We start from the raw sequence: 122,095 nt of genomic DNA, 5'->3' as shown, positions 1-122,095 counted from the left end.
GAAACTAGTTTAAAATCCAGTCTGAAACTAGTTTAAAACCCAGTCTGAAACTAGTTTAAAATCAGTCTGAAACTAGTTTAAAATCCAGTCTGAAACTAGTTTAAAATCAGTCTGAAACTCGTTTAAAACCCAGTCTGAAACTAGTTTAAAATCCAGTCTGAAACTAGTTTAAAATCAGTCTGAAACTAGTTTAAAACCCAGTCTGAAACTAGTTTAAAATCCAGTCTGAAACTAGTTTAAAATCCAGTCTGAAACTAGTTTAAACTCAGTCTGAAACTAGTTTAAAATCCAGTCTGAAACTAGTTTAAACTCAAACCCGAAACAAGTCTGAGATCAAGTCTGAAACTAATTTCAAAAGTGGTTTTGTTGTGTTTCCTTTAGTGTTGTCAAAAATAACATGTTAATTTAATTAATCGATTTAAACCTGGTTAAAACAATTTAACATAATAATGCACTTTTCTTTACTTTGTGTTTTTTGTTAGATTTTTTTTTTTAACTCCCTGAACATGACCACAGAGCAACGCAGTACTGAGTGCAGTAATATTAAGGCAGAAAGTTTCACTTTAAAAGTTTCCCGATGATTGACTGAGAAAGCGAAAAGTCAGTAGTTTTACTTTGTAAAGCCGAATTTAACGACCACAGAAGTAATTCTGCAGGAAAACGGCAGGTTGCCATGTTGGCTGACCAGGAGCCACCAAACTGCTAAAGCTGGAGGAAATACTGCTAAAATACTCATTTATCCTCTTTCTCTCTTTCGCTTGTGCATGCCATCTCTCTCTCTCTCTCTCTCTCTCTCTCTCTCTCTCTCTCTCTCTCTCTCTCTCTCTCTCTATATATATATCATGTAATTAGTTTACAATTTTGTATCTAGAAATATTCAGATTCTCAAAGTGGTGGACCTGCACTCTAACACAACCCAGACATAAGTTAGATGTTTAATAATTAATTATCTTTTGATTATTCTCCTCATCTTGGAGCGAAACCGTTTCACACAAAGCTAAAAGAACATTATAAATATAGTCTTTGAGTTGAAGTAGTCTCTGTGTTGAGTCAACATCAATTCCGTGGTTTTCCCCGAATAAAATATCCGTTACAAGCTTCAGTCCTCAGTAGAAAAACGATGTGATTAATTACAGAAAATTGTGCATTAATTAGTAAAAAAACTAAATTGAATCGATTGACAGTTTCCTTGTTGTGACATTAATTAATGGTGAAAATGTTTAAATGTAAAGAAAGACAGTGGCGTCTGTCTCCATCTTGTGCCAGAATGATGTCACTGCATTTATTGACCCTTTTCCAGATTTCTTTGTTCCCGTTTGACATTTTGTCGTTTTAATGTTTATGTCCACATTGTTAGATGTACTTATTCACTTAGATAAATGTATTTGACAGATTAAATTTGATTTAAATAGAAGAAAACTGAAAATAAAGATACTAAATATCCCTTTCATATATTGTAAAAATCTAAAACATAATTGACTGAATTCGTTGTTTGTTTTCTTTGTCACGCAGCTTCTCGTGTTATGTTTGTAATGAGCCACCAGGGGGCGCCACAGGCTGTCAGAATCTGATGAACCCTGAGTGTGTAGTCTGAATGTGTTGTTTCTGTGTCCAGGTTCCTGAGTGACGTTCCCACCTGGTGTGATCGTGGAGCGGCAGAGCGGCGAGTGGAACATGTGGTAATGAACTGCAGTCTTCCGTCTTGACTCCTCCCACTGTTCCACTTCCGTCCAGAGCGGCAAGTGGAACAGTGGGAGGAGTCAAGACGGAAGACTGCAGTTCATTACCAGACCCCCAGGAGGCGCTGCAGCTCTGGGGGGGGACATAAAATAAAAAATCATAACTTTGTCCAGCATAACCCTCTGTCCTCCCTGGGGAAGGGCTGGACGGGAACCGCCACACCCACCAATGTGTTTTGCCAGCCCTTCCCCCTCCCTACCTACCTCCCTACCTCCCGCCCTCTATCCTCCCTACCTACCACCCCCAGAAGACCTCTCCTACCCTTCCCCCCCTGACCTGTCCCCCCCTGTAGTCTAAACCCCTCTAGTGAAGTGAACTGGTGTGAGGAGGACTTGAACCTCCGCCAGTCTGCAGCACCAAAGCGTGTCTGACAGACTTAACCACTACACCACCATGTGTTCATCTTCAGCTGCTTCTCCTTCAGCTTTTGTCTTTTGATTTTTTTTGTTGTCCTAGTTTCTGACACACGGAAGTATAACTGGAACCCGAGCAGAATGTCCAGTGTGGCTGGTTGGCTCAGTGTGGAAGACCACTGCCTTGCATGTGGGAGTCCTGGGTTCAAGTCCCAGTGAGGGTGAGACTCCAACCAGCCTTAGAAGGTCCAAGAGCTGAGAGAGAGAGTTATATTAAATCTGACTTCAAATTATTAGAAAAGTTTCAATAAAACCAGGCCGGACAGCTCCTATTGTCCTATTAGTAAATTAGTCCTATTAGTAGATGATGAAGGATCTGAGGTTAAGTTTGTTCTCCTGACGGTTCCCTGACCAGGAATTGAACCTTGTCTAGTAGGATTCAGGATCCGAACCTAGTAGGATCTGTGTCCCCTGGTTTATCATGTGAGCTGTCCAGCTACCTGGCTTCCTGCAGCAATACTCACCTTTATACATGGTTTCTACTGACACACATAGGAAATAATTGCAGAGCGACACATTGCTGGTACCTGGACTTGAACCATTGATGGTTCAGTCCATGGACCGGGTCCTCAGCGTTCTTTCCCACTGAGCTGCAGCTCAGTGGAACCAGCTTATGAACTGGAGCACGTTCATTCGTCATACTCTAATAGAAACACTAATAGAAACACTTCTAAAAATGTAAAAGGAACACTTGTACAAACACAAGTGGAATCGAACCGCGGTCCGACCGCGCTATATAACAGCGTTCTTTACGAAAGAACGCTGTAGAAACCGGCTAATGAACTTCTGCAAATTCAAACTCACTCTAATAGAAACACTTCTATGAAGAGACACAAGTGGAATTGAACCGCGGTCCTGAAGCAGCGTGCAAAAGCAGCGTTCTTTCCCACTAAGCTGTCGCTCAGGGGGAAAGAAGGGTGAAGAACCGGCTTATGAACTGGAGCACATTCATACTCACACTCTAATAGAAACTATAAAGACACACTGAGCTTCTGATGACGGCCTTAGGGACCAGGAGGGACCAGGGAGGACCAGGAGGAACGCTGTCATTGGACTGAACCACCAATGGTTCACGTCCAGGTACCGGCAATGTGTCGCTCTGCTTATGTGTGTCAGTAGAAACCAGTGAGTATAAAGGTGAGGAGGACTGCTAAAAGCCAAGTGGCTGGACAGCTCACATGATAAACCAGGGGACAGAGAGTTCTTAATCCTACTAGACCAGGTTCAATTCCTGGTCAGGGAACCGTCAGGAGAACAGAAAACCTTAAATGATGGCTTGACCTCAGATCCTTCATCATCTACTAATAGGACAAGAGGACTAATTTACTAATAGGACAATAGGAGCTGTCCGGCCTGGTTTTATTGAAACTTTTCTAATAATTTGAAGTCAGATTTAATATAACTCTCTCTCTCAGCTCTTGGACCTTCTAAGGCTGGTTAGAGTCTCACCCTCACTGGGACTTGAACCCAGGACTCCCACATGCAAGGCAGTGGTCTTCCACACTGAGCCAACCAGCCACACTGGACATTCTGCTCGGGTTCCAGTTATACTTCCATGTGTCAGAAACTAGGACAAAAAATAAATAAAAAAAAATCAAAAGACAAAAGCTGAAGGAGAAGCAGCTGAAGACGAACACATGGTGGTGTAGTGGTTAAGTCTGTCAGACACGCTTTGGTGCTGCAGACTGGCGGAGGTTCAAGTCCTCCTCACACCAGTTCACTTCACTAGAGGGGTTTAGACTACAGGGGGGGACAGGTCAGGGGGGGAAGGGTAGGAGAGGTCTTCTGGGAGGGCGAGTAGGGAGGATAGAGGGCGGGAGGTAGGGAGGTAGGTAGGTAGGTAGGTAGGGAGGGGGGAGGGGCTGGCAAAACACATTGGTGGGTGTGGCGGTTCCTGTCCAGCCCTTCCCCAGGGAGGACAGAGGGTTATGCTGGACAAAGTTATGATTTTTTATTTTATGTCCCCCCCCCCCAGAGCTGCAGCGCCTCCTGGGGGTCTGGTAATGAACTGCAGTCTTCCGTCTTGACTCCTCCCACTGTTCCACTTGCCACTCTGGACGGAAGTGGAACAGTGGGAGGAGTCAAGACGGAAGACTGCAGTTCATAACCACATGTTCCACTCGCCGCTCCACGATCACACCAGGTGGGAACGTCACTCAGGAACCTGGACACAGAAACAACACATTCAGACTACACACTCAGGGTTCATCAGATTCTGACAGCCTGTGGCGCCCCCTGGTGGCTCATTACAAACATAACACGAGAAGCTGCGTGACAAAGAAAACAAACACAATGACCAGTATTCACGATATAGTTTTCTTACCTTTTTAAACTGAAACCAAAGTTTCCTCCTCTTCTCGGCAGCTATGAAGGAAAAGAACGACAATTATTAAAAAGTGAGAAAAAATAAAACACAAGAAAAAGTTCAAGGACTTTTTTTTTTTTTTTTAAGTTTCACTATTTGGTGGTCTTACAATTCTTATTTCATCTCAAGTCTTTCCAATAGTGGTGTATGTTTGGCTCATGTTTTATGTTTATTGATGAGCTGCAGGACGGGATTAACAAAGTGCTGTCTTGTATCATCTATAGCCTTTCCTCCATTGTTTATTGGAACACATCGTTTTTATCAAAATAAGTTGGTTTTTTTTTTAGATTTGGACTATTTGGTGACCTTGTGTCCATTTTTGATAGAAATCCAGGTGGAACCACCGGCGAAGCGACGTGATAACAGCGGACGAACCGGCAGTTTTCACCTGTTAACACTGAAATGAGCCGACAACAGACAGGTTTTCCTGTAAAGTTTCTAACGGACGTTATGTTATCTCTGTCAATAGTTCTAGTCTCTTTTCTTTTCCACATATTGTCTTGTTTTCAGGTGTAAATATTAGTACGTATCTTTGTTTACATTTTTATTTTGAATATTTTACCTTTTATTGTGAATTTTATTCTGTATACATTTCTTTGTATTGGTTCAGTTATGTGCTTCTAAATAAACGAATGTTTGTTCCAGAATATATTTGGTGTTTTTTGATTCTTTCAATATCAACTGGTTCTAGAGTTTGACCTCTTGACCTCTCAGGGGAACTTGTCCTCAGACTTTAGGGCGTCAAACATCACAGGTTCAACTCAACAACATTCACACTGAAATACATCAATTTCAATATATTTTCACTATTTGGACGTCTCATTCTACTAGTTTCAGGTTTGATTCTCCATTAGCTCCAGGCTTTGTGTTTAGTTGGATTCACACTCCTCAGTGTACAGAAACAACTACAATTCTCAGATTTCAACAATGAATGACTTCAAGTGGTCATCAGTGAGAACGTGGAGCAGTAAAATCACCTCTCATGACTTAATCAGGAACTCTGTAGGCCGACGAGTCCAAGGTAAAGAAAGAATAAACAGAAATACTTACGTTTGCAATAGAATGTCATCCATGTGTTCACCTGTGCTCTGGGTTTGAATGACAATAAAGACCAATCTGTGTGTTTTGCATGCAGTTACACAATTCTGCCACAAGATGGAGGCAGTCAACTGTCTCAGTGTGACAGGTTTGAAAACAAAGAAACTATTTGAAAGGGTCAAATCTGGAGTTTTGGTGTTGAAGTTTAATAAAAGATAAATGGTTACAAACAATTGTTTTAGTCTGATATTGATTATTGTCAGGTACAACAAGTTAAACACCGTTTTAGACTAATTTGACTTAATTTTAGATGAATTTCAGACTGATTTAAGACAAGTTTTAGACCTGTTTAGACTAGATTCACTATATTTTAGACTAGTTTCAGACTGGCTTTCAGTCTTGATTTTAGACTAATTTCTGACTGGATTTTAGACTTAATTTTAGGCTAGTTTCAGACTGATGTTTGACAAGTTTCACTGTATTTTAGACTAGTTTCACTGTATTTTAGACTAGTTTCAGACTGGTTTTTAGACTGCCTGTTTTTTTCCAGGATTCTGATTGGCTATCATGGATTCATGCTTCTCGCTACACTGCCCCCTACAGGTTTGGCTGCTCAAAGTAGTACTTTATCAGAGTGTTGTTGTTTACCTATTAGCATGTTTACCTTATTTGCAAAATTGCACTAAATTAAAATATGTTCAGAAAAGTTTTGCCTAAATTATAAAATTTATAAATAAACATTAAATCTTTAAACTGGTAACTTTACTTGTACTTGAGTGAAATGTTATCAACATAAATGTACTTGTACCTTGAGTAGAATATTTTATTATGTTTTCCACCTCTGGATTTTAAACTAGTTTCAGACTGATTTTAAACTAGTTTCAGACTGATTTTAAACTAGTTTCGGACTAAATTTTACGTTTGCTCTCCTCACCAGTGGAGCCAGAATCATTTCAGTGGGGTGGCCAGAATGAAACAAGCACATAAATGACTTTTATAAAGCAGATTGGATTAAAAAACACAAGGAAAACTGCAGTATAAACACTGTTTACTTTAGGTGGCTGTCACACACACACACACACACACCTCTATAATCCAAAGTACCTGCATGTATAACGGTGTACTGAGTCGTCGGTGAGCGCTGGACCTGGAGGAGTCCATCTTTCTCTGCCCGTCACCCTCAGCTGTCCTGGGGAAACGTTTCAGTCTCAGCTGGACGGTCCACCATTTTCTTTGTTTTGTCTGTTTAAAGGAAATGAACATGTGACTTCTAGTCCTCATTTCCAGCAGAGTCATTTAGTTCCTGAATTTTCCTCCTGACAAATCCAATCTCAAGATAAAAACATGAGTCTTGTGCTGATCAGTTTTATTTAGATTGTGTGAAACAAATATATCTTATGGATTATCAGACTACATGGAGGAAGGACACAAGGAGAGGAGACAGACACGGTGACACAAACAGGGTGAGAGAAACAGGGACAGACAGGGTGAGACAAACAGGGTGAGACCAGAGGGGACATACAGAGTGAGACCGGAAATGACAGACAGGGTGAGACAGGAAGGGACAGACAGGGTGAGCAAAACAGGGTAGGAAAAACAGGGTGAGACCGGAGGGGAGATACAGGGTGAGAGAGAAGGGGACAGACAGGGTGAGACAGGAAGGGACAGACAGGGTGATAATATCAGGGTGAGACAGGAGGGGACAGACAGGGTGAGACAAATGGGGTGAAACAAACCGGGTGAGACAGGAGGAGACAGACAGGGTGAGACAAACAAAGCAAGACAGGAAATGACAGGCAAGGTGTAACAGGAAATGACAGACAGGGTGAGACAAACGGGGACAGGGGGTGACACAAACGGGGTGAGACAGGTAATTACACACAGGGTGAGACAGGAGGGGAGAGACAGGTTGAGACAGGAAGGGACCAATAGGGTGAGACAGGAGGAGACAGGTAGGTGGGAGACAGGACATGTCATTCACAAAAGGTACTGAAAATATTTTCATACGTTGTAATGGACAATACGAACTGAAGAAGCACTGTAGCAAAGATGTGTGCGTCTGTCTGTCTCTGTTGTCCCCTCCTGTCTCACCCTCGCTGTCCTCTCGTCGCGCTCATTTCCGGTCTCTGAGCAACGCACGAGGCAACAAGCACAACACAATAAACCTCAGCAATAGTTTGTAATGTATTTAATAAATGCTTCAATGAAATGTCTTTTTCGAATATTAAAAGACACAAAAGATGCTTCTATGTTTTGGAAAAACGTCGGCGGTGTTTACATCGTGTTAGCTAAAAACATTAGCCGATGCTAACGGCCTGTGTGCTATGACGTCAGTTACACGTTCAACTTCTCTACAAACATACAGCCACGAGATATTTATGATTATATGTGTAGCTACTCTGGTATTCTTTCTTACCTGTAATTATTATTTGTTTAGGTTTGTATTGACTTTAACACGGTGCTGCAGGTGCTGTGCACGTAACCTGTGTCCGGAGTGCTGCAACTACAGTGAACGACGGTTCCTACGAGGGTCACGTGACATCAGTTGCCGCCGTAGCAGTGAGGAAAAACCTTCTCCTGCGACACAACAAGGGACTTTTTCTTTGTCTATCAGTGAAAACGGGACTTTTCCCAGTTGAGCAATGCCGCTCCACGTGGGTTTGTGTTACACCTGTCAGCCTCGTCACACCGGAAGTAGCGGAATGTCCGCAAAAACAAGAAGTCACTGAAGGCCACATAAGCCACAGGCATAGACACATGTATATGTCAATGGCCACAGGTGCGATAGCTGGCTTTTTGAGTCACTTCTCTTCTTTTTACTAAACCCTGAGTTTACAGTTTGAAGGGAAAAGCTTAACTTAAGCCCCTCATCCCCTCATCCCCTCATCCCTGCATGACACTGCTCCTTTTCATATTTTAAAGTGAGAGCAGATCTTTGTGTTGGTAATGTTCAGTGATAAAGCAGTAAAAGTCCTCAGTTTCCCCTCATGTTGAAGTGAAAGGTGGTTTTATTAACTCCTCAGGAGCCTCACGGGTTCACTTGAAATACCTTTGCCTTTACTGTCATCTTGTGGTGATTTTATAACACTGCAAGGTTCAACGTTACCTGATTAATCAAATTCATAAACATCTTTTTGTAATTTACTATTGAAATAAAGACGTGATTGAACTTGTTTTATATATGTGTCTGATTTTGAATTTGCTTATTTTTGCATTTAAATGTCTAGTTATTGTTTCGTTTTGGATCCTTTCCTTTTTAAATGCGATTTCTCTAATATGTTTAACAATTTGTTTTTAATAATCTGACATTGACTTAAAACGTTCCTCCAATAGTCCTCCAATAGGTTCTGTGAAATGTATGCAAACTGTTTATTAAATACCTTAATATTACACCAGCATTGCTCTTTTCCTCCACTTATATTTGTATTTCCTATGAGTTTTCTCAAAAAACTCTAGTTTTGTTAAAACGTTTTTCTTATGTTGTATGGGAAAAATATAGGGGAAAAATACTGAAATAAATCAATAGAAATCGAGTAAAAAAGCTTTATTGTATTAATTCCAGACGTGTTAAAATAGAATTAATACACAGAACACGCTCTATATGCATGCTGTTCCGAGCTGCTCCTGTAGGGGCGCTGACGTCGAGACCGCAGAGGTCCAGACGCAGTTGCATAAAGCGCAGATTGCCGAGTCATGGATGGCAGCTGTTGTTTAACATGCGCACACGCCGCAAGGACATCTGCTTTCCTGGCATGACTACACACATTTCAGGATAATTATGACTGGAAACCGACTTTATACCACTCGTCCTCTCGGTGGTCCGTCACTGTCGGAGCGGAAGTTCAGTTTGAGGCTGTGAACGGAGGACGGCTAAAAGGAGCTAAAGGCTAACGGCTGATCTTCCCCCAGGAGCTCCGCTCTCGACAAGAAGAGATTAATTTGAAGTTCATAACACACCTTCCCCGGAGTCAGGTAATGTAGAAAATAACTACAGAGTGCTGGTTTATGTGCACACTTATTATTACTGTTGGAGATGTTTAATGGCACCTTTATAAATAGAGGAGTTTGTTTTCTTGCAGAATCTTTTGTTTTGGAGTTAATTGACATGTTTTATTGATTCTTCCTCCAGGTGCAGCCATGGTGTTCATGCAGAGCTACTGCGAGTCCAACTCCTCCATCTCCCACACATGGCTGGATGAAGGCATCTCCCCCTGCTTCTACTTCACCCTGGTCCCCACCATCCTCCTCAGCGTCGCCTTCTTCCTGGGCACCATCCACTGCATCTTCTACCAGAAGTATGGCACCACCATGGAGCCCAAGTTCATCCCCCGCTCATGCTTGTACGGGTTCCAGCAGATGCTGTCCCTCCTCCTCCTGGTCCAGTCCCTGGGAGGGCTGGTGTGGCGATCCGCCACGGCCACAGAGCTGCCGGGGTACGTGGTGCTGTATGGCTGCTTCACGGCGCTGGCCTGGGCCTGGGCCGCGGCCCTGCTCAGGGTGGAGAGGCGCAGGGTCCTGCTGATGGACCGGACCAGGGGCCACAGCGCGGTTCTGCTGCTGTTCTGGGCCTTGGCTTTCTCAGCGGAGAACCTGGCCTTCGTGTCCTGGTACAGTCCACACTGGTGGTGGGGTCTGGAGGACAATCAGCAGCAGGTAAAGTCTGTTTTGTCATGAATTCTGAAAAAGACTAAAAAGACTAAATGCTGCTTGTTTACTTCCACATAGCTTCTTATCTCCCTTCCCGTTAATCTAAGATCATGTTCTTTGTTTGTATTGACTCTAAAATGTACTTCATTATTCTCCTGAGCCACTCCTCAGAGCTGCAAACTATCAAACACTAAGTCATGCAAAACAAGCACGAGGCTGGAGCCTCTCATTTCTGCTGAGTCACTGCAAGGTTTGGCTTTCAGAGCCTATACGCTGCTTAGCCAGTCAGATCATAAGACAACATCTGGCCCCTCCCACCCTGACTCTGGGCTTCACTTTGTGGTTGTGTAACTGAAAGCATGAAGCTTTCCCTAAAAAAAGATATTTTCAGTGTCTGATAGTGGCTTTTATCACCTCTTTTCCGTGAGCTTTAGATTTGTGAGTGTCGAATCAATCATCCAGAGGTATAACTTTAACAGTAAGCTGTTCACAGTCGTGGTTATTTGCTCGTGTGCAGCCTGAGATCAACTGTGGCTGCTGCTCGGCCTCCACACTGATTTGCTTTCAAATGTTCACAAACCTTCAGGTTCAGTTCTTCCTGTGGCTCCTGCGCTACGCCGCCTCCGGGCTGCTCTTCTTCATCGGCCTCCGAGCTCCCGGGTTGCCACGGCGACCGTACATGCTGCTGATAAACGAAGATGAGCGCGACGTGGAGAACAGCAGACAGGTGGGTGAACCTGCTTTGTTCCCGCCGTCACACACAGCAGGCGTGTGACCGGCGTGTGTCCATGTCAGAGTCTCCTAGGGGGCGCCGAGGAGAACCAGTCCACCTGGCAGGGCTTCAGGAAGAAGGTGTGGCTGCTCGTCCCCTACATGTGGCCGCGGGGCAACGTGCTCCTCCAGGTGCTGGTCGTCTTCTGTCTGGGGCTGCTGGGAGTCGAGAGGGCCATCAATGTGTTTGTGCCCATTTACTACAAGAACATTGGTGAGTGACACTCCTTTGTTCAATTAGATCATCCACGTGCTTTGGTTATTTCATTTAATATCGTTTGGGGGTCGGGGGGGGATGTGTAAGTGAGACAAGATAGTTTCGTATTACTGATCAGTAGAGTCACACTGGAAACGTTCTAAATGACTGTACTTGTGAATATATATTCAGACTTTGGCAGAACTTAATGATCAGAAAACACTTTATAGTGCATTAACAACAATCAGTCTGTGTGTCTGCACACACAGAGATCCGTGCTCGTTGAGCGGATGATAAGTCTCACCTCGCAGTATGTGTGGATCATGTGCAGTCGTACGTCTACCGCGAGCGTGAGCTTCTTTAAAAGAGCTTTCCCTGCAATAACGTTGTTTCAACAAGCCTTCGCCACAGCGTGAAGATGCTTTTTAGTTCAATGGGTCATCATCAACACATAGACTTTTAATTATACTACCTCTGTCTTGTTCTGTCTTGTAGTGGTTTTTTAACTTTTGTTACGTGACCTTGAGTGGTGTGAAAGGCGGCGATAAGTAAAGTGCATTATTGTTACTGCGTGGTGTTTCTCAGGATGTGTTTCTCTAAAAGGTGCTGAGAAAACCCAGATGTTTTATAATGTTTATAACTTTGTGCTTCTCAGTGAACGATCTGACCGGCGGCCGCGGCTGGCACACCGTGGCCACCACCGTGTGTATTTACGTCCTGCTGAAGTTCCTGCAGGGCGGCGGCGCAGGTACGATACGTCACAATGAGACGGCGCAGCAATTCTGAGCCTCGGGTCACCGTCTCTTCCTCCTCCTCTTCCTCCTCTTCGCAGGCGCCTCGGGCTTCGTCAGCAACTTGCGTTCCTTCCTGTGGATCCGCGTGCAGCAGTTCACCAACCGGGTGGTTCAGGTGCGTCTCTTCGCACACTTGCACTCGCTGTCTCTCCGCTGGCACCTGGGCCGGAAAACGGGCGACGTGCTGAGGAGCATCGACCGCGGAACGTCCTCCATCAACAGCCTGCTCAGGTGAGACGAGCTGGAAGCTGCTCTAGCTCCGTGGCGAGACGCCGGACTCACACTTCTCCGTCTCAATTCTTCCCAGCTACATCGTGTTCAGCATCTTCCCCACCATCGCCGACATCGTCATTTCCATCATCTACTTCATCACCTATTTCAACGCCTGGTTCGGCCTGATCGTCTTCGTCTGCATGACCCTCTACCTCAGTGAGCACAGCGTCGGACGCTTCCAGGGAATATCATTTCAGCTTCGTTAGAAATGTCCAACGTTTCCTTTTCGTCCTCAGCTCTGACGATCATCATCACGGAGTGGAGGACGAAGTACAGGCGGGACATGAACCTGCAGGACAACAACGCCAAGTCCAAAGCCGTGGACTCTTTGTTAAACTTTGAGACGGTACCAGAAGTCCTTTCCGACCTTCACAAACTCGTCCAAAACTTTGAGATTCACCTCTAAACATGACGTGCTTTAATAGGTCAAGTACTACAATGCAGAGAACTACGAGGTTGGCCGCTTCGAGGACGCCATCTTGAAATATCAGGTGAGTGGGACGCTTCTATGAATCGGTGCAGGAGAAGAGATGAGTCGAGTCTGGAGTTAACAAAGCCTCCACCGTCTGAAAATACACAACACATCCAGATTCCAGGTTTTACTACTGTGGTGCCTACAGGGAAGTTATTTATTTATTTTCACACTTTCACACATACAATCTGGTACTATGACTTCTGCATGAATATGTGAATGTTGTCAAAAAATGAACACCCAAATAAGCTTTGAGCTTCTGGTGGAGGGGTCACACAGTACAACCAACATAATTTTAAAATGTAAAACTTGTCTTCTTTGGAATAAGTCTCCAAATTGATACTTAAATGGTTAAATCCCCCATATTTTTCATTCAAGTCGATATAACCTCAAATATTAGGCAAGATCAGACCATACGTCAGTCATAAAATCATCTGAAACACAATTGTGAAGTGAGAGAACAGGTTGGAGAACTCGCTCCAGCCTGTGTAGCGTTGCAGTACACAGTTGTGCCACGAGATGGTGTATTGAGTCACACAAGAGGCAACATAACAAACTTTTACTATATATATATATATAAAAAAAAAGTTGTTTCTGGGGGTTCAGGGAGTCTGTGTGGTTGTTAAATGTTTTTAATGGCGTTTCTCTTGTATTCCAGGCTTCAGAGTGGAAAACTCAGGCGTCGCTGGCGTTTCTCAACCAAACACAGAACCTCATCATCGGGTCGGGCCTGCTGGCCGGCTCCCTGCTCTGTGCCTACTTTGTCACCGAGGGAAAGTTTCAGGTGATCTCACACACACACACACACACACACACATCTTAACTGGCTTTTCCTCGTCACAATAAAGCCTCCTGCTGGTTTGAATCCACCTCAGTGGAATATAAATCTTTGACTGGCAGGTTGGAGACTTCGTCCTGTTCGGTACCTACATCATCCAGCTGTACACGCCTCTCAACTGGTTTGGAACCTACTACAGGTGAGGGGGAGCTGAAACCACCGTCACGTTTGGTGAGAACATGAAGTCCCTCATGCTTGTGTTGATTCCTCTCTCCTGCAGAATGATCCAGAATTCGTTCATCGACATGGAGAGCATGTTCAAGCTCTTTGAAGAGGAGGAGGAGGTGATGTGTGTTTGGAGTTTTGGGAGCCGGATCGTACTTCTTCTCTCTAAATCAGTGTGTTTGTGTGTCGTCTGGGATGCAGGTGAAGGATGAAGTGAACGCAGGGAACCTCCTCTACCAGCTGGGAAAGGTCGAGTTCGAGAACGTTTACTTCAGCTACACCGACGGGTCGGGTCACGTTTGCTCCCCTTGAGAAAATGCGAGTCGAGGTAGAGATTCACGCAGCGCTCTGAAATAACTTCCTTCCTGTCTCGCAGCAAGGAGATCCTCAAGGACGTGTCCTTCACCGTCCTTCCTGGACAGACTGTCGCACTGGTGAGAACCACTTTCAACCAACGTGCTCTTCTTCTTCTTCTTCATTGTGTTTAAATCATTTCCTGTTGTTTGATTCTTCACAGGTCGGACAATCAGGTTCTGGTAAAAGCACCATCATGCGTCTGGTTTTCCGCTTCTACGACGTTCAGGGTGGATGCATCCGCATTGACGGCCAGGATATAGCCAAGGTGAGAGTTCAGTGTTGCAGCACAATAATCCCACATAATCCAGTCGTTTTGGCTTTCTGATGATGGTTTGTAATTCAACACGAGGAGAAGCGCAGGTGATAATCTCGTCCTTACTGAAGCTGCTTGCGGCGCCGCCCGTCCTCAGGTGAAGCAGGTGTCTCTGCGAACGCACATCGGCGTGGTGCCGCAGGACACCGTGCTCTTCAACGACACCATCCGGGACAACATCCGCTACGGACGCATCTCCGCCAGCGATCGGGAGGTGGAGGAGGCCGCCGTCGCCGCCGACATCCATGACAAAATCATGGCCTTCCCCGAAGGTGAGACGGCGGTCGGCGCCTCTCGGACCAAGGTTTTGTTTTTGTTTGTTTTTTATCAGCGTGTGTTTGAAATGGCGTGTGTCTGGCAGGTTACGACACGCAGGTGGGCGAGAGAGGCCTGAAGCTCAGCGGAGGAGAGAAGCAGCGGGTGGCCATCGCCAGAACCATCCTCAAAGCCCCGCAGATCATCCTGCTGGACGAGGTATGCAAACATTCATGTTCCGGGGCGACCGCCGCCGCTCCTGTTGGGTTTTCTAAACGTGACTCGTGTGCAGGCAACCTCGGCGCTGGACACGCAGACGGAGAGGAACATCCAGGCATCGCTGGCCAAGGTCTGCACCAATCGCACCACCATGGTCGTAGCTCACAGGTAGGACTCGTCCCGGTTGTGGTTTATGTTCATTTTTACAAAGACGCCATTTCAACCTCCACGTTCCTCTCTCCCTGGCAGGCTGTCCACCATCATCGGAGCAGACCAGATTCTGGTGGTCAGCGACGGGCGCATCGCTGAGCGAGGACGGTAAATATGACTTGTTGAGGTGGTTCTCCCAAAGGTTCCCGAGTGTTGAAGTAACGCGGCGTCTCTCCACCCACAGCCACGAGGAGCTGCTCCTGAAGGGAGGCCTGTACGCCGACATGTGGCTGAGGCAGCAGCAGGTCCAGGACTCGGACTCCTCGTCGGACACCGAAGCCAAAGATCGCCAGTCTGAGAAGCTGCAGCCGCCGCCGGCGTCCTCGGGACACCGCGGACCCTGAATGTGCTTTTTGAACTTGGGAAAAGTTTGTTGGTTTAATGTGCAATAGCAGATGGTGGAGCCGCCATGAAACTGAGGAGGCGTCAACACGATGACCACACGCTCATTCTTCTCCCCAAGCTCGGATCAAACCAGGTTTTAACCAAGACTCACACTAAAGATTGACAAAACTGATTTATTTCAAGCACTGAAGCTTCAAATCTGGTGTTATTTATGTATATTTTTCTCATATTTATTGTTTGTGTCGCCTGGTTGTTCTCACTTTTTAACTTTGAGAAACAAGCCAATGGAAAGAAAGTGAGTTTCTCAACAATCTGTGAGGGATTTTGTGTTTTTAAGATGAATTTTGTTTGATGTTTTCAGTGTAAAGTGAGTTTTTAAGAAATGAGTAAAGCAGCGTGTGCTCCGGGGGGAAGGCAGGTGAGACTGATGGATACACAGGATTTAATAAAGTTAGTCAGTTAAATACAACAAAACCTTGAAATGGAGCCAAGTTCTGTTTGTGTATTTGCAGAGTCAACAAGTCTGAACATATATCTTTAGAAAAATATACTTTTAAATGTATTTCATCCTCATTAATTTAGAAATATAATGTCATTATTTGCTGTTTTCTACCTCGCAGGAGATATCAGTCATGATTACCACAATCTGTCAATATGCTGTTTAGTTGGAATAAAGTTTTTTAAAAATGTTTTAAGTCTGAAGTCACTTTTTTTCCTTGTTTTTTTTTGTACTTTGTGTTTATAAATTGAGAAAGTTTCTGGTTTGAGTCTGAGATTGGAGACCTTTATTTGTAGTTTGGGTGATCTACCTGTGGCTTTTATTGAGCTTCTTCACACCTGAAAACATGCATTTGAAGCTATTGAATAACTACAAAGCTCAATTTTAACCAGAAGCCGTTTTTGAGAGATTTTTTCTGGGCTAAAAGATTTTAAAGTCAAATGTACATGTTTACATGTATACAATCAAATCTATTGCAAAGATATTTTTCACTATTTCCCCCCTCGACAATACAATGTGATGTTTAACAAAACTGACGTTTATCGCTGTTCTAAGTATTTAATTTGGCTTTTTTATTAATAATACTGAAAAGAATTTGACTTGTTTTAGGGAAAATGTGTTTTTTGGACTGTTCACTTTGTATTAAAAAGCAATTCTACATCGTTTCCTGGAAAAAGTAATTAAATTGTCTTTCATAAGTTCAAAACATATTTTCTCAATTGAAATGGTAGAACTCTGTACCTTACTGAATATAATTATATAAAATCAAACCCCAAAAGCATAAGCTTTATTTCCTCTTTATTTGTTGATTTATTTATATGCCTTTTTACTTTATTTCAGAGGGGCGCAGTGGCCGGGGCATTACTGCACGCGCACCGCCCCCTGGTGGCCGGTTGCATTACAGTCCGCATTGCGCCCTCTGGTGGCCGGTTGCATTACTATCCGCGGGAACTCTCTGTCCCCGCACACACAAGCAGCAGACAGGGCGTCAACACACACGGGACGGCAGTCCAGGCCAAACAGTCGTCTTATTCTGATAATAATCCCGGGAACTAATGTTCAATCTATAGTCGATATGGATTTCAAGGCTTTATTTAACGAGAAGACGTTTCAGTTTTCCGACTTCCAGGAGTTCACGGTACGTTTCCGAGCTGACAACAAACTGGAGGCTAGGCTAAGTTAGCTTAGCTTCACGTCGATGAGGTCAACTCTTTAACCTCGAAACTAAACGTTCGTTCAAACTGTGGTTTTTTAGTGTGTAGTCGTCCAAAGCTGTCGGCTACATTAAATAATATGTGAGCTGATGTTGTTTTTAGCACTAAAGGCCTCGCGTTAGCATACTTAGCATCTGAGTTTCAAGCTACATGTCATAATAAAAACACATTTTAGTTTTCGTGTAATAATTTAACCTGGTTTATTGTTTTCACAGTTTCTTCCTGGACACCAGAAGCTGACGGAACGAGTGAGAAAGAGACTGTATTATGGCCTGGACAGAGACGTGTCCCTGGAGGCCCTGTCCTGCCCAGTAACAGGTGACATTCAGCAGGACTTTTACTCTTTTAACACCCAGAAATAAAAAAAATCTCAACAAAACAAGGATCTAGAATGAATTTAACGTTGTGGAAAGGCAGCAGTTCATTTTATCAGACGAGAAGATGATTTGATTCCGTTTTCCAGCCAGAGGAATGTGATGTTTGTATCATCAAGACTGAAAACATAAGCATTAGTGTGGCTCCTGTCATCACTAATGCTGATTAAAACTGCTTATTTAGCATGATTTTGAGCTGTTTTCTATTTATTACCAAGGAGAGGCTGATAAGCTGCTTCCAACAGTTTCTAGTTTTCTGCTTCGCTGTTTGATATAGTCCCAAACATTATGCTGAACTATTGATCCTGTCCTCCAGACGGACGAATTGTGACTGATCACAACGATTTAATTTAATTTCTATAGCACCAAGTACAACACAGCCATTTCAAGGCACTTTTACAGAGGAAGTACACAACAGACTACAGAAAAGAGACAAAACGTAACACAGACAATCAGAAATACAATAGATATACTTTATTGACCCCAGAGGGAAATTCAGTGTGAGGTTGCTCTACACGAAGTAAATAGAAGTCGAACTATCAATGTCATAATATAAAATGAAGAAGTGATATTAAATATTAATATTTACAGGGCTCAGCCGTGACCAATATAAGCATAGGAGAACATGAAAACATAAACACTGTTTACAGGGAGGAGATGAAGGCTCTGCCTCCAATGTGGCCACTCTTAATGATAAATGTGATTTAATCAGATTTATCACTGTATCTACAGAGCATTTGCAATTTTTCATCCGGTTGAAACAAAAATAGGTAAAGTCTGAACAGCAGCATGTTGACGTGTTATTTTTTTGGGATGAAAATTCCTGTTTAACTTTCTTGTGAGTGAGCCACATCCCCTAATTACTTTGATAAGGTTGAATAAAATCACAATCACGTCTTTTTAACTCACTTGATTTCCAGATATAGCCGTCGAGATCTTCCAGAAGTCTGCCCCGAGTCCCATCAGAAAGCTCCAGAAGAAGTATGCTGCTCACGTTGCCAGGTCTGTACCTAGAAATACACCTTACATGCACCACAAACTGTCCTCTGGAGTGGTTACATGGGAATGTGTTCTGCTTTAGGGAGTCCTGCATCTCTCCATGCGCGATGATGCTGGCTCTGGTTTACATCGAAAGGCTCCGACACAGAAACCCTGAATACCTGCAGAAGATCTCCTCCTCCGACCTCTTCCTGATCTCCATGGTTTGTGTTCAGTCTAGATTCCAATCAATCTGAGGGATTAGCGGCAGGCGTCTTTTAATTCCAAACACGCTGGGTTTCGCTTCAGATGGTTGCCAGCAAGTACTTGTACGACGAAGGTGAAGAGGAGGAGGTGTTCAACGACGAGTGGGGAGCCGCCGGCAAGCTGGACGTCCAAACTGTCAACAACCTGGAGATGAAGTTCCTGAACGCCATTGTAAGTGGCTGATTGTGTGTTTTATGTGTTTGATTCCTGCTGTCTGTTTGCTTCAAGCTCCCTCTGCTCTTTGCAGGAGTGGAGCCTCTTCACGGAGCCAGGCGACTTCTTCGACATACTAAACCAGCTGGAGTCCAGGTCTGTGACCAGGGAGTTGAAGGCTGCGCCCTCTGCGCCGTGTTGCTCTTAGAACTCGCCGTCGTTACTCCGGTGTGAACGTTGCATCTTGTTTTCCAGCATTGCTGAGCGACAGGGGATGAGGCGTGGCTGGTTCACCTACACTGACCTCTGCGTGCTCCTGGAGCAGTCTGCCTGGACTCAAGCCCTCACGGCCATCTATCAGCACTTTATCAAGGTGTTTGTCTTGTTTTTGGAGGCTCCGCCCTGTGATTGGCTGTGCTCATGACACACCTCCCTCTGCTCCTGCAGGTGTCCTGTATGCTGGGCCTGGTCTATCTCACCGGTGTGGCCGGTCTGATCGCCACCAGCGCTGTGATGCACCAGCTCAGCCTCTCCAAAAGCGGACACTCGCTGCTCCCTAACGCCCCCCCCCTGGCCCCCCTGGACACCCCCACCGTACACGAACAAGTTGCCACCCACCGCCTCCCCTGTTGCGTCCTGGCCAACAAGAGTGTGAAGACTCAGACCGGCGGCCAGCGGCGGCAGCAGAGGCCGAGCCCCCCGGCGGCCTCGGCCCAGACGTCGGTGCTGTGTCTGTGGGGGTCGCTGCTCGCCTCCATGGGTCACATCCACCCTGAGACTGAGTCCTGGACCGCCGCCTCCTTCATCTGCCCCGCCTGCCTCGCTGCTCTGCCCTCCCTGCAGTGCGAGCTTCGAAACACCTCCACGCTCCCCGTCCAGGGCCCCTCCCACCACCAGACAGCGTCCGGATGGTCCTCCCCCCTGCTGGCATCGGCGCTCCCCCCCGTGCAGCCGCGGCCCTGCCATCTGGAGTCGCTGCTGCCGCTGGACAAACTGCAGGCTCTGCTGGTGCCTGGGTAGAGGCGCAGCTCGCCAGGAAGTTCAACCAGCAGCCTTTCGACTTCTACTTTTCCAGACCTGAAAGTACAGGAGCAAAGACCGGAGGAGCGACCAGAAGATGCCATAGTGTGCAATTAATGCCCTGCAGCGATAATCGCCAGCGAATTGCAGATCATTTAGTTTGTTTTCTTTGCAGTTGTCGTTCGGTATTTTGGAGGGGGCGGGGCTTCACAGGAAGGGCTTCTCTTAAGAGAACCACTTTGGCTCCTGCAAATTTGCTTTTTTTTTTTTTTTTTTCTTGCTTTCTTCAGTCCACCTTCAGGTTTACATCAGACGTTGTTCACGCGTACGTTACAAGCACTGAATTTGAATGAAGTCTACCGTCAAACACAAGAGCAGTTGGTTTAACACAAAGCAGCGTCTCCATACCTGGAGGACCTTCATCTGTCACACAAACTAAACTCCTCATCGTCACATCACCTGAAAGCCACTTTACTTCGACAGAGTGTCGGCCAAATAAGATTGTTCCTTTGCAGTTCTGGGTTTCTGATCGGTTTTATATTTAAGGTGAATTTGAAGAAAAACTCGAGAGGTTATTTTTATGTACGCCGTTACACGTGGACAGTTACTTTATAATTGACGGCTCGCTGTCAGCATTTGGATTTGATACACTCTGCAGACCCACGTCCCTTCATTTTGTACATGATGTAAAATGCAAATATTGTAAAGAAAAAGTATATATAGGGAAACAAAAACAAACCTGGGATTAATAAACGACACCTTTCTTTGAGAGATGTGAGTTCTGTCATTCATGGTTCTGGAGTGTTTTACGTCTTGCCTGGTATGTTGGGACTTCAGAGCATCCGGCCTTGACTTCTGCTCTACTGACAACAGTTCATAGCTTGACTCTTGTGACGCAGGAGAAGTTCTGCCTTCTTCAACACTGGCCTCAAATATAGATGAATCATTATGTGACACACTTGGTTCCCAGTATTCTAAAATGTTTCCAGGTACATGTCACGTCAAACGATCCATATTTTGTCTTGTGTTACTGGATGAGAGCTCAAACTCATTTTCCACCCAAAACGTCCCGTTAACTTGCAGATTTCCTTATTCTTTTCATTTTTTAATGCCCGGCAGCCCCACAGTCTGATGATACCGCCACCCTGCTTTTCATTTGGAAGGCTGGACTTTAAAGAAATACTTTTGTTGGTCTTTAAACTTCCCGATCCATCGGAATACTTTCACTTTGTGTCTTTAAAACTACATTAAAAGCGACTGCACGTTTCGATTCCCAAGAGATGATGAGATTTCCCAGAGGAGAAACGACGCCTGGTTCTGGAGGAACTGTGACACAGCGGCCCTCCCATTGGACCCCCGCCAGCTCCTTTGGCCCCGCCCCTCCTTGGCCTGACACATACCACTCCAGAACTCCTAATATAGACCCAAGGGTAACAAACCCAGCCGTCTGCTGCTCTGAAAACAACTTCTTCATGGACACACCACAGGATCATGGAGCCTCCTTCGCAGGTGACGCACTAAATGTGAAACACGGCGAGGAAAGGTGAAGGTTTGAGGAGTTTAAACTGTCGTGTGCAGAATGTTGAGCTGCTTGTGTTTCAGGTGTCATCAAGAGGAAAGAAGACAGAACTCCAGGGACAAGGTGCAGTTATTAGAAATATGACCGTGTGGGTTTCAGATCTAACCTGCATGCTGGTCATTGCTGTGCATGTGTGCACATATGTCCATGTCTAAATCTGCTCCCTGCTCAGACGGGGCTGAAAGCAGCTGCTGCCATTCCTCCCCGGAGCCTGATGCCACAGTCTACATGAATTTCATGAAAAGTCACCGCTGCTACGACGCCATTCCAACCAGCTGTAAACTGGTCATATTTGACACCACGCTGCAGGTGAGGCCGCCGTGCAGACACACACACACACACACACACACACACACACACACACACACACACAAGATGCTGCAACACAAACTCTTTTGTCTTCGTGAAAAGCTTCACTTGTGGTGGATTATTCTGCTGCCCAACAGGTGAAAAAGGCCTTTTTTGCTCTGGTGGCAAACGGCCTGAGGGCTGCGCCTCTCTGGGACGCCAAGCTGCAGAGATTTGTAGGTAAGATGAGGAATCGATCGCACCGTCTGTGAAGATTTGAATGTTGTGAGTTATAATAACTCCTTTTCCGTCACAGGGATGCTGACGATTACAGATTTCATCAACATACTCCATTGCTATTATAAGTCTCCCATGGTGAGTGTGAATACGCAAAAACTACACATTAGAAGTATGTACATGTAAGTTTGGGTTATTTAGTGTCGATCGCTGACACTTGGTGCAAACACAATGAAGGAAGTGGACGTGAGATGGGATTGATAAATTGTTAAATTGAGAATATGTCCTGTTTCATTAGAATGCAACCCACCAAACAGTCAACAGCAAAGAAATGCTGTTTTGTCTTTGAAAGAGAAGTTTTTCAAAGGTGGAAGCCACATATTCCACTACTCATCCTACAAATGCACGTCCTTGACCAATGAGTCCTTATCTTTTCATTATAGTCCACAGAGAGCAATAAAAGCACACAGATCTCACTCTTGTGGAAGGATGAACTTGTCCCGCCCTCGTTTCACATTGTTGTTGTTGCCACGGTGACTCATGTGTTGACGTTGCTTTGGAAGGTGCAGATGTACGAGCTGGAGAGTCACAAGATCGAAACATGGAGAGGTGAATCACAGCAAAGTAAATAGCCGGCACGGATGAGTGGTGTCGTCTCGGCCGACTTCCACTTGAGCTCTTCTCTCTTCTTCTGTCCAGATATCTACTTACAGTATTCCAATCACTTCCTCATTAGCATTTCTCCAGAGGCCAGGTCAGCACGAGCCACACCCACATGTCATCTTACTCCTTTAACTCCATTTACATGCTAATCAGCTCTCTTCTCCTTCCAGCCTCTTTGATGCCATCTATTCCTTACTCAGATATAAAATCCACCGGCTGCCCGTCATCGATCCGGAGTCTGGGAATGTCCTGCACATCCTGACCCACAAAAGGATCCTCAAGTTCCTCCACATATTTGTGAGCACGCCTCCTCCCGTGTTGCTCAGACCGTTACGTGCCGCCATTCTTCAACTCTGCCGTTTGCCTGTTGCCAGGGGAAACGAATCCCCCAGCCTGCGTTCATAAGGAGACGTATCCAGGAGCTCGCCATCGGCACGTTCAGGAACGTCGCCACCGTCCAGCAGACGGCGTCACTGTACGACGCCCTCTCCATATTTGTGGAGAGGCGGGTGTCTGCACTGCCGGTGGTGGACCACCAAGGTAGACCTCTTTGTAAACTACACACCCGTGTTCATTCGCTTTCCATCTCTGCAGCCGGTGCTTTGTTTTCCAGACAAAGTGGTGGCTCTCTATTCAAGATTTGATGTCATTGTGAGTAGAAAGGACAAGTCTGTTATCACCGCTAAGATCTGGAAATACAGACACAGACGTGTTTATTTGTTGACAGAATCTCGCCGCCCAGAAGACTTACAACAATCTGGACATGACGATGCAGGAGGCCATCCGCCGGCGCTCCTGCTACGTTGAGGGTGTGATCAAGTGTTATCCCGATGAAACTTTGGAAACCATCATAGACCGCATAGTGCAAGCTGAAGTACGTCTTGGTTTCTCCTCACGTCACTGGACCAGAGAATAACAGCAGCTCATCTCGCTCCCGTCTTGTTTTTCCTCCTTGTTCCAGGTCCATCGGCTGGTCCTGGTGGACCGGGCGGATGTGGTGAAGGGAATCATCTCTCTGTCTGACCTGCTGCAGGCCATGGTCTTAACCCCAGCAGGTATTGACACCCTTTTGTCCTAGCACCCGGGGACAGAGCCCCCCCGCTCTCCTTTACCATGTTGGTAGGGTTGAGTCTGGACAGTGGACCCAGGCAGGTAGGCCCTGGAGCCTCTCTCCCACTTCCTCCTGATAACCATCCACCCTCCCGGGTGTCTGGTTCCTCTGCCTCTCACGTGTTCTGTGCTTCTGAACACTCGCTCAAGTCCGGCTGCCTGAATTCCACAGTAGTTTTTATCTGTGTCTTTCAGAAATTGGCTCTGGACCCAAATGAGAAAATATAAGAGGAATAGCATTTTCCTGGCAGCGCGACTGTTTACAACAAAATGTCTTCTGTGATCTAACCACTGACTTTATCTAACCTTGATTCTGCAATTTGTATTTGATCAAATTGATCAATAAGTGTTTACTCAAAATGTTTCTGTTTACCCACATGGGTTTTGTTGTATTTGTTTATTTATTGGGGTTTATATGTTTTTTTGGCTGTTTTATGTTTCATTCACTTTGTCAAGATCCCACCTGCATCCTTTCATTTGTGCGTGTGAATGAATGCAAGATTACTTATTCGTAAATGGCTTATATGAGACCTTCACATGGTAGATTAGGGTCACCATTTAACCCCAAACACATAATTTTGGACTATGGGAGGAAACACATGTAAACTGTATCACTTGTAACGTGGAAGCATAGGATACAGACAAGCGAAAGCAGGTCATTTATACAGCAATATGACTTTTTTTTTCATATTAAGTGACACAGAAAAATAAGCCTTCAAATAGTGATATTTAATGACATAGTCCTAAAAACACGTTGTATTTTGTAAAATGTATGAACTCAATAAAGAAATCTATTATTTACATGAGTGCACATTGTGTTTTCTTACAAGGACTTATAAACATCAATGCCAATGTCCGTGACAAGGCGCACTAAGCATGCAGGGATAGTATCACCGCCATATTGGATGGGTCTCAGTCCATTAGGGTGTTCAATATTACTTACACATTTTTTGTCCACAATATGAAAAATATTTTTTTACGCATCAAACCATCCTGCATCATAGCTGTGTCTGAAGTTCGTAAAAAAACAACCTACGTGAAAATTCGTTTGATAAATTAGTGTGTCATCTTCATTTAAAACGTGTAAACATTGCACGAGAAGCGACGCAGAGACCCATCCAAGATGGCGACCACACAAGTACAGCTCCCGTGTACTGATATGTGAGCGCTTTTGTTCGATTTGCGCGATCCACCGATTGTGCTGCCCCTAACCCTCACCGCTGCGCCATCAACAAATGCTTTCGTGATCAGCCAATGTGTGTGCGAGCTAAGGATTCGTTATTTGCGCAGCGCAATCGGTAGATTGCCTGACAGATAGAGGTCTCTGGGTCTACGGGTGTGCGTCTACGACTCTACAGATATGTGTCTATGGTCCTAGCTATACAGTAAACAAGGAAACACGTGACTATGTTTTTTCTCATGTTTCGTCATTATATCCCTCCGCCATTCTGCTCGTCAAGTTACCGATACTCGTCCAGAATAAAGTTCGAGATATGATACTATTGATCAAATTGACATATTTTATCACCCATGTGAATTTGGATTCATGATACTGTTTTAATTATTTTCGACTCAACGTGTATTACTTGTACGTGTACTCGATATAGATACATAGGCGCAGTATATACCGAATGAAGCGGTGATTCTGATTTTATTTTGAAGGCACAGAGCAGAAGTGCTCACTGTCCTTTTTCCGCGGAGCTTGGCGGTTGTCTCTCCTTAAGCCCCGTGATCTCCGACACAACATAACAAAGTGGAGGAAACATGGCGAGCGGAGGGGAGAGCGGAAGACGGCCCTCGGTGGGCTCCTCCTCGGTCGGCCTGGAGGACCTGTTCCCCGCGGGGTCCTCGGAGCCGAGCTGCGGGGACGACAGCCCGGAGCTGGTCCGCCTGCGGGAGCGGCTCCAGGCTTGGCTGTCGCAGTACGAGAGCCCGCTGCTGCGGTTGCAGCGGCTGCTGGTGTGGGAGAGGCCGCTGCACAGCATCTCCGTGGCCCTGACGCTCAACACCTTGTTCTGGTGAGGAACGCTGCTTCTCCGCGCCGGGAGGCGGCCGCTCGGTGTCAGCCGGGACGCCTCGGCCCGGACGTCGGGATAAATTAGCTAATCCCGGCCGTAGCGTCGTGCTAATGCGGCGTGCGGGGAATCTCCTGCCGGGGGGCCGAGCATCACGGCGGCTGTCCGGAAACCGATTGTTGCGTTAAATCCGCGGTGTCGTGTCGCTGCAGATGCGAAGATAGATCCTACCGGAGCCACGCTGCCCGTTCTCCCTGCCTCCTGTCTGTCAGTGCAATGACCCGAGCCTCGGTGTGTCTCCCCAGGCTGCTGTCCTCCACCTCCCTGAGGCCGCTGTTCCTGCTCAGCGTGTCCCTGCTGGGGCTAATGCTGCTGGAGAGGTGGAAGCCCGGCCTCCCCGTCATCACCGGTGAGCCCGGGCCTCTCATGCTGCTTCGACCTTTCTGTGCAGTTTGCATGTTCTCCCTGTGCGTGATTTATTTTATTATTTTTTTTTACTGTCGTTTCTTTCCAAAGTAGAAAACACCCATCCTTCCATCTTCTTTACGACTTTCTTTTTAGTTTTTCTTCATAACTTTTTCCCCCCATCAACACAACCCGCAACAAAACAAGGAACAGTGTGAATGTATTCCCCAAAAAAGGAAATTAAAACAGAAAAAAAACACACAAAGCAAAATAAAAAATGGGGGTTGACCTGGAAATGAATAGAATCTGAATATGAGGCGCTTGTAGTTAATTTTCATCTGTTTCAGTGGCTAGGTGCATTCACTATTTTCACCATCATTTATCTAAATGTAGAATGTTTGTTCCAGATTCTGCAGCTGCTTCATGGTGGTGAGAAAGAATGCTGTGGTAGGGTCTTTTCTTCTGGAGCCGGTGTTTTGTGATTATTTTTACTTGCTGCATCGTTTGCATTCATATCAGCACCGAGACCAAATGTTGTGCATGACATGCAAATATTAAAACTGATGACCTTTTGATATAATTCTCGATGCGTTACTTCTTCACCATTTTGACCTGGAAATGCAAACGAATCGGTGACGACGGCTCAAACAGGCCGTTCATGTTTTGTTCTTCCTGCAGGCAGTTTGTTCCCACTAGTGTTCAGGTCTTATGTCGCCTTGCTGCTTCATCATAAATGTCATTATTATGTGGAACAAAAGTCTAAATTGGTGCTTCCAATATCTGGCATGACCACATTCGTGGACCGTTTCAATGACGACACAGCGGTTCACGCTGGGGTTCGAACTGGGGCACGCTCGGGGGAGAGGGGAAGGGGTTGTTCTAGAAAAACCTGTCGTTGAGCTGGTTGGTGTCACCGTCCTCCGTATCGGCACACTCAGAGCTTCAAATCAACATGCCTCCTGAAACCTTCCATGTGTAGTAGTAAAGAAAGAGGAAAAACAACTGAAACTCACCAATGTGTGACTTTAAATGACATTCTTGTCCTCTTATTGAGTCGCTAATTCTGTCACTTTTCTCTCCTGCAGTTCAACACGTGGAACCTCATCCTGCTCAAAGGTGTGTGTCGCGTCCAAATCCACCTTTCAGTGACGTCGTTGTTGGTCTGAAGTGGGTGTTATCTGATGCCAAACATTTTCCCTGTCTTCTCCGTGTCCTGCAGTGAGTTGCTGGGCGCCGAGCAGCGCCTGCTCAGCATCCCGGAGCTCAGCCACCACCTGGCTGAGAGCTACCTGACCTGCTGCCTGTACCTGCAGGAGATGCTGCAGTACAAACGGCAGAACCATGGAAAGGTGCGTCGCCACACACCTGCAGGACGTCCATCTTGTTCCTCCACTAACGTCTCTCTGCTTTCCAGTTCTGTGTGCTGATGTGCAGCGGCGGCTCTGTTCTGGCCGTGGTCGGACATTACGTTCCCGGGATCATGATCTCCTACATCATAGGCGAGTCTCCTCCCTTTAGCGCCAGTCACACGGCTGCCTTGTGGTCAGCCTGCTCACGGCGTGTGCTCTGCCCAACCCCCTGCAGTGCTGAGCGTGCTGCTGTGGCCACTGGTGGTGTATCACGAGCTGATCCAGAGGATGTACACCGGCCTGGAGCCCATCCTGATGAAGCTGGACTACAGCATGAAGGGAGACACCGAGCACCGCAAGCACGACAAGAGGAGTGAGTGTTGGTCACAGTGTCGCTTTAGAAAGCTGGAACATCGGGAGGAATACTAGATACAATAGTGACTGTTATTGAAACCTTGAGCCGCTTCTGCTGTTGTGCAGGAGGCGTGTTGACACATTCAGTGTGTGTGTGTGTGTGTGTGTTGACAGAGGTGAAGAAGGAGATGGAGGAAGGGGACGAGCCGCGAGCTGAAACGGAAAGTGAAAGTGAGGAGGAGCTGTCCTGTTTCGCTCCAACGGTACGAACACACACATCACACACACAGAGGATACAGAGATTAGAGGTTTTAGTGTGTGTGTGTGTGGGCTTCTCTATACAAGGTGTGTGTTGTGGTACGTGACCTCCAGGATTGTGTTTCATCAGTAGACGTGTGACGTTGCTGGAGTCAGTCCAGATGATGGAGTAGGCCTGGGCAAAATGTTGAGTTTTAAGAATAATTTGAGTTTTTTGTTGCGGACAATTTAAAAAAAAAAAAAAAAAAAGAACTTAGAGTTTTTTCTACTCTTGCTACGGCGCACTTCCATAGCGCCCCCTTGTTTCTCTCACAGAAATGCATCTGGCCTCGGTACGCCTTCAGGTTAAGACGTATTGAGAGAATTCCATGTTAATGTTTTTGAAAATGGTGCAGCTATTAATGTGAATTTCAACAATTCAATCTCCTTTCAAGCTGCAGAGTTTTTTTTTTTTCTTTATAAAAGACCAGCTGGCTCTTTGATTCCAGGAGGTAAACGGGGGTTTGCTGAAATAAAATGAAAACTTCCGTCCTTCCGTCCCCCGGCGCCACTTGAATTCCACTAAAGTCTCATTGTCCCTCATCTGATTTCAAAGTTTCCCCCGGTTGATTTTTGTCCAGGTGGACGTGAAGACGACGGCTCTGGCCATGGCCATCACGGACTCGGAGCTGTCGGACGAGGAGGCGTCCATCCTGGAGAGCGGCGGCTTCTCGGTGTCCAGAGCCACAACTCCTCAGCTCACCGACGTCTCCGAAGGTGAACCGCCATCCTGCGACTGATTCCAACAGTCACTCTCTCTGACTCTACTTCTGTAATTCATTCTACTTTAGTCCAATATTCTATACAGCAGGGGTGGGCATTCCTGGTCCTCGAGGGCCACATTCCTGCGTGTTCTCCATGTCTCCCTGCTCATGAGTTGTCATGAGGCTCTGCAGAAAGCTTGATAACGAGCCAATCATTGCTGTCAGCTGTCTTGATGTGAGGACACATAGAAACCGTGCAGGACTGCGGCCCTCGAGGACCAGGAATGCCCACTCCTGCTATACAGTATTGGTATATTATTGCCTTCTATTCTACCCCATTTAGTTTTGATTCTGGCTCATTTTCTGTTGTGGGCCATCATAATTCAATATATATTCATATGTTTCAATCTATTTTGTTAAATTTTATTGGAGGCTATATAAATATATTTAATTTTATTGTCATCTACTGAATGTAGTTGTGTTTTCTGTTCTGTTCCCAGTCTTCCTCTTTGTTTGTTTTTGGTTGTTTTTCATAAGTTTCCCATGTTTATTATAGTTTTTGGTTTTTATTGTTGTTTCCGCCTCCTGGAGGAGAACAGGATCTAGATCCTCCTCTAGATTTGAAGAGGAGAACAGGATCTAGATCCTGTTCTCCTCTTCAAATTATAGTTTTCAGATGCAGACATTGAAAGTGTTTCTACTGTTCAGTGGGGTGTACTGAGTCCCGGTGTGGTTTCTCCTCCAGACTTGGACCAGCAGAGTCTCCACAGCGACCCGGAGGATCCCTTCCTGCGCGACCTCCCCGACTTCCCCTCGGTGGAGGAGTTCCCGTCCATCGAGCAGAGTCTGCTTCACTTCCCAGTGCGCCGCCCCAGCCAGGCGGACGGCGGCCAGGCGGGCGCTCCGTCGGAGGTGGAGTCTCTGAGCCCCACCAGCCTGCTCATCCAGCACCTGGCCTCCCCGCTCCACTTCGTCAACACGCACTTTAATGGACACGGCCGGCCGCCCGGGGACGAGGAGACCGCGCTGCCCGGCTCGGGCGTGGCGGCGGAAGCAGAGGGGCGGGAGAAGGAACCGGCGGTTACCCAGGGTGCACAGCAGTCGTTGGAGGCCTTGAGTGAGGAGATCGTGAGCACGGCCATCTCCACTGTGGTGCAGAACACTTTGTTCGCCCTGCTGCGCTCTGGCGAGGAGCCGTCGCTGGACGAGTTCCTCCCCACTGAGATCCCGCCGGGCGCGCTGGACACCGCCGAACCGCCTACCGCCGCCGAACCGCCTACCGCCGCCGACGCTACAGCCACCACGATAGACCCGCTCGGTCCGGACGCACACTTGGACGAGGCCATCACGACGGAGAGCGGCGTCGGCGAGGACTTCCCCGACGACACGCTAGTTCCCACCGAGGACGAGGACTTTGAGCTTTTGGACCAAAGTGAACTGGAGCAGGCGGACGAGGAGCTGGACCTCGGCTCTGACAGACAGGCGGGGGACAGAGCTCTGGACGCGTCTCCTCCCCTGCATCCACCACAATCGTAGCCGCCCCCTCAACCCCCCCAACATGCAAGCCTTTTGATTTGTAATGAATAACAATACCTTTTATTTTTAAAGCACTTTTCATTGGGAAAAACTCAAAGTACACAGTAAAAACACAAACACCTAAAATTACAAATTTAAAGAGCGTCCTTAAGAGTTAAAAGCCTCTTTAAAAAGGGAAAGTGTTTTTTTTTTTTTTTGAAGTGGCCACAGGGTCCTGGTTCTGGGAGGCGGAGGGGGGGGTGTAAGGGTGAGACGTTAGAGATGGTGGAGATGCGGCGTCTCGTGGAGGATGATCAGCTCCGGTCAGGTGACATTCATACATAACGACACAGTTTTACTGGAAGCTTCCGCACACGGCTCAGTGTTGTGGTTCTGTTGGAGCAGAGCTGAGGGGAACGTCACGGAGACGTCGCCGCTGTCGGCGGTGAAGCCTTCGTTTTGTTCCCCTTCACCTCTCGTCTTGTTTCCTGTTCAGATGTTTATGTAGAAGGTGCTGCCAAGAGGTGAAACATTGGATTCTGTTACTAATGTTATAAATTATTTAATTTAACAGACGCTTGATGGAAGTTAAAGCTGAGGGGGGGTTTGGAACGTCCAGTTTGTTGCCAGTCGTGATTGTATGTATGAGAGTTTCCGTTATTAAGAAAAGCCTAACTTCCCCTCTGAGGTTTGACATTCAATCACTTGTTGCCTCGAGACAAAATTACTGGCGTCACTGGGAACTCAACCTTAATTATCTCCACATTTAAACGAAGCTGTTGTTGATCTGCGACACAGACTTGTTAGATTTGTACATCATCCCCTCGGTGTGTATATTTCCCCGGCCAGTCTGTGCATGCCGCGCATCACGCATGTGTTTCCCATGATCGGCGTGTGTGTGAGGTCAGTCTTAGTGTGACCGCTACTGGAGCGGCTCTGGATCATCCGTCCAGGCGGAGGAGGGTTAAATGTTCCACATCTCGGGGTTGGGAGGTGTGAAGTCAGTCTAACATGGCAGAACGCGTGTCCGTTTTCCGACCCCGTCGTAGTGCACTGTATTTGTACTAACCTCTTTTCTTTTCTTTCAGTCAATGCCTCCTTGTGTATAGTGTAGAAAAGTGTATATTCTGCATGTAAAAACAGCACTCTGTTCAAGTTCTCCTTGTCAGCTGACAACGTACTGCACAATTCGTGAGGGAAACAAACCTTTGAATGTTTCAGGTTAAACAAGCCCATTGATGTCTAATGTTGCGTTACAGTGAGGGAGTCACACTGTTGATGTGTCGGAGAGGGTAACATCGGATCTGAAGAAGGAAATTAACAGACTAGTGTGTCTATGGTAGTTGTGTGTTTTTGCTTAAAATACTGCTTCTTAAACTATAAATATATATATATAAATACAAAAAAGGCACTTAACTGAACTGTACAATTTAAAAAGAAAAAGAAAAAAAAAGGAATATATTTTCTAATTTCTCCTTTTTCCATAAAGTACTCAGTTTGATCTTTTACGTCTTTAGAAAAAATAAACGAAAAATGTAACCGAGTTTCCTGAAGCAGAATATTGTTGTGAAACTGGTCGAATAAAAGTGCAACAACTCCACATGTGAACGTAAGAGAATAAAAGAACAAACTGAAGCAAACGGAGTGTAAACTTTGATCATTTGAACTGTGACAGTCTAATAGATCTAACAGACTTAGATATTTGGCCCATTAATTCCTAATATCAATAATAAACCAAGTCTTGTTTGGTTAAACTCCTTTTCATTCAGGAGCCACAGACATCCTGGTTTCATCTTGAGTGGTAGAATAGAGCCTGAATAACTGGAAAATCCTTTTCTAATGTAGTTAAGAGTCAATTGCTTCCTTCTGCAAACTCCTTTTCCTGTGAAAAGAACAAAAACACCTTTTTTCCCACATTTGCTTTAAATGGAATTATTTCTTTGGTTCAGATATTACTGCTACTTCTGTTATTACCTGCAGCAGCTCGTGGACTGAAAGCTGAAGTCTGTCCTCCAGCTTGTCTCCGACAGTCAGGTCAGCCAGCACGCAGCATTTCCCCTCTCTGAAGGCGACTGGGGCCGAGAGGACGACGCCCTCTGGAACGTTGTAGTGTCCTACGAGCAGACGAGTTTCATCACCAGCTGGATTCCGGATCCAGCGGGAGTGTCTGGTAGTGTCTCCTAACCTGTGCACAGTACGCCCGCAGACAGGACCTCATGTGAATCTCCAACGCCATTCCAAGCCCTCAAGACGGTGAGGACGCCGTTGGCCGCCGCCATGCCGGCCGCCCGGTCTGTCTTCGCCGTCACGGCTCCTCGCTGACAACCTGCCAGGTGTTGAAGATCTGTTTCCAGCCATTTCCTGGGGGGGGGGGGGTTCTCGGTCAGACACGTTGTGAAATGAACATTTGCACAGCTGAGTTTGCTGGGAAGTGTTGTAACCTGACGGGATCTTATCGTGTTTGTTTACAGAACCTCCAAACAACCATCTACATGTTTCAACAGGAAGTCTGAACGTCCCACTGCAACGCACCGGTCGTGAAGGACCTTCAGCACTGGCTGGGAGAAGAACTGAGGTCCTTTTATTGGCCCATCATAGTTGAAAACCTTTGCCATCTGCAGGTCAATGTAGAAAAGGCCGCTGATGTTTCCCCACACGATTACATCTGTAACATCTGGAGACCAGGAATACGTTGGAAAAGTAGGCGGTGCTAAATAAAATAAGTCCAAAGGATTTCTACCAGATACCTGAAGCCTTCACTCTCAGCTGCTTTGCAAGGATGGCCTTAGCTTTGTTCTCCAGCTGGGTTGCCATGGCGATAAATTGTTGGCTGTCAACTGAGGCAGCACAGTCCAGCAGCAGCGAGCATCTCAGGTTGACGAGGGAGTCGCCGGACACGATCACCTTCACCTTCCTCTGCGCTCTGGAGTCGATCAATCGGCCGTACTCTCTGTACCGCTCTGAGATCTTCATCACTCTATTCCTCCTGTCCTCCTTGGGGTCACCCTCCCCATCAGCTGCTCCGTCGTCCAGGAGGAGGATGACGTCGGCGTCTCTGAATGCTCGCTCCACGTTGGTGTGAATCGTCACCTGAAGAAAAGCCTTGCATCAGTTTCTCTCTTTTTTTATTTTCCAGCTTAAACAACACAGGTGTGTAGTTTATCGTACCTGATGGAGCGTACCGAGGGCCAGGTCCTGAGTGTCCATCCTCAGAGCTTCCAAATCCTCCTCAGTGCCCTCGAGGTCCAGCAGATGGAGGCTGATGACAGAAACCCGGGGGAAGGTCTCAGCAGAGAGCAGTCTGGGAATCAGTGTGTGGCAGGGTGGGCTGAGAGCACTGGGAAGACGGCAGTTAGTTTAGTGGGGTTGTTGTTTAGTTTAAGACATTGACTGTCTGTAAGGTGGACCCACCCACTGATCCATATGTGAAAGGGTTGAATGAGGCTGACACGTTGCTGCTCCTCGGCCGTCTGGTTAAGTTTGGCCTGCAGGTTCTCAGCAGCGACACTCAGCATCGAGTCTGTGGGCATGTCTGAAGTGATCCCGTAGTATTCCTGCATAGCCACCGATTAAAGACGCTGTGAAGGGGCTTTGATTCCATGATCATATATTTGCTTACCTGGCAGTGCTCCAGAAAGTCACTGAAGCCCCCTAAGAGCATCGCCTTGCCCCCTTGGACCACCAGGTCCCTCCAAACCAGAGGAGAGTGTTTGTGTTCCCAGCCTCTAATCTCACACGTGGCCTCCAGCCATTCCTATCACAAACATGGAGGGAGTCAGACAAAGCAATATTTGTTAGGAAAAAAAAAAAAAAAAAAAGCATTACCGTCCAGTTGTCTGGCAGGACCGAGATCTTGTGGACTCTGAAGTCTGGCAGACATCTCTGCAGAGCATCAGCTAAAAGTTCCGCTTTGGCAAAGAACGGACAGTCCGCTTTACCTGCAGTGGTGAGAAAAATCTGATTTACTCTGAGCACTGGATTTTATACATGAATAGATTTTATCTTACCGGCGAGCGTGAACATTGCCATTATTTACAGAAAGTGTCGGTTGCTAGGAGACAAGATGAGCTGCAACGAAATGAGTCCGTGTAATCCTCGAGACGACCCCAAAGTATCACCCATTAGATTTTTTTCGAGTAACTAGAAAATTCCAGAGTGAATATTGTGTGCCTGTCTCTCCTTCGATCTCTTTTGAGAGGAAAGGTCAAAGGAGAGAAATAATAGTGTAGCGATGCTACAAACGCCGGCCGGAACTTTGTTTGCTCGTTGCTGTCATCTGGTTGCCATGGTGACGTGTTGTCGCCCCGTGTTCCTCTTGTATCTCTGCTGGTTTATTTTGAATAGATCTGTGTTGCACTGTGAGTTGCGGGGATGTTGCGGGCGAGCAGACCCCTCACTGCCGAGTGTCAAAATAAAACAAAGTTCTGAGTGTCATTCCTGTGTTCGCACTTCTGGCGCTACAGTAATAGTAAAACAAAACGGGCTCCCAGTACAACAGTCTTTGCACCACTAAGGCAGGCACAGGAGTAAAGTATAAAATTCAAACACAATTCTTGCAGGAATAAATAAAATCGCTAAACATGTAATGATTTTTTGTGTCCTTGTTCGTGTTGAACGGGGGACATAATACAGTGATGCACACGATATACACAGCATGCGGGGAAACTAACACGGAGTATTTTTTAATTTAGCTGTCTTTTTTACGGGATACCTTCTTACTGGATGACCTGTTGACTCCGGTTTTACACGGACGGACGAGTACAATGCGTTATTTGGTGGTGAGGTTCAGTAATGACGAGAAATAAAAGTGTTAGCACTGAGCTAACGGGGACTAGCCTGTGTTTTTAGCTTCGAGCAGGATAGTTGACATTCTTAGTTTATTGTAATTACTATCAGTTATTCATATATATTTACAATTTTTCTTCAAATGGGTCCAATTAATACGAGTTAGCATGTGTGGCTATTACCACTAAGTGAAACTATCACATACGTAACAGACTTTTTCTTTACTTTTATTTGCTGTCTGTTGGAGTTCTCTCCTTTAAACCTCCTACCAAAGCAACATGTCTCTCTGGGCAGCAGAGGAGGTCATCAGAAGGACTGTGCGCCTTTGCAGGCCCGTTTCCCAGCAGCTCAGCCTCCTGGTGGCCACATCACCAGTCACATCTTCAGCAAGTCAGAAGCTCACACACGTCCAGAAGCAGAGCCAGAGACGGGCAGCTTGGTGTCTTGTCAGTTCAGCGAGGTTCTACTCGCAGGAGAGGAACATCACTGATGAACTGGAGAAGGTGGACGTGGAGAATGAAATCACGGAGCAGAGACAGTGGCAGGCTCCCTTCCTAAAGCACCTGCTGCAATGTGGCTCTCCGTCAGACGTGCTGGATGTCACCCGTCTGTACCCGCCAACAATCCAACAGGTCAGCAGCAGCCTGATGCACATGTGGACCGTCGCCAAGAAGATGCCCGAGGACCAGCGGCGGTACGAGCTCCAGCTCATGTTCAAGCATCCTGCCTTTGAGGAGCTTCTGCAAAAGGCCATGAGGTCCCTAAGTCTGATGCGCCACGAGGACATAGTTTATACTCTCCTGAGTATGGTGAATCTGGGCGTGCCCCAGAGGAGCCGGGTCATCGAGACATCTCTGCGAACCGTGCAGGTCGACTGACAGTAAAGTCACCCTGTTATATAATCAGAATTTTGTGTGTGTTGTTCACACTGACTTTGTTTCATCGTCCATTCACAGGAGAAATTAAACGACTTTGATGAGAAATGTCTGTCCATCTTGGCCACCAGTCTGGAACATATGGAAGACGGTCCCAACGTTGATTCACTGAAAGCTGGCATGAAGTAAATCTTATGGGGATGGAGTTTAAAATGATAGAGTTACTTATTTAGACTTAAAAGGATGACAGTGGCGTTCGCTTCATTCTAGGTTAGTGGTGGAGGAGCGACTCTTGGGCGCCAAGAACGTGGTCACTCTGCAGACGATGATGCGCCTGCTGGGAAAAGATGTCCCAAAAGAGCTCAAATGGAAACTCGAGGTTTGTTTATAACCCTTGATTTCTGGCCGTCAGTGACTGAGGGCCTCTTTTGGTTATGCCAATATTCTATGCAGTGTCTAATAAGATAAGATAAGATATCCTTTATTTATCTCACATGTGGAGAAATGTGCAGTGGTACAACAGGATAGTAAAGAGAAAGAAGTACACATAGCAGAAACTAAAAAAGCAGATAGAAATACAATATAATAAAAATATGCACACGGTGCCTATAAGTGTAGACATGTACAGAATATGGGGGTGGATGTATTGCACATAGTAAATACGTTTTTATAGATTATCATTGTTATTGCACCACTTCATGCCCAGTTGGAGTGGGGTGATATTGTCCGGTGGTGGTGTGCAGTGGTCTACTGGGAGCAGGCTTGGTTGAAGAGTCTGACTGCAGCAGGGAGGAAGGACCGGCGGAGTCTCTCCGTCAGACACTGCGGGTGGAGAAGCCTGTCACTGACGGAGCTGCCCAGTGATGTGACGGTCACTTGATTTTAGCTGCTAAAAGTTCATAGAATACTTCTTTTTTTTTGTTATCTTTTCCAGAAAAAGGCCTTATCGATGAAGAACCAGTTCAGCGTTCCCAATGCTCAGTGCATGATCTCCACTATGGCTACGATGGGCTTCTATTCTAAGCCTTTGTTGAACATGTGCAGCAGAAAGATTGCAGGTAAAACGTGTATTGTTAGTTCTCCCTCACTGCATCCTTCAACCTCCTCAGTGGACTTCCATGGTCGGCGTCTTTTTCTCTCCGTGACCATTTGTCCATAAATAAGACCTTTTAATATTTTCTGACAGAAGACCTGCATGGAATCCCATTCAGCGGGTTGCTGAAGCTGCTTCAGGCCTACAAGGAGCTGCTCTACAGAGACTTACATCTGCTCACGGCCATCTCGGACTATATCGCCTCCACAATGGATATCTGGACCAACAAACAGGTACAGACACACGGACACGAGCTTCGTCCTGTATAATTTGAACAGTGATGTCCCTTCACTGCTGATATTTGATCTCTTCTTTCCATTCAGCTGCTCCCTCTCCTGTCTGTATTTGAGAGCCTGGCCTTCTGTCCCGCCGCCGTCATGGAGGCTTACGCTGAGAAAGTGATTGCCAACCCCGACATGCTGACGCTGAAAGACCTCCTCTGCGTCCTCAAGGTGTACTCCTCTCTCAACTACGACCTGCAGCACCGGCAGCAGCCGTGAGTCTCTGACTGAACTCAGACGTTGCTTTAAAACCTGGTTGTGTTACTTTAAGAAGCTAAAGCTTCAAATACACGAGAAAACTCCTCTTTAACCTATGAACTTCTTTCCAGTGCCACTAATTCCGATTCCACAGTAGGAAGCAGCTTTTAGAGTGTGAAGAAAAGGCTTTAGGAACCTGATGATGTCCTCTTGGCCTCGGTTGTTTGTTCATGTGCCTGCAGAAGAAGAGCTCAGTTTGTTCCTGTACACAGTGAGACAGTCAGTGCAGCGAACCAACGTGGAAATGCAAAGAATGCAGAAAATAGATTTCTAAGGCCAGAGGCTGAGGCTTTTCTCTGTATTTAGACTATCAGGAAGGATTTCCTCGTTGAAGAATTAATGAGTTAAACTCTGTTGTTTGTTGTCCTGCGGGAGCAGCTTTGTGGACAGCCTCAGCCGGGCTCTGGACTCCCACCTGCCCGGGATCTCTGAGTTTGCTCTGTTGAAGTCGGTTTACTTCTTCTGTCTGCTGGGCCACTTCCCCTCAGCTCCACTGGAGAAACTCCTGCAGAGCAGCAGCCTGCAGCAGCTGACAGGTCGAACCCTGATCCCACATTCTTCTGCCTCACGCTTTTCACCTTTTTAACCTCGACTTGCTCTCTTCTGACATCTCCACAGGCTCCAGGTTGTTGAAGAACGGGGAGAGGATGTTTCACACAGTAGATTTGTGTCTCCGACTCGACCGCCCTCCTCTTCCTCAGCCGCTGACTTTCCCTACGTCTGTCATGGAAGTCCCCACGACTTCCAAGTCACCCCTCAACCCGTGGCTCCTGGAGGGCCTGCAGAGCCTGCTGGAGGGTCAGGAGCACGTCACTTTGCAGGAAACGGTGATGGAGGAGGACTTTTACCTCATAGGTAAAGATAAAGCTTGAGTTTGTGAATCGCCGCTCGATCTTGATCCTCAAAACGACCTGTTTGTGAATTTAGACGCCGTGATAACCAAACCTGTGGCTGGGAGTGAAGCAGGAGAACGCCGTCCGCCAGCACAGAGCGGTCAGAGGTAAGGTTTCAGCTCTGCGCTGTGGTTGATGAGCATCAGCAGATCTGAACAAACAGAAGCGTGTACGTGAAAGCAGGAGGAGAGGAAGTTCTGGTTTTCTGTGCCGACGGTGTCGGGCAGTGATGCATGAAGAGATTAGCTCCGCCTACTGATCCGTTCCACATCTTTGCCTCCAACAGCAGGTGTACTGTCGTTTCGAGAGCGTTCTGTCGGGTATTGATGCAGAACTGCAACACCAGGAATCACTTATTTAATCTTTTATTTGCTGTGTGCGTTTAAAAAAAATTAAGATCGTTTTAGTGGAGAAAGTGTGTTCAGCTCCAAAACATCCACCTCAATAAAACTACTATAAAACCTTCACAGATTAATATTTTTGATTTTTTCTGAAATAAACTGCTTAAAATGATCAAATATTCAATTGTTATTAGAAGATGCAGCACTTTTATAATTTAATGTCACTGGAAAGATTATTTGATAGCAAAGTTTTGGTGGGAAAGATTTTATTTTATTTTTAGTTTTTGTGAAGCATCAGGTTTGGAATCGACCTCCTTTAAAGCTGCTATCAAACGATATTAAAAGATAAAATGAAATGTAAACACAAGATTATTCTAATTGTTGTGGTTTTTGCATTCTGTGGTCTGTAAGTCTGTCAATTTGATTAATACTTCTTTTCCAATGAACACACATAATAAGCAGTAACAACCAAACTGAAGAAAGGTTTGGCCAAATAGATGAAAATATCTGTAATAAAGAGTTTAAATTTGAGTCGGTTCAGTATTTTGTACCAGACTTTTCTCTTCCAATGTCACTGGAGTAAATTCAACCAAACATTTGAGACGAACTGCATCGATTCCTGGTTTGCTGCCAACTTGTTTAAGTTACAAAATCTTTATTTGATCATTTATTCTGCAAAGGGAGACGTGTGTCTCAGAGATTCTGAGGAACTTTCCAGAAACAGAATCGTGGAGTGTTTGCATTGTGACACTAAAGAGCTTTTTCTCTGCTGTTGGTACAGTTGATCACGGCTGGGATGTTGACGTGAATGTTTGCAGTATGAAGGTTTACAATATGTGTTGTCGTCTTGTTTCCTGTTCTTATACGAGGTCACTCATAATTAGAAACCCAGTCTTATGAAAAACGTGGATTAAAATAGGTCAGAACTATTAAGTTCAAACTGAAATGAAAACCTGAACATGGGAAAGGTTTGATGACGTTATGGTCTGTAGTTCTGTCAGTCAGAGGAAGTTGGAAACTTTGCTTCATGACTGAAAATAAACCCACATTTTCTCATATTTCAGGTTGTAGATAATTCACTACCTCATGGAGCGTCCGCCCTCATGTCGTCACGCTCAGACTGTATCTACGTTCACGTTTTCATAGTGTTTTTTTGTCTCCTAGAATTGCAGTAATTCACGCAGCTCAATCCATGTTCTGTTTCGGCTCGTCCAACCCGCGCGGTCCTCTGGCTCTGAAGATGCGCCACCTGAAGATCCTGGGATACGAGCCTGTGCTGGTGAGACTCGGACTTCACCATGTTTTAATTCTTTAACATGATTAGGAAGATTCTTTGGAAAATGGCAGCGTCTTATTTTGCTTTATTGAACACTCTGCCCCCTGACTAATCCCTCCCTTCTCTTATCTATTCATATTTTTCCATTATATTTTATATATTTGTATTTTTTTTTTTTACTTTTCTATTATTTATTTATATAGTCATGACGATCATTATTGTTTTTCTATTCTATTTAATTAAATTGTATGTATTATTTTTATTTTATCTGTTTATGTATTAATTTTGTTCTTATTTATCTATTTATTTGCTTAAAGTTTAGTTTTTAGTAGGTGTGTTCCTTTCGTCCCTTAAGGTGCGAGTGGAATTTGGAGATTGGGGTATTTAAAAGAAATGTTTAATGACCTCTGTATGTTTAAGTCGGTTACTTTTCATTTGCCATAATAAAAAAGAATAATTTGAAGCGTATTTTATAGGAATGTAAATTGCGATCAAGCACTTCCACAACAAGTCTCATTGCAATGTGGTTGAAATAATAAACTGGAATGAATAAAAATCTGTTTTTTTTCTTTCCAGGTGTCGGAGCACGAGCTGCAGTCGGTTCCTGAGGAGCAGAGGACCGATTTCCTCAGGACGCGGATTTTCCCAGAACACCACAGGTCAGAAAGACGGGCGGAAGCCGAACTCGCAGGATCTTGAAGGCTGACGGTTTACGGACCGTTCACCATGACGGGCTATTTAATGCACTTGAGGTGAAGAAACGTGGAGGAAAAACACCGACTTAATCCTACAGAAGATAGTGAAATATTACAAGTTTGGAAAGGAATTTATTTAAAAAAAAAAACGTCCACTGATTAAAGCTGAAATGTTAAAGTGAGTCTTGTGAGTGAAATTGGCAGAAAGTTTGTCCTTGTTTTTGGGTTTCAGTCATCAGGAGGTTGAAATCTTCACTGTAAATCTAAGCAAAGCTTGTGGGTGACAGACAAACCGCTGAGCAAACAGCAGTCGGTTTGCAGAAACTGCGAGGAAAAGGTGGCGGCCCTTTGAAGCAGCTGCATCTGCAGAAGGAGGGAAAGAAAAAAAGAAAAAGAGGAAGACAGGAAGCTGCACCGTTTCCTGTTTTCTCACTTTTCTTAGAAATAATCAATAATCAGTAGAACGTCTCAAAGGTGTGGTCAGTCTAGATTCCCACCTGCTGAACCAAGATTTAAAAGTGGTTTAATCCCCCGAGAGGAAGCAAGCAAACTACCCACGGTCTGTGGGTTGGTTTTATTTTGTTTTTCATCCGCTTGGTTCGTACAAACAGACATGTAGAATAAAAGAACAAAACAGCTGCTTCTGCCACGTCGACACAAAGCAGCTGCAGCGTTACGAAGAAGGATTGGACCCGGTGTGGAATCAGAAGTGTCGAGGGAGAGGGTTCTGGATGCCTTTCTTCTTCTTGGGGGCTCGTTGTACCCGTGGTTTGGTGTTCATGTAGTCATTGTGTAACTCCGTCCTCCTCAGCTTGACCTGCGACAAACACAGATCAACACCATTGAATCAGTAGTTTTGGAATCGGGGGGGGGGCCGAGGCCGGCGGCCGGTGGACTCACCCAGCTGACCCAGGCCAGGATGGTGACCGCCAGGCTGTAGATGCTGAGCAGTGCCACCGCCACGATCCAACTCCAGAGCCTCCTCTGGCTCCTTCCTGGGTCGTCTTCATCCCCTGTAGGTCCGCTCGGTCGGCCTCCACATTGACGTCCTGAAAGATCCAGGAAGCGTTCACACACACACACATCTTAAAGTAAAACTCAATACGTCACCCGGGTTGACGGGTTACCTTCCACCAGCACCAGCACCACGGGGTCGCTCTGGATGTGCTTCAGGGGAGGAGGGAAGGTGATGGTGGCCTCGCACCGGTACTCCGCCGAGCTCCTGGACGCCGTCACCATGAAGCCGGCCAAGTTTCCCTCCTCACTCTTCTGCGGCTTCACGTCCGAGCGGCTGCACTGGGCGTCACATCGCTGTGCGTCCTGCTCCAGTTCACAGGCGTAGCTGCAAATCGGCTGCTGGTCCTTGAAGAGGCTGAACCTCAGAGTGTCGTCGGTCACATTAGGACACGGTATGAGCACCGAGCGGCTGCAGTCTGCGGGGAAATATCACATTATTAAGCTCGTCTTTTGTGACTGTAACTCAAGCATCCCTTGAAATGTGTCTGCAGGCGCTAAGACGAAGGGAAACGTGTTTCACGTTTGTCTGGCAGGTCATTAGATTTGCATTCACTGCCCCAGCTCGTGAGAGTCGTCACTTCGCAGCAGCTCCACCCCCACATGGAAAACGGATTTCGTTGCAGCCAAACTCAAGAAAAAGGGAAATTTGCCATGCCAGTGGCACACATGAGTCAGCCGCTGGCTTTCAGCACGCAGCTCAGGAGCGGCTGGAGTTAGTGTCTCTGTTGTCAAGGTGTTGCATATCATTAGTTTTAATACTCTAACGTATTCTAACAAGTACAGGCACAGAGAAGTTGCATGCAGTTGAGGCAAAATCCCAGAAGAAATACAAACATTTCCTCCATTAGATGCTTTCTCCTGACCACATACTCCACATTATTTATATATTATTGCATGGCCAGGAATTAAAAGCTTATTAGAGGAGTAAAAAGTGTGAAGAAGTTAAAGAATCTGCGGGGGACACCCTGTCGATGCCGACGATCCCACCAGTTGCACCAATCAGGAGAGAACGCCAGTCTTACCGTCGGGGGCCCCGGAGCTCGGAGACGGAGCGGCGCGAGACGACCCGCATCCGAGGACGACCGCCAGCAGCCAGCAGAGCCTCATGACCTCCAGCGTGACCTCCAGCCTTTCCAGAAGCTTCCTCACCTCAGCAGCTCCGGCTCTCCGGTTCGTCTCTGACACCTGCCAGCTTCGCTCTGACTGAAATATAACGTCAACATCAAATAACATCCTGTGTCAGAGAACGCCTCCTCTGCTCATCTTTCCACCCTCCAATCTTGTTTGTCACCTTTCTGCCTGTAATTCTACGTCACGTTGCTTAAACTTGCTCCGTCAAAACAGAAGTTCATTTAATTTTTGATTTTCTTTTTTCTGTGAATTTTACATAAACACGTTGAGTCACTTCTGTGTTTCCTTTCTCACATTAGTCTTTCCGCTTATTATAAATTCAATCTCGTATATCTGATGAAGTTGCATGTTTTAGAATCCGTTATCTGCAGTGTGAGGAATTCAAACAGTTGTGACGGCTGTAGCTCATATCCACACACACACTGCACCGTCCAGCTCAGAGGATTTGGGTCATTATTCCCCAATATAATGAAGATATAAGATAAAATCAGACTTTATTAATCCTACATGCAGAAATTCCGTCATATATCTTATGTGTTAACAATCTCTACCATTATAACTCTCAGTAGTAGGTAAAACTTAGAATTTTACGAGCTTTGACACTGAGTTTCTATCAAATTTTCTTTCTTTAACACTACATAACACTGATATTTTTAGTTTTCTTTCTGTTTTGAAACTAGCACCATCAAAATGTGAGTTTAGAATTAAAGTTAGAAACAATCAGCTGCTCCTTTTGTTTCTTCTTCAATAACTCAAGTGATTCATGGTGTTTTCAGTGACGGTTCATGTGTTAACGTCAGCTCGAGGGGCAGAGACCAGCAGTTCATTAACCCTGTGTCCCGCGATGGTTCAATGTACTGAGCGCACTGAGAAGCACAGACACACATCAGACTGGCGTGGACTGATACTTGATGTGTCAGACAGACAGACGACAGACAGCTCATACAGTTTATATACATACAGTATGTGAGGAAAATAAAGTCCTTTTTCATCCACTAGGTGGCGGCAAAGCATTTACTTTTCACTAATTTGTTGCTTCTTACACTAGTCTTTGCTCCCAAAATATACATATATTATATTATTCTGGTTTAATGTTTTGTTTGACTTCTTTCAGTTTCACCACCACCACCACCACCCCCACCCCCACCCCCAGGAGGGATTAGAGGCCATAAAAGAGGTGAAAATGTTGAGTTTGTGTGGCAACACATGGTGACAAATTCATGGGATTTGGAGGCAGGGATTATGTTTTTGTTGAAAAAAGATGTCTGTAATTCTAATGGGGAATAAATGGAGGAGGGGCTTGATGGGTGAGTAATGCCATGTGTCCATATGGATGACAATAATCTCCTAATCTGGAACATGCTCCATTTGTCTCTGCGGGTCGTTTTAGGTGAGTGGCGACAAGAATCAAATTATAATTATTGTTATTATTTATTTATTGTTATAATTATTTTTATTATTATCATCAATATCATTATCAATATCAATATTATTATTATAGTTAAACCGGGAAAATTGTACTGACTTTGGAACAATCTAGCAAAACAATTATGACGCAAAATAATCCAAACTTGTTTGGATAAGATAAGGATGAAATAATTTATTAAGATAATTTTTTTTTTAAAGGGGGATTTAAATATCGCAGTATAAGTGGGTAGTGTGGATACTGATGTTGCGTTCCATGTCCCTCAGAAATTGTTTAGACTTGTTTGTTTGTGAGACGCTTTAGAACGAACCGATGCGTGTGTTTGGTATTTCAACGCACGCAGTGACTTTGCATCCCGATAAAGCCCCGCTGAGTTGGTCAAAGTGGACATTTTGTCTCGTTTTGTCCTCGTTCAGGGACTCGTTTCCTCCGGGCAGCGCGATTTCCGGGGGTCCCTGAAGGCCGCCCCAGATCCTGGGCTGGACAGGAAGCGGCGGAGCCTCGCGCGTGTCTCCCGCAGCTCCCGCAGCTCCGGTCAGAAGAATGGCACAGGGATCCGGACCGTGGAGTAACGTATGGAGACATGAGGACACCGAGCAGATAGATTCCAGTTTATAAAACAGAATTCCAATTTTTCCCAGGAGTTTTTCCTGTTTCTTAATCCACCCCGGGGCGCAGGGATATTTATTGGAGAACAGAAGAGAACAGCCTCTTTGTCGATCCCCTTTCTCTGTAAGTGGATTTTCATTTACCAATCTTATGTGTTTAAATCTTTTGTCACCTCCTATTGATAAAAATCCTGCTCCCAGAGGAAGATGTGAGCCACACATCATGGATGTTTGTGTTGTCACACTCCTCATGCGCCCTTTACGCTGCGTCCTCGGGAAACACTCACCCAAAAAACCGGATTTATGTGTGACTGTGGGCTTGTGCAGTTATTATAACGGTGTATTTGTCCCCCGTGGGGTGTGTGTTGGTGTGTCGCCCCCCTCTCGCCCTTCTGTGCGGCCATTGAACGGTCCCTTGTCTTGGGGGAGAAAGGGTGTGCGCGTTTTGGGGCCGACTGGGAAAAGCGCCGCGTCTTTGCACGGTGCGGATTAATTGAGCGTGAGTGCATTGTTTGCGTGGATTTGTTGTTGTTGGGGTTTTTCTTCTCCTTCATGCCAAAGCCTCGCCCCGTCAGTCTGTCGTGTGTTTGTGATTTTTTTCCTCCTCTGCATCCAGCTGAACGGAGATGTAGAGCCAGTCTCCACCCTGTTCAGCAGGGGGAGGCGATCCGCTCCTGGTAATGGCCGATCATGGTATTATCGCACTTCTGTTTATATTCTGCTCTTTAAATCCCTCATTGTGTGTGGTCTACATCCTGTAAGGTGCATTATGATGAGAGCTGGACCACATGCATCCTCACTGCAGCTTCTGGTCAGTGTTTTCTTTCCCTTTGTTGGCTGCAGATTGGACCTCATACATCCTGTCTGACCAGTGACCCCCCCCCCCCATTCAACGACTCAATATGTAAGACTCAGTATAAACTCAAATAATAAGCAAAATCAGACAAATCACCAGTTATGATGTCATCTTTTTGTGTAAGTCTAAGTTTATTCCTGCAGGACAAGTTTGCGCCACAAGATGGTGTGTTGAGTCACTCGAGTAAGCAGCAGGGGGGGCAGTGCGCTCTGCGTTACCACACATTGGTGTAATCTGCAGCCCGAACCAGGACCAACCAAAAAAGAATGGTCGAAAACACTGAAAGTTAAGCAATAGACAGACTAATGCTTTAGTGACACTGCCACCCAATGTACAGCGATGGCATAGCAATCAAGAATAAGATAAAGAATTTATAGTATATATATATATCATATATTACAAATCAGTAGTTCAGGCTGTACCGTGCCCAGATCTTCTTGTCATGTCCACGAACCATCAGCTGAAATCTGCTTTCTAATCAGTCCAAATGAGGCACATTTCTAAAATAAACCTGCTGAATTACAGAAGCTATTTGTTGAATTTTGGTGAAGATTGATGGTTATTAAGGTTTGGGTGTCGTTTGTATAGTTATGATAGGAGATGTTGTAAAGTTCATGATCTGAGCCAGAGGGACCATGTAGATGTAAATAAAAGAGGTCCTGGGATGGAGCCATGAGGAACCCCGCAAACCTAACGCATGATGCTACCTCCACCGTGCCTCGCCATGTTGTTGTTAGTTGCAGGTATACAGTTTACATACGTGCTGCTTATTTACCCATTATTCAACTTGAGATTCATCCAGTTACACGAGAGTTTTCTGGTAGTGTTTAGTTTTTGTTAAATTCCAGGCAAGCGGAGATGTTTTTAAACGGCGATGTTGTGGCTAGTTGTGTACCTCACTCAGCATCCCGTTTCGAGCCTTCGGTTCTAAATGGTCGGCGAGTTAGTCTAACTGGTGAACAGTTGTTTGAGATGACGTTGCAACACTTTACTTTGAGACTCAAATCAATAGATTGTAACTGAAGGTCTTTGAAGATTCATATTTCTGTAAATCAGGGTTTCATATCTGCCCATTTGACCTGGGATTTCATTTGATTGATTCAACTTTCACTAATGTTTCCAGAACATTGTGAACATCTGAAAGGTCTTTTCTGCAGAGACGGGAGATGTTGATAGTGTTTGTCTTGTGTTGAGCGGATTGTGCTTGGTTATAGGTGTGATTGAGCTTTTATGATCAATACATCCTGAGCATGAGGAAGCTTCAAAAGGCGGAGGTGTTTTCTCTGGCCTGCCTTTAGAAGTTAACACGGGAAAGATAATGACCGTGGGGTTCAGAGGTCATTCACAGGCGAGCTGCTCGCCGTGCCTCCGTCTGGCTGGCCGTCATATGAGCTCAAGTTTTCACCCTTTAAACGTTTAGGTGTTTGCCCTCCTGAGGCCAGGTGAGGACGTTTCTGACTGTACCTGTTAAACCCGGGGGCAGACGCAGGAAAACATACAAACGTTTTCTGCCCCTCCTGGAGAAAAGAGCCACTTGGCCCAGCCTTTATCCCCCCACAGTGGCTTTATAATAGACCGTCTGTGTCCTGAAGGCACGCTTGATTTGCATCAACAAAGCAGTCGTCTCCTAGCACATTATTCTGGGCAGCGACTATACGACCCGTTCCCTTACAGTGGAGTTAATGTGTTGAAAATAAGCACCGACCTTCTGGCTGCTCCTCCCCGGAGAGGGACGGAGGACCAGCAGTCAGAGTCGCGTTTCACTCACGTTCTGAACGATTGAGAGCAGATCTGGAAAGGGAAACATAGCTTTGGTTTGTTTAAAACTTAATTATGAGCTGCTTTGTTAAATGAAAAGTTGGATTCAACTCTTTGGCGGCTGGAACCCAACAGGATTGTTGCAGCAACATGTGATTTCTCTCAAAGAGGTCCATGTTCGAATGCCTTTTCCATCAAATTTATAGCCACTAAGAGGAATTTTGATGAAAAACACATCAGGAGACTAGAGGCAGCTTCATGTTATGGTATCATACAAAACATTTCCTCTGTAGATTTAATAGTCCCAAAGTTACAGGCAGTAAAAAACGCTCAGTCATGGCTTCAGTTTCTGGCCGAGGAGGTAAAACATGTGTTTGAGAGTAGCGTGTCATTCCTCTGCTCCTGTTTTAGGAGCATATGTAAGAGATTTTTACAGTGGGCTTTCTTTCTGGAGGCTATTGAAAAGTGAGCCCAGGGGAAGAGGGAAGGTGATATATTCTGGAAGGAACATGGGATCCTCGCCACATGTCACCGGAAACATGGTTTTCTCATTCGTCCATAGTGGAAGAAAAGTTTAAAAAAAACATGTTGTGTTTTCCTCCCTCCATCCCTCTGCCTGCTTTCCCCGAGACGCAGCTGATTAGATGGAAAAAAGCAGTTGTCAGAGAAATTTGAGGCTTGAGGAATGATCCCCAGAGACGCTGTGTTTTGAAGACCATGGATCCGAGAGCTATTCTTAGTTTGTGCACCGGTCCGTCCGTCTGTCGGCACTTTGTTCGCTCTGTCGTGCGAATTGCGAGGCCCCGTCTCCGACTCCCACCTACGTCCCCGGGCGCCAGGCTTCCCTTCGCACAAAAGCACCAAAGACAAGCCCGCAGGGGGGGTTGATGGTGATGACGGCGGGTGTAGGGTTACCCAGGTTGGGTTACAGCCGGGGGTGTGGGTGGGGCTGGAGGGTGGCACTTCAAACGCACCCTGACAGAGAGCCGGAGGGGAGAGGCCAACCCGGTGTTTCCACCAGCTGCACCGCTGCAGCAGCTCCTTAATGCCAGACGAGATGTCCTGAGATATTGTGTGCCAGTGAAGATGTAGGAGTTATTGTGTACGTTTCATTCCAGGCGGGCGCGCCCCGCTCCTTGTCGGGGCCACGTGGTCCCGGCCTCTATGGGGCCTTGTTCTGCTAACATTTTGCTGACCTTTGATGGCAGCTGCTTCTGCCATTTGCAAACAAAGACAAATGGCTGACCAGGCGGCCTGCAGCCGGGAAAGCCTTCACTCTATCAGGTCGGGAGCTGCTCTTCCGTTTGGCCTTTTCATTTATCCTCAGAGCCTCAATAGCTGGAAGTCTGTGCTTTTACCCTTTGTTAGGACTGACTCTGATTCCTCGCCGTCAGAAGTCTGTTGGATTGTTCGCCGTCACTCACGGAGCCTGAACTCCTGCACATCTGATGGGAGCAGGCAGAAGGAGGGCATCTGCCCCGTCTCCTCCTCCTCTTCCTCCTCCTCCTCCTCACCGAGCAAAGCCTCACGTTTGGTTCAGCAGGTGTAATCAGCCACACGAGGAAATATCCACCGCTCTGCAGAGAGACGTCAGGATGACCTACAATCACGTCTTCGCCATGTTGGCGCTCATATCCATGCCAGTGGGTGAAAGCAGAGTGAAGACATTTATAGCTCGGGTCAGCGCTGCAGGGATTCACACACTTGTAGGAAAAGTACATTTTTCACTAAGAAATGGTGTAGTATTCCTTCACATAGTCTGCCTTTCAGGATTTCTCTGATCTTCAAGCATTCATCGACAATTAGTTTCCCATCTGTACATTAGAGGAAGTGAGAAAGTTAAGAAACACATTATTTTAATTTTTTGCTTATTAAATGTCATAAACTCATGTTTTGGCCGGGATACCAGTAGTATTTCATCAGGGATCAATGGTCCGATCAGAATACTTTGCGAGTCCCTGCCCTGAGCGATTCCATTGACAGACGTTTCTTCTTCTATCTCCTCTCTTTGGTAGTTTTTATAGCCTCCGCGGCAGTGTCCCGCTCTGTATGTTTTTATACTCTCGCTGCGCTGAGTTCACGTTGTTTCCTTAGTAACTTCTCTGCTATGTGCTGACTGTGCAGCTCCACTGCGGCCTCACTGCTCCACTATGTACTGAGGTTATATCTCCACAGCCTCCTCTCTGCTCTGCGTTGGCTTCAGATCTCCGTACTGGCCCATCTACTCTGCGACTTGAGGAGCTCATGCTCGGAACTGAAGACAAACAAAATGTCATCCCCGTGATTATCACACCAGAAATTATAAGGCAAAAAATGTAAAATCCAATAATAAGCTTTCAGCATGCATCAGGTGATCCTGTCGGCCTTTATCTCCGCTCACTTCTTCGGTGGCCCATTTTCTAACATTTCAACTGATCTGTCATGATGCATGTTCTTGCTCCTCGTGTGTTTCAGCCGTTAATTGTCCTTTTTGTCGTCACCTCTCTGACTCTATGGTTTGTTTAAGCAGCTTATGCAGCTATTAATCAGTGTAGCTCTGACAATGGCAGGTGGCTGGTTCTCGCCCCTTCCTCCTGTACGCTGCTGCAGATGGCCTGTTTCATTCATTTGAGGCAAAGCAGCACGTGACAGGAAACAGGGGGGGGGTCTTTTGTGAGGCAAGCTGTCTTTATCATCACTCTCCACATAGTTAATCATGCAGTCCACGCATCAACACCTGAGACCGTCCCAGCCTGGAGGCCTGGCTTTGTATCTGTCATTTCACAAAGTTGGATAATCGTCTTCAACGTGATGCGGGGAAAGGGAATCTCATCCCAGTGGGAATTAGTCCCTGAAATTCCAGCGGCTGCATCAGATATCAGAGAGGTGGAGCGAACAGGTGATTTATGGTGTTTTGTTGCTTTATGTGCCACTGCCGGGTCCAGTGGACGCTCCACCACAACGGTCACGTGACGGCTGATGGATGCGATGGTTTGTCTGTGTGGACGAACTCTGGATAAAAGCTCTTTGACTCCCAGACGCTTCGGGCAGGAAGGAGTGTTTCAGAGACGAGCATGAAGAACACAAAGTGCCCACTCAGAGGAAACACACACATGCTCTCTGGCTGCTGGATAGAAAATATATTATTGACTCGGGGTGATGTATGATCTGTCTGCGGTGAGAATTACATATGGAAGAGGAAAGTGGATTTATTCCTTCCTCAGGGCTGCTTTCATGTGCACTATTTTACTTTAATGAAATGGCCGTTCCTCCGACGTTGGCCTTGCAGCTCAGCCGCTCTGTGTGTTTCCTCTGTCTGATCAGAGTTCACTGTGTTCTCATGAAACCAAAACAGCAGTGTGTATGTATGTGTGTGTGCAGGCTGCGTGTGTTTGTTTACCTTCCGTCGGCCTACGATAACACACAGCGATGAGGTTCTCGGGAGAAACACACACAAATTCAAACATATTAAACCGTTTCCCCTCACCCCACTGTGACAGGCCTCTGTTTGGAGGAACCTCTGCAGTTGCTTTCTGACCTTTGACCTCTGGGTTGTGTTCCACTGAACTCCACCGAGGGGTCAGTTTTATTCACCACTTGGGGAAACATTGAAAGACGTTATGACACAATCTGACCCAGCCGTTCTCCACGGTGGCGTTTCCTTCGGGCTTACATTGTGTTTGCAGTGTCACGTTTGTGTGTATTGCTGGAGTGGAACTGGGCTACACTGTAAAAATTTACACGCAAATGCTTTGTAATGTTGACTTAGGCAACCTGAGGAACTTCAAGAGTTCACTCGAAGCTCACAAAATCGTTCGGTCAAGTTCTTTGACTGTGCATATCTATAAAAAAATTCACAAGACAAATGGTTTTTGCTATTTGAAGATGAATAAAGTGACATGAACCTGAAGGATTAAGTGAAATGGTTTTATTGTAGTTCTGATTCACCCTAAAGGTAAAATCAAGTGCATTATTGAAGAGTTCCCACTATTTCAAGTGTTCCTGCGTTCAGCTGAAGCCACATTACACCCAGTCTGGGGTTGAAAAGATGTTTTCCATTAAATATGCACTGCAGCCTATTTTCTCCCTTCAGATCTTTCACCACGGCTCTAAAATGTGATCATGAAAGTTCCTGTGAGGAGCTAGAGAAACCTCTGCAGGCTACAGCCGGGTGGGGGGGGGGGGGGGGGGGGTATGGATTGATGAGACTGAAGCATATGGAGCAGCAGAGAGTTTTTCATGAGGACATAGAACATCATGTGTAATGTGACGGCCTGGAAACACTGAGGTCATTTTTCTCGTCCCCTGCCAGTGTCTGGAAGTTCCACCTTTTCACAGCGCTCGGCCTCAGCTGCTGCGTTTGCTGGCAGGCTGCTCCATTTCTCCTTTTTTTTTTTCTTTTTTACATCGGAGTTCATGTAGGACGCTGGAGGAATCTGCAGTTTAGCTGCAGTGACCTACAACTCCAAGAGAATCCAGGGAAAACAGCCGTGCTCAAAGTGGATTGACACTTTTTTTTATTATTTTGCGAGAGAATCCCTTGACAGTTACTCAAACCTGCAAGCTTAATCTCACAAAATAGTGTGATCGTGCGTGTGCTCGTGTATGATGGCCTCTTGCCAAATCTCATTGACTAATACCCCAGCAGCTCTGCGTGTGAGAGCGCAGGCCTCCATTCAGCCAGGCTCTGGGTTAAGTTAGTGGCTGAGTAGCTTGCTAATCTCTCTCCGCTCCGCTGATCTTCACTCTCTAGTGGTTCCTGATTATTCTGACCCACGTGCCACCCAGGCTTCCCCGCGTGCCGCGACTCAATTGTGATCTGCCCCTGGTTCTGGTGCTGAAGTGGCCTTTTGGACCCACAGGGAGGGTTACTGTGGTGTTTGGTTTGTCAGCTTGACCCCGTTGCCCCGTGCTGCTGAGAGATTATCACAACCGGTCCGTGTAAATGAGAAGTGAGATTTCTGCCTCTAATCTGATCAGCTGCGACCGAGCCTCGCTAATGACGAGCTCTGACCGTCACTCACTATTATGTTTAAACAAAGATCTCACAAAAGAGGACCGGGCCAAAAACCTCGTCACGTAACTCTGTATGTGTGTGTTACATTTCCAATAAACACCCCCCAGCCAGCAGGACCCCCGTCAGATCCCACCGGCCATCGTGGGAACATTCCTGACGCAGCATTATTCCATAATTCCCACCATGTGTGGCTTTTCCAGAGCCGAGCGCTCAGCAGCACGGACTGTGGAGAATCCCACTGAGGAGAGATCGGCTCCAGGCCTCGCTGTGTGAACGAGTTTGTGACAGTGGAGGTCAGCTGTATAGAACCTTTCACCTTCAAACTCCTCGAGAGAGGACGGAATTGAATGTCCTGTTTACGCGACGGTGTTTTCAAGTGAAAACAACGGAGTCACTTCCAATAAGTTTCGTTAAATTCATAAATTAAAACCAGTGTAATTAAAAATTTACTTCAAAGACTGCCAGGTTGTCTGAAAAGCTGACTTGGCAGTTTTTACTGTTCTCTAAATATATTTTTGAATGTCAAGAGTTATTTGGCTGTTAAAGTGGTGCTGACGATACTTGCGGGTGTTTTCATTGACCCGTTGATGAGGTCAGTCGAACCGCTGTGCCAGAATGAAAGCAGCTGCATCTTGCAGTTGCGCTCGATTTGATACCAAAGTGATTCTCCCATCTCATCAATCAGACGACTAATGCTTTACCTCTGTGTCCTTACAAGAATGCTTGGGGTCGCCGCCGGGTCTTATCTTGTTCTGAAAGCAGATGAAAGTGCTGCCGGGTGATGCTGATCGATAAGTCCCTCTGGGTTGAAGCATTCTTAAATCCTTGGGTTACTTCATGTACTTGTACCACATTTACAGATGCGGCGTCTGTAATCATGGCTCTACCGTCTCCTCTGTTCAGGCTGCTTCATGCTGGTATGAATAACAGACTCGTCTCTCGGCTCGCCGGTGTTTTTACGATCTGACGGTTGCAGCTGAGGAACGGTAGAAAGTGGCAGCGCGCCGTCAACCGCTGGTTAATTGTATGGTGGTTAATGGCTGTTGTTGGTGATGTCATTGTACTGGATTGCGTGTTCCTGTGGGAGCTTGCTGTTGTTTGGCCCCTTTCGAACTGGAACACATGTTCTATAATGCCACTGCAACAGATTTTTCAACAAGATAATCATGATGAAATCTGATAAATCGTAGTAGAATAGCAATGATGCTCTTATTCACTGCGACATTTGAAGTTCAACACACTTAGTAACTTGATTACCTGCAGAAAGCCCAGGGAGAACATGCAGACTCCACATTGACATACTATCGTAGATATAGCACTTGGAGCTGTAACTTTGTGCTTCTGAAGGACTGTGGAGTTTCTTTGTTGAGCTGAAGTTGCACATTGTGGAACTGTTACTGTACACACACGGGCGGCGTGTGCTGATTCGCGGTGCCTCCCCTCCAACAATCCTGCCTTTATTTCCTGCCCTGACATCATCACGAGCCCCCCCCCTCCCTCAGTGCCCTGCCCTCCTTCCCACTTCCTGCCCCGACAGGAAGCCGGCCGCCCCAGAGGAGAGCTGCCGAAGCGGGAAGTGTGGGTGGACAAGGACACACCTGTGTCCACCCACACTGGACGCTGTGTCTGGAAGTGGGGCACTGATCCGCACCGCATTTAACGAAAGCTGTCAGCGCTCACACACAGGGCACCTTTTGGGGGCGGAGGTGTGTTTCTGTAGAGCGCAGGGTTGAGCTTGAAGAGGAGATATTGTTTCCTGGGTGTGTTGTCCACGCACACACCCTCGCTCAACACGCTGATGCTGCAAGAAAAGCAATTCAAAGTGCTCCACGTATGTGAACATCTAATAATAAAATAAAGAAACCTCAAAATGAAGAGACAACAACCCCCCCTTGTCAGCCATCCCGGCTCCTGGTGGGTTGGGCATGTGTCGCAGGCCCGTCTTTGTCTTTGTCCGGCAGCAGCTGCCGGCTGAAGCAACTGTGCTGCAGCCACACCTGTTCAATGGCCTCGTGTTGACTGAGTGATTCCACAAGTTAACCGTGTGCAAATGGTGGTGGTGGTGGTGGTGGGGCGGGAGGGAAGGGGGGGGGGGGGGGGGGTGGCACACATGCAGGGATGACAGGCGTAAACACACACACTTTGACACTCTCCTTGTTACATGAAGCTTGTTTGCAGTGAAAATACCCCCTACAGGGACACTTCTCTTCTTTTTTTCTTTTTTTTACCAGTAGGGCGGCCCCTTGCTGGAGCCGAACAACAGTTGGCGAGTAGGGGAAAGAAAAAAAAAAACCCCAAAGGAACAGCTGAGACCGGCAGGATGAGCGTCCTGGTAGTTAGCCACAACATCAGCTGCTCGCAGAAAGTCCATGAGATAAGCTGTCATGCCTGAATCACGCTTTTCTTCTCAGACTGTGACTCAGCATGGAGATTAAAGAAAAAAGCATGAGTCGGCAGAGTTGTAAGCAAATGAGTTGATGACTCGCCGAAACGTCTGAAGCAGGTCAGCGTTACTGAGACCTGGCGGAGGCCGGTGAGTCACGGCCGCCGCACACGCAAGGGTTTTGACAAGGTTTCGACTTCTGCTCTGACTCACGTGAGATGATTGGCCTGCAGCAGCCGCCGCGCTCATTACGCCGGCTGCATGTGCGAGTGGGAAAGAAAGGAAGAAGGTCTCTGCAGCCGCAATGTTCTTAATGGAGGACGGGTTATAATGAGGAGGGAGCTGGGCCTGATTGCTTTCAGAGCTTTGTGATAAGTGTCTTTCTGGCTTAGTTAAGTCTTCCCACTTCAGCAGCCTCCAGTTAATCCTCTGCCCTCCCTCCTCCAGCTGCTGAGCTTCACTCCTCCTGCAGCACACTGACAACTCGACTGTTAATCTACCATCAGATGACCGAATTATGGATTAGAATTGAACATTGTCTTCTTCTCTTTTTGTTCAGGGGATAAACGCCCGGCCACGGAGTGGAGTGCCACTTTCATCTGACCTTTAACCTCAGAGGGAAGAAGGGAAAACCACTTCAGAGGTAAGAGTTCCTGTAAACGAGAGTGAGGAAATAGTGCCACTGCTGCTCTCTGTGGGTAATAAACCCCAAGCAGACCGAAAAGGGGAAGAACTGCCGGGACGTTTCTGCCAGTGAGCTTCAGAACTCAAACGCTGCCGAGGCTGTTCTCCTGCCTCCTCAGGCCAAGTTATATTTAAGGTGGTCCGGAGTGCCAGTTTTACAGCCTCTGACATGCGTGTCTGAGGCGGCATGTGTTCAAGCCATCACATCTGTCATCTCGCCGCCTCACCAGGGGAATCCACTGCGTTTGTGCTTTTTGTTGTCTAAAGAAAACTGAAAAGAAACGAGGTAAATCAAGAGGAAGAAGAGCAGTGAGGGAGGCTTTACCCCGTCGCAGAAGGCCTTGTTAAACCAAAGCCAAATGAAAAAGGAGGCAGATCCTGTCAGAGGAGTCTTCCTCGCCGAAGGAGATAATTCCTGACTCAATTGGAACCATGTGAGGCTGAATCGTAGCCGTGGCCTGTCGACGGAGACGCTCCTCACAGGGAGCCTTTCTTCTCACTGTCGCTGTTCAACTTGAGCCTCAGAAGTTTCCATCAGTACTTATATCAGGAGCCGCTTCTTTTTACCACACAACTCTCTCGTCGGTGCCGTCCACAGCTTCACAGTGCCAGCCATCTATTTCTATCGAGCTTTCGATTGTGCACACTCACACACACACTCACTCGGGGAGAACATGCAAACTTCTAAATGGCCACAGGATGAATGACAGGATGCAGCCCAGGAACAATATAAAGATCAATGTTACACACACAACATATTTTGGGGCGAATGTTGATGTCTTCCTCCCGGACTGACTTTATCAAATTAGATGTCACGGCTACAACTAATGCCCAGCCATTTAAAAGAAATTCTACATTCATTGGCATTTTTTTGTATGAAGATTGCGTCAACATTTCAGGTAGGAAGTTGTAACACCAGATACAGTAGCTGGCCTATAAGTCAGACCGAAAACTGACAGAACTTGAGGTTTGTAAGTTTTTCCATGCTTCTTGGAAACAATTCAGGGATACATGCAGATTCAGTTCAGCCGGGTTGTGAAGACGGCTGCTGAAAGATTGCTCCTCTTGGTTTGGGTTGAGTATAATTTATTAAATGGGAACACTTCCAGCAAGGGATTTATTACTTGCACAAGTCTTTGATTTATAACAGAACAGGACTTTTCCATTGGTCCCATGGAATGAATACAATATACTCCTTCAGATCAGAAAAGTTAGGAACCGGGTCTTGCCAGTTCAGAAACACAAACGTAATTATGATAATTTAAGACTCACTGGAGTTATTGCATCTCGGACAAAAAGGTTTATGATTGATTAAAAACAAAACGGTGCTATGATACTCGTACTGCGTCGACCATATTTATGAAGGTTTTAGTGTGTGTGTTTGGGAGGAGTGACGCCACCCAGTACTGCTCACTCTCAGCTGTCGGTATCTTTCAACCTGTACGCACACACACACACACACAAGGCAGCTGTTAACCTGCCATCCGGTTGTCATGGCAACAGCTTCATTCATGCATCGGACACTCTTAAAACAGTCCGTCCTTCAAATGATCTCTGGAAGTTGCCACGGTCCTTTAGGAAAGTGTGTGTATTATTGGGTTCGCAGCAATACAGCAGGAATCCTGCAGGTGGAGCGGCAGGAAACAGGCTGGCCCTTTTCTTTTTCAGGCCTTTCTGGTGAAGCACACAAACACACAGCAGCTGTGGGGACGACGGGTGGAGGGGAGGGGGAGACGTGGAACAGAGTAAGACTTCCTCAGCTGCCGGTGGCGTGTGCTGATGGACGCGTGTCACTCCGCCGCACGCTATCTGCAGTCCATCGTCATGTAGTTCCTCCACGCCGTGCTGCCGCCGCAGCGGGTTTCTCTAACAGGTGGCACTTGTAAACCTCCTGTTAAGCCACACAGAGCACGCTCCAAGCATGACTTCATTTAGAAAATAAATCTTTTGATTAATGTAAATTTGCTTAGATATGCACAAAAAATGGGCAGTATGGAGTGAATTGCAGCTCTTAAAAAGTTTACTGTCCTAAAACTCCCTGAGAACATATGAAAAAGCCATGAATGTGCACTCCTGCCTGCTGCAGAGAGGCTGTAAAGTGGTTTGCATGGTGGATTTCATGCAAAGGAGTGATTCATCAGCATGTGCAGACCGATTACTACTCTGTAACTTATGGGCATGTGTCTGTTGGATCAAAACGGAGGTAAAATAAATGATTATGCTTGCATAGTTTAATCAATCAATCCTTTTAGTGGCACTTATGCAAGCCCAGGCCACATTGATTAAATGAATTCCAGCACTGGGAGTTATTGTTATTCAATTGGTCAGCACTGAGAGGAATGTAACGGGTATTATAAGCCCTCGTTTTTCATCATGGTCTCACTCTGTTTCTGATCTGCTTCCCAAGGTTGAATTTGTAGACGTGAACCCTGCTCGGAGCCCTCATTTGAAGGGACATCGATGAATTTGCGGGTGGTTTGTCTGAATGCATCACACCAGGTTGACATTCCCATCTGATGAGGCACAAAATCCAGGCCGCAGTACGATGCAGCAAACTGGATTTCTTCAAAAAGCAAACACCAGCGGGGTAAATCAGCGGAGGAGGCACTCCACGCTTTGCAGCTCTTTTTGTTCTTCATATTTTGGCAAATCAGTGGGCCTCTCATGTTTTTTTTTTTTAAGCAGCTTTTAATGTCTGGCTGCTTCTTCCCTGCACTGGGTTTCAGTTGCTGCTGCTGCAGTGCTGCATCATGTTAGTGTGTGTGTGTGTGTGTGAGAGCCCCCTGCAGCAGGCTACCTGAGTCCCTGCATGTAGGTGTGTAACGTGAGCTCTTGCGGGATCGGACAAGACTATTGATTCCACATTTGGAGGGAGGCAGGGAAGCTGACACATGGTCTGTGAGCAGAGGGAAGAACGTGTGAAGCCACCTTTCCCTTGCATTAGCCCACCACGAGGAATGACGGAGATTCGCTCCCCAGTTTTGACAATTCAAGTCAAGCCCAGACTGAAGCCTCATTGGCTGCACGCTTGAAACATGCCCGGCCGGAGATATGTCCGTGAGCACGCAGGTTGCCATGGTAACAGCCGTTCAGCGAGATGCAGGGCAGCTAAAGTTTGGCGAGCGTCTGAATCCTCGCACCTTGCTGCCCACCGCTGTGACCGAGCGTTTTCACACTCGCTCTCATCCCTCGGCCTCTCCTGCTGACTCCCTCTCCATCTGTCTGACTTCCTACTCACCCCCCCACCCCCCCAACCCCCCGCCCCTCCCTCCTAATTGGCTGTATCAGCCGGAGCGTCTCACTGTGTCACGCTGTGCTCCACTGAGCCCGAGTGTGTGTGCTGATCCATGTGTGTGAGCTTCTCCTCTGCTTGCAGGCTGTTGCTTGTGCTTGACTAATGACACCGGAGCTGTTGTTTTTTTGGTCCTCACACCCCCTCCTCTTCTTTATTCACAGCCTAATAGCTGGCTCCACTCCTCCATTACTGGATCCAGCCATCACTGACTTCCTCTTGCCCTTCACTGTACAGTCTGTCCCTTCTATGATTGTTCTCCATCCTTCTCATGTGTTCCCCTCCTGCAGGAGAGATTTGTCTCAGCGTTGCTGCACATCTTCTTTGAAGCTCCTTTTTGTTTGGACTGCCAGTAAATAACGTGACCTGAAAAACATCATGCAGCTTTTCTGCAGCAACACGCAAGATCTGTCCTTAGTTGTGATGAAGGTTATTATCTTCACTATATATTCTCTCTCCTCTCACATTTAATTCTGCTGTCTTCCACAGTAACAAGTTAATTCCTCGTCATTAAAGACCTGGCTTAGTTTGGAATGAGGTAAAAGAGATAAATCTCACGCTGTGGCCTGAAAAAGATGGAAAAAAACGTCTTTAACGTTGGATGTTCTGGCAACCTTTGTATGGCGTTTTGACAGAAAACTACTTAAATCACAGCGTTTGTGCCTAACCGACTGTAATCTGACCCTGAGTTGCACTTTTCTTTTTTTTTCCTGTAGCTGCACAGAAAATGTGAAAACACTTCAGCTGCCAGTTTCATTCCGAAGCACAAAGAAGGCAGATAAAAAAAATAAATAGAGATGTATATAAAAGCATCTTTCGTTGGTCAGAGTTGAGGTTTTTCACTCATTCTCAATGTCCCTCATTTAGATTATGTCGTCACTTCTTGAAACCTTTTGTCATTCACAAAGACAAACACACGTCTGTGGTCACTGCCGGTCAGACGAAGTTTACAAATCATGGTTTTTTTAGCTGGCATGGCGAGCTCCTGCTCCTGCTCCTGCTCCTGCTCCTGCTCCTGCTCCTGCTCCTGCTCCTGCTGCTGCTGCTGCTGCTGCTGCTCCTGCTCCTGCTCCTGCTCCTGCTCCTGCTCCTGCTCCTGCTCCTGCTCCTGCTCCTGCTCCTGCTCCTGCTCTTGCTCTTGCTCCTGCTCCTGCTCCTGCTCCTCCTCCTGCAGTTTGCTTTGTCCACTTTGGCCCTGCATAGCGTGTGTTTGACGTTGATTCGTCAGCCGGTCTGTGGTCCACTCCGCTCCCCTCGTGGCGTAACGTCTGCGTGTGAAGGGAGGCGACCGGAAAAAAAAAAAAGGCGAGGCAGGAGCAGAAAACGGGGGACAGCAGCGGAAATGAGCAAATAACCACCATCTGCGCCTGGAAATTATTACTATACACATTTACAACAGAGATCGTATCTGTTTCACATGAAAGGCGGTGAAATTAAGAATTTGAGAAGCTTTGATTACAAGACCCATATTGTCTTCAAACGACCTGAGTAGAACGCAGGATGTTGTGATGACCGGCTGGGTTTATTGGTGTGTGTTTTATAGTTGAGTGTGTAAAGGACGTAGTGACAGTCAGACGTGTGTGTGTGTGTGTGTAAGAGGTGAGTCACAGTCTACCGGGCCTGAAGAGGACAAACATATGCACTCAAGGATGAAATAAAGACATGCAGAAAAAACTCCTTCCATAACAACCTAATACTTCTCGTATAAATGCCAGTGTGATTGGAGGGTAATTTATGGTGAGTTATCTCCACTATAACTGCTGGATATTAATGAGGAAGTTGGTCACAAGGGACCTGCCATGGAAGTGTTTGCGTGTTTATATTTGCATATCTCCCGTCTGCTGCAATGTTTTTAAAGCCTCTGCAGAGCTCCAGTCTGCGTGGTGTGGCAGGAATTGATGGAAGTCCTCAGCAGAAAGTGACTTTAGTCCTAATTCTTCCAGCAGATTGCCGCCTGTTTGGACCATTGTCATTCTCTGGTAAGCGAGTTGCGTGTGCGGCTGTTCTTAATCTTCTCCGTGGCTTCGCTAAATGCTTTTTCTTTCTCTGTTTGAGCTTCGTTTGCATCTTCCCCCGGAGACTCTAGTCAGTTCGGTGTCCCACTAAACTTTCAAGAATTCCCCCTCGTTGTAGTTGCACAATGGCAGTGTGTTCGTGAGAGTTCACCGAGTTTCTGTTTGTTCTTGAGTTTTCCAGCCTCATACACGGTTGCTTTTTCTAACCCTTGCAGTTTTTACTGCATGCTCATGAGCCCGACACACTCATTGGTTAATTTTATAAACGGTTCAAAAATAGTCTGTGTTGAGGAACTTAATGGAAATATCCACTCAGGAGTTGTTTTGGCAGCTCAGGTCACATCCCACATCCCCATCCCTCCTATTTCCTGACATATAAAAGACTTTTATTTGTGTCTCTGGTAGGAGATGTTCGTCATTGGAGTTTCGGATGGAGACGGGAATGTGGAGCTGTTAAAGTTTCAGCACGTTTCCTCGCATGTTATCGACTCGGCGCTCCCAGATGTAGTTTAATTCAAACCAAATGAGCCGCGGTGCGCAGTCCCGATCACGTAATCTAACCACAGAGGCCCGACCTGACCCCTGATGTCATTTCACACTCTCCCTCACTCTCTGTCACACCCACATACTCTTGTGGGTTTCTTTCTATCTTTTGGATGTTTATTTCTTCCTTTTTTCCTTTACTTTGCACAGTTTGCTTGTGTAAAGGAGAAAGCCAGCGAAGCCCCAACCTAATCTCTCTTATCAGGTACATTGCTCACCTTTTAACACACCAGACCTGCGATCAACTGCCGCCGAAACGCCTCCGGAATAGTGAAAAAGGAGAAACTGGTAAACGTCTTTATAGATTTCAGAGAGAACCTGCAGAATGAGAATATTCGCTTCACATTATCTGGAGGATGCAACTGTGTTCATGTGTCACGTTTGGTGTGAAAAAAGCCCCCCAGCCACGTCCACCAGTCGATGTAACGCGAGCTAAAAGGTGACGAGAAGTCAGTACGTTGACTTGTCAACCAGCGCAGCGCCTCCAGTGACGGGTCCCGCTCATTAACCTACTTCCTGTTGTCGGACCTCGCTCGCTGCTGCTGGACCAAAGTCACGATTCCCCGAGATGTGGAAACTACAACGACCCAGCAGCTTATCTTCATCCTGCTCGGTTTTTCCCAATCCTCTTGACACTCTCTGATCTGGATGAATTTGTCTAAAGATAGGCACGTCCTCCTCCTCATCTTCCTCCTCCCGCCTCTTCAGCCTCCTCGGTAACGGATGTGCTTTCTCTCAGAATTATAGATTTGCTTTCCCAGAACTCACTCGGCATCGCCATGCTCCTTTATTTTTTTGCATGAGACAAGACTGCCAGAGACGCCACCGAGACGACCTTTGACCTTCCGTCTCTCACCCCAGGCCCTCCGAGCCGTCACTGGAGACAGATAAATGGCGGTCATGCGCTGACAAGGGAGGAAGAGCATGAGGAGGAGGAGCAGGGCACGCGGTGATGCCCCCCCCCCCCCCCCCCCACCCCCCCCCCACCCCCCCCCCAGGTCATGCTCCAGAAGCTTAAAAGCCGGGCCTCAGGTGGTAATTCACTTAAACCTGCAGCAGCATTTCCCCTGATTCCATTAGGACAGCTCTCGCCGTGCTCTTTGTTTTTGGGGACATTTGCTCTGTTTCTCTGTTTTCTGTTTGGTGGCCGTTGTGAAGCCCCCCCAGGCCGACTCGTTCCCAGCTTGTGTATTTACGTATGGAAACACCTCGGCGAGCGACGGCAAACGGCGTGCGTGTTTGTCTTCTTCTCTCCGCTGTGATGTCATGTTTTTCTGGTTAAGTTAGCTATTTCCATACACGGGAACCCACAAATACATGTGTGTGACCTGGAGGGGCCCGAACGGAGCCACATGGAACCATGTAATTTCTACTAAAGCAATCGGTTGCGTCCTCCTGTCATTTTCCATTTTAACCGCTGGGTCGATCCTAAAGACTATGGAGTGCGGGGATCCATTTGGACTCCCCCTATGACCCCTCCCACCCCGTTTAAGTGGCACAAACAGGCCGACAGACAGCTGGAGTTTCCTGCCAAGAAACAGGCCATGAGGGAAATTAGGAATCCTGCACATCCTGGCTATTTCCTGGTCCGACTCCCACATGTTCTCGGATGTCATTTCAATACACACACACACACACACACGTATTTCTATTTATTCTGTGTATTTGTTTTTGTTTGCGTACTTTGACTCCATCAAGTCCGTTCCTGTTGGGTTCACTGCCACTGCAGGAAGTGATCCATCGTCGGCTCTTGGTACCAGCAGGAGTATTTTTTCAGAGATTGCTTGATTTGCTGTTTCTGTTTCATCGCCATTCACATACCGACCACTTTTGTCACATTCTTCCAACCACCAGACGTGACCCCCAGACATACAGGTTACCTCCGGAGCTCGCCACTGAACTCGTCCCACCAGGACGTTTGGCCAGATCTAAAGAACAGGGGTCACTGGAGGGGTTAATCCCGGGCTGGTACAGTCCCCACTAGTGACTGACACCACATAGCGTGGATAACAGGAAGGAGTGACACGCTCTGAAAACATCAATGGGATTACTCAGGAATATTCCATCTGACTGGACTGTATCGGGGCGCTGGACTGTACCAGATCTGTTGCACTTGTTTCCTAGTTCTAGTGTCTGAATGTATTTATTGCCTTTATAATCAAATTCCAAGAGTCTCTAAACAGCTAGTGGATTTGTCTTTCTTTTAATATTTGTATATAACATATTAAAAGTGGACGATGCATAAATGGAGTAATAATTGCGAGCGCCGCAGCTTTGGAGTCGGTCCAATCATCACAGGCGTGACTCCTGCAGCTCCTCTCTGTCCTTCCACTTGACAAATGTATCAGCAGATTAGATAACATTGTTCCTTGTTGCACACTGACATTTGTGAGTATCCAACCCCCCCAATCACCCTCTCAGGTTGGTGAATATCAGATGGTCTAAACTGTGCCAGCGCCCGGCTGTGACAGAAATGATAAGCGACGGACGTCAGCACGCGTCAAGGCTGCATGACATCCAAAAAATAGGTTTTGTTGTATCCTACTTGAAGCTTTATCTGCTGTGATTTGTCTTTGGCCTTGATTTAATGTTTTCTGTTGCGTTATGTCTACTGGAAAGTGTTTTTGTGAAGAGAAGACTCATGCGCGATGTAATCCAGGAGAAGTACTAGTATTTGTCGAGTAATCTTTCTATAGGTAAATCATGATTTTGCCACAGATATTTAATTCTGCTTGTTGATGCTGAAGTTCAATATTTTAGCATCAATGGTGGAAGAATCCATATTTGACTGATCTAAAGATAATTGATTACTTTCTGTTACTAGAGTTCAGACAAACAGCATCTTTTTGTCCACTAGAGGGAGCTATTTTACCACAATACCAGCTGAGCTTTCACACTGAACATCACACATGGTGTGAACTATGGCCATTAGCACCCCACACCGCTGATTTAATGACCTCCCTCCACGTTCAAATGCCAAATGACGAAGGATTTCATGCTGGGATGTTTGTATACTTGAGGAAGATGCTCTGCTCCTCTTCCTCTTTCTCTTTTCAGCCATCTCAGGCTGGAAGTGAAGCTTCTGAGTGTGTCTGTGCCGATCAGCAGCAGCACTACAGACACCGTACAGACACTACAGGGCATTTCAGTGATCACATAGCGCACGGCGCCCGCTAGGGGTCCGGGAGTGGTTGTCATGGTAACAGGCAGTGAGGTTGGCTTGAGCTGAGCTCAAGGTTTTTCTTTTTTTTTTTATACTGCTATGTGGGTGTGACCTGATATACTGTGTATATTTCTGTACATCACTATTCCTGATGTTCTATGGATTTCCTCTCGCTGCAGATGGAGCAGGTATCCGACGATGAGCTGGACCATGGAGCCGAGGAGGACAGTGACAAGGAGGACCAGGACCTGGACAAGATGTTTGGAGCCTGGCTGGGAGAGCTGGATAAGCTCACACAGGTCAGGAGAGACACGCACACAAAAACACACCCACACAGGTAGAAGAGAGTCGAAATAAAGAAAGAATGAGCTGCACCATCGCCCTTCTAATCCGGTCTCTAGTCCCCTCCCCTCCTCCACCACACTGACTGTGTTGGTGTGTGAGTCTGGCCGGCAGACGCGGTGGTGAAGATGATTTGACTGTGTGTTTTAGAGTCTGGATGACGGCAGGCCACAGAAAGTGCTGCAGAAGCCGCCTCTCAGGCAGGAGACGAACATGGCCAACTTCTCCTACCGCTTCTCCATGTACAACATCAACGGTGAGACCTCGCTCCTTCCAGCTTCCTGCCCCCCCCGACCCCCACCCCACCTCTCTGGCTTCATCACCTCCTGTGTCGTTGCTCTCTGCAGAGGCCTTGAACCAGGGAGACGCGGTGGACCTGGACGCCCTGATGGCCGACCTGTGCTCCATTGAGCAGGAGCTCAGCACCATCTCCAGACCCAACTCCACCTCCCGCGGCCAGACCAAAGGCCAGCAGCGGGGCCCCGGGGGGCGCAGTGCCAGCACCAAGCACTCCGGCATCAGTGGAGGGGGCAGCAGCGGAGGTAGTACCCCCACATAGCAGCATTACAAGCCCCATTTCATCTATTGCTCTGATTTGGGGCACAGTGGATGGGGAGGACGAGTTAAGCAATAAAAACATGGATGGCTCTCATCTAAAATTGTATTTGCTGAGGTTTAGGAGGGACTTTATATCAACAAAATATAGAAAACACCAGCAATCTGAATTGAAAGATGGTTAACTTTGCATGTTTCTGTATTTTCTGCACACACGCTGGTGTTTTCCCAACGCCGAGGTCGGTGCAGATGCTCACTCATTTATGTCCTGTTGACTGCAGAGAACACGAAGGGAAATTTGCATGATGGTTTCTCAAAGATTCAGTCAGACAATACAAAGCTTTATTTTCTTTGAATTACTACATCTTCTACAAAATATAAGGAAAAAAATAGTTTTTCTGTTCATCATTGGTAAACACTGTTGATTCCAATGTATTTACTTGGAAGGAACTCCAGATTTCTTGCAGTTTCTCTTCTTCTTGTTGTATGATGGTGCTTGTCATCTCTCTGAGGTGTTTCATTTCATTTCAACCCTCACAGGAAGCACCAGTAGCAGTACCCGGGCCTCGCCAGCCAACACGGTCCGGGGCGGCAGCGTCAACGCTCGCCCCCCGGCATCCAACATCTCGCTGGACGACATCACGTCCCAGCTGGAGAAGGCCTCGCTCAGCATGGACGAAGCAGCCCGCCAGACGTCCTCCTCCTCCTCTTCGTCCTCGTCCTCCTTCTCCTCCGCCACGCTGCGGCGGCCCTCGTCCGGATCGTCGGGCGGCGGCGGCGGGCAGCACCGCAGGACGGGCTCCGTGGGCGCGGTCAGCGAGCAGGAGGCTGCGTCCCAGCGGTCCAGTGTGAATTCAGCATGTGCCTCCGCTTCCAGCATGGACTCCCTGGACACTGACAAAGTGACGGGAGGGGAGGTGGAGGGTCGCAGCAGCCCGGGCACCCAGGGACAAAACCAGACCAGCACCGAGGTAAGAGAAACGCTCAAACACGCTCCTCACACACGTCCAGCACGTAGAACTTATCCGCTGGTATCAGAACAACAATCCTGAGTGGGTTTGTGTGACGCGGTCATGTGACGGTAAGCGTGTGAGTCAGTCTTGAGGTCAGTTCACCTTCTGCATGTGAAGAATTCCGAAAATCCAAAGCTCGATGAGATTGAACTGACCTCAATCCAGCATCTGCATGCTTAACACACACAGCGTGACGTTTGCCTGCACCACGCAGTGCATTGTAATCTCAAGTGTGACTTGGATCACAATGTTAATGCCCAAAGTTGTTTTCACTCCTGAAGCAAAATATCCTCAGATATTTTTGCCTGGAACCATCTTGCATGTCATCACTGCATGTGTTTACATTGTGTGTTTGCATTTTCCCCCCCTGACATATACGTGCCCGCTATCCACACACAAACATGGCTGCACCTCATGGCTTTCCCAGCATGTCACACTGCGAAGGGCCAACGGTAAGCCGGCCAGGCGGCAGCTTGACTTCGCCCCTCCAGACGGTGAAGTGGACCGAGCCACCGTAAGTGCATGTGTGCGACGCTTGCATGTCCAGCGTGAGGCGATCACAAACACTTTAGCTCCTGCACAGTATGGAGGCTCTTTTAAACCTCTTGGTTTGACCTGTGAAGCTACAAAAACTATAATGGGAACGGTGTCTTAATGACTTTGGTTGCTGTGCAGTGTTTGCATGTGTATCCGTGTGTGTGTGTGTTGTGAAAGAGGTGTGTGTGAGAGGCAGTGGAAGGTCTGGACTCGTGTTTTCCTTGTGCATACTCCTCACAATCATTGCTCCTTTACCCACAGCTGAAGCTAACCGCTTCTCTCATTTCCACGCAAACAAACGATCAGCAAACCCTCCTAGAATCACTGACTTCTCTGTGTTTTGTCTGTTCCTGTGCTCTCCTGTCTCCTCCTCACCCAAGCACTCCTATCTGGACCGAGAAACCTCGCTCATTCTGAAAAGCATAGCAGGAAAGCCTTCTCACCTCCTGACCAAGGTGATTTCTCCATACACTTGCTTTTCTTTCTTTCTTTCTTTCTTCTTCTGTGTGTGTCTCTTATGCTCTGCATGTCTTCTTTTTTTTTGTTGTTGTTGAAAAATCCATGTTGGAAACGCTCAGAGAACATTTCCAACTCCCCGACAGAAGAAGGCCAAACTGGCTCTTGTGTGTGTTTTAGTCGGATTAAAAAAAAAAAAGAAAAAATGAATGAACAACATGGATTTTTCCTTCATCATTGATTAACTTGCACATGTATTGAAGACACTTGCTTTTTTTATGAGTCTGTATTTTCCTTTTATTTTCATTTTCTCTCCAGTTTGCTCGCTTTACATTTGCATTTCGTCAGAAGAAGAAGAAGCAGCCGTTCATTAAATTATTATATCAGAATTGATATCTTTAGAGGCCTAAGACTTTTTAATTCATCAATACAAAGATCCCTCATGTAGATGAGTAGCAGTGTGCTGTTGGCCACTTCTCATCAGATGTTGGTTGCAGGAGTTTGTTTCTGTGTTTAGGCTGATCACATGAGTGCAGATTTGTGATTGTAAAGTTGAGCCCAGTTAATTCTGAGAGTATCTCTAATCTTGGTTGGAATAATTCTTTGTTCTGGAAACTTCAAGAGGATTTAGCGCTATGCTTTTCATACTCCAACTCATTTTCCAAAAGGGCCACATGAAAAATGAGCACCGCTATTGAAGTTTACTTGAGTTTTGCTTAATAAGAATTATCGATTGATCAAAAGCAGTTTTGTTTTTTTATACAATCTTCATGAGCTACTGTTGCTCGGTGCCACTTGTCATGACGGCATTTTTCTAAACTGTGAGTACATAAAGACTATGGAATATTTTTTCATTAACTTCTAACGCAATAATGTGAAACATTTGACCATTTTTAGATGTATTATGGCCAATAATACCGATAACTTAGATTTGATTCAGGATTTTCCAATGACACCCTGAGGACCAGTCAAACACAGTTGACAGACCGTCACACACAAGATAAAGTCCCCAAAAATGTCAAAGCCCACAGACGCACAAAGAGAATGTACGATCTCCACACAGAAAGCAAACCCCAGCTGCCTGAGCCACTCGGAGATGAATAAACTACTGTGCAAGACTTTCATCACATGAAAACAGCAAGAATAACAAAACTTTAGCGTGGAACAATGAGTCCTGGGAGTGATGCGTGCCCCCGCAGAGCCCAGATCATAACCGAGATACAGAAGGATTTAAAGCAGATTACATCCTGCGCTGATTCCTGGGCTGTTAACTGGCCTGCACGTACCTGTGAAGCCTTCACACTGCTGTAGGACGGCGGTGAAGCTGGCTCAGCCGGCTCTCAACTCGTCCCGCCAGTGATTTTAGAAGCGCCGTGGATTTCTGTTCTACATTTTGCATTAGGCGACGCTGAGATGAACAGCAACTCCTAAGCATCAGCCTCCACAGTGAGCATGAGAACAGTTTAGAAACGAGGAGGCCCTGCAGGCTGTGAGGCGGTTTGTGTGTTCGTGTTACTCTTTCCACCAGAGAACGGAGGAGAGCGAGCCGCAGATACTTCCTCCCTCTCCCCGCCAATCAGAATACTGAATGAGGGTGTGGGAGAAGAAGAGAGCGGAGCGACATCAAAGGAAGACGGTGCCGGCAGTTGTTTTTTTCTTCCTTCTCTGCGAGGCAGGAGAGGCTTTTGGAAAATTGGCTCTGGTGTGAAAGTGGAGGGTAAAGATGCCTGTGGAATCGGAATCAGACTAATGTCTAATAAAGAGCAGGGCGGGGGTGTCGTGGTGAGAGGGAATAATGGCTGGGGGGGGGGGGGGGGGCGGGCGATGGACTCTGGACTGTAATCGGCACAGCCTCCATGACCTGAGCTGGAGCGTCTCTGCTGTCAGTGACTAAAGCCTGCCACACTGTGTTGGACAAACACAGACGTGGGGACCGTTGCATTAATGTGAATGCACACTGGAGTCGGTCAAGTGAAAAAAGTAGTCTGGGTCAAGGAGGAGGGGAGGCTGCTGAGATAAGAGGCTTGGGTTGCAGTTGTAAATACCCCATTTACCCTTTTTTCTTCCACATGTGACTTTAAATATTCCCCAGTTCAGCTCGTCTCTCACCCACATTCCACTCCGTGTCCTTGTCAGTGCAGGTTAGCGCCGAGCGGTCGAGTCAGTCATGGTCGCCCTCCTCCTCCTGATTGGTGAAAGGTCTCGCAACTGGGGCTCGATGGTTGGCCGACCCCCCCTATTGTCCTGTTTGGGGGGGATTATGCTCCATCGATTGGGCACGCTCCTAAACCTCTGCATGTGTTCTAAAGAGGACGTGATGGAGAGGGAGGCGAGCAGAGCGGGTGGGAGAAGGAAAGGGGGAGGGGCGTCGTCCTCCCCGCCGTCTCACTTGGAGTTGTAGTCAAATCGTGCTCGTCTCCGAGGCACATGTGTGGATGTCCCAGCATCCCTGCCAGCTGGACCAATGGACGCAGGAAGCCCGGCTGAGGATCCAGGAGGAATAACTTTGTGTTTTCTGCAGACAGACAGTGACTCTTCCTGCCAACGTTTTTTTTAAACACACTGCTGTCAGGATGGTTTCTGTTTTAGATCAGATTTTCCCGTCTTGAGGTGAAAGCTCTTCCGATCCGACACCAATCCGCAGCTTCTCGCCCTTTGGGGATCTTCTACTATTGTTTTCCCGCCGCTCTGGAGCAACATCAAAGGGACCTGCTGCAGCTCCATGTGAATCCACCATGAAACCATAAACTGGGCGCCATGTTCGACACGCCACAGTCAGATCGTCTGTGACTTGGCGTCCCGGCTCTTTATTGATTGCATATCGGCACATCTGATCACTCCCTCCAACCTGTAGCATGGAGGTGATGGCGTCTTGTTGGAGGGGCCAGGTAAGCTGCCCGGAGTGCGACGCCCTCACACCTTCCCGCCACGAGCTGGCGTGACCAGACGGTGTGGACGGCTGCTCGCAGTTTAATGAAGTTGTGTGTGTGTGTGCATGAGGTCTTTTTGCTGGGGTGGAGACTGGAGAGCATGGCCGACCAGGATGAGGCAAGCCTGTGAAATCAGAAATGTTAACCGTGCCTTTTGTGTCCGTCCAGGAGGAGCAAGCTGCCAAGCTGAAGGCCGAGAAGATTCGAGTCGCTCTGGAGAAAATCAAGGAGGCGCAGGTGAAAAAGGTAGCGTCACCCTTTGTTTCCCTCTCTTGGCGGACACATCTTAAACTCAGACTCAGTTTCTCGCTTATAAAAAAGCTTTTCCGACTCGTACAATCGCTGCTGTCATGGTCACATTCGCTGCGTCTCTTTGTGAACTTCATCCACAGCGAGGCGGTGAAGCGCACAGAAAATAGGTCATTGCAGTGTTTGATTATGTGCATCTGCTTGGGGAGGGAGCGGGGAATCAGACGGGGTGTGCAAGTTGAGAGACAATGCAGACGTGTTATTTAACCCCAAGCAGCCAAAGAAACGCTGGTTTTTAAGTCGTGACGCGTGTTCGCCCTTTGGGGAGTGTGTGTGGGGTTGCTTTGGCTCCGAGTGAGTGCAGAATGGTGTCCTTTCTACGGTCAGTGAATAGTGGAAGCTCTGCAGTGTCTCTGGAGTTGACTCTGCCAAGTGGATAGAAAAGGACAGGATAATGGGTGCTGGTACAGAGAAGCAGGCTCAAAACACTGGAGGCTGCTGTGATGTGATGAATCACTTTGTCAGCATTTTACAACCAAGAATCACGCCTCACTATTTTCTGGATTCTCGACAGTTTGATTCCTACATTCTTGTTGTTATTGAAATGTCTTCTCATTTGTATATTTGGGGGGTCTTTCCTGTGAGGAATATAGGTCAGACCCCCCCACCCCCACCCTGTGGCTGAGCCTCATGGCCCCCCCCCCCCCAGGCTTGTCATTGGTTTACGTTTGGGTTCAGTCGTCTGCAGCGGTTCGCTGGTTGGATGTGTGGGTGACGGGATGAGGAAACCTACAGGGGTCAAGGAATTGAGGGCAGGTTTTGGTTTAAGAGGCTGTTGGAAGCTGGATTTGGCACGAGTGGGGGGTCACGTTCAGACTCACTCCAGAATGTTGCTTGTGGAAGGTTTGGTTGGTACCGTCAGTCTTTCTGCAGCTATGATGGGACGACACTGTGTTGCATGAATAAACTTCAGTAGATAATCATAATTACACGACTCAGTGTTTTCTGGGTGTTGATATAGCCGTTAATTCCTCTTCATTTGCAACACACTATTTTCATTATTGTTAAAATGTTGATTTATATTCTTCTATTCCATGAAAACTGTTGTTTGGGTGCAGAAAATGTACTTAAAGCATTTCACTGCACATTATTATACTAGGTATAATTGTTGCGTGTGCTGAATAAAGGACGTGACTTGACATTCAGAGCAGACTTGTAGTCATTTGTTCAGAGTTCTCCAGGTATAACTAATGCTATTGACCTCATTGATGGAGTCTGAGCAATAGAAATGTGGATGATTTAGGATTTAACACAAAAAAGAAAATGGTTATGATGAAGGAAAAACTCTTGTTTTGTAAGTTAGATATAAAAACGTTGATCATTTTCAGGTCAGTAAAGTTTCACCCTCGCCAGCAGAGGGCCAAAACTTGGGACAATAGTGGAAGATGATTTAATAAAACACGCCACCCATGAGCTTCACCTTCATTTCTTGCCCTCCTCTTCCTCAGCTGGTGATCAGGGTCCACATGTCAGACGAGAGCTCGAAGACGATGATGGTGGACGAGCGGCAGACGGTCAGGCAGGTGCTGGATAGCCTGCTGGACAAATCGCACTGTGGCTACAGTCCCGACTGGTCCCTGGTGGAGACCATCACCGAGCTGCAGATGGGTAAGAGATGAGTTTTGTGAAGGTGCACAGCTGAAGATCTTGCTCCACCTAGAAAAAATTGAAATCCCCAGAGGGCGGACATTAAGTAGACACTGCAGCACCATCCAAAGAAACACTGCCTATCTCACATCTCATCCTTATTCCTCCTCCTCCTCCTCCTCTCTCCTTTTTGTTCTCAGAGCGTATCTTTGAAGATCATGAGAACCTGGTGGAGAACCTTTTAAACTGGACACGAGACAGCCACAACAAGCTCATGTTCATTGAGCGCATCGAGAAATACGCTCTTTTCAAAAACCCCCAGGTGAGCGCCCGTCGCACGTTCAGCAGGGAGCACGCAGCCTGTCCGCTCGGTGTGTGAATGCTGTATGTACAGAAGCATTGTTTATGCATGCTGAGAGGCTGCGCAGCCACACAACTTGCAGAGAGACCCAGGGAGTGTGTGTGTGTGTGAGTGTGTGTGTGTGAGTGTGTAGGAGACCTGGAAGTAGGTCAAACCTCTAAAGCCAGTAAAAGTGAATCATTTATTTAACATAAGACGAGGTGAGCTGTAGAGTTCACCCCCCTTCTGCTCTCCTCAATCACCCCCAGAACTATTTGTTGGGGCGGAAGGAGACATCGGAGATGGCTGACAGGAACAAAGAGGCTTTATTAGAGGTAGGGGTGAGTCTTTCCTGTCGCCGTTACTCATTGGTGGAGGCTTGCCTTTAAATAAGTCTGTGTTTGTATCAGGAATGTTTCTGTGGCGGCTCGGTGTCCGTCCCCGAGATCGAGGGTGTCCTGTGGCTCAAAGAGGACGGGAAGAAGTCGTGGAAGAAGCGCTACTTTCTCCTCAGGGCCTCGGGGATCTACTACGTCCCCAAAGGCAAAGCCAAGGTCAGTTGGTAGAGACGGAGTCCAGCAGATACTCAGACACAATGAAGAGACAGAAATCAGGCTGAGCTCCCTGCATGCTGAGTCCCACTGATGGCATTTCCTGTTATGGGGCCAGATCGCTTTGAACAACAGAAACACATGCTTTCATATTTATTTATTTATTTCTCAAGCTCGACTTCCTGTGCACATGTGCTCTATTTTTACATCTGTCAGCAGAGATTGTAACTCCGTTTGCAGTCGCTGCCAATGTGTTTATCATTATGCAGAAGATAAATAAAGAAATAGTCCCTTAATGTGTTTAAGTGCCGTCCCGGGCCCTCAGCGAAGCTTCCTCTCTGCTCATGCATCAGAGCGTTCCCTCTGTCTTAACAGGCGTCCAGAGATCTGGTGTGCTTCCTGCAGTTAGACCATGTCAACGTGTATTACGGCCAGGACTACCGCAGCAAGTACAAGGCTCCGACTGACTACTGTCTGGCTCTCAAGGTGACGTCCTGTCAATGTGTCTTTAACGTGTTTAATGATTGGAAATGTACTGGCGTCAACACACACACATTTGTTCAGTTATTTACTGCAGTTCAAGAGGTTTATAGCTTGAAGTGGTACAAAGGGAAGTAGTGAACTATTAGAGGTAAAAGTGTAGAAGTCAATTAATTGTTGATGCTCAGTTTATTCTGTCCTCAACATACATTACATTGAATTAACCTCTTACTTTTCAATTTTTGTAAATAAAAAAAGAGAAAACTAATAAAAAGATTTCAGACGAATAAATAAAGGTCACACAGGTTCACAGTGGATAACATGGTTTTGTTAACAGGAGATTCCACATGTTGGATTCCCGCTCCTATTTATTTGTGTACAATTCCTTGCAGCACCCGCAAATCCAGAAGAAGTCCCAGTACATAAAGTACCTGTGCTGCGATGACGTGAGGACGCTGCACCAGTGGGTGAACGGGATCCGCATCGCCAAGGTGGGCTTCCACCTCAACGCTCTTTCCTTCTGTTGTTGTTGTTGTTGTTGAAATGAAATGAAATGCCAACTCGTGGTAAACATTGTGCTGCAGTACGGGAAGCAGTTGTACATGAACTACCAGGAGGCCATGAAGAGGACGGAGGCAGCCTACGACTGGTCGTCTCTCTCCACCTCCAGCATCCGCTCCGGCTCCAGCTCGGCCAGCATACCTGGTGAGCGGGTTTCCTAACTCCAGCTCCACAGAGAGCCTGGAATGCCACTGTGAATGATGTGTTTTGTTGTTTGTTCCTTCAGAGTCTCAGTCGAACCATTCGGGTCACTCAGACAGCGGCGTGGACACCAGCTCCTCCCACGGCCGGTCCCAGAGTGTGGTCAGCTCCATCTTCTCTGAGGCTTGGAAGAGAGGCACTCAGATTGAGGAGAACACCAAGGTACAGGTCACCGATCCATAAAAGAAATCTATCAGTCTGGTGTTTGATTAACCCCACTGAGCGGAGCCCCGTCTTTTCTTGGCAGATGAGGATGGAGGCGTCTCGAGGGGCCACGCTGCCGCACGCCTCCCACAGCCACCGCCATCACAGCCAGCATTCAATGGACCACCAGGCCTTGACGCCGCCCCCGCAAGCTCCGGTGCAGCTGCAGCCCCCACATCAGCCTCAGGTGCAGCAGCAGCAGCAGCAGCAGCAGCAGCAGCAGCAGCAGCAGCCTCCGTCTCCTCATCAGCCTCCGTCATCCCCCCAGGCGCCGGCGCCACAGTCTCCGCTAAAGCAGCCGCAGCCGCAGCCCGTCAGCGGTTTCAACCATGCACCACCGCCGGCGCAGCAGCAGCCGCTGGCGCCCCCGTCTCCCCCTCCGCCACCGCCCCCGCCTCCTCCTCCCCCTCCTCCACCACCACCCTCAGTCCAGACGGTGTCGTACCACTCTCCGGCCCCCACCATGTACAAGTACAGCACCATCACAAGGCTGCAGAACCAGAAGGCGTCGCAGGCCGTCAACCACAAGCTCATGGGCCACATCAAGGCGCTGGGCCAGCCGGTGCTCCCCATGAACCCCCCTCTGCCACCAGCGCAGGTCGCCAAACCCAACGTCAATCACATTGCAGCAAGGACTAATGTCCCGCCTCCACCTCCCCCGCCCCCTCCACCCTCCATGCCCACTCCTGGGTCGGCCATGGCTGTGCTCAGGCTGGGCCCGCCCAGCCCGGCGGTGCCGCCTGCCTTCATCCCGCCGCCGCCTGCCTTCATACCGCCGCCACCAGCTCCTCCACCTGCACTGCTGACGAACGGCGTTGCATTTCCTCCTCCCCCTCCACCTCTCTCCGCCCCGGCTGCCACGACTCAACCTGTTTTCAAGAACGGGCTGAAGCAGGTATTGAAGGAGCGCTTCCCCAGCCCGCCGCGAGACCTCCCGTCTCCAAACGGAAGGCTGGAGGACTCCCCGCCACCTGCCCCGGCTCCTACACCCCCACCTCCTCCACCCCCGCCCCCACCGCCGCCTCCTCCTCCTCCCCAGCAGTTCCCTGTACCTTCCCAGTTCCCTCCTCCTCCTGCGCCACCGCCAGCACCCCCTAAAACCTTCACCCCCGGCTTCCTCCCTCACGCCACCCCCAAGCCCATGTCGCCCGTCTCCCCGTTCCCTCCCGCCCCGCCTCCTGCTGCCATGTGTGGCCCGACCCCACCACCTCCACCACCTCCTCCTCCACCCGCATCTTTGAAGAAGCAGTTCAGCCTCCAGGCGGGCCATGCCTCCGGCCCACCCCCCCCCACTCTGCCAAAGCAGCACAGCCTCTCGAAACCGACGTCCATCTCCAGCGCAGCCCCGCCCACCATGTCCATGGTGAAACAGCTGGCCAGTCAGTTTCCGGGAGCGTCGTGCCAAATAGCCAACCACACAGAGAGCCCCAAAGCCCCCCTCTCCCCCCCCGCAGTGAAAACCAAACCAAAATGGCAGCCTGGTGGAGGCCAACAGCTGCAGTCCCCGGAGTTCCCTCCTCCCCCCCCTGATAACAACAGCAGCTTCCCTGCACCTCCTCCACCTCCTCCTCCTCCTCCTCCTCCACCTCCCCCAGCACCTGTCACAGGCCCCACCCCACCCCCTCCCCCCCTGCCCCCCGGAAACCTGGGCTCCCCCCTGAGGAGGTCGCCGCCCGGCTCCAGCAGTATCGGGCTGAAGAGGCCTCCTCCGGCCCCGCAGAGGAACTCCAGCATGAAGGGCGACTCCTCTGCCTCCTACGAGGAGTCCAGGAAGAACTTACTCAGTAAGTTTGCTCCCCAGAGCCACGCCCCCTCCTCCTCAACATGTGCCCCCTCCTCCTCGTCTGGATCTCCTTCCAGGGACCCCTCCACTGGACCGCGAGCTCCTCCAAAGCCAGGAAAGCTCAACTTGTCCCACCTGCCTCTGGCCCTGCAGGCCAAGGTGAGCCAGGCCAAGCAGTCCGGCGGCGACTTCCCCTCCCCTCCTCCAGAATGCGCCTACTTTCCTCCTCCTCCTCCAGCTTCCGACCTTTTCCCTCCCCCACCTCCTCCAGGTAACGACACCCACAGCGGGGGACCCCCCCGGGTGGCCGTGGTCAACCCTCAGCCTCAGGCTCCGCCCCCTCCACCGCCCGTCTCACTGGTCAGCAACCCCACGTGGGGGAAGAGCTCTCTGAAAAAGACTCCCCCGCCCACGCTGGGGCGGCGCAGCAACACCACCCCCGAGCCCCCCCCGCTCTCACCCCCTCCGCCCACCTCCCCGAAAGGCGGCTCGGGCCAGCCCAACTTCCTAGAGGATCTCAACCGGACACTGAAGCGAAAGTCGGTGGGCCGCCAGAGTTCGGTGAACTCGGGCCGGTGTGACCCCGCGGGGACGATGGACGACATGGCGCTGCCCCCCCCGCCCCCCGAGCTTCTCCTGGACCAGGGGAAACAGAGCAACGGCGGGAACGGCGGCTTTATGTCCGGGAACATCTCAGGCTATGCAACACTACGACGAGGACCCCCACCTGCCCCGCCCAAGAGGGGGGACACCACCAAACTCACTGGAGAGTGTTGAACTCCGTCTGTGTCGGTGGATTCCTGGACTCCTCCTGTTCTGTTGGGATCACAGTGAGAACCACTGCATATAAACCACAAGCCAAACCAGACGATGGTCAATTATTGCTTTTTTTTATCATGTTAGTGTTGCTGGATTGATGGGATAGGCAGCAGTGGTGCAGGTGAAGCTGGAGCAGGTAAGTTTGAGGTCACAGGAAGTGATTGTGATTGTCTAAACTCTCTGGCACACACTGCATCGCCCCCCCCCCCGGTGTTAACCCCCCCCCCAGATTGAAGTTAACTGAATCCAGATTATGTGTTGGCTTTTCTTTGCGCCGCGTACCGGAGAGGAGAAACAACGTGCTCCGGTCCTGCATGGACATCGTGTGACAACCAGCTGGAAATCATGAAGCTGTTCTGGTGTGTGAGAGAGAGAGAGAGAGAGAGAGAGAGAGAGAGAGAGGGGGCGAGCGAGAAGCAGAGACCGGAGATGCATGCATGCATTGTGTGCGTGCGTGTGTGTGATTACATGGTGGTGAAGTAGTTTAGGGAAGTCCTTCATGGGTTTGCTTTTATATGAAATATATTTAATGACTGACGAATGGAAGGATTTTTTTTTTTTTTTTTTTACAAGTGTCTTTTATTAGCTGGTCAATGACGACTTGGAGCAGAACAACATGGGAGGGACGTGATGGAATGTATAACGAAGGCGCTTTTTTGAAAAACACAAATGAAGTCGATGAATCCAAATACTGAAATCTGTCTGTTTCTAGCATCTCTTGGCAAATGCAAATCTGAAGGAAGCCTTATTCCCAAAGTCCTGCACAGAGGAGACATCTTCCCGAGTCTGGACCGTGAAACAGGAAGAAAAAAAAAACAATCCACTTGTTATTTTTTGTTTTTATTGTTAATTTAATGCAAATCATGTAATGGACTTGAGTGTAAAATGGAGCTGGAGCCTCTGGTGGTGTATCTTGGTGGACTGTGTGCGTTCCCCTGTGTGTCGGCCTGATTTGGACCTTATCCTTCAGTTTGTACCTGTACAGTTGCAGCCGCTGTCGGTCCCTGCAGGAAGCAGAACATCTCGGACATGCGGAGTCCACATCTTGCCCTCCATCAAAAAAAAAAAGAAAAAAGATTCATGTGTGTGGGCACTGTACAGCGCGTGCAACGTGTCGTGGATGACGGTTATCACCTGCCTGAATGTTGGCTTTAGTTTTCTTCACCGTGCCACTGCTGCCTCAGCACACGGGGGTGGAAGTTATGACAGGAAGGGTTTTCCTTTCAACTCCAGCAGTGGCGCCTTCAAGGAAGTCATTCTCAACATGTCCTGGTCTGCCCGCATGACACATGACTGACATTTCACCTGCCTGGCCTCAGAGTCGACTGTTACATCCCCGCCTCCTCCGAGCAGGGGTTCTACTCTCTCAGCCTCTGCTTTCTCATTCCTGAGTATCATCGTCCTGAACGGGGCCACGTCTGCTAGTTACAGTCTGTAAGTTATTGATGTGCTGATGTGAACATGTGGGGCCAAACGAAGTGAAGAAAAATGGTTGCCGATAGAGTCGATGTTTCCTCTTGCATTTAAACTGAAAATCACAATATAAATGTTCAATCCAGACTTGAACCTGTGTCAGACTCCTCATTTGTCTTGTGCATCTCTGACCTCTGTGGTGGACTTAAGGCTCCCCCTAGTGGCTTTGCCCTGCAACTTCCTCAGACAACCTGTTCGCGTTCAGTGAAAACAGACAAGACATGATGTGTGAAATGTTTTAATGGAAGTGAGCTGAGCTGTCACTCCAGGTAGTTGCTGAAAGTGTCTCCTCGGGGCTGGACGCCCTCTGTTGGGCCGAGACGGAAGTGATTGGGGAAGGTGGGGGGTGGAGGAGTTTCTGTGGACAGTGAAGAGGGTTATTATGGTATGAACTTGTTAATTTTCTCTCATTACATGTAAATATTTGTTTACCTCTGTTTACAACTGGGACAATGAAGTGGCTCCTCCCTCTCGACAACACCTATAAAGGTCCGTTTGTTGCACACGTGTTAAATTATATGTATTAGAAATAATACAAAACTCAAAGGTATTGTGTGATCTCTGTCTTAACATAGTTCTGACCTCCTCACTGGACTCTGAGCTGCTGGAGCTGCTGTCTCGGCCACACCTGAGGGACACCACCTGGGATGAGGTAGTGGTCATCCGGACCCGGGTGGAGCAGGAGTAGGAGGGCTGGAGGAGAGGTGGAGAGAGGAGAGACATCCCAGTAAAATCACATCCAGCGGTCAGTCAGGTGACATGTGACCCACCAGACCAAATATCATTACAAATACTATATTAGCTGTTTTTACCTTAAATATATCGATTGGCCTCCATGCTGCTAATACTCATCCTAAAATGCAGTTTAAATTATGAAATTATGACAGTAGTCTAAGTGTAGATCTCTCTATAGTTGTTTCCAGTTCAGCTTAGTGTGCAGGCCCTCCAATCAAAAATGTAATCCTACAATTTTAAGATAAAGTTTTAGTTTTTTACATTAGAATAGTGTTAAGTGGTAGAAGTGCTCAGTCTCAATTTGGCCCTCTCGTGGTGGTTGACAGTATGGCAGTCTTCACAGGTAGAGCTTTATTTGTTTGACTCATGAAGTTCACTGTATAGTGTGGAAGTGAACTGAACAACTCGAATTGACCTATTAGAACATATATAAGTTTTCTCAGTTTGTTTTGCTTCCGTTGCCACGGGGATATGTCGATTTCCATTTTGCCGTGAAGGTCTTCAAACATCTCACCACCAAGAAACCAGGCCTGAAAGCACACGTCTGTGAGTCGTTTCTGGAATCTTTTGCACACTCCGTCTCCTTGATGCCAAATTTCATGAGCAGGTCGGCGGTGTCCAGGCCGACTGGGATCACCTGCACGCAAACACACACATATCGTCTGGCGCCTGACACCACGGAGGTCAAACAGCCACCGTGTCGCCTCATATGAGCAGAATCACCTTTGAGACGGACGCCCGGGTCGCCCTGTAGAGGCGGCTGACTGCGTACACAGAGTTGACCTGTGCCAGCGCCGCCCCCAGGCCCCGGCCTGCTGCAGCCTGCAGCTCGGAGTCACGCAAAGGGAGGCCTACAGGGTCACAGAGGGCAAAGTTCAGCACCAGGTGCTGCATGTAGGAGCAATGAGAGTAGAGCAGCACTCACCTGTGCACCCCGGAGAGTGCAGCGCAGCCAGAACCACCACCACCACCACCACAAGGGGCTTCATCTCCACCTGCTTCAGACTGTAATGCCCAGGCCTTCCCGTTACCTCCCCTAGATATAATCCTCATGTGTCCTGGTAAAAACCCTGGCACCGCCTCCCGCCCTCCATGACCTCATCAAAAACCTGTTTGTCGAGTTTCTTTCTTGTAACCTTTGTCCAGCACTATTGATCGCACATTAAATGAGCAGAACAAATTGTGATCCTGTCTGCTGATAAAAGTTACAAGTCGGACTTGTTTATAGGATTTCTTCATGATCGTAGAATAAACATCTTACTGTGCAATCTATTACACGCACAAGTTTTAAGATTACAGTTGTTTTTCTGCATTTTGTGAACTGGTTGTGGAGGAAAATGAAGGTTGTGGGTTGCTGGAGCCAATCCGGGCTGACTGGGTGAAGCCAGGTTACACCCTGGTCCCTCACACTCGCATCAGAATTAAAAACCACAGACCTGAAAGTGGCCAGTCCTCTGTGACAGGCTTCTTTCATGTGCCAAATCAAACCGCAGCACGCAGATCACAGAGGAATGTTTATTTACAATTACATGTAGATTGTCTTATAAACCACAAAACTTTACTTACATTCATCCTTCGTAATGAAAATACTTCGGACTTTGGAAATATTAGACATCCTGTAAACGGTGGACTTATCACCTCTTTTACAGTATTTCTCTGCACATGAACAGAACCTCCTTTGCTTCAACAAGAATCAACACCACAAAGAAATGTCCTACAACTAAAACGCTCGTCACATTGAAAGTTGAGGTGCTGCACACGAATAGTTTAACTGGTGGGAATGATTGAAATCCCTGAAAACACGACTTGGATCCGATGTGTTTGTGCCCCCACCCCCATGGTCACGTCCTGCCGCCAGCTCTGAACACGGTCCTGGTCTCATCGCTCCAGCGTTCCTATCAGAGGCTCCATGGCGGCCAGGAAGCAGGCTTCAAACTCCTGGTCGGAGAAGCGAGCCACAGACTGTCGGGCGTTGCGTCTGATGTGCAGGCGGCCGGCCGGCGGCAGAGCGAGGATCCTCTCGATGGCGTCTGCGTATCCGTCCTCGTCCTCGGCCAGGAAGCCGGTCTGACCTCCCTCGAAAGGTACAACAATGTCCAGCTTGGGGCCGCCCGACTTGTGTGCCAGGATGACCTTCCCCGCTGCCATACACTCCACAACGCCTGCCGGAGCAAAACACAAGAAGCATAAACGTCAGACATTGGACAGGTGAAAGGTGAGTCTGGCGTCTTACCGATTCCGAAGTGTTCGTTCCACATGGTGTGCAGGCCGACGGTCGCCTCCTCCATCTCTCTCTTCAGCTCCTCAAACGGTATGTTGAGTTTGAACTCCACCCTGTCGGCCACGCCCAGTTCCTGACAGAGGCCCCTCAACATGAGCACCCGGTCCTCGTCCTCCTGATTCCTGCATCCACCAATCAGGACCAGCTTCAGCGCCTCCCTGCCCCCCAGCCCCTCCCTCCTCCGGTCAAGAACCTTCTTGAACACTCTGATCTGCAGCCGGTGGTCCTTCTCCGGCCGGAACTGCCCGACGGACACGATGGAGTGGCACTTCCTGTCGCCGTCCTCCTCTAGGGGGATGTCCAGGAAGGCGCTGACGTCGCAGGGCGGGTAGACCACACTGGTGCGGTTGGGGGAGCGCCACAGGGACAGGATGTGGTCCAGGGTCCAGGAGGAGTTGACCATGATGAGGTCACTGCAGGAGCCGGCCATGCCGTAGAGCAAGGCGAACAGGCAGTAGTACACCACCTTGAAGGCACTCAGGAACAGACTGTTGGAGACGTAGTCCGCGTTGTTGAACCTGGAGCAGGAACACCATGCCACTGAGGGGTTACAAAGCAAAGTCCACACACTGAAGACACACAAACTGCCGCGGTGATTACCTGGGGTTCCTCTCTCGCACCACAGACAGCATGTCGGTGCTGATGGTGGGATAGTGGACGTAGCTCCCCACGCTGCACCCGCCCAGGTAGCGGAACAGAGGCAGGGTGAAGGCGTACCCCATGGAGTCGATGTAAATGTCCGGGACGAACGACGTCAAGGCCTCCCAGCCCAGGAAGATGGAGCCCACGCTCTGCCCCAGCAGGGTGAAGTGAGGGAACAGGCTGGGCTCCACCAGCAGCCGGTGCCTCAGGAACACAAACTGCACCGGGCGGGGGAGGACGATGTTGAAGCGGCGCTGTGCTCCTGCCAGAATCTGCTGCCCTGTGACGCCCAGGTCGCCAGTGTAGACCACGAAATTGATGTCTGCGTACCTGTGGAGCGAGGTGTCACATGAGCAGAAGGTAGTGGGACTTCATACCTGTGACATCGCCGTCTTTACCGGTTCTGGAGAGCTCTGATGGCACACCACAGCACCCTCTCCCCCCCGCCACCGGCATTGCAGTAGGGGTGGAAAAAGGCCACGGCGGGCCGGCCGTCTCTCGCCCGTCGGGCGTTCCTGAAGCTCTGCAGACCGAATCGTACGGCCAGCAGCAGCAGCAGCAGGAGGGCGATCAGGAGCAGGCAGAGGAACACCAGCGGCAGCAGCAGCTTCCACAGCAACCTGGAACAGATGGAGACGGGTCGTGTCTTCAGATCATTCTGGGCCATTTCCTGGTGAAGCTGCTATAAGTTTAGATCTACACTGAGCTTCTCTCCTTTCTAACCCCATGTTTCACTGTGACATGTCACTAATTAGCCTGGCTCTGCAGGTTTCTCCTCCTCCGGGCCTGGTTCTGCAGGTTTCTCCTCCTCTGGGTCTGGTTCTGGAGGTTTCTCCTCCTCCGGGCCTGGTTCTGCAGGTTTCTCCTCCTCTGGTTTCTCTCTATTATAATGTCTTTAGATGACTGTTGTATTTGGGTCTTTATGAATATATAACTGAATTAAATGCTGTGACTTTATAAACCAGGGGTGACTATGATCATTAGACTCGAGTGTATTGGAACATTCAGACTTCCCACCAGTTTTAATGGTTAAATACGTTTCCAAGATATTTCATGTCTGCTTTAGATGTTTTCTTTGTTTAGTTGGTGAATGAGTAACACACGGAGCCTTAGCTGGCTGTTTTGGTAACATTTACATAGAACTATACCTAGAAACTCATCATTAGCATGTCACAGGCAAGAAAAAACAGTTTTTATCCCCTCGGATCGATCATGTTTCGCTTTTTGCTGCTGGATTAAAAGCAGCTGTTCGTCAGTAAAAAGCTCCGACAGCCAAACGAACCGGAAAATCTCCTCGTTGTCTCCAGATTTACACGATTTAACGTCCGAAAAGATGAACCTTACCTTGTAATTTCGCAGAGACACAACACCAGCTGATCATGCCCCGACATCTTGGAAACAAATGTGACCTTTCACCTCCCCTCTTCCAGCCACGTCTCGCCCCCTGCAGGCCAGGAGGTGTCACTACAACAACCCTTTTCCCAAAGTAAAGTTCAACTTCTGAATAAACACAGATTGAATCAATAATGCTCCCTACCCCCACCGTTTGAGCAAACCTCTGTCATTCCTCTCAGTCTGATCCCGAAATCATGACGACTCTTTTCATTTTATTGGTTTTAATTCACGTGGATTCACTCCTGCAGCCTGGACGCTGCACCGAGACTCGGTGAGTATCTGGGAAAAGCTGAAGATCACCGATTTCCATCCACAGAGGAATGGAGGAGTGACACAATTACGCAAGCACCTGATTGTGACCGAAGTTTGTTGCTTTCTGTAAATAAACTGCTGTTTTCTCTTCATCCAGTGATCAGATTCTAGCGATCACCCCTAAAACACCAGAGGAAGTGGACGTGGTGAGGAACATATCGACCCAGTATGAGGTAAATCTTGACGACTCCTTGTGTTTGCACTCCTCTTTTGAATCACAACATCAGATGTTTGTTCCAGACAGCCTTGTGGCAGCCCGTTTCATGGCAGCACATCCAAGAGGACAGTCAGGTTCACCTTTATGTGCCTGCAAACAGCTCAGAAACCGTCAAAGGTCTGCTGCAGACCAACGCCATCACACACCAGTACGCCGCCGCCGCCTGTCTGATCTCACATACTCCAGCTGCCTGCGGGTCAGTGACTTGTGTTTGTGTGTCTCTTTCAGGGTGTTGCTGGAAAACGCCAATGAGCTGATTGAGATGCAGACGAGGAACGACACCACCGACCCACGAAGCAGCTCCACCTTCTACGAGCGGTATCACAGCCTGGAGGATGTAGGCGTTTCACTGTTGGCTCTGTGTGAGACGGGGATTCAACACAAGTACAGTTTATAACCACTGTCTTCACCGTAGATCTATTACTGGATAAACCGGACGGCACACGACAACCCCAACACCGTCAAAGTCATACTCATTGGCTCTTCATATGAGAAGCGACCACTTTACGCCCTGAAGGTAAATCTAATATTGATTCATCCAATCGTTTGTTGAATCAGATTAACTTCTGATCTTTTTTCCTCAGTTGTCTATGAATAATAATCCAGACAAGAAAGCCATGTGGCTGGACTGCGGGATCCATGCCAGAGAGTGGGTCTCTCCTGCGTTCTGTTTATGGTTTGTACACTACGTGAGTACATCTGCACTTTGGATATGCTTTGTTTGCATCGCCAGTTGAAACTGAAGTGACATCCCTGCCCCCCGCTCTCTGCCAGTCTTTGTCATTCTACCGTGTGAACGCAGACATTACTCACATCCTGGACAACATGGACGTCTACATCCTGCCCGTGTTGAACCCTGATGGATACGAGTACACATGGACCACAGTAAGAGACGAAGCGTTCAGCAGGACTTGGTGAAGGACGTCTTGTTGACTTGATGGTTTTTGTCCCAGAACAGGATGTGGAGGAAGAACCGCTCCGTCAGTCAGGGCAGCAGCTGCATCGGAGTCGACCTCAACAGAAACTTTGACGCCAACTGGTGCAGTAAGTCTTCCTCCCCACAAATATAAAGTCGGTATCATCTGTGAGACAAGCTGCTCCTGTTTCCCAGCCGAGGGGGCGTCGCCTGATCCCTGCACTGAGATATACTGCGGCGCCTTCCCCGAATCCGAACCCGAGTCGCAGGCCGTGGCCGATTTCCTGCGCAGCCACAAGGACTCGGTTCAGCTCTACCTTACCATCCACTCCTACTCCCAGATGCTGCTCTTCCCGTATTCCTACAAACTGGAGGAAGCAGAGAATCACAGGGACTTGGTTGGTTGTCCAGTGTAACCAGGGATTATCAAATAACATTGACTTGTTCCTGAAGCATCTTTGTGAATTCTCCTGTTTCCTGAAGCTTGAGATGACCCAGGAAGCGGCCCAGAAAATCCGAAGACATTACAGGAACATCTACAAATATGGTGCTGGAGCAAAGACCATTTGTGAGTCCCATCTTTTAAATAAAGAAACCTTCATACCTGAATTCAAGCTCTCCTGATCAGATCCAATCCTCAGATCTGGCCCCCGGTGGTTCTGATGACTGGGCGTACAACCTGGGCATCAAGTACTCCTTCACGTTTGAGCTCCAGGATCGAGGGCGCTACGGCTTCCTGCTGCCTCCATCTCAGATTTCCAGCGCCTGCAGTGAAGCTCTGCTGGCGACGAAGATCATTGCTCGAAAGGTTCTCGAGAAAACACAAGCTCCTACAAGGCCCCCCCAGAGTGTTTAGGCTGCTTCACTCACATGTGACTGAAGAGTTTTACATCAAGGTTTAGTTTCACGAAGTCATGAGCTCATAATAATTTAAATATTGCCTTTGTGTTAATTGTTATTTCCTGTATTTCTTCATCAAAAACGGAAGGTGGTGTATTTTTTCATATATATAAATATATATATATAGTAGCATTATGAGTTTGCAATCACAACATAAACATAAATGAGAGGAAAATAGTTCAAATGTAATATTCAGGGTGTATATCTATATACATGACCAATTCCAGTACATCTTCTGTGTATTTAAACTGCCTTTTGTCATCCCGCCTTTACAGCCCCGAGTCCAAAAAGGTTGATTAAATGTGAAGGATGCAAATAAAAACTCTGTGACTCTCATGAAGCATTTTTGTAAAGGGAGAGTCTGTCAAATTTAAGTTGTTGTGGCATTAATGTCAGTGTTTTGGCTCTGCTTTGAGAGTGTTTTTAACTCTTTAACCTGAGATTCAATTATTCTTTTCTGAAACATACAAAGTTTGGGAAATTAGAGCCATTGTGAAAGTAGAAATGTTCCAAACAGTTGCAGATCAAACCTTTATACCATCTGTTTCAGCAAAAGGACGTCGTCCTACAATCTTCTTTGCAGGGCAAACTGGTGAAAGTCTGTTCCATAGTTGTAATTTCCGGATCTGTCCACAAGAGGGCGAGAAATCGAGGGGCGCTGTCCATTGAGACATGGAAGATTGCCCTCTGGTGGTCAAAAGTAGCAACTACTACCACTGTGTAAACCTACAGAGAAATAGCGTCATTTCTGACCCATTTCCATCATCAGCTCATTTTTTCATATTTTCAGCATTTTTGGTAAGGCTATAGCCTTACCATTATTTCTGACCCATTTCCATCATCATCCCAATTTGAAAGAATTTCACCATTTTTGGTAAGGCTATAGCCTTGCCATCATTTCTGACCCATTTCCATCATCAGCTCATTTTTTCATATTTTCAGCATTTTTGGTAAGGCTATAGCCTTGCCATCACTCTGTCACTCTGCATTTAAAGGTTGGTGCAGAAATATTCTGCTTTGCTGTTCTCTACTCAAAGCATGAAAAGCTGTAATGAAGAGCAGCAGTGTGTGAGGATGTGTAGCTCACACAGTCAGGATGGTACTCAGTGTTTGAGAGGTCACGGTTCAAGTCTTTGATGTGCCAAATTTTGATGGTCAAACCTAAAATCGAAGACTTAAATACGCCAGGAGAAGTGTTCTGTGTATCCAGGTGCTCGTGGCGTAGCGGTTTGGTCTGGGTTCCTCGCTTTGGAGGACTCAGACAGATGGAGGTTCGATTCCTCCAGTACCATGACACTTCCCCAAGTGGGCGGTGTTAGATAGCAGGGTGTTCAAGTCTTTGATGCGCCAAATTTTGAGGGTCAAAACTAAAATCGAAGACTTAAATACGCCAGGAGAAGTGTTCTCTGTAACCAGGTACTTGCGGTGTAGCGGTCTGGTCTGGGTTCCTCGCTTCGGAGGACTCAGACAGACGGAGGTTCGAATCCCTCCAGTACCAGGACACTTCCCCAAGTGGGGTGTGTTGGATAGCAGGAATGGAATGGAATGGAATGGTTGGTCAGAGTGGATGGGTCTGGAGAGGAAGAGGAAGAGGGGGAGAAAGGGAGAGAGAGAGGGAGGGGAAAAGGGGCTGGCAAAGTTTTTAAACACTTGTGTTTATAAAAATAAAAAAAACACCTTTGTCATTTATTTCCCCCCTCCTCCTTACCACCCTCTTCCCTCCTCCTGTTTCCACCCACACCCTCCCATTGGCTCATCGCACACTCCGATGGACTTCTCGGACACTCCCATTGGCTCATCGCACACTCCCATGGACTTCTCGCACACTCCCATTGGCTTCTCGGACACTCCCATGGACTTCTTGGACATTCCCATTGGCTTCTCGCACACTCCCATTGGCTTCTCGCACACTCCCATGGACTTCTCGGATATTCCCATTGGCTCATCGCACACTCCCATGGACTTCTCGGACACTCCCATTGGCTTCTCGCACACTCCCATTGGCTACTCGGACACTCCCATGGACTTCTCGGACACTCCCATTGGCTTCCCGCATCTCTGAGTCTTCTGGTGATCAAGAACCACCATGAGGTGGACTCGAACCACCTCCTGTCCACCAGCACCGAAGTGTGGATGACAGTCTTAAACCACTTGACCACCGTGTCTTCTTCTCCACTCACTTCTCCTGGCACTTTTGTCTTTTATTTTCTACAGGTTGCACTTTGAAAATGGTAAAGTTCGAACCATCAACCCTTCGCTTGATAGTCACACTCTTATCTCAAACAATAAAGAGACATAAGTTCTTCAAGTGGAATTGAACCCACGTCCTGCTGCACCAAAGAGCAGCGTCCTTCCTCACTGAGCTAAACAGGATGGTGTCAGCGGCCTCACCTTTCTATGGATATAGAAACACATCAAATAGAACTTTAGGAATCAGGGTGCACCCTGACCAGAACTTGAACTGCTGACACTTTATTCCAATGAGAGCGGTGCTTCTCACTGAGCTAAACATCAGACAGGTGTCCCTCTGGACACTTCAGCCTTTGTCCTTCGTGGTTGAAGAAAAATGACCAAAGACCAACGACCTTGGTGTGGGAGACTGAGGTTCACCTCCTGTAATCCCGGGTCCTTAAAGCTAGGGTTAGGGTTAGGTTCAGTTACTGGTCTGAAGGAACTGGGTTGGCCCTGGTCTGGAAGACCAGGAACTAAATGTAGGAACTGAACAGGCCAGGAACTGAATCTAACCCAAACCCTACCTATAGGCTATAGCCTTACCAAATATGATAATTAACAACCCTTTTTTTGTGTTTTAAAAAAAATTATCATTGTCTTTGCATCCCCTCTCCCATCCTACTTCAACCTTTTCCTGTCCTTTTACCCCCCCCCCCTCCCCATTGGCTTCCCAGACCCAACCCATTGGCTTCCCAGACCCTCCCATCTATCCCTCTGAGGACTCGAACCGCCACCTGTCCACCAGCACCGAAGCGTGGATGCCATTCTTAAACCACTTGCCCACCATGTCTTCTTCTTCTCTCACTTCTCCTGGTGCTTTTGTCTTTTATTTTCTACAGGTTGCACTTTGAAAATGGTAAAGTTGAACCAGCAACCCTTTGCTTGACGTGTAAGTTTAGTGACATCAGTGCTGTCCACTGAGCTATCAGTCTGTCTCTGGGACACATTGACTTGTTCAGCTCTATAGTCACACTCTTATCTCAAACAATAAAGAGACATAAGTTCTTCAAGTGGAATAGAACCCACGTCTGCTGTAACCAAGAGCAGCATTATCTTCACCAAAATCACCATTGTCTTTTGCCACACCTCTCCCTCCCAACCCCATTGAGCTCAATCTGTATTCTCAGGCCCTCTAGTGATCAGGAACCACCGTGAGAAGGACTTGAACCTCCGCCTGTCCTCCAGCACCAAAGCGTGCATGACAGTCTTAAACCACTTCACCACCGTGTCTTCTTCTTCTCTCACTTCTCCTGGCGCTTTTGTCTTTTATATTTTTTGCACTATGAAAATCATAAAGCCTCGAGGCCCAAAGTCCAGTCCCTCCTTGACATGTTGGACCAGAGACAGCAGAGCTTCCCACTGAGCCAATTGTCTTACTGATAGAGGAGCAGCTCCACCCATCTATGTAACACAAACACACAATACTGAAGATGTAGAAGAAGAGAGGTCACTGACCAGGACTTGAACCCTCGACGTGTTGCACTCAGGTACGAGGGCTCACCCACTGAGCTGCAGCTCTGACAGACAAAGACACTCACACTATCTACATTATATTTTCCTGTGGTGTATATCATCAGGAGAGCAGAGGGGGGACAGCGAGGGCCTGGAACAGCCGACTGTGGATCCCCGTCCAAGTCCAAGGTGTGTGATTGTATCAGTGATTTGTCTGGAAGCCTGTCAGGGTGACTCTGTGCAAAGAAAAGCTTTGATGAGCCCGTCCACAACGAGATCGCTACGTCCACAACGAGATCGCTACGTCCACAACGAGATCGCTACATCCACTACGAGATCGCTACGTCCACAACGAGATCACTACGTCCACTACGAGATCACTACGTCCACAACGAGATCACTACGTCCACAACGAGATCACTACGTCCACTACGAGATCACTACGTCCACAACGAGATCGCTACGTCCACTACGAGATTGCCGGTCCACTACGAGGACACCAGGAGTCGCTCTCCAAGAAACTTGTCAACAAAGAAATGGCGTAAACAAGAGTAAAAACTGCAGTAGCCACAGATTTATATTTAAAAAACCAAATATCTTGTTGACGTTACATCACTGTGATGCAGCACGTGCAAGAAATGACTGCGAAGCTGAAGACACAGGAAACATTCCCAACTAAATGAAGTCGTTTCTGTCCTCGTTCAGGAGTTACAGCTGATTCCTGATCTCCTCTGAAGTCTGATCTCCTTTAATCCAACGTCTTCATGTGGCACAAACGGAACGAAGGTCTGCAGGTCACATTTTCTGGTAAGTCTATAGCCTTACCATCATTTCTGACCGATTGGTAAGCCTAAACGAACTAACTAAACATTCCAAATAAATAAATGTTAAATAATAAAACAGTCAAGAGAGTTTCCACTGGGTTTGAATCTAAACTGAGTAGGAAACACTTTGTCGACGCTCCATCAAAGATTCTTGATGAATTTTTTAATCGTTAATCAAAGATAATTGAGTAAATTCTCCACATTTACTGTCCTGACGACTATTGGTCTGTGGCATGTCGCCCTCTGGTGGCCACAAGCGGAAACTACAACCGAAGAGACAAACCAAGACGTTTTCTTCTTCTGGTCAGTCGGTGTCTGTGTCCTTCAGAGGCTTTAAATGACTTTCATTTATTTGTAAATCTTCCAAAATGTGTTCCACGTGTTATTTTGTTCAGCTTTCCTTCAAAACCCACGATAAAATTACGTTTTATTATCCTCAGAGAACAGAACAGCTGTAATTACCTGTTGTGAATCTGGTTAATAGTTTGACCCTTGGATGTTTCGTAAAATGGTCACGTGACGAGCGTCCCTCAGCCAATGAGCTCCAACCTCAGCAGGCTGACTATTGAAGGTAAAGTCATCTCACCTGGACAGGTGAGCCATCAATCAATACTCTCACTCAGTCTGGTTCACGTCATCAATTAGGGTTTTTTGACTTCGAATTTTGATTTAATGTAATTTTTCAATCAAATTTAAATACATGGAATAATTGAAAATAAAAAAAACACTTTTACTCCAACTTTTCTTGTACTTTATTCTGCTCTTGAGCTCCAAAAACGTTTAATAGTTGTCACGTTAACAAGCGTCAAGTGAATATGAGCATTCTATGGGATTTCTCTGAACACTTCAGTTATTTACAGTTATTTGTTATTAATCTGAAGAACCTACCGATGTGGGATTAAACCTCTGAATGGCTCCAAACCAACAGTGACACAGAAAACTCTCAAAAGTGGTGAAATATTTATTCTTCTGGTCCTCACCTGTGAAACACGCTGTTCCGTGTCTGTCCACCGGAGGGCAGCAAAGAGCAACAACCGCCTCAAAAACACACAAGTCTGGTGATTCAAGTAAGAGTGAGCATGTTTTTAATATCTTAAACATCTGTGCAACATTATTCCAAATGTTACATCACTGCATGACCTGTAATGTTTCACAATATTTACATCAAACCATTAAAAAAAGTCCAAACAATCTGAAAATAATGGACTCGGACAAACTATCCCTAACCCACGGTAACGCAGAGAGGAAGAGCCGCACGACGTACTGCAGCCCTGTTTACTGTCAAGTATATATTAGTGGGGAATATATACTTCAATACGAGCTGAAGAAATCAAATACTGACACACACACACACACACACACACACACACACACACACACACACACACACACACACACACACACACACACACACACACACACACACACACACACACACACACACACACACACACACACACACACACACACACACACACACACACACACACACACACACACACACACACACACACACACAAAAGGAAGTACAGTACGATGAAATGCTGCAGACGGCTGGTTGGTCAGGGACGATCACCTGACCTGTTTGTTGTGGTGAAAAGCAACTGGTCCTGAAATGCTTTAGTGTTTCGTTTGGTTTGTGCTAAAAACTGAGAAGACGACATCTGAGGGAACAAATCAGTTTGTGATGAGAAAGATTCATCGTCAACGATATTTTAGTGAAAAGCTTAATAAAACATAAAGTCCTTTATGAATCAAGTGTTTCCTCAGATGTGACCGTCCATGAATCTTTCTTCTTCTCCACTGACGCAGCACAACAGAACAAAGTGTGTAACATGTTCAATAAGGAGGATCTGACCTGACGGACTCTGAACACCTTCCATCACTGGCAGGAGAACAAACAAAAAGAAAACATACACATATAAGGCTTGAGTTCTCAACTCCTGGTAGTATTATTGCCATCTAGAATATTTGTAAAGCTTAAAATAAATATGGAGTACTGTACATCAATAATTTACATTAATAAAAATAAAGACAACACAACAAGGCCCCAAACTGAAAGAAATACTGAGATGTGACGTTCGTGTTCCTGTTGGTGATCCAGAGTCCGGCTGAAGCTACGCTGTGGCTGAGACGCCGTCTAAACATGGTTCACACACCAGAAAGCAAAAATCCCCCGACTGCAGGACCCTGTGGGCTGAGAGTGTGAGCTGCAACTCGCTGCAACTCGCTGCAACTCCGTGTTCACCTGCACTTCCTCTGATCATCTCCATCAATACACTGATTGAATAGAAACTACAGTCCGTCCTGCAGAGCTCCTCCATCCTCACACCTGTGATGATGAGGGTGGCTGTCAGGCAAGGGGCGGGGCTTACTGACCTGCAGTAGAAGGTTGTGGGTTGAAGTACCTGAAATATACCTCACGAGTCTCAGACAAGAGAGTAAAATAAGAGAAGTTGTGGAAATCCTTCACGAGGACCTATTTGACTGCTGACCTCCGTGACCTGGAAACAAGCAGGAGGTAAACTCAACACCTCACGATCAACCAGCAGCACCAGCAGAACCAGGCTCTGGTCTCCAGTCGCTCTCACCAGAAGCTTCGTGACTCAGAGACTCTTACAGTCTGAAGACTGAATGAGCAGAACCACTCTGATCTCCTGGAACCTGAGAGCTCGGCTCCAGCACCCGGCCTGGAAACGCCTGCAGGACTCCACACAGCTCCAGAGACACTCAGGCGTTCTGGACTGAAGTCATCAAAGAACCAGTGACTAACGTTACGTCAAGTCAAGCAGCAGGAAACCTCCGGTCACCTCCAGCTCACACAATCATCTCTACGCTGGGCTGTCAGGCGCCGCCGGGCGCCGCCGGGCCGTCGTCAGCAGATCCAACAGGGTCAGTCGGGGAGGATTTTTCCTTCTGAATAAAACTCACAACCAAAGAATGAAGGTGAACAAGGAGATTGACCAGTACGCTCCAGCCAATCACGTCTCGGCGTCAACACAAAGAAAAAGTCACCACGCTCTAGAGGACGTTAAAGCAGAGGAAGATTTCCCATCATGCTTTGGGGGACACTTTCTGCTGGTAAAGTTCATTCTGTGGTATCCACCATACAGACTGCTGTTCCCTACAAAACTAAACTAAACAAAGATGAACACAGAACGACGGCACGTCTCCCACGTCGTCATATAAAAGCTTTAGGCTGAATCCTTAACCCTCCTTTACGCTCAATAGAAACCAAGACATTGGTACGCTTCTTCTGCTTTGTTTTTGTACAATAAAAGATAAAATGTGCATTAGGTACGCTTGTACATGACATTGTACAATATTTACATACAATTCTTAATAGCATGAAACTTTAGGATTAACTATATACATATTGAAAATGTATCAGAAATATTTGGACTGTCTATTCTTCTTAAATATGTAAGGTAATGCTCAGAGCTTTTTTTTGTTTCTTTTACTATCTTATACTAGAAAAAAATAGTTAATTCAGTGACAAATTGCAACGTTGTTGAAGTGTTTTGTGGAGGTTTGTCTCTCTACAGTCCAAACTGTTGGCTGGTTCTCCAGCACCGTCACTAGGTGGCGCCGTACGGAGGGACTGAGCGTCCTGTTAGCACCTGTTAGAGCTCAGACCAGGCCGGCTGAACAGACACCGTCTCCCAAGGCTCCGGAGCAACATTCACTGTTATCTGGAGATCTTCCTCCTCTTGGGCTTCGGGAGCTTCACCTGCCGGTCCCTCGCTGGGATCTGACGACGAATCAACACGGATGAATCAACACAGACGAATCTACGCCGAGGAATCAACGCGGAGATACTCACTGTGCCCGACATCTTGTCCAGCTCGCTCATGGCCTCGTGGATAGCAGCTTCCAGGTGATTATTCAGTTTCCCTGGTCTGGCAGAAACCAGGAGAGAAGAAAGAACGTCAGGAGCTGCTCGGCTCTGCTGCAACGACCCAGAGCCCCGCCCCCCTCATACTTACTTGAGGCCTCGTTTGGCAGCGCGGTCCAGAGCCTCCAAGTCGTGAGTTAGTGTTTTCAGCTTGTCCGGCTCCACCTGCAGGAAGTTCCAGGATCTTTCAATCACAGACTCACAAAGTGACTCGTCCACCAGACTCTTCTCTTCTCAGCCTGATGCCAACAGTTACAAACTATTTCTTCACAGAAACGCAACTCATTTGTCTCATAGGAATTTCAAATGTCTGAGACATTAAACAGAGTGTAAATTCTTCCAGTCTCAGTGAGGATTAACCCTTTCATTCATCGTTCATTCTGATTGTCCAATCACAGGACAGGTTCACTGCGTCACATTGGTAACACCTGAAGAAGAGGACACTGGAGGTTAAACGGTAGCGGTCTCACCTTGGCCTGCTCTCGCAGCTGCATGGCGGCGCTGTGCACCGGTTCGTCCCCGGCCAGCTTGGCGGGCCACGGTGGGAAGCCCTTCAGCTGGCCCCACACCAGCTCGCCCATGTTGAAGGTCCTGGAGCGGTAGTGGAGCAGCTCGGAGGAGGGCGAGTCGGGCTGCCGCAGGTCCTCCTCGCTGCTGAGGCTCTTGGTGTCCGAGGGGCTGGGCGCCATGCCGTTGAAGTGGCCGTTGTAGTGGCTGTAGTCTTTGGCGGTGGCCAGCGGGCCCTCCAGGCTGGTGGAGGAGCTGGGCGACTGGTCATCCCCCGTTAGGTCCTGCCGAGGAGGTCCCAGGACGTCTCCGTAACCCCGAGTGTTGAAATGGGCAGCAGCGCCGTTAATGTGAGTGCAGCGCTCCACCGTCTGCTCCAGACGCTCCTTGTAGTTCACAGGCGTCCGGCTGCAGTTGTTAAACCGGTAACAATCGTCCAGAAACGCCTTGTCGTGTGACACGGCCACGCTGTGGTCGGAGCCGTCGGTGGGGCAGGGTGGGGGCGGGGCCAGACTGGCTGGCCGCTCCATGCAGGGACTGCTCCTTACATGGGTGGAGCACTCCAGAAACTCCTCCCCACCCCAGGCGTTGTTGCTGTGGGAGTCGAAGCCCACGGCGTGCTGCGTCTCGCCATCCCACTGGCCTCTGGGAGTCCCACGGCCCGGCGAGCGGAAGTAGTCGTTGGTGTCGGTGGTCTCTGGAGTGCTCTTGCCCGGATCCATGTTCTTCTGCCCTCGTCCCGGCCTCACCTGCCGCGGCCTGGCAAGCGGGGCTGATGGCTCTGCCTCCTGGTGGCCGTGCAGCACGGCGCTCACGGCCTGAGGGAGGTTGATGGGTTCCCCGATGGAGGCGGTGAAGGCACTCATGGCACTGAGGGCGGGCACTGGACTGGCCTGCGTGCTTCCGCTCACCGTGGTCGTGATGGTAACATGCACGCCTTTGCTTGCCGCGTCCACCACAGCCCTGTAGATGGCGTCCACCGCCTCCGGTCCCCCGCCGGGGACCCTGTCGGAGCCCGCTGTCCCTCCTGGAAGGCCGTCACTCAGAGGCTGCTGCTCCTCCCCGAACTGCGAGTGCGGCAGCATCCCCTGCTGTGAAGACAACATGGTTACAAGATGCTCTTGGCGCCCCCTGGAGACAAAACCACGAAGCTCAGCTTACCTGGTAGTTCTGGTAGAGGCAGGCCATAGAGGCGGGGGTGCCGCCGCCGCCATCCGTGTACGCAGGGTTGTCGGAGAAGTGCGGCTGACCCTGGCAGGCCGTGTGCGGTGGCGCCCCCTGCTGTAGGCCCTGGTGGTGCACCTGGTGGTAAATCGGACCTCCACTGGTGGTGACGTGCGACTGCAAGGCGCCCAAACCACGACCCAGTGACGAGGGGTTCCCTGCACAACCATCCCAACAGGAAAAACAAGCTCAATGGAAATCCCTTCAACAAGAGGAACGGAGGAGAGTCTCCAGACGTCTGAAACCTAAGATTTTCAATTAAAATGGGGAAAAGATCAAGTTTGTATTTTAGAATATTACTGACGTGAAGCCACAATTGCTAAGAATATAAGAAAAACCAACATTTCCCTTCTAATAAATGTAAAATATTTGGTAGTTTACAGTTTGATTTGAATAAAAAAAAAGTTTTTAGAAGCACCTTCATTTGAAAAGTAAGTTTTACTATCATTGTTATGCGCTGGTCTGTTCTGTAACAGTGAAAAGCAAAATATCTTGGTTCTGTAATTCTACCCAGGCAAGATCAGGGACGTGTGGTTTTACAGCGTGTTGATGCCACGTTGTCTTCAAACCTGTTCTGCTGCGAGACCAACGTAAAGAAATTCATGCCATTGACGAAGCAAAAACATGCAGTTAAGAAAAACAGCTGCAGAAAAACTTAAGTTGTGTTCCTACACAACTTAAGTAAAGAAAATTAGGCTTCAGATGATTGGTTACTTATTGTGTTTCAGCTCGTTCAGTGTGAAGTCACAGCAGCAGAAATGTTTTGCATTGAGCATCAACTTGGGATGTTCCTCATGTGGTGCCACCATGTTGGAATTCACTTCCTGTTCTGGATAACAGTCGTCTCCTGTGCAGCTTTTAGAAGGAGTGAGGAGCCACACGTTGACAACAAAGGAAGAAAGTTGCAAATGAACAGTGTTCGGCCCCAAGAAGCAGGTGGACGAGCTGCCAGATGCAGCGTTCGGCCACAAAGGGAGAAACGTGTCAGAGGATGGCGCCAAATGCACCGTGTCACATAGAACAGCGCCAAATGCATCGTGTCAGAGAACGGCGCCAAATGCATCGTGTCAGAGAGAACGGCGCCAAACGCATCGTGTCCCAGAGAACGGCGCCAAATGCATCGTGTCTGAGAGAATGGTCAGCAGCCGCGTGATGCAGACAAAGACTACGCAAATACCAAATCTCAAAGGCCCTGTATATGTGTGTGTGTGTGTGTGTGTGTGTGTGTGTGTGTGTGTGTGTGTGTGTGTGTGAGCAGCTGGTGCGATGCTACGTAGCTGAAGGGCAGCTGTGTGTGTTCTTCACCCCCCCACTCGGCCGAGCGGCCCCTCCCCCTTCCTCCGCTGCTGCTATGATATAGTGACGGCTGTTGCCGGGGGAGGTTGTCATGGAAACCAAGTGATGATTGGTGGTGCTGTCCGCTGCCAGGAAGCGTGTTGGGGGGGTTGGGAGGCCTGCTGGGGGATGGGGTGGCGGTCAGCTGGGTGGCAGGAGGTGTACAATGAACTTTGGAGTATTTGTTGATGGGGGGGGGGTAGAAACAGATGGTTGGAGGATACAGCCACCACGCCACTGATGAGGCCACTTCCAAAGAGTTCTCACCATTAACATCCAACGCGTGTTTTGTCGCCGTTTTACCTTCAGAGCCTTCAAACGTTCACGCAGGTAGAGATGAAGGTTTTATTAAAGATACACATGAACGAGGCCTTTTTCTCCTGAACGATGTGAGAACGATCTCACATCTCCCAACAAAACAAAGACTCCAGAATAAGGATTCTAAATCCTCAGTGTTGTGCATAACGCTCACTTCCTCTCATCACTTTTCTCTCTCCCTCAGCTGACTGTTGGCACAAGATGCTGTCTGAGTCACTATTTCACTCACCTCCTGTTGACACTGTTTCTCTCCATTACCTTGAACATGATCAGCTACTGGTTCTAGTGAGGAGCAGCTGAGGTGTGTGAACACAGGACACACTAGTTACACCAAGAGCAGAACACACACCATTTACTTTCTCGGTCACTAAAGGGTACATTAAACTGTTCTTTAAAGCAGTCTGAAGGTCTGGTCTCTAACCCAATGAACATCTTTCGGTCGGTGCACTTGCAAGTTAGAAGAAAAAAAACCTCCATGAGAGTATTTCTCACAAACATCAACACAGATTGATTGAATCATCAAGCCAAAGCACCAGCCATACGTTATGTTATATCCTCAGGCGTACATGAAACAGTAAGTACCAACAGGTTGCTCCTCCTCTTCCTCAGCATTTAAATCCTGAAGCTGTCCACCATGTGGGTTCCATCATACTGTGACACTTTTAGTCAGGTTTAAAGTTCCTCCAGCAGAGACTCTTGAACCTGTCCTTCCACGAAGGAGAGATTCTGCCCAGAGAACCAACAAACCAGAACCTCGCCTCTCATTCCAACCTGCAGGTTCCTCAATCCTTCACACCAAAGTCCAGACGTTTTCAGACAAACCATCAAACTGTTGATGTTTCCTGACTGACGCCATCTTGGGAAACCTGCCCCAAGGGATTGTGGGATATCAAAGATGGCGGCAGCTCCAGCCAGAACATCAACATTTAACCGATTCAGGGAGAAAAACCTCCAGACGTTCTCAAAGAAAGAGTCTTAAAGCCTGGAGAACGGTCTGATGTAGTGAAACTGAGGGTTTCTCCACAGAGAATCCAGATGTGCAGAGATCCAGTGGACAAACGGGATCTTGTGACACGAAGCCTCGGGAACCTTCAGGAGTTTCTGTAATGCAGAGACGCCAACAAACCGGGGATGTCCCGCCAAAATAAAATGCTGGAAATACCAGTTAGTCTGAGTGTTTCTCCAGAGGATTCTGGCAGAGGAACTTTAAGTCACAGATAAGAAAGCAAATGAGTATCATCCCACATTTCTCTCTGAACTGAAGCGCTCTTCACCTGAAAGACTGAAAGCTGAAGAGTTTCTAGCGTCACTTTGCAGAATAAGAAAACAGCAGCTGCTTCCTGAACACGGGTACTGAGCGTCATGCTCTCCCTCTGGCCTACGCCTGAATTTCAGTGACTGAGTGAGAAATCCACAGGACCAGGACACCCGGCGACCAGAGCAGGTGTCCTGCAGCAGCCCTGCTGATGGATCCATTATGAACCATACGACGGCTCAGACACTTGGTGATACAGTCCAGCAGCAGGCTGAGCCACCAACAAACAGCAAGTCCTTTCAGTGACACACACACACACACACACACACACACACACACACACACACACACACACACACACACACACACACACACACACACACACACACACACACACACACACACACACACACACACACACACACACACACACACACACACACACACACACACACACACCCATCAAAGGCTTCACTCTGGTCTCTATTCAGGGTCTATGGTTTCTATGGCGACCAGCTCGCCAGGAGAAGCCCTATCTGGGCTGCTTCCCTTAAAGCATGATGCAGATCCCATTTCCATCTTCTTACAGCCACGACTGAAGCTGGAGAACAAATAAAACAAAGAGAAACACTGGCGGACTGACAATTAGCCGAGCGGCTGCTCATTAGCTGTGAGATGGAGGAGAGCCTTGCCGCCTGGGCTCACGGCCTATCACCTCATCACTGGGGGGGGGGGGGGGGGGGGTACTGCACTGTACTCTACAACTACCAGCCACAACATTATGAGCAGCTGATTTACACTGTGCAGGCTGCTTCTGGTCTGTGGAGACATCAGCTGATGGACCGCCACAGGTCTGGAGCAGGTCTTCCAAGGCCAGGGAGAGCTAGGACTGGACCAAGGAGTGAGACCTGGTGGTCCAGCACATCCAACAGATGGTTGGTTGGGATGCTGTCGGGGGAGACTGGAGGCTCACGGCTGTTGATCTGTAGCAATGCTTATGCTGGAGCTCCATGTTAAGGTAAAACCCACATGGACAACATCAGCCAAACGGTCACACTGCTCCACCTGCTTGCCTTTTCCCCATCATGCATCCTGGTGTCTGGTATTTCCCCGGTAAGCTGTGCACACACCCTCCCACCCACGTGAAATCAGAGAGAACCTCATTGATCAGAGGTGCTCATGCTTTAGGTGGCGCGGCAAAGAGTTCTGACAGTCAGAACCACCAGGAACGCCACCTTCACCTGCAGGAACCAGCTCATCCTTGAATGTGACACTGATTCACCTCCGACTTCACTGGACCACCCAGCCAGAGCAGCAGGTTTGGAGATGCTCTGAACCAATCAGTGGGCTTTCTGCCTCCAGCTCTGAGGACACAGTGGTCACCTGCTGCCTAATACATCCAAATCCATAAACCCTGATGGAGATAAAGCTCTATTATATCATTATGGCTGATTGTGTCTCCAGTAACTTTATTGAGGACATAAACACAGATTTGTCAAATGGCACCAAAAACATCATATTCAACAGTTTTATGAATTAATCTTGCATGATGTCATGTACCACTTGAGTCTACCCTCACACTCCAGTGCAAATTGACATCCCCACAATTTTGCTCAATTTACTGTGAATGAAGGACCTAATAAGATGTTTGCATTCATATTATTCGTTTTGCGCTCGTAACCTCTAAACCAAAAGTGGAACAACAGAACAATCATGGGTTCAGATTTTAATGACTCATGTTTGCTGCAGAACAATGCCTGGAAAGTTATCACCAAATTAAATAAATGTAGCTTATTTGAACATTCACATCACATTGCAGGTAAAATGTAAATTTAAAAAGCACATAATTAAAAATAAATAACATTATTGATAAACAGAAGCTTAGTTTTCTGTCAAACAGTGACTGAGGAGATGTAGTAGCGTCCTGATATCTCACCTGCTTCGGAGATGGTCTGCGTACAACTGCCCTCCCCACCTCCGTGTGTCAGCACCATGTTAGTCCGCCCCAGGCTGTGGAGCTGAGAGGGGTGAGGACCAGGATGGGACAGAGGTGGAGGGTTGGTGTTGGGGCGTCCCAGCGGCATGGCGCCCGGCCCCATGGGCCCACAGTTACTCATGGAGGAGGCCTGCATCTGAGCCATCATGTCAGGGTACTGGCCTGGACGAGGGCCTAAGTGACCCTGGGACGAGTCTATGTTCTGGCAGTGCTGCATGGGATCTCCTGGACCCCGCAGCCTCTGCTGGACCAGGAGGTTCTGCTGCGGGCCAAGAGGGCCCATGCCCGAGGTGTCGTTGTAGTGTAGTAGTGGAGCTCCTTGAGACACCGGGCCGGAGCCGAGGCCTGGACGATGGCTGTTCCCAGCCAGGTTGTGAGAACTCTGGCTGCTCATGGACTGGAGAAGCTGGGCCATGGAGGTGTTGGGGTGAAGGTTTCCCAGTCTGCCCACTTTCCGCAGCTGCTCAGTGGCGCTTGGCCCCGCCATGTGGCTTCCTGCCATGACTGGTTTGTTGAGCATGCTGTAAACCATGTTGTTGCTGCTGTCGTGGTTCACAGCAGCGCTACTGACCAACTGCTTCCGTTTGCGCATGGGGTCCCTCTGCTGGGCCATGAGCTTGTCTCGGAGCGCCGCCCGACCACTCTGGCCCTCGGGGCTGTTCAGCAGCATGGTGGAATTTGGCGGGAGCATGGGGTTTAAAGTGCTGGGTCCCTCCATGCCTCGAGGGCCGCTCATAGAACCCGGGGGCCCGCCACCCCCGGCGTTTCCTCCGCCACCTGCCCCCATGCCGGACATAGAAACACCGGCGGCCATGCCGGCACTGCTGTTGCCAGAAGCGCCGAGTTTGTTTTGATTTGCTAGCTGTGCTTTGGCTGCAGCAGACAGGAGACTGCTGGCCGGGAAGGAAGCGGCATTCTGTTGGTTGAGAATCTGGTTGAGGGGCATCCCCAACAGTCCTGGGTGGCCCTTCTGGGAAGCGCTGGGGGTGGCCAAAGAGGATGATGAAGACGAGGAAGAAGTGGGGGAGTACATGGGGTTACCGTGCTGTTGGGAGCCAATGGAATTTCCCATCCCGGGTAGCAGCTGGGAGTCTTTGTACTGGTGAAGAGAGTCCGTTTTGTTGGTGGAGGGGCTGGAGGGCATGGCTGGGCGTGGAGATCCCATCGCTGACCGGGGGGACCGGGGAGGAACCTTCATCGTACCGCATGGGGCCTGGTGCCCCGAGGGCATTGCAAAGTTTCCATGGTCAGACGAGGTGGAGGATGAACGTGAACGATGGGGGGAGGCCTCCATCCTCCCCAGCGCCGGCCCGGCCATGTGGACAGGGGACGTGACAGGGGAGGGAGACATGGAGGAAACCGGACCGCCCTGCTGAGTCCTTTGAACATGGCCGCCGTGCCCCACAGGGCCAGGCTTCACGGTGGGTAAAGGGAGGTTGCTTGGTAAGGGAACGATAGCGGGAGGGGGGACGTTTACATTCAACATTGGTACCTGAGAGTGGATGCTAGGCTGGAAGTTGACAGGGGTTGGAGCATTATTGGAGGGCTGGATGACTGGTTTGCTGGGGATGGGGTCCAGAATGCCTAAGGGGTCCTTTTCAGAGGTCAGCTGCTTCTTCTGAAGGGCACAGGATGGTGGTATGGAGGAAGGGGCCGGGACAGAATGCACAGGGGGCTGCGCTTTATGGTGAAATGCTGCACGAGGGATATCCATGCCCGGGGGAAAGTTTCCCCGCGGCATGTTCATGTTCATGACGGGGCTTTTGGCTGTAGCCGTTGGGGAGAGGGGCGTGGTAGTCCTTCCTGTCATGGCACAGGATGGCTGGCCAGCAGGGGAGCCATGGAGCATCACACTGGGTGGGGAAAGAGGTGTCCTAGTGTTCCCATGGATAGAAGCTGAGCCTGGGCTCCCACCTCCTGGAAAACCACAAGGATTGGTCCTTGTAAAGCCTTCAGGGCTCCCCAAAGCGTCCGCACTAGGAGACTGCGAGCCCTCTCCAAACAGCTTAGCACCGGAGGGCGGTGGGCTCAACATGCCCCCATACCCAACTCGGTAGGGGGATTTCGGGCCTGGTTCTCCACTTAACAGCCTCTGTGGCCGGGAATACCCAGAGTACAGCTCTGGCTGCTGGGCTCCACCCATCTCCTGGGGCGGATACAGCCGCTGCTGCTGCCCCACTGCCATCATCATCTTGAAGGGATTCTTGCAGTCGGGGCTGACAGCGTTGGGCAGGCCATCGTGAGGTTTAGTCCTTATTGCTCGTTGAGTTGTTGAATGCACAGAAACCACAGACGAAGAACCTGAAAGGCAAACAAAGCATGTTTGAGTTTAACAATCACAGGACAAGAAGTGCAGCAATGTTTCTGAGTATTGTCATGATGTTGAGATAAATATTTATAATATCGAAAAGATCAATCAAATGATGATCAATGATGTTGATTGTGTCATTATGCTTTAATATTACGCTCTTTTTCTTGCTATTGTTCAAATACTGTTAAGACTTTACATTATCATTAGATTAGATTTCCAACTGCAGCAAAGCAGTTTGTTGACATTGTTGTTTGTGGTCATTTGTCTGGTTTTGAGCTTCTGACTGCCCCGAGTCCAGCAGGTAGAAAATAAAGTGAAAAATGGAATCAGTCCTGGTCTAGAATGACCACGGATCACTCCCAGGTCTGTGTTGCATCTGTGACTCCTCAAAATGCTCAGTGTCACGTCCGATCTGTTCAAATGGTGAAGTTCGTTTGTTGTAGTGAATTTACATCAGAGTTTGAACAAACCTCCACACCGTGAGTTAAATATGCTAGAATCAGGGACGTATAAAGAATGTGAAGTGATTTCTGACCTAACAGATCTTTAGCTTTGGCAGGACAGAGAAGCTTCTGGATACTTTGTTTTAGAACTTTTATGTTTTATTTGGAGTTTCCAGCTAATTTTGTCATCAATTATTCCTCCTAGAAATGTGTATTGAGTCACTTTCCATCTCTCCCTCCTCTATCTGGACCTTTATCTGAGTATTCACTGTGCATTTTCCAAAAATCATGATTTTTCTTTTGATCAAACCTTAGATTAATTTTCTTTCACTCTGAGGTTATTCAATCCAAAAGCTGCGACAAATCCTCACAGTGCATCGACACACAATACTGTAGTTTAGTCAGTTCTGTGTGTGATGATATTGGGATCACCATGAACTGGAAATATATTGTGTAGCACAACTGGGAACTGCAACAGCCATTGTGAGATACATTAATTCAAGTAAAAAGATTTATTCATGTTTATTTCATTAATCCAGGAAAACAGAAAATCACTGCGGAGTCTTCAAATCACCTGACTGTGTGGTGATTTATCACCAGTTATTCTGTAAATTTCACATGATTAGTGTGATTGTTGGTGTTTACGTCAGTTCAACTGAGCATGTTGGAGTCTTCTGAAGTAATGGGAGCAGTACAGAGTACTTTAGAGGTGCTCATACCTCCTCCTGGACTGGTCAGAGACAGAGGCGGGTGCGTCTCCATGCTTTTGTGCAGCGTGGCCACAGCCAGGAGCTTCCTTTTGTGAATGCAGAGTTTGGTGACGTCTTCATCTGCCTTCACGTCCTCCGCTGTCCTCTGCTTGACGGCAGCCCCGGGGTCGAAGTTGAAAACCTGAGGTTAAAAAAAAAAAAACGGTACTGTCCTCACTCTTCCTGAAGGCAGCTTCACCAACCACACCCTGATGTTTAGGGACCAAGTCTCTGCGGACGTTTTATCTTACATCTCAGGACAGTCAAGGAGTCAAATATCTGCTTCCTCTTGAGTCTATTTGTCACATGCACAGTTTGGAAAAGTCTTGATATTCAAGGAAGAGAGTGTATCAGGAGTATTGGTTTGCTGTTGACAAAGAATGAGCCTGATTGGAGTGTAAAGAATGCAGAGAGTATTTCATTCAGCAATATGTGAACTAGGTAATTATGTTCTGGTCCAGCAGACACGGAGAGTCGGGGACAAATTCAGCAACAATTCCAATCGGTCAGATTACCAGGTATACGACAGAAAACTTCAAAGTGTTGTCTCTTAATCCATTTTATTCCATGCACTCACATCCAGAAGGTCTGGACCCCTCCAGTGATGTGGGTCTGTACACCACCATACTTAATGGATTACACTGAAATCATCCAAATGTGCTTTAATTCACTTTTATTTATGGACGGACGGATGGACACAATAATGAATTAAACAGAAACATATCTAAACAGCAGTGGAAGCAACTCCTATTGCATCTAGAATGGATGGATTTCTTTTGCTGCATCTCTTTCTGCTCTTTATTCCACGATGCATTAGGTATTAGGCATTACAGAGCTTGTTTGTTGCTGGACTCTGTCCTGCAGAGTCCTGGAGATCTGACCACTGGTCAATGACTGGAAAGATCCACTTCCCTGCTTCCTGCTCATTTGAAGTCGCCTGGATTTCAGAAAGGTTATTTACATCCAAATGAGGCGACAGTGGAGGAATCACAGCACATCGAACACCGCAGAAGGATTTCTACTGATTATATAAATCATATATCTAGAGCACTGAAGATGTGTCATCATTCCTACAGCGTTCAGGTGATTTTACACGAACTACAGTATTTGACTTTGTACATTTCAATGTGTTGTGGTGGCGTACTGAATAACTACTGGAAACTGTGTCAGTGTCTGTATATATACAGCCTCGACTGATCCTGAATGATCCCGACCGATCCTAAATGATCCCGACCGATCCTAAATGATGCCGAGAACTGAAACCAGACCAGGTGAACTTTGCTGCAGAGCTCCTTGTTTCCATCATGAAAATGTTAATCCATCCAGTCCTGTCCTCCAGAGTTGTGATTGTTGAAGCCTGGACTCTGCACCGGCCGTTGAGAACTTCAATATTGTTCAAGCCAGAGGGGCTTCACACTGGACCACCAGACCTGGACCCGAGGAGGTCTGGGGGTCTCAGGATTGGTCTAAAGACCAGGAGAGCTTGGATCCATCCTGCCTGGTTCTGATGATCCAGGTGTGCAGGTTGGAACTCCACAGTCTACCTGAGGATGTTCCTGTTTTGATGGAGAGTCCAGCACCTGCAGGGGGCGTGGCCTGTCTGGCGCTCCTCTAGTGTTGGACTAAGGGGATCCACTCATCATGTTTCTAGGAGAGTCCAGTCTGGGTGTACCATCAACATTCTTTCTTTATCTCAACAGTTGGTTTTAAATTCTACCCAAGAGGTTAAAGCTCCTTTCATCAACGTCACAGGGCAGACCGGCCTTCAGCTCAATGAACGAATGAGTGAGTGAATACCTTGTGGAGGATGAGTGGGCACTCCAGGCCGCACTTGCAGGTTCCATCTGTCAGCAGGTAGGTCTTCACCTGGTCCAGGCTGGACAGCAGTGAGCCGCTGGGGCTACACACACACACACACACACACAGAGAGGTGTGTTAGCAGCTCCTCCAGGCAGACGTTTCACCATGGAATCAAACAGTAAAACCTGCCACTCCTCCAGGAAGAACACCTCAGTCCACATGGACTAAAGCCTTCATTCTGAACATTTCAGCTCACAGTTTTTCTCACCTGGTTCGTGGCAGTAAAAGGAGTAATTACCATAAAGTAAAGGTAAAGCAGAGTTCAGGTAGTGGGAGCTGGTGTCCAGGTAGACTGAATAAAACCTCTATTTAAACTGTCCAGTGATGAAGAGCAACAGTCTGGAGCTTCTATCAAACATAAACATGGTTCCTTAACAAAACACTGGTTGACTCATCATCAATCTCTTCTTCTCCTGTAGCCAGCCCCCCCCCCCACCCCCGCCCGCCCGCCCGCCCGCCAGTGTAGGAGTTAGTATCTGGTCAGTAAACACCAGTGAGCAGTGACAGTATCAGGCCACGGTCACACAAGTAGACAGGATTCCTTCCAACACCCAAAATAAACCAGAGGCTGCTGCGCTTCATTGTGGCTGGTAGAAACATGCACCATCTACCTACACCACCTCCCTCCTACACCACAGTCCTCCTACCTACACCATCTGCCACCTACACCACCTTTCTACTACCTACACCACCTCCCTCCTACCTACACCACATCCCAGCCTGCACCACCTGCCACCTACATATACCTCTATCCAGCCTGCACCACCTGCCACCTACACCACCTCCCAGCCTACATCACCTCGTCAGTCCAACCAGCCCCTTTCACAGTTTCCATTACAACTGTAGGGGAAGCAAGAAGCTTCCTCCCAGAGCGTTCAGGACTTTTGGTATCTGGTCGACGCTGTCAACATGTTTCTGTTCATCTCCTGGAAAGACAAGCAAGTAGAAACTCCACCTGAACTCCGCCTGCAGCCTCCTTCACATCATTACTGATTTCATGACTTTTAGTTTGTCATGTACAATTAGTTTTTACATTTTAACGCTTCATGTCTTTTTCATTCCGATGTTGTATTTGGTGTTTTCTTGTCTAGTAACTAGGTTGACCTCACAATTCAATTAACCTGCTTCACAAATGAAGTTTGACTTATTGATCATTTTGAAATCAAAAAAGATTCTTCTTTTGTGATCTAGTGAGTAAAATTCAATAATCATGACTAGAATCATCTTCTGCTGCCTGTTTACCAGGTGACTGTCACTGTGGCTTGTTGAGGACCTGGAGTGGAGTCTTTGGTTTCCCTCAGGCAGCAGCACTGGTGGTGCGGTAACATTTCCTACCTTATGTACATGACCCCTCCTCCGTGCTCCGCCCTGCGCTGCCAGCCAATGGGGACCTGGACAGGGACGGCCAGCCTGTCGCGTCCCACCTCACACTCCTTTCCGCCATTCATTGCTCCACTGGTTTTATGCTCAACACGTCACAGGGACAGATATCAGACATCAACCAGTGTCTCCACAACACATGTCATGTTCCAAAGCCGAGGTGGTGGCGGGGTGGAGGGGAGGGCCGGCTCTCTGACGTGGGGGTCTTCGGTGGAGTTGCGGGTGGAGGGTGAGCCGGGTGAGGCGAGCTCACAGCGGACCCTACCCGTTGAGCTGCTTCATGGCGGCGGTGCTGAACGGCGCCTGGACTTCCATTACTGGGCGCTGTCATCCAGAGCCATCCGAGCCAGGAAGCTGCTGCTGGGCGGGCAAGGGGAGACGGTCTGAGCACGGTCAAGGTCCTGTATTATCACGCTACTGCCACTTGGTCCTTCACTTCCTCAGTCCAACACACAACGGATGTTCAACATCTTGGCTCCCAAACACCGCTGGGTCGTGGTATTCCCACGGTTCCTGTGAGAGCAGACAGACACCAGTGTTAGCCTTCATTTCATCTGCTCTGGCAATAAAAGATTGAAAAACAACTTCGCATTTTCTGAGACCACTGTTTTGATTTTTCAAAGGAAGCTTCCTAGTATTGATGGGAGAGCTGTTTTTAATCTGCCGTCGGTCCGCTGATGTGAGGTGAAGGTGTCGCTGTGAGCCACGGATGCTCACGACAACAAAACCACGCAATCATCATCATGACGCCGGTGCTCCATCCAAACAGTTGATGGATTTCATTTCTCCACATCAATGCACAGAAAGTCACAATTCTTGATTAGTTTCAATGATCTGCTGAAAACACTGTGCTGCACATGTTTATTTCCAGGTGAATTCAAATACATGGCTGCAGCTTTCACAGTTCAGTCAGGGTGAATTTGTGCAGTAGAATCTACTGAAGAATATGAAATCCACTTAACACAGAAGAGCAGACACAAAGAACCACAAGACTGCGGGACAATAACATTTATAGTTCATGTGATGCAAGGTCTCTTCATGTAAAGCTTTAGACTTTCATTATCTAACAACATGAAACAGAAAACTGCTTATTAAGAGTCCCATTAACACCAAGACGCAGCCATAAAGACAGACTACAGAAGGCAGGAGTGTTGGTGGAGATCTTAAATCTGCTGGTCTTCAGTTCCCTGTGGGATGAATAAAGTATTTTCTATTCTATTGTGATGCCTTGCAGTTTGATTGCTGCAACACTCGGGATGTTTATGATAGCTTCTGCACCAATGGGACAATATTTCACAATTATCTCGAACTGAAACTGAACTGGGACGCAAACAGCCAGTCGTGTCTCTTTCTGAACCTTTTTAAAATAAAAATAAGAAGTATGGCATCATAAAAACGCGGCTGTATGAGACAGCTCCATCTGAGGCACTAATAGTCAGTTTCTGACCTCCTCTGCTCATGAAGATCTAAAACCCAGCAGAGCTGCTAAACCAGGCTGAGTCTGGCCTGCGAGTGATGGCGCTCCACCTAAAGCTTCGATCAGCCGCCGCTGCTGACTCATAACGGCCTGGGAGCTGCTGACACCACAGAGAAAGAGAGGCGAGCAGCACAGGAAAATAAAGAACAAATAAACCGGAGGGCAATTGAACGTACGTTCATGAGGAAATGTGCAGCAGTGACTGTCACACCATGTCTCCTCAGGACAGGTAGGTAGCATCACCACCAGAGATCCACCGCGCCGGTACTTCTCTGTCTGGGAGAATCACAAACAACACGAGAACATCCCATCTGTTGTTGGAGGAAAAATATCAAGTCTTTTGTTTTACAGTTTGAAGATGACGCCGGCGATGACAAACACTTCTATTTGGAGATTCATCCTCTTCAGACACACAGCAGCGTGGGGACAAAGTCTCACTGAGGACTTCATTACATGTACACAGGTACCTGAGACTAAACCTTTGGCAATGCAACTCACTGAACCCGCCACCGTTCTAATGTGATTTACATCTTAATTGAAGCGTTTCACTGCCAACCACGACCCGCCATTTCCAGACCCAACAACTAGTGCCTCCAAATGAAACCTTATACTGACGTCTAGCCTTCACCTGCAGGAGGGTTTCTGTCCAGATTGTTTGTAGTCTTTACTGTTCACAGCAACAAGGAAAACAGCTCCAGAAACTAGTGGATTGGTCGATAAAACGAGCAAAAGCAGTTCATTCTGCAAAGGAAACAGCAGTGACTAACGGAGTCTGCAGGTTGCAGTGATGAACAGCCAAGTGATTAGCGGCTTTTCATCATGTGTCTACACTCACAGATGCCGGCACGAGCCCACGAACGGATAACCAAATATTCTGCCGACCTTCACGTTCACATCATTTCTATCAAGCTTTATGTTCTCACAGTTTTATTGTTCTGGTCCCAATGACACACCAACCTGCAGCGTGGCGCTTCAATGGCCACAGGTCGTCTTTACGGTACTGCTGTACAACCTGAAAACGACAAACGTTCATGTATTCTACTCAATGAAAAGGGTGGAGTTTTACTGCAAGGTGCATTTGCACAAGGCTTTTTTAATCTTATATGTATGGAGTTATTAAACCAGGGTCATTTCAATATTTGTGAAGGTCACAAAAATTCCAAACCTGACGACCAAAAGATTACTGCTGATAAGATGAAAATCACTGCAAGTTTGCACATTAAATGTATTATTTCAACACATTTATTTTTATTTTATTTTATAAATGGGAAATTCTTAGTGGGAGGAAATCGGAGTACCCGTGTGGCCATATGACATGATCACATTCACCTACAAAGCAGTAATAAAGTAATCACAGCTGATGTCACACAGACCAATCAGACCAAATAAAAACCTCTTTTGGGCTGTGGTGCTGGACATACAGAGAAAAGTAATAGCAGACTTAAATACTACAAGTGCACACATTATGGTTGATCAGGCAGATGTCCTGAACCCGTGTTATGAGAAGAGCATCGGCTGTCATGGTACAAGTGGATTTAGCTAATAATTGCATTTCCCAAACTGCAGGACTCGCTGCCATGATGGGGGCAGGATGGACGTGGCTTCAACAAGCCACACGCTGCACCTCACTGCAGCGTTTCAAAAGACACCAACACGTCAAACCTAAAGGGTTTCCACCAATATAATGAGCCTCTCTCACACAGTTGCCTTTTCAAACTAATAAATCTGAGGACTTTGCAAAGCTTGGAGCTGATAACTCATTAGATCTGTTACCAAAACCTCTATTCCACTGTTGGATTCTTTCTTGACGTATGTAGTGGGAATGTGGATAACGGAGAATAAAGGAGATCCACGTTTCATGATGGAGAACACAAGTTCCTTCTTTCTGCAGCATTCGGAGCCTGGAGATTCTGAAGACAAACAACTACTCATTTCATGGTGCCTTTTTCAGAAATTTCACCCAGTTTGACTCTGGAATAAATGATGAATGTAGAAGTATATTTTGGATAAACCTGAGGTTAAAACATCCCTCGGTGTAATTCAGTCTGGATACATTTGCTTGAAATGAATGTCTTGAATAAATGCAGAGTCACTGAAGTGTCAGATTTAAGACCAGACTGGAGGAATGATGCATGTTTTACATTTGGGGCTATAAAATCAGATGCACTGACAGATGTGAAAAAGCAAAGTCAACAAAGTAGGTTGAAATGGAAACTGCTGCATTGGAAAAAAGTGTGTTTTGTCCAGGTTGGCACAAGTTGGAGCTTCATCCAGCAACAAACCTCCTCCAGGAAACAAGCTGCAGGAATATGTACTCAACTCCAGTAGAAAGGAAATAAATTACAAAAGAATGACAGAGAGCCACAGCCGAAGATCAGTGGCCCATTCAGGATGGCAGCTTATGTTAATGAAAGTGTTTCAAAGTGTGAGTTTTATAGGAGGAAGCAGCTTGGGTGCACTTCATGACATGGTCAGGATGTTGGCGAGGTGAACAGCTAAATGTGTAGAGTTCAATCTGACTGGGAGAACCGTTTTCACAAGCCGGTCATTTCTAAATGCCTCAACTCCTCATGATGAGAAACTCTGATCCACGAGCTGGTCACCTTCCCTCACTCACTCCTGATTCAGTTAACAAGACGTGGAAGTGACCACCACCAGAGGCTTCCAGCCTTTGGACAGGCGGACGTCGTCACCTCAGCCCGTATCAATGGAAGGACTTGAGTCTCGCTGGGAGCAACATGAATAAAGCCAATTAGAGGAGATAACAGCCATGGGGCAGCTGGTTTGGGATCTGGAAAATCAGAGCAACGCAAGAACCGGCAGATAACAAATGGTTGACCAGAGAGATGCCTCTCGGCAGTCTTGTCTGAGTGCAATAGAAGCCGTGATTCATTCTTTCACCACTAAACTCCATATTCTGTATACACCGATAAAGTCTGAATTCAGATCCTGCTGATACAAAGAGGCAGATTACAAGAAGCAGGGCAAATTATTCCAGGTGCATTCAAAGGACAGCAAGGAAAAAATAAATCTAAAGATGTAATGGATTTAAATTAGATGGTGAAACCTGCTGTGAACGTCTTATTTACCAGATTGGAGAGATGAAATCAGCAGATACAAAACAGAAGACGCCCGATGAAAGATAGTACGCCAAATCATTGCTGCTACATGGAAATACTGTTTTCTGTAGCTTTAGAACTGGACAGGTCAGCTCTTTTCCCTGTGCTGGAATTTGCTTATGACCGAGAGCCTCATGAAGATCAGCTTTGTCACTGAGAAGCACCAACATTGAAACGTTCTTTCAGTAGAAAGTTCACAGTCTGGTGCCATTCAGATGATTCCGGGTTCAAACTTGGGAACGTTCCACGTCCTGATTGGAAAATAATCTGATAGAATTCGTCTCAACACATAGTTGTTACTCATGTGAACTCTGCGAACAGAAGCCTGACATTGAGCCAACAAGATGCTCAAGTTCAACAGCGTTCAGACATTTTACCATTCTGAAGTGGGAACTTCCCACTGAGCAATGGGACAAACTTCTGATGTGGACGTTGCTGTGAAGTGGTGACAGCTGGTGCAGCGACGTCTGGTTCATCCATAACAGTTATTTCTCCTGGAGATGCACACAGGAGGTAAACCGTGTGAATCTCCCAGAGTCTCTGCTGCTACTCAGCAATGCATCAACATGTTTCCAATGTTTGGCAAAGTGATCCAAATGTCTGGGATCACAGTCCGTGTGGTTCTGAGGTCCACCTGGAGGAAAAGCCTTCAATAAAACATGGCCATGTTGGATCACAGGTAGAGATTCTGCTCCTCATTGCATCTGAAGACTAGAACGAGACACACGACATGATCGTCTACATGGACATCAGAGATTCTGCAGCAAGACTGAAGTTGACAGCTCCAAGCAGGACTGGGAGGACAGGACTTATGGTGGAGACCTGGTAGATGGAGGACCTATGGTGGAGAACTAATAGATGGAGGACCTATGGTGAAGACCTGGTTGATGGAGGACCTATGGTGGAGACCTCGTAGATGGAGGACCTATGATGGAGACCTACTAGCAGCTGGAGCTATCCAGGACCAAAACAATCAGACGTTAGATAATGAGCATGGAACCATCAGCCAGGCTGCTCATCCACCGGACCAGAGAGCTCCGACAGCCCAGTCACAGCCGATGGAGGCCGGGAGGGCAGGATCGGGTCCAGAGGAGAGAGGAGCCCGGTCTGTCCTCCTGCTGATGCGGTGGAGCTCCGGAGGAGCAGATCCACGGAGCCGTTAGCACCGAGCTGCCCTACGGAGCGTCAGCTGTCCGGTTACCGTCAGTTAGCCTGTTAGCCTGTTGTAACGAATATGAACCAGGCTCCGAGCTCGGCTTCGTTTAAAACCTTGTAGCAGCTCGCCAGTGAGCTGGAGCCGAAGCCACACACGCCGAGGCCCCTCGGCCCACCTCTCCCCCTCCGATGGTCGAAGGAGGACCACAGCCCGGGCCTGGTCCGGGGCCGGGGCCGGGGCGGCGGAGTAGGCCGCGACCAGGCCGGGCTAGCCGCAGCTAGCACGGATAGCCTAGCATGCTAACAGCCGAGCCAAGCAGCGAAGAAGAAGACAGAGACGCTTCTCAGCCACTAACGTCAAATCACACCGCGAACTGTACGCTACAGCCCGGCCGGCCCGCACGATGCCTATCCGTGCTCTAACCGTGCAATATCCGCGCAACCGTGCGAGTGTGAGCTGTAGAAAAATAGCAATTAGAAGCCTACCCATTAGTTCTTCCTCTGCTGGTTCTCCCACACTGGAGATTGGAAATGATGGAGAGCCGCACTGCGCATGCGCGGCAGGGCAGCCAGCAGATGGGAGAGGTGATGCACGTTTTGTCCAGGGCGCACATCCCTGTGCATACTCCCAAAGTTTACCTAACCTTTTATAACAACATCACCGAGCTGTGCATGCTCTAAACTAACTCCAACTTTAACTAACCTTTTATAACAACATCACCGAGCTGTGCATGCTCTAAACTAACTCCAACTTTAACTGGTCACTCACAGAGCCTCAGCCTCCAGACATGGTTTAGGTATTTCAGCAGAACCTTACAGTAATAAAAACCATTACACGAATTAGTGTGTTCAGTATTTAAAAAGAAGTGAATATTAATGAGGAACATGTTAAAAGTGCATGAATATTACCATGAAAGCTCTGGAGAAGGAAAGTTAACTCACTAAAAGGGCCTAATGTGGTCATTTCTGCTAATTCTACATTTTGTGGAGGAAACATTGAAAAACTCAGCGGCGCTGAAGCAACAAGATGCTGAGCAAAATAAAACATAAAGTCCATGAAAGACCAGAGATCCAGTCAAGGGAGGAGAAAGGGAGAAGCAACGCCTGAATTTAGTCCTGAAGGTCAGACCTGAGGAGACGTTAAATGAATCGGGTGTAAACGGGACGCTTCGCCTGTTTTTAAGGACAAACACCGGAGATGAATATGTGAGAGGAAAGTCATATTTCAGAATAATGGGACAGGATAAACATGAGCCGTGACTGGGAGACAATTTGTGAGTTATCTGGTAGTTTGTTGTGCTTTTTCCTTCACTCATCCATAAGATGTTTCTGTTTCCCCGGAGCTTCATCTTCACTGTGGAGAGGAAGCGTCCTTCAAACTGTTCCATCAAACCCACTGAAGCACAGTCCTGGCTTCAACCTATCTGAATTACATTTACTAACCTCCATTAGAGCAGGTAAGTACTTCTTATTTAATTCCATGAATGGGCCGAAATGAGGTTTTCTGTACAGCAACCAAGCAGATGATTCATATATTGAAATAGTTTCCTTGTCAGACAGAAATGACCGAAGTGACTGAGACTCCACAGGCTCTGAAAAACGAACATCTAATAGTTCTAATCAATGAAAACCCTAATATATCAAATGTAATGAATATGTCAAATACATCATAGATTATAATTCTATAGAAGACAATATTAAAAGAATATCAAATGATATTCAGAATTTCTTGGTACATGATCTGTGCAGACATGGATAAACAACTACTATGATACTAAATATACTATTGGACTTTCCAACGACACCGCTGATAAGAAATACTGGAAATTAATGAATATCTCAACAATAACAATTACCACGTCACCAACCTCAGCCAATCAGAGGGCAGAGATACAGTCAAAGCAGGAAGTCGTCACTTTTCGCGGAACCGTTTACCCGCGAAGATTTTCCACCACGTCCTTCGGTAAGTGAGATTACTAGAAGTTAGTTCGGTTATTTCAACTACCGGTCGAAGTGATCCGACTGAGAATCAGCAGCTTGTCGCTCGATTTGACCGTTATTCCTTGAACGAGCCCGGAGAGATGACCGGCACCAGACTCCATTCACAGATCCCGCAGATTAGCGGGATTTTGATTTCTGACTGATAATAATCTTATTTTGAGCAAAGTCAACGGCTGGTTTGGTCTTATGAGTTTCTCTTTAATCCGGCAAATACAGTTTCCTGTAAATCATGATGGATTTCATGGTTTTTTACAGATTTCCCCTGAGTTCAACATGTGTCGTAGTTACTGGAGTTGTGCCTTGTTGTTTTTGTATTGGACCGATTGATCAATATATTGTGCTTAAAGATTACCTAACTGACGTCACTACAGAATTATGAGTTATGAGCACAGAGCTATATGTGAATACACAGTAATTCTGTAATTAAACGGTCATACCTTCTTGAGGTCTGTGCAGACACAGCATCATCATCATCATCATCATCATCATGGCAGGGAGGAAGGTGAAACATGCTGGCATGCCAGCAGCAGACTGCCTCAGACAGGTAGGTGAAACACCTGTCCACAGCCCTCAGAGGACCACAGTGTATTAACCCTGTGTGTTTTCAGGCCCAGAGCATCCTGAGGGAGAGGTTCTGTCTCCAGCGGCTCCCTGACAGCCTGGAGGGGATGGACACTCAGTATGAGTAGGTTCCTTCACATGATGTTGGTGGAGTTTCACTTAACAAATGATTAGAAGTGTGTTAATAACAACCGCACTAAACGAATAAGGAAATGGGATTATATTGTGTTCATGTTTTCCACTAGTTTCAAATTAAACCTCTGAAGGACTTTTTGCTGTTTACAACGATTCACGAATGTTCCACATTAAAGATGTTTGCAGCTAAAACAAACGTGTTTGTCAGAGAAAGTGAAAGTTGTTGGAGATCCAGAAAGACCAGGAAGCTCCTTTGAGTCCAGCCGGAGAGAATTCTGGGTAACGTAGTTCTGATTGATCCAGACGCCTCCGGGACCTGCTGAGGCGGACCGCCGTGAACGGGGAGAGCAACTCGGTGCTGATCGTCGGTCCCAGAGGGGCGGGGAAAACCACGGTGAGCCTCGCAGCCTGGGGGTGGGGGTGGCAGGGGGGGACCCTGGGACGTGTGTGACGATTTGTGTGTGTGTGTGTGTGTGTGTAGCTCTTACGCTGTGTGCTGAGGGAACTGCTGGACGACAAGGAGGTGCAGAGAAACCTTTTACAGGTTCATCTCAACGGTACCAGCCCATCATCATCATCACCTCACTGTACCAGCCCATCATCATCATCACCTCACTGTACCAGCACATCTTCACCTCACTACCAGCCTATCTTCATCCTCACCTCACTGTACCAGCCCATCATCATCATCATCACCTCACTGTACCAGCACATCTTCACCTCACTACCAGCCCATCTTTATCTTCACCTCACTACCAGCCCATCTTCATCCTCACCTCACAATATGGCTGCAGAGACGAAGCACCTCACAGTTTACCCTCCTCATGACCTCATTAAATACCATTTTAACAAAATTCATAAACACTTTGAGATAAAATAGATTTGTTGTTAGTTATTGTGTATGAAAGTCAGGAAATGAAGTTTATTTACTTTAGTGCTACAATATTTAAATGATCCTTTCTGTCTGTCAGACTTTTATACAGGTGATTTTACATCGTACTTGTGTGTGTGTGTGTGTGTGTTGAAGGCCTCCTGCAGACTGACGACAGAATCGCCCTGAAGGAAATCACGTTACAGCTTCACCTGGAAAATGTTGTTGGAGACAAAGTGTTTGTGAGTCTCCGTTCAGACGTTGATCAACGTTTTGTAGAAGAAAATCTGCAGTGAAATCTCGTCCTGCTTCATTTCAGGGAAGTTTTGCAGAAAACCTGGTTTTCCTGCTGGAGGCGCTGAAGCGAGGTGAGTGAAGTTGAGGCGTTGGTGTTTCCTGCGGAGCGGAGCTGGAGGTGACGCTGTGACGCTGCTTCCAGGCGACCGCAGCAGCAGCCGCCCCGTGTTGTTCGTCCTGGACGAGTTCCACCTGTTCACGCAGCACAAGAACCAGACGCTGCTCTACAACCTGCTGGACATCTCGCAGTCTGCGCAGACGCCGGTGGTGGTGGTCGGCCTCACCTGCAGGCTGGTAGGAGCAGCTCAGGACTCCGCCTTCACGTCGGGTCCGAGCCGGAGAGGCTGACACTGTTTTTCCACGCAGGACGTCCTGGAGCTGCTGGAAAAGAGGGTCAAGTCGCGGTTCTCCCACCGTCAGATTCACCTGCTGAGTGCCATCACCTTCAGCCAGTACCTGGAGCGGGTTCAGACGCAGCTCCGCCTGCCGGACGACTTCCCCGACCCGCGCTTTGCTCAGGACTGGAACGCCGGCCTCCAGGTGGGAGGGGGGAGGCGAGGACTTGAGCTTCTCTGAGTGGTAGTCTGATGTTCAGCAGCTTCACACTGGTTTTGTCCTCAGACGCTGTGTGAAGACAAGTCGGTTCAGGAGGTTTTCCAGCGACACTTCAACTCCAGCAGACTCTTGGACTCGCTGCACCGCCTGCTGGTCAGAGCAACTCTTCTTCCTGCTTTTCCTTCCACCAACAACTCTTCAGTTTGTGACGTTTCTCCTCTGGGCTCAGATTCTGTGTCTGAGTCGCGTCTCTCCTTCCCGACCGTCCATCAGGCCGGCTGACGTCCTGGAGGCCAGTCGCTGCTGTCTGGGCGACTCCAGGGTCAACATGCTGCACGGTGAGCAACGGGACAACGGGACGCCCAGAGGTCAAGGTTTCTTTGGTGACTGAACGTGTGTCTCTTCAGGTTTGTCCATCTTGGAGCTGTGCCTGATCATCGCCATGAAGCATCTGACGGACGTGTACGAAGGAGAGCCCTTCAACTTCCAGATGGTTTATAACGGTAACGTGAAGCCGGAGAAGAGCCGCCATCGCCACCGCCACCGCCGCTACTCCGGCTTCACTTCCTCCTCTTTGTCCCACACAGAGTTCAAGAAGTTCCTGCACAGGAAGTCCAACTCCATGTACAAGTTTGAGCAGCCAGTCATCATGAAGGTACACACACACACACTCCACTACCATTAAACACTGTTGACATGTAAACAGGATGAATTAATTTAGAAAAACAAGAAAAGTTGCCCCCCCCCAACCCCCCCCCCCCCCCATTCATATTTAAAAACTTCTGACTTTTGACACGATTGAATGATTGGCAGCCTCACAAAACCTGCTATTGCCCCCTAGTGGCCATTAGTCTTCCAACACTAACAAACATCCAATGGAGTTCATGAATATAAATGACTTGGGGAACAATATTTAGTTTATGTGTTGGAACATCCCTGTACTGCCCCTCCCGTAACTGCCCCAGTCCCTCCCTTCTCAGTATTGAACCAGTATTTCTTTTTAATGTTATTTTTGTTTTTAAGTCTGTACTGTCAGAAGTGTTTTATGTATAGCACACACTGGATGTATAAAGTATCAATCTACCTGTGTGGCGACAGTGCTAACCACTGCAGCACCGAGCCGCGGCTCCTGCAGGTGAACACACAGGTGAACACATGAAGCGTCTCCTCCCCAGGCCTTCGAGCACCTGCTGCAGCTGGAGCTGGTCCGGCCCGTGGACGGCTCCTCGGCCAGGACCCAGAAGGACTTCGTGTTGATGAAGCTCATGCTGGACCAGAGCCAGGTCATAGAGGTGCTGCAGAAATACCCACAATGCCCCACGGACCTCCGGCAGTGGGCCATGTCATCCTTTGAGTAGCACGGATGAAGACTTATTGACATTGAAGGAGACGATGTCGTTTCCACTGCTGAGGGTTCATAATGAGTGCATGAAAATAAACACGAATGTTTTCAGTCACAGTTGTTTGAATAAACTCAGATCATCAAACTGCTAAACAAAACTTGACATGTGATTTTAACCTTTAGGCTTTAGTGCTGTTCTGTCACTGAACTGTTAAAAACCCCATTAGAGCTTATTGATCATTTGAACTAATTCATTTAGCTGCTCCATGCTGCCATCTAGTGGGTGATGTCTGCAACAAACCAACTCAAACAATACAAAGTTTTCAACAGATAGTAAACCTGAGCTCTTATTGTGTTTGAGCTGCGTCTTCTCACCGTGTGTGTGTGTGTAACAAGGCTGTGAGTCCAGTGAAGAAGAAATGTCCACAATCTAAAAACACATTTATTTACATGACGTGGATCTTCAGCTGATAAAAAGCGAGTGGCAGCGCTGACCAGGGAGCTCATCTGCTCGCTGGTGATGCTTCAGGGTTTGTGAAGGCTCCTCCTCTTCCTCCCTCCAGCTCTGAGAAAGGTCAGAGGTCAGGACGAGGATGCCTTCACGCTGGTATTGATCCTAGAAGCCCAGCAGGGGGCCAACTGTTCTTCACTGTCCACTTTGAAGTTGCAGTTTGAACACAAAACGACTGAGGAGCAAAGAACTAGTCAGAAGGTGGAGGATTCCTTCCCTCCCTGCCGCCCTCATGAACACATGAAACCTGCGAGCATCAACACCAGCAGAAGCAGCAGGTCCTGGATCAGCGCTGCCACTCCAGAGCCTCGAGAAATGTGGGGTCACTCGTAGTGTTTTTCAGTCTTTTTTTCCAGTTCCATACAAATATCCAACCTGGCAACCCGACGGATCTCACAGAGAAGATGTTTTTCCTGTGGCGAGGTCAGTGGAGCTCCAGGTTTCCTCTCACGTCCTGACCACCAGGCGGGAAACACGAGATGCTGGAATGAAGTACCTGTCGTGGTGATCGTAGTATTGCAACTGCACTCAAAGAGCTATACAAAATGCAACCACCAGGGGGCCCCAACTGGCTCCTTGAGGGACACCAGGGCTTTTCTGCTGATGGAGCCTGAAGTGCTTTCCTGGACTGGAGGGAATCTTCTAACTTCAGAGTGGAAACACCAGAAAAGTATAAATGAATGTAGAGGAAACACTGAAGTTCAACACGCACTTATAAAGATTCAGCTCAGAGTATATAGTTGATACAGGTTGTATGTCTGTACACAGCCTAGACTTAAAGTAGTGGGCAACAAGACACAAATGGTACAAATTTATATGCACAGCAGGGGGCGCTGGGCTGGAGGAGGTCCTGGTGAGACACCAAGCCGCACGCAGTGGAGGTACTCCCCACTACTGCACTGCTTAGGAAGTACTGCACTGTTCAGGCAGTATTGCACCGCTCAGGTAGTACTGTACTCAGGTAGTACTGCTCTGCTCAGGTAGTACTGCACCGTTCAGGAAGTACTGCTCTGCTCAGGTAGTAGTGCACCGTTCAGGAAGTACTGCACTGCTCAGGTAGTATTGCACCATTCAGGAAGTATTGCACTGCTCAGGTAGTACTGCACTCTGGTAGTACTGCTCTGCTCAGGACATACTGCACTGCTCAGATAGTACTTCACTGCTCAGGTAGTACTTCACTGCTCAGTCCTGGAGACGAGAGCTCTCTGCTTCTCTGAATAAATAAGTTGTTGGTTTTTCTTTGTAATCACATTACATGAACAGTATTTCTGAAGTAATTATGTTGTTTTGCTTCTGGAAGTTTCAAAAAATAAAAAAACTGATTTATCATGATTTTTTCTGAGGAAAACCGACATGTAAAGAAACGGTGTTTAGAAGAATAAAAAGATTTTCCATGTGTTTTGTTGAAATAGTGAATTAGTCGTTTAAATATAAAGAGTTGGTGCAGAACTAATGGACTCAATGTGACGATAAACTAAACAGTCTGTTTTCCTGATACACGTATGAAAGTTTCTTTCCATAGAAGTAGAGACAGAAACTCCACCGGCTGGGTGAAAGCAGCAAGTCCATGTTTAGTTCTAAATACTGTTCCTTCAGAAAACAGACCCGGCGATGCAACACTCCAGCAGTACCGGTCTGCCTCGGACACGCAGTTTGGTTTGTTTGTGATTGTTTGGTTTGTTTGTGATTATCTGGACTGTTTGTTTGTTGATTATTTGTTTGTTGATTATCGGGACCGTTTGGTGGAGAGTTGGTCGAGGGAAGGTTAAGGAACTTCAGGCCGGAAGGACAGGAAGCAGCCCTGGAGGTTGTTTCTTGTGACTGGAGGGTGGGGTGGGGTGGGGGGGACGTCCACTGCGTGGGCGGGGCTACAGCTCCACCAGGACGGGGCACAATCACACCAAACCAGCCAGACACAAAGCCCTCTAAAAGTACGTGGGGCCGGGCTCA

At 47.7% G+C, this 122,095-nt stretch overlaps 13 protein-coding genes across 17 annotated transcripts; 8 read left to right on the top strand and 5 right to left on the bottom strand.

The window, feature by feature from the left end:
* Positions 1-9,227: 9,227 nt before the first annotated feature.
* On the top strand, positions 9,228-16,102 carry abcb6a (ATP binding cassette subfamily B member 6 (LAN blood group) a). Its single transcript, XM_080492586.1, has 20 exons — positions 9,228-9,528; positions 9,686-10,209; positions 10,790-10,930; positions 10,999-11,188; positions 11,826-11,918; positions 12,003-12,195; positions 12,272-12,393; positions 12,474-12,583; positions 12,663-12,728; positions 13,368-13,493; positions 13,610-13,686; positions 13,768-13,831; positions 13,914-13,999; positions 14,089-14,146; positions 14,230-14,334; positions 14,480-14,654; positions 14,744-14,856; positions 14,930-15,024; positions 15,106-15,174; positions 15,251-16,102. The coding sequence occupies exons 2-20, from the start codon at positions 9,694-9,696 to the stop codon at positions 15,408-15,410; spliced, it is 2,559 nt and encodes an 852-aa protein (XP_080348712.1). The 5' UTR covers positions 9,228-9,528; positions 9,686-9,693; the 3' UTR covers positions 15,411-16,102.
* Positions 16,103-16,873: 771 nt separating this feature from the next.
* On the top strand, positions 16,874-20,685 carry cnppd1 (cyclin Pas1/PHO80 domain containing 1). Its single transcript, XM_080492792.1, has 8 exons — positions 16,874-17,048; positions 17,340-17,442; positions 18,419-18,500; positions 18,580-18,700; positions 18,786-18,914; positions 18,991-19,052; positions 19,152-19,269; positions 19,344-20,685. The coding sequence occupies exons 1-8, from the start codon at positions 16,986-16,988 to the stop codon at positions 19,914-19,916; spliced, it is 1,251 nt and encodes a 416-aa protein (XP_080348918.1). The 5' UTR covers positions 16,874-16,985; the 3' UTR covers positions 19,917-20,685.
* A 722-nt stretch (positions 20,686-21,407) lies between these two features.
* prkag3a (protein kinase, AMP-activated, gamma 3a non-catalytic subunit) lies at positions 21,408-23,883 on the top strand (the record flags this gene model as incomplete). The annotated part of the gene is made up of 12 exons (XM_080492693.1): positions 21,408-21,425; positions 21,519-21,558; positions 21,668-21,804; positions 21,942-22,023; positions 22,100-22,164; positions 22,590-22,629; positions 22,720-22,774; positions 22,854-22,980; positions 23,058-23,223; positions 23,297-23,334; positions 23,411-23,557; positions 23,645-23,883. The coding sequence occupies 12 exons, from the start codon at positions 21,408-21,410 to the stop codon at positions 23,759-23,761; spliced, it is 1,032 nt and encodes a 343-aa protein (XP_080348819.1). The 3' UTR covers positions 23,762-23,883.
* Positions 23,884-25,485: 1,602 nt separating this feature from the next.
* Positions 25,486-32,069, top strand: retreg2 (reticulophagy regulator family member 2). Its single transcript, XM_080493142.1, has 9 exons — positions 25,486-25,811; positions 26,114-26,217; positions 27,299-27,329; positions 27,433-27,562; positions 27,628-27,712; positions 27,798-27,935; positions 28,091-28,179; positions 28,795-28,930; positions 29,663-32,069. Exons 1-9 carry the CDS (start codon positions 25,558-25,560, stop codon positions 30,451-30,453), a joined length of 1,758 nt encoding a protein of 585 aa, XP_080349268.1. The 5' UTR covers positions 25,486-25,557; the 3' UTR covers positions 30,454-32,069.
* A 215-nt stretch (positions 32,070-32,284) lies between these two features.
* mdh1b (malate dehydrogenase 1B, NAD (soluble)) lies at positions 32,285-34,461 on the bottom strand (the record flags this gene model as incomplete). The annotated part of the gene is given in 10 exon segments (XM_080492692.1): positions 32,285-32,314; positions 32,407-32,546; positions 32,618-32,793; positions 32,965-33,176; positions 33,178-33,522; positions 33,601-33,770; positions 33,773-33,986; positions 34,052-34,186; positions 34,258-34,370; positions 34,440-34,461. Coding segments are annotated over 10 exon segments (1,557 nt in total).
* A 583-nt stretch (positions 34,462-35,044) lies between these two features.
* fastkd2 (FAST kinase domains 2) lies at positions 35,045-41,110 on the top strand. 2 transcript variants are annotated; one of them, XM_080492674.1, is made up of 11 exons: positions 35,045-36,086; positions 36,174-36,277; positions 36,363-36,471; positions 37,027-37,150; positions 37,282-37,418; positions 37,509-37,681; positions 38,103-38,260; positions 38,343-38,579; positions 38,652-38,724; positions 40,123-40,237; positions 40,811-41,110. In XM_080492674.1, exons 1-11 carry the CDS (start codon positions 35,496-35,498, stop codon positions 40,931-40,933), a joined length of 1,944 nt encoding a protein of 647 aa, XP_080348800.1. In that variant the 5' UTR covers positions 35,045-35,495; the 3' UTR covers positions 40,934-41,110. The 2 variants fall into 2 exon arrangements, with proteins under 2 accessions (XP_080348800.1, XP_080348799.1); XM_080492673.1 differs by having other exon boundaries at positions 35,056-36,086; positions 37,279-37,418.
* LOC308127560 (uncharacterized protein) lies at positions 41,014-55,353 on the bottom strand (the record flags this gene model as incomplete). The annotated part of the gene is made up of 6 exons (XM_080492691.1): positions 41,014-41,746; positions 41,830-41,978; positions 42,057-42,362; positions 42,969-43,149; positions 54,244-54,387; positions 55,318-55,353. 6 exons carry the CDS (start codon positions 55,351-55,353, stop codon positions 41,633-41,635), a joined length of 930 nt encoding a protein of 309 aa, XP_080348817.1. The 3' UTR covers positions 41,014-41,632.
* On the top strand, positions 45,055-79,027 carry raph1b (Ras association (RalGDS/AF-6) and pleckstrin homology domains 1b). 2 transcript variants are annotated; one of them, XM_080493119.1, is made up of 18 exons: positions 45,055-45,235; positions 55,664-55,747; positions 64,981-65,100; positions 65,294-65,399; positions 65,491-65,685; positions 66,239-66,669; positions 67,139-67,225; positions 67,629-67,703; positions 70,803-70,880; positions 72,392-72,551; positions 72,731-72,852; positions 73,140-73,205; positions 73,281-73,424; positions 73,797-73,907; positions 74,294-74,392; positions 74,486-74,606; positions 74,689-74,825; positions 74,911-79,027. In XM_080493119.1, exons 3-18 carry the CDS (start codon positions 64,981-64,983, stop codon positions 77,425-77,427), a joined length of 4,569 nt encoding a protein of 1,522 aa, XP_080349245.1. In that variant the 5' UTR covers positions 45,055-45,235; positions 55,664-55,747; the 3' UTR covers positions 77,428-79,027. The 2 variants fall into 2 exon arrangements, with proteins under 2 accessions (XP_080349245.1, XP_080349246.1); XM_080493120.1 differs by lacking the exon at positions 67,139-67,225.
* Positions 79,028-79,163: 136 nt separating this feature from the next.
* On the bottom strand, positions 79,164-80,734 carry spp2 (secreted phosphoprotein 2). Its single transcript, XM_080493335.1, has 6 exons — positions 80,603-80,734; positions 80,401-80,528; positions 80,192-80,314; positions 79,525-79,635; positions 79,375-79,423; positions 79,164-79,300 (listed from the first exon to the last, which is right to left on the bottom strand). The coding sequence occupies exons 1-6, from the start codon at positions 80,664-80,666 to the stop codon at positions 79,203-79,205; spliced, it is 573 nt and encodes a 190-aa protein (XP_080349461.1). The 5' UTR covers positions 80,667-80,734; the 3' UTR covers positions 79,164-79,202.
* A 440-nt stretch (positions 80,735-81,174) lies between these two features.
* Positions 81,175-83,994, bottom strand: alg11 (ALG11 alpha-1,2-mannosyltransferase). The gene is made up of 5 exons (XM_080493280.1): positions 83,945-83,994; positions 82,999-83,220; positions 82,559-82,930; positions 81,911-82,476; positions 81,175-81,839 (listed from the first exon to the last, which is right to left on the bottom strand). The coding sequence occupies exons 1-5, from the start codon at positions 83,989-83,991 to the stop codon at positions 81,556-81,558; spliced, it is 1,491 nt and encodes a 496-aa protein (XP_080349406.1). The 5' UTR covers positions 83,992-83,994; the 3' UTR covers positions 81,175-81,555.
* A 195-nt stretch (positions 83,995-84,189) lies between these two features.
* On the top strand, positions 84,190-86,612 carry cpb2 (carboxypeptidase B2 (plasma); the record flags this gene model as incomplete). The annotated part of the gene is made up of 11 exons (XM_080492689.1): positions 84,190-84,266; positions 84,405-84,480; positions 84,548-84,672; positions 84,753-84,861; positions 84,940-85,041; positions 85,109-85,213; positions 85,299-85,409; positions 85,478-85,568; positions 85,636-85,838; positions 85,924-86,008; positions 86,082-86,612. The coding sequence occupies 11 exons, from the start codon at positions 84,190-84,192 to the stop codon at positions 86,294-86,296; spliced, it is 1,299 nt and encodes a 432-aa protein (XP_080348815.1). The 3' UTR covers positions 86,297-86,612.
* Positions 86,613-91,912: 5,300 nt separating this feature from the next.
* Positions 91,913-108,210, bottom strand: mbd5 (methyl-CpG binding domain protein 5). The gene is made up of 9 exons (XM_080493230.1): positions 108,077-108,210; positions 106,679-106,781; positions 104,852-105,023; positions 101,319-103,679; positions 96,412-96,632; positions 95,214-96,341; positions 94,835-94,908; positions 94,672-94,747; positions 91,913-94,599 (listed from the first exon to the last, which is right to left on the bottom strand). The coding sequence occupies exons 1-9, from the start codon at positions 108,187-108,189 to the stop codon at positions 94,537-94,539; spliced, it is 4,311 nt and encodes a 1,436-aa protein (XP_080349356.1). The 5' UTR covers positions 108,190-108,210; the 3' UTR covers positions 91,913-94,536.
* A 7,547-nt stretch (positions 108,211-115,757) lies between these two features.
* Positions 115,758-121,189, top strand: orc4 (origin recognition complex, subunit 4). 3 transcript variants are annotated; one of them, XM_080493099.1, is made up of 14 exons: positions 115,758-115,835; positions 116,330-116,417; positions 116,482-116,558; positions 116,873-116,963; positions 117,051-117,126; positions 117,597-117,682; positions 117,760-117,808; positions 117,880-118,031; positions 118,104-118,277; positions 118,359-118,445; positions 118,522-118,630; positions 118,700-118,795; positions 118,880-118,947; positions 119,468-121,189. In XM_080493099.1, the coding sequence occupies exons 2-14, from the start codon at positions 116,361-116,363 to the stop codon at positions 119,648-119,650; spliced, it is 1,305 nt and encodes a 434-aa protein (XP_080349225.1). In that variant the 5' UTR covers positions 115,758-115,835; positions 116,330-116,360; the 3' UTR covers positions 119,651-121,189. The 3 variants fall into 3 exon arrangements, with proteins under 3 accessions (XP_080349225.1, XP_080349224.1, XP_080349226.1); XM_080493098.1 differs by having other exon boundaries at positions 115,771-115,835; positions 116,320-116,417; XM_080493100.1 differs by lacking the exon at positions 116,330-116,417 and having other exon boundaries at positions 115,813-115,835.
* Positions 121,190-122,095: the final 906 nt, after the last annotated feature.

Source organism: Lipophrys pholis (assembly GCF_963383615.2).
Source record: "Lipophrys pholis genome assembly, chromosome: 23".
NCBI lineage: Eukaryota > Metazoa > Chordata > Actinopteri > Blenniiformes > Blenniidae > Lipophrys > Lipophrys pholis.
Note: the sequence above shows the minus strand (reverse complement) of the source record. Positions and strands in the feature narration are given on the sequence as shown.

Excerpts from the sequence above, each read along its gene's own strand:
- abcb6a (XM_080492586.1), top strand. The coding sequence starts at position 9,694 with ATGGTGTTCATGCAGAGCTACTGCGAGTCCAACTCCTCCATCTCCCAC. Across the intron at positions 13,687-13,767 it reads TGGTTTGGAACCTACTACAG|AATGATCCAGAATTCGTTCA; the intron begins GTGAGGGGGAGC and ends TCTCTCCTGCAG. Across the intron at positions 15,025-15,105 it reads ACCATGGTCGTAGCTCACAG|GCTGTCCACCATCATCGGAG; the intron begins GTAGGACTCGTC and ends TCTCCCTGGCAG.
- cnppd1 (XM_080492792.1), top strand. The coding sequence starts at position 16,986 with ATGGATTTCAAGGCTTTATTTAACGAGAAGACGTTTCAGTTTTCCGAC. Across the intron at positions 18,701-18,785 it reads ACCTCTTCCTGATCTCCATG|ATGGTTGCCAGCAAGTACTT; the intron begins GTTTGTGTTCAG and ends GTTTCGCTTCAG. Across the intron at positions 19,270-19,343 it reads TCTATCAGCACTTTATCAAG|GTGTCCTGTATGCTGGGCCT; the intron begins GTGTTTGTCTTG and ends CTGCTCCTGCAG.
- retreg2 (XM_080493142.1), top strand. The coding sequence starts at position 25,558 with ATGGCGAGCGGAGGGGAGAGCGGAAGACGGCCCTCGGTGGGCTCCTCC. Across the intron at positions 25,812-26,113 it reads ACGCTCAACACCTTGTTCTG|GCTGCTGTCCTCCACCTCCC; the intron begins GTGAGGAACGCT and ends GTGTCTCCCCAG. Across the intron at positions 26,218-27,298 it reads CGGCCTCCCCGTCATCACCG|TTCAACACGTGGAACCTCAT; the intron begins GTGAGCCCGGGC and ends TCTCTCCTGCAG.
- fastkd2 (XM_080492673.1), top strand. The coding sequence starts at position 35,496 with ATGTCTCTCTGGGCAGCAGAGGAGGTCATCAGAAGGACTGTGCGCCTT. Across the intron at positions 36,472-37,026 it reads AGCTCAAATGGAAACTCGAG|AAAAAGGCCTTATCGATGAA; the intron begins GTTTGTTTATAA and ends TATCTTTTCCAG. Across the intron at positions 37,419-37,508 it reads ATATCTGGACCAACAAACAG|CTGCTCCCTCTCCTGTCTGT; the intron begins GTACAGACACAC and ends CTTTCCATTCAG.
- raph1b (XM_080493119.1), top strand. The coding sequence starts at position 64,981 with ATGGAGCAGGTATCCGACGATGAGCTGGACCATGGAGCCGAGGAGGAC. Across the intron at positions 70,881-72,391 it reads AGGAGGCGCAGGTGAAAAAG|CTGGTGATCAGGGTCCACAT; the intron begins GTAGCGTCACCC and ends CCTCTTCCTCAG. Across the intron at positions 73,425-73,796 it reads TCCCCAAAGGCAAAGCCAAG|GCGTCCAGAGATCTGGTGTG; the intron begins GTCAGTTGGTAG and ends CTGTCTTAACAG.
- spp2 (XM_080493335.1), bottom strand. The coding sequence starts at position 80,666 with ATGAAGCCCCTTGTGGTGGTGGTGGTGGTGGTTCTGGCTGCGCTGCAC. Across the intron at positions 80,315-80,400 it reads CCCGGGCGTCCGTCTCAAAG|GTGATCCCAGTCGGCCTGGA; the intron begins GTGATTCTGCTC and ends GTTTGCGTGCAG. Across the intron at positions 79,636-80,191 it reads TCAGGCCTGGTTTCTTGGTG|CCCTCCTACTCCTGCTCCAC; the intron begins GTGAGATGTTTG and ends CCTCTCCTCCAG.
- alg11 (XM_080493280.1), bottom strand. The coding sequence starts at position 83,991 with ATGTCGGGGCATGATCAGCTGGTGTTGTGTCTCTGCGAAATTACAAG. Across the intron at positions 82,477-82,558 it reads GTGCGAGAGAGGAACCCCAG|GTTCAACAACGCGGACTACG; the intron begins GTAATCACCGCG and ends TTCCTGCTCCAG. Across the intron at positions 81,840-81,910 it reads GAACGAACACTTCGGAATCG|GCGTTGTGGAGTGTATGGCA; the intron begins GTAAGACGCCAG and ends TTGCTCCGGCAG.
- mbd5 (XM_080493230.1), bottom strand. The coding sequence starts at position 108,189 with ATGAATGGCGGAAAGGAGTGTGAGGTGGGACGCGACAGGCTGGCCGTC. Across the intron at positions 106,782-108,076 it reads GGAGGGGTCATGTACATAAG|CCCCAGCGGCTCACTGCTGT; the intron begins GTAGGAAATGTT and ends GTGTGTGTGTAG. Across the intron at positions 103,680-104,851 it reads TCTGACCAGTCCAGGAGGAG|GTTCTTCGTCTGTGGTTTCT; the intron begins GTATGAGCACCT and ends TTTGCCTTTCAG.
- orc4 (XM_080493099.1), top strand. The coding sequence starts at position 116,361 with ATGGCAGGGAGGAAGGTGAAACATGCTGGCATGCCAGCAGCAGACTGC. Across the intron at positions 116,418-116,481 it reads CAGCAGACTGCCTCAGACAG|GCCCAGAGCATCCTGAGGGA; the intron begins GTAGGTGAAACA and ends GTGTGTTTTCAG. Across the intron at positions 118,796-118,879 it reads CTTCCAGATGGTTTATAACG|AGTTCAAGAAGTTCCTGCAC; the intron begins GTAACGTGAAGC and ends TGTCCCACACAG.